At 38.8% G+C, this 121,896-nt stretch overlaps 6 protein-coding genes and 2 long non-coding RNA genes across 14 annotated transcripts; 4 read left to right on the forward strand and 4 right to left on the reverse strand.

The window, feature by feature from the left end:
* The first annotated feature begins 6,579 nt into the window (after positions 1–6,579).
* On the forward strand, positions 6,580–11,024 carry LOC143419189 (uncharacterized). The gene is made up of 4 exons (XR_013099164.1): positions 6,580–6,932; positions 7,528–7,674; positions 8,918–8,964; positions 10,432–11,024. It is a non-coding gene; the product is annotated as an uncharacterized LOC143419189 (long non-coding RNA).
* An 18,360-nt stretch (positions 11,025–29,384) lies between these two features.
* Positions 29,385–34,081, forward strand: LOC101464931 (uncharacterized). The gene is made up of 5 exons (XR_013099165.1): positions 29,385–29,446; positions 29,583–29,975; positions 31,368–31,586; positions 31,767–31,828; positions 33,756–34,081. It is a non-coding gene; the product is annotated as an uncharacterized LOC101464931 (long non-coding RNA).
* Positions 34,082–57,490: 23,409 nt separating this feature from the next.
* stim2a (tromal interaction molecule 2a) lies at positions 57,491–70,179 on the reverse strand. 2 transcript variants are annotated; one of them, XM_012922746.4, is made up of 12 exons: positions 69,230–70,179; positions 66,400–66,530; positions 65,463–65,574; positions 65,269–65,380; positions 64,840–64,955; positions 63,804–63,981; positions 63,516–63,693; positions 63,220–63,381; positions 63,030–63,130; positions 62,683–62,936; positions 61,715–61,904; positions 57,491–61,557 (listed from the first exon to the last, which is right to left on the reverse strand). In XM_012922746.4, the coding sequence occupies exons 1-12, from the start codon at positions 69,348–69,350 to the stop codon at positions 60,093–60,095; spliced, it is 3,120 nt and encodes a 1,039-aa protein (XP_012778200.1). In that variant the 5' UTR covers positions 69,351–70,179; the 3' UTR covers positions 57,491–60,092.
* Positions 70,180–72,120: 1,941 nt separating this feature from the next.
* On the reverse strand, positions 72,121–80,683 carry rbpja (recombination signal binding protein for immunoglobulin kappa J region a). Of its 2 annotated transcripts, NM_001278692.2 has the most exon segments (11): positions 73,225–73,567; positions 73,656–73,759; positions 73,912–74,067; positions 76,266–76,406; positions 78,032–78,144; positions 78,234–78,371; positions 78,497–78,671; positions 79,326–79,491; positions 79,566–79,661; positions 79,785–79,823; positions 80,434–80,609. In NM_001278692.2, coding segments are annotated over 11 exon segments (1,491 nt in total). In that variant the 5' UTR covers positions 80,454–80,609.
* Positions 80,684–86,619: 5,936 nt separating this feature from the next.
* hgsnat (heparan-alpha-glucosaminide N-acetyltransferase) lies at positions 86,620–94,601 on the reverse strand. Of its 3 annotated transcripts, XM_004564237.6 has the most exons (18): positions 94,242–94,471; positions 93,305–93,420; positions 93,065–93,201; positions 92,812–92,930; positions 92,664–92,733; positions 91,724–91,793; positions 91,417–91,517; positions 91,052–91,128; positions 90,881–90,911; positions 90,336–90,496; positions 90,072–90,187; positions 89,808–89,929; positions 89,521–89,647; positions 89,244–89,330; positions 89,031–89,108; positions 88,780–88,850; positions 87,611–87,723; positions 86,620–87,377 (listed from the first exon to the last, which is right to left on the reverse strand). In XM_004564237.6, the coding sequence occupies exons 1-18, from the start codon at positions 94,417–94,419 to the stop codon at positions 87,196–87,198; spliced, it is 1,956 nt and encodes a 651-aa protein (XP_004564294.3). In that variant the 5' UTR covers positions 94,420–94,471; the 3' UTR covers positions 86,620–87,195. The 3 variants fall into 3 exon arrangements, with proteins under 3 accessions (XP_004564294.3, XP_076741064.1, XP_076741065.1); XM_076884949.1 differs by having other exon boundaries at positions 89,031–89,330; positions 94,242–94,601; XM_076884950.1 differs by lacking the exon at positions 94,242–94,471 and adding an exon at positions 93,816–94,164 and having other exon boundaries at positions 89,031–89,330.
* Positions 93,450–97,561, forward strand: LOC101486450 (dynactin subunit 6). Of its 2 annotated transcripts, none has more exons than XM_004564240.5 (8): positions 93,450–93,500; positions 95,340–95,428; positions 95,628–95,692; positions 95,821–95,926; positions 96,037–96,122; positions 96,233–96,280; positions 96,384–96,526; positions 97,118–97,561. In XM_004564240.5, exons 1-8 carry the CDS (start codon positions 93,495–93,497, stop codon positions 97,208–97,210), a joined length of 636 nt encoding a protein of 211 aa, XP_004564297.1. In that variant the 5' UTR covers positions 93,450–93,494; the 3' UTR covers positions 97,211–97,561. The 2 variants fall into 2 exon arrangements, with proteins under 2 accessions (XP_004564297.1, XP_004564298.1); XM_004564241.5 differs by lacking the exon at positions 93,450–93,500 and adding an exon at positions 93,691–93,867.
* On the reverse strand, positions 96,996–109,549 carry gtf2e2 (general transcription factor IIE, polypeptide 2, beta). Of its 2 annotated transcripts, none has more exons than XM_004564235.5 (8): positions 109,344–109,549; positions 108,573–108,733; positions 101,084–101,163; positions 100,505–100,612; positions 99,916–100,098; positions 99,702–99,795; positions 98,509–98,624; positions 96,996–98,351 (listed from the first exon to the last, which is right to left on the reverse strand). In XM_004564235.5, the coding sequence occupies exons 2-8, from the start codon at positions 108,730–108,732 to the stop codon at positions 98,232–98,234; spliced, it is 861 nt and encodes a 286-aa protein (XP_004564292.1). In that variant the 5' UTR covers position 108,733; positions 109,344–109,549; the 3' UTR covers positions 96,996–98,231. The 2 variants fall into 2 exon arrangements, with proteins under 2 accessions (XP_004564292.1, XP_004564293.1); XM_004564236.6 differs by lacking the exon at positions 109,344–109,549 and adding an exon at positions 108,863–109,115.
* On the forward strand, positions 101,944–107,435 carry smim18 (small integral membrane protein 18). Its single transcript, XM_004564234.3, has 2 exons — positions 101,944–102,224; positions 104,449–107,435. Exon 2 carries the CDS (start codon positions 104,454–104,456, stop codon positions 104,775–104,777), a length of 324 nt encoding a protein of 107 aa, XP_004564291.1. The 5' UTR covers positions 101,944–102,224; positions 104,449–104,453; the 3' UTR covers positions 104,778–107,435.
* Positions 109,550–121,896: the final 12,347 nt, after the last annotated feature.

A 121,896-nucleotide genomic window follows, 5' to 3' on the forward strand; every position in this document is an offset into this window, starting at 1 on the left:
CCGAAAACACACACAAAACTGATTTCTGAGCAGAGGGATGCAGTCAGTTGTTTCAAATACAGATATTTGGTGCGCCTGCTTGCTGCTGCTGCTCATACACAACACAAAGGGGAGGGAGTGGGCTGCTTCCCATGCACATTTAATTCATAATGTTGTAAATCCAAGCCCACTATGTATTAATTACAGTGGGATGCAAAAGTTTGGGCAACCTTGTTAATAGTCATTATTTTCTTATATAAATCGTTGGCTGTTACAATAAAAAATGTCAGTTAAATATATCATATAGGAGATACACACAGTGATATTTGAGAAGTGAAATGAAGTTTATTGGATTTACAGAAAGTGTGCAATAATTGTTTAAACAAAATCAGGCAGGTGCATAAATTTGGGCACAACAAAAAAAGAAATGAAATCAGTATTTAGTAGATCCGCCTTTTGCAGAAATTACAGCCTCCAAACGCTTCCTGTAGGTTTCAATGAGAGTCTGGATTGTGGTTGAAGGTATTTTGGGCCATTCCTCTTTACAAAACATCTCCAGTTCATTCAGGTTTGATGGCTTCCGAGCATGGACAGCTCTCTTTAACTCACACCACAGGTTTTCAATAATATTCAGGTCTGGGCTGAGATGGCCATTCCAGAACGTTGTACTTGTTCCTCTGCATGAATGCCTTAGTGGATTTTGAGCAGTGTTTTTGGGGCGTTGTCTTGTTGAAAGATCCAGCCTTCAGCTTTGTCACTGATTCCTGGACATTGGTCTCCAGAATTTGCTGATACTGAATGGAATCCATGTATCCCCCAACTTTGACAAGATTCCCAGTCCCTGCACTGGCCACACAGCCCCACAGCATGATGGAACCACCACCATATTTTACTGTAGGTAGCAGATGTTTTTCTTGGAATGCTGTGTTCTTTTTCCTCCATGCATAACGCCCCTTGTTGTGCCCAGATAACTCAATCTTAGTTTCATCAGTCCACAGCACCTTATTCCAGAATGATGCTGGCTTGTCCAAATGTGCTTTAGTATACCTCAAGAGGCTCTGTTTGTGCTGTAGGCGGAGAAAAGGCTTCCTCTGCATCACTCTCACGTACAGCATTTCCTTGTGTAAAGTGCACCGAATGTTTGAACGATGCACAGTGACTCCATCTGCTGCAAGATGATGTTGTAGGTCTTTGGTGCTGGTCTGTGGGTTGACTCTGACTGTTCTCACCATTCGTCACTTCTGTCTATCCGAGATTTTTCTTGGTCTGCCACTTTGAGCCTTAACTTGAACTGAGCCTGTGGTCTTCCATTTTCTCAATATGTTCCTAACTGTGGAAACAGACAGCTTGAATCTCTGAGACAGCTTTCTGTATCCTTCCCCTAAACCATAATGGTGAACAATCTTTGTCTTCAGGTCATTTGAGATTTGTTTTGAGACCCCCATGTTGCTACTCTTCAGAGAAAATTAAAAGAGGAGGGAAACTTAAAATTGACCCCCTTAAATACTCTTTCTCATGATTGGATTCACCTGTGTATGTAAGTCAGGGGTCACTGAGCTTACCAAGCTATTTGAGTTCCAATAATTAGTTCTAAAGGTTTTGGAATCAATAAAATGACAACAGTGCCCAAATTTATGCACCTGCCTGATTTTGTTTAAACAATTATTGCACAATTTCTGTAAATCAGAAATCTAATGTGTTCTCAGCTTGTTATACTTCTAGACAAAGGGGAGTAGCAATTTTAATACATAAAAATTTTAATTTCACAGTACTCGATACAGTTATAGATGCAGAGGGCAGATTCTTAATCATTAAAATATCTATACTTGATAAAAAGCTATGTATTGTAAGTGTATATGGTCCAAATGTTGATGATCCCTCATTCTTTCACGGTTTTTCAGTGCACTCTCTGAACACTTAGATGGCACACTTGTTCTTGGAGGCGACCTCAACCTTGGATTAAATGAAGAAATGGATAGGCTCAATACAGCAAGAACTCAGCGTAATTGGCAGTCCACAAATATAATCAAACGGTATATGAGCGACTTTGGTCTTTGTGATGCATGGCGCTCCCTTCACCCCACCAGTAAGGAATATACTTTTTTCTCACATGTTCATCACTCCTACTCTCGTCTGGATTATTTTTTGGTCGGCAGCTCACTGCTGAGCGACATTTCAGACACTGAGATTCACCCTATAGCTGTCAGCGATCATGCTCCTGTATCTTTAACACTAATGCACAAGAATAACACTACGCCAGGTAAAAACTGGAGATTGAATACATCACTGCTTAAAGATGAAGACTTTATTAAATATTTTTAAAAAGGAATGGACTCTATATTTATACTTTAATGACACTCCCAGAACATCAGCTTCTGTTCTATGAGAAGCAGGGAAAGCTGTGATGAGAGGTAAAATAATTTCTTTCTCATCACATGAAAAGAAAGAAGAAAACAAAAATATTCAGGAATTAGAAAAAAACCATCAAATCCCTTTAAGAAGCCTACATGTCACACCAAGATCAGGAAACATTGAGCGCAATACGCAAAACAAAACTAGAATGAAATGAGATAATTAATAAAAAATAAAAAAAAATTCTTAGTACAAAGACTACGCTTACAAAATTATGAACATGGTAATAAATCTGGTCAATTTCTAACGAACCAGCTAAAAATAAATAAAGCAAAAACAACTATATGTGCTGTTCAAGATTTATCTGGGAACACATGATATGACCCGGAAAAAATAAACAACATTTTCAGGGATTTCTATAAAACTTAGTATTTGTCAATATAAAATTGTACTTAGTAGTCAGTATAAGCTTTTAATGATATAAGTTTGCATATGATAGAATACTGCATGATGACCTTTTTATGACTTAGTCTGTTGTCCACTACAAGACTTGTTTTATAAATTCTTTCTCACAGCAATAATAGCTGAACAAGCTGTTATTATTTCACTCCTGCCAGGAAGAGGAGAGCTGGACACTCTTATCTGCACTCCCTAACAAGAAGAGGGGCCACGTCCTTCAGAATCACACACACACACACACACATACACATACATACGCACTAACATTCCTCTGTCTATGAATAGACGTATTCACTGTTGTATTATTTTTGTATATAAATAAAGACAAGTGCAGCAACAGAGCGCACATCACAGGGCCCCCACTCTGGTGTGAGCGTTCTGTGATCGCCCTTGCAAGTAAAAGCTGCAGCGTCTGTGTGTGTCTTCACTCTTAGACTCTCAGCTGAAGAAATGTCATTTAGAATAAATCTCTTGACATTTATTCACCACAAATAAACCCATCTAAAAACGAAACTGATCAGTTTTTGAACAACATAACGCTTCCAAAATTATTAGACACTCAAGCAATGGCACTGGATTCGCCACTGACGCCAGGTGAACTCCAGGAAGCCTTGATAAGTGTGCCCAATAATAAAGCTCCAGGTCCAGACGGCTTTCCTGCAGAATTCTACAAAGAATTGTAATTAATTCATTAATTCATCCTGACCAAACTGGTTTCATAAAAGGTAGGCACTCATCAACAAATACACGTAGATTGCTTAATTTGATGGACTACTCATACAGTAAAAACATCGAAACTTCAATATTTTCTTTAGATTCAGAAAAAGCGTTTGACGGAGTTAACTGGAAATTTCTATTTGCAACTTTACACAAATGTGGTTTTGGTGGACGGGGCTATACAATTCCCCAACAGCTTGTGTCAAAACAATAGTGATGTGTCGGTTGCAAACGAAATGGCTCTTAGAGCCAGGTCTTTGACATGAACGACGCGAGCCGGCTCCTTATCGCGAGCCATGGTTTGTTTTTTTTCTTTCTCTCACCCTCTCTCTCGCACTTTTTTCCCACTTCACTCCACATGCGAGCCTTGTGCTTTGTGCTGGGCAGAGGGGGGAGGGGCGGTAGTTACACTCTCAGTAGCACAGGAACAGAACAGGAGGGAGAGAGAGAGAGAAAGAGAGCCAGGGACAACAACGTCACATTAGAAAGGTATAGTAATTATCCACAACTATTTTCAGTTGCGGATGATAAAGGATTCAGAAAGTTTATTCATGCAGGTCCATATGACAGAGAATGTGAATCTTCTTTTTGTTTTCATATTTTAATTTATATTTAATTGTGTTGTGGTTTGCAGCATTTTGTGTTATTTCATTTTAAAAGGAAAAAACTAAAAATTTAAATAGCTGAAAGCTGAACTGTGACTAGTTGGTTTTTGTGTTATATGATTTATTTATTACATGTTATGTGGAGTGAATAAATAAAAGTATATTTATGGTGGCCCCTAGAGACAAAACACGTAAAAACTTCAAAACACGTACAAACCCTGAAGCACGTACAAACTCCAAAACACGTAAAAACTCCAAAGCAAGTACAAAACACAACAGAAGTGCTCCAGGATGCTAGGCCCAGTGTTGAGCTTTTGTTACCTAGAGGCTACACAAGCCAGCAAGTACCAACAACCGGATTTGGTGTGTGGTAGTAACAGGTAAATGAAATTTTTTTTTTAATTTTTTGGATATATATATGAGTGCTTGTGTATAAATACACAAACAATACACATATGCTTTCAATCTTGTAATATAAGTGATCTAGGTAGCTCTGCTTTGGAAGTTCAGTTAACGCTAGAAATGTGTTTTGGAGTTTGTATGTGCTTTGTCTCTAGGGGCCACTGTATATATTTATATATAAACATATATAAATAAAACCACTTTTTTTTACATTAGTAATTCCTTTTGTGCATAATTTTATATTATTGTTAATAATAAATTAATTAAAGCAACAAAACAACCTGAAGAGCTGGTTCTTTTTAGTGATCCGAGCCGAAAGAGTCGGAAATCCCATCACTACAAAACAAATGACCAGACATCCTCCAGCTTCTGTCTCCTGAGGGGCACCAGGCAGGGATGCCCACTCTCCCCTTGACTGTTTGCAATTTTTATTGAACCACTAGCAGCAGCAATTAGACAGAATACAGTAATTAAGGGCATAAAATGCAAGAACGTGGAACATAAAATCAGCCTTTATGCGGATGATGTGTTACTTTTAAATAAAGTAGATGGCGATCTGGCTAGATGCAAAGGTCTAACCATATCACTCATGGGAAGGGTTGCCACTATAAAAATGATGGTCTTACTAAAAATAAATTATTTATTTTCAATGATCCCAACTAAACCTCCTGGGTTTTATGTGGCTCCCCACACCCTCTAGCAGATCATTACATGAAGGAACCTTTTAAATACAAGCACGCTCATACTCACAAGTGTGCTCACAGACACAAACTCACAGACACAAACTACACCCTTTTTGGCTCCTACCTCAAAGCACACTATGCGCTGTCGATTCTACGTGCTGCACAATAATATTCAATATTTAGTATTTACTGTTATATTCACATAGATCATCGCGATGATGTTGTTTATTATATTGCTCTCTCTTTTTGCTTTTTTTCTCTTTTTCTTTCTTAGCAGGTGATCCAGGTGATTGATATATGTATTTTTTGTCTGTTTGTTTTGTTGGTTTTTGCCCTTTATCACCGTTCCTCTTCTCCGCTGTTTTTCTTTCCCTCTTTCTTTCTCCCTTTTCTTTCGCCCAGTCATGTCTGTCCCATGTGTAGCAAGTGAAAATAAAATAAAATAAACAATAAAAGCAAAGGTGAATCAAATAGACCAATATGGCAAGGCCGGGATGGTCCATTTGGTAAAGTAAATCCATTGGGCATCTTTCTTTGCCTTTAGACAATAATTCTGATGGCAAAAGAACCAAACGGGACAGGCGGGGGGGGGGGGGTAATTAAAAAATAAATAAATAAAGGTAGACTGCAACATCAGCAGAATACTTTCATGAAAGCTACAGCCCAAAATAATGCAACACTGAAAGCTAGCTTTGTTGTGGCTGGAGAAATGGCCCAAGTTTCAAGTATTTCTTGGAGGGTGCATTTTTTAGGTGCTGCATGCCAAAGGTGAGCAGGTAAGTCCCAAACACTACACTTGCTACATTCTTTTTGAAAGCTATAAATTTACAGTTGTGTATTTTTTCATAATACACATCAGACAATTGAAGTGTGAAACTGTCAAGACTGCAAAAAACACAACCGAGGGTAACGCTATGTTCCTAGTAACTTAATACAGAGACGTTTTTGACTGACACTCTACTTAAGTATCATCTGGAAAAAAAACTTTGCTCTTGATGTCTAGACAGTCACAAAACATCACACCAATAGAAAACAACCACAGAATGAAAGGTTTCATTCAACTAGCCAATCACGACTTGCATTTCCTTAAATGGAAAAGTTTGTGCAGGCAACACCCAAGAGTCAAGAAAGATGCCAGTTTTAGTGTCTTTTTGCTGCAAGTCATCAAACATGGAGAGGCTTAACACCCTTCTTGTCCTTCTTTTAGGTAATACTTTAGTACTTTTAATAAACTATTTATTATACTGATTCTATTTGGCAATCTACATTCACTTCTGTACTCAACAGCTACAAGCATTTAGTATGATAAAAAACACTGCCGACATTTGCTGTTGTGTTTGTATTTCAGGACATCGTTGGATTTTTGGATCAGTAGTGAATGTGACAGTGGGATCAGGAGAAAACATTACTCTGTACTGTGACTGTAAAATATTGACTGATGAAATTATTATGTGGTACAGAAACTGTACACATGAAAATCAGCCTCCTCTTGTTCTAGAAAAAGAAAAGGATCCATTCAAACCCACCAGTGGCCGTGCAACTCTAGTGAATTTGCTACCTCACTTCCATTTTGTAGAAAACCAGTCCTCTAGTTCCTATGATCTACTGATCATGAATACTTCTGATTCTGATGAGGGCCTCTATTACTGTGGAACTGAGCGGTCACAATCAGTTGGTGGAAATAAACACAAATATATTTACGGATATAGCAATGCTACAACACGGATCCGATTCAGTAAGTACTCTTCTATTCTTCAATTTTTTTTTAAATAATACCTTTGCCTATGACAAATAAGAGAGTGTGCTCTTGTATTTAGTGGAAATTATATTCGATGGTGCAACATAACCCTCTTGAGGTTGCACCGAGCTTAAACTACATATACAGTAATAGAATATGTATATAAATATGGTTTATTTGAACAAGTTGAAAGTCAAAAGCAAAACGACTTGTGCTAGACAATAAAATGAAGGAGGCTAGAAGGAAAAATGCCGATGCTAATGTGATTATTTTATTATTTTTGCTATTTTAATTTTAAAAGGCCATCAAATACTAAAATTTTAAATACATTTTATACACATGTGCAGGTTAAATACCCCACGGATAGCTGCACTGCTGTGCATTGTGCACATAATGGCAATGTTGACTCATTATTAGCAAAGAAGAGCTTTTTATGAAAAACACCTTTGTGGTATAAAAGCAGAAAAAAATGGTTGCTATGTGTTTAATCTCTTTAAATAGCTGTTATCTGGTACTGATGTATGAGATTTGTGTAAAAGAGAAGTATAAAAATATACACAGAGCTAACTGAAACAGTTTGTGAACAATTTAGAGGCCAGTGAACAAATTTCAACTGATCACCCAACTCTACAAGACTGCAGCATATGTTGGAAGCTGCTGTTCATCCTGTGTCCAACTTTTGCTGTTCTGTCCTCTCTACTTATCTCCCTTCTTGTTCATCGCCTCTGCCAGAAAACAGGTAAATACTAAATGAAGTAGTTTTATTCACTGGATCCTTTACTTAATTCCATGACTTAGTTTTGTGATTGGTTCTATATGCAATATCAATTTTTTTTCTGAAGTCTAAAAGGACTTTTAATTACACAATAAAGCTTCACATACAATTGCTACTGTGGAGAAGGGAAATTATTTTACTGCTATTGTTAAATAATTGTCATCAGTACCATTGCATTAAGAATATAATCTGCAGCATGGATATTGCATTCAGAGGTTTAAACAGTGTCTCTTTCAGAAAGACTGAGTTGCAGGCTGACAGGAAGTTGTATGCAGAAGTGGAAGTTATTTTGAGCCGCAGGTTAAGACGAGGCTTTAACAATGTAACAGATAGCTTTAAGAAGGCCTTAAGCAGTTATGACTATTTCATACACAATGCATATCTGTGCTTATTAAAGAGTTGGAGCTCGGTCAATTAATTGGGGGTCGGAAGCTTTGTTCGGCGCGATGTTCGGACAATCTATTGTGCAAGTGACTTGGAGCCATAGAAGGAATCGCAATACATGCTTACAAAACACTTATATCAGGTCATTTTATATTAAGGTTTAAGTAGAGGTTCTTGATTAAAACATTTATTTAGTAGAAGACATACACATAGTCTCAGTGAGCCTCTGGTCTGGTAAAAGGTCAGAAGTGCAACAGGTGAATTGAGAAAGAGTATTTGAGGACGAGACACAGACAGTAGGTGAAGAGGTGACACAAAGAGCATGTGAGGTCGTGACACACACACATATGAGTTAAATTTATTTAGAGAAGAGGTTACTCATGTCTGGCTGTAACTGCAAAAGTGTCTCGGTAAAAGAGGAACCGTTCCTTGTTGTCTCGGCAAGAAAGAGGAACAAGACAAGAACGGAAAGTACCAGCCATGAAAATAGAAGATGATCTTCTGGGGTAAAAGCCAGAAGATCATCTTGTATAAATCTATGTATAAAATGTATCTGTGACGCATGAAGGGGCGTCAGTAAATCAAACCCTGATGCTATAAAATATCTGTTCATGCTTTGATTAAGTCGAGGACTACTGGCTGTCTGCGTACAGAGTGTCTTCCCACACGTGTGTTCATTAAAATCATTGTTGGACCAAGATCCTCTGGACCAAGAGTAGTTTGTACTCTCCCTCCTCAATTTTGAACCTTAACACTACTAAAGTCATTTGTAATGTTAGATGTTATTGTTTAATAATGTTGTATTCCTTTTTGTGGCTAAAAGATGATCAGCCCAGATTTCAAGCCAGTGGGCAAACAAGAAGGAATCAGGTAAATTACATCAGTATCAAATTTGATTTTTATATGTGTATTGTTTTAGATTATGTTTTAGTCACTTTCATAATTCATTCCCTCTCAATTTTTTCTTTCCCTAAACAAACCAAATGTACAGGGTGGGCCATTTATATGGATACACCGTAATAACATGGGAATGGTTGGTGATATTAAAGTCCAAACAAAGAGAAACTTGTAAATAACTCATGAAAGAATAAAGCTACTTTGAAACCAAGCACACCATTGTTTTTCTTGTGACATTACCAATAAGTTTGATGTGTCACATGGCCCTCTTCCTATTGAATAAACAAAAGTTGTATCCAAGATGGCCGACTTCTAAATGGCCACCATGGTCACCACCCATCTTGAGGAGTTTGCCCCCTCACATATACTAATGTGCCACAAACAGGACTTTAATATCACCAACCATTCCCATTTTATTACGGTGTATCCATATAAATGGCCCACCCTGTAGAATGTCTGCAGTGAGTTATATGTATATGCAATATATGCAGACTTTGTATCTCTGATAATTACTCATCATAAACAGCATTCTATGTATTTTCTGCAGCAACAATCGCAAATAATAATTTGACATTATATTAACTTCTGTACCTACTTACCTATACATCATACCCTGTGTAGACATTAAAAAAATCTTCCCTGGTATAGTGCCATGAAATTAGACTGTGAGCAACAAAATCCAGCAATGATACATAAATACTTATATACACACATAAGATGTGAACTACAGTGAATAATTTTAGGTGGTTAAGATTACTTTAAAGCTACCTGCTAGAAATGGTAGCCAAGTACTCACTGAGGAAGGAGGGAGGAGATTATTAAGCATAACAGAAAAGTACAGCTGTCTGGGTTAGGGTTAGGGTCGTCAGCATAGCAATGATAGGAAAATGACACAGGGGTAACTTATAAACTGAGCACAGAAGCGATCTAAGGATTGAGCCTTGAGGGACCACATCTATACAGGGTGGTTTATATTAATAACATACAGCTATTTATTTAAATTTGGTAATGTCTATCAAATCAGTATGAATAGCATTTGAGAGCAGTGTCAGAGATGCCAACCCAGTTTTATAATCTGTCAATCAAAATAGCATGACTATTGGTGAAAAACTGTGCACCTGAGTCAAATGGAATATTTGACTTTATCCAAACTCAAAAGAATATTGTCAGTAATTTTTAGTAATATTGTTTCAGTGTTTTCAGTACCCAGATTGGAATTTATTAAATATTGTTTTCCTTAACCGATCCAAGAGAAGGAACGATAGAAGAGTGATCTCAAGATTTTTTTAAATGATGGGATCTAGGGAGGGTTTTGTTATTAAAAGGGAAAATGCTGGTTGTTACAAACGTGAGGCTTCACCTTCGTAATTCTGACCAGAAAAATGTGAGTGAGTGCTAAGCATCTGATTATGACTGTAAACAACAAATGTCCCCTCACAGGATGAAGATGTGTTTTATGCTACAGTGGAAACCCGTCAAGCAGCACACAAATCAAAGAAGATAACCTATAGTTCTGACATCTGCACCTATTCTGCTATCAACACCTCTGGCATATAGATTTAACAGTATTTCATGTTGTGAATTTGTCAGCATTCTTAGCTTTACCACAAGAATTGACAAGCGCTGGCCTTTTGCCGTTATGGAGAAGTTACCTCACTGAAAGATGAAGCAACTTGATTATTTGCAACATTGCAATAGGCCTGTGCTGCTGGAGTGTTTCTTCTTAACTAAACTTTTTTCACTCTCTGTGTTTGTACTTTGCATTTAGTCGTTTGTTATTATTAATCTTTTTTCCTGTCTTCCTCACCTTGTATCCTACTGGTTGTGCCAGATTGCTCCCCATCCCTGAACCTGGTTCTGCTGGAGCTTTTTCCCTGTTAGGGGAATTTCGCCTGCCTACATTAGTGCTTGCTCATTGAAGGTGATCTGATTTTTTTGTGTTTTCTCTGCATTATAGAAGCGTCTTTACCTTACAATGTAAAGTGCCCTGAGGTGACAGTTGTTTTGTTTGGCACCATGTAAATAAATTTGAATTGAATACTAAAATGTGATTTTATTTGTGATGTGACACTGTTTGCAGTGTCTGTTGTTTTGTGGTATAATTAGTAGTATAAGTAATAAACATGAAAAGGAACACGTACATGAAATATATGCTACACTTAAGAATTTTTTGTTCTTATTTATAACAAAATTCCTTCTGTCAGTTGGTGCAGGGTCTTTGGCACTCTGTATCAAGCATTTCTTAGCATTAAAATCATGAACTAACTACACAAGATAGTAATTATATATACATTTTGCTATATTTTTTTTTTCTTTTTTTAATTGTTAATATTGTATTATTAATAATATTTGAAATTAAGTTCGACAAAGACCTCAGCCATCATGAAATGTAGTCTGTGTGATCATTAAGCTATACAGGAATTCCACACCGACATGAGTATCAGTTACCTGACAAACAGATCCACTTGAGGCTACAAACAAAAACTAGGCTCATGAAAATCACTTTCTTCAAGAGTTAACTATTATCCAAGCATGAAGCCTTGAATGCTTATACAGAAAAAACAGACATTAGACCTAATGAGGTTGCACTTCCCTCTGAATGAGTCTCATTTACAGTGTTTCTTTCATCACTAATTAGTTGAATAATGTTCATGAATTGACAACAAAAACATTTTCAATTGGTAATTGGATTTGTAAAAGCTTTCAACACAGAAACAAAAATATTACTGCAGAACTTAGTCATTTCTGCAGTAACCTTGGGCATTTTAACATGAGACTTTACAACACACAGGCCCCAGAGTTTTTGAGAATTAACACATACTGTACATACTAAAATACCTCCTGTTGTATAACATATTTAAACACCAGGTATAGATATATTGCATCTTATGTAATGGTTAGCACTGTTTGCAATATAAGCTCTGTTCTTTTTTTTTCTTCTTTTTTTTGACAAACTACTGATGTCATAGCTGTCGGAGTCAGAGGCTTACATGGATTGCTGTTTTTGGTTGCCTGCTTGAAATCATCTTGTATAAAAGTTACTGTAGCATTGCACGTTGTGCCATGGGTTCCCCAGTTTCACACATTGTGGCCAACTTGTACATGGAAGATGTGGAGAAGAAGGCTCTGTTATCCTACCCTGAAAAACCACTGGTCATTGGTTCAGGTATGTGGATGACACCTGGGTGAAAATCAAATCGCAGGACATACCGCAATTCACTAATCACATTAACTCGGTGAACCAGCACGTCAAATTCACCAGAGAGGCTATGAAAAGTGGCAGGTTAGCCTTCTGAGACTATGAGATTTCTATAAGTAATGGGGGTCATCTAGTCTATCCTGTCCTAGCCTATCAGTCTATTTACACCTACAAGCCACTCTTTCAGTAATGACAATGTGCACATCCTGCACAACGAGGAATGCTGGTTTGAGCATAGAACAAGGGGATCACTTATCTGCAAAACGAATGAGTTGAGTAGAGGACCTAAGGTTACTTGTTTCACCATTTTACAATGCTTTGACTGCATCCATTCCCCAACTCTCTATGAATGGTATTCATGGCCACTGATCAATTGTCATTAATCAGTAGTCTTTGATCAGTGGTTGTTGATTAGTGGTCATGACAATTTGCATATTACTGATCATGAAACTGACCTCATGGCCCATTGTTCATTCAGTGGTGAAGTTGTTCATTCAGTGGTAGTTTCAGTCATTGTGCAAATGCACTGTTTACAACAAAGGCTGTGGAAACCTGCAGTCAGCTGAGACTGAAGAAGCCACTTGGATGAGTGACAAAACATTTCTTCCATGAAAACACTATTTGCAGATGAAAAGAATGAACTATTTGGGATTTCCTTACCTGGATGATTGAGCATGCATCAAACCATATTTAGAGGAGTGGCTGAGCTTCAGTCAATGTTGGATCATTAAATGTCCAATATTCAGTAAAATCCTGGTTCATGAGTAAAGGTTTGTCTTAGCAACCCTTGGTAGAAACTTACCTTTCATTCTCCTTTCTGTTTAGGAAAACTGTGGAGCAATTTTGGAGAGAGAGCATTGGCCTTTGCACATAATCGCTCTTGGGAGATGAATTACTGGGAGCTGGGATTATCACTGCTCAATGAAATCACATGTCATTGATTGATTTCTGCTTTTCCCTAGTGGAAAAACTGACAATTTGTCATGTTGTATTTGTTCTATTTTTAATTTTGTGTTGCTTTTAAATCTGTAATTGTACTATGAATTGGTAAAAGATTTTGTGAGTCATGTCATTGAGCAGTGCTAAACAAATATATTTTGCTTGCTCTTTCCTAGACTGAATATTGGGTGGATTAATCTTATTGTTGATCAGCATCAGGAATTTAAAAGATGTTTGCATGTTTTCTTTGCCAATTTGTTATCAGACTGTTCATGCTCTATCAGTTAAGACTGAAAAGTACATATCTGACACACTGTCATCTTGAACACAAAAAAAATTGTATACTGTTACAACAGTAACGTCAACAGAAAACAACCACAGAACAAAAGGTTCCACTCAACGAGCCAATCACAGCAAGCGTTACCTTTAATGGAAAAGTCTGCGCAGACCATGACATTCAAGAGTCAGGCAAGCTTTAGTGTCTTTTTACTGCAGATCATCATCAAACATGGATAGACTTCACGTTGTTTTTGTCCTGCTTTTAGGTATTAAACAATACATTATTTAATTGATTATATTTACAATCAAAATAAAATTTTGTATTTAACAGTTAAAAGCATTTGGCATGGTTTTGTGTTTGTATTTCAGGAGGTCATTTGATTTCTGGATCAGTGGTGGATTTGACAGTGACAACAGGACAGAACGTCACTCTGAATTGTGACTGTGAAGCATTATCTGAGGAATATATTGTGTGGTACAGAAATTGTACCCATGAAAATCAGCCTCCTCTTGTTCTGAAACTAAAAGAAGATGCATGGAAAAAAATCAGTGACCGAGCAATTTCAGTGAATTCTCTATTACGCTTCCACTTTATAAAGAATCAGTCCTCTGGATCCTATGATCTGCTGATCATGAATATTTCTGATTCTGATGAGGGCCTCTATTACTGTGGAACTGAAAAGGAACAGTGGGCAGATGCCACAGACGTTCAGGTCAGATATGACCACAGATATGCCAGTATCGCAACAAGAATCTTAATCAGTAAGTACTCATCTGATTTTTTTTCAATGATCTAAAGGAATATATCCATGACTTAGCAATTAACATTATAGGGAAGTGTTCTCAGGTATTCAGTAGAGAATTATTTATTTATTAATGATGAAGTGACAAATGACCATTATAAAGTCAAATTCGGTATATTTAAGTGAGTTCAACCATACACTATTATGTCAGAGTAATATATCTGATTGCTCAGTAGTTTTCTTTTTCAAAGAGAACAACAGGGTGACCAATATAAAGCAAACTATCTGTATCTTAACAGAAAATAACAGTCAGGATCGTTTTCAGAAAGCATTTTTATAAAGGACAAAAGTGAAGTTAATAATACAATACAATACAATACAGTTTTATTTATATTGCACATTTAAAAACCCGAAGGCACACCAAAGTGCTTCACAATAATACAGAAAACCAACATAAATCAAGTCAACTTGCTCTTGATTTTCAATTTTTTACTGTAAGGGAAGAGTAATATACCATGATTGATCAATATGGTTATTTTTTCAAAGAAACCCACAGTGTGACCAAAAAAAGGAAACCAAATTTGTATCTTAAAAAGTAACACTCAGATGAACAGAATCAACCTTTTGGTAACTATTTGGCAATTTTTATTTTAAAAATCCCTTAATATTAAAATGTTAAACACATGTTGCGTATATATCCAATTGATTACTCTGCAAATAGGACATACTGTGCAGTGTTTACACAATGGCTAAGTTAGATCGTTATTACAGAAAAAAGAATTGTTTACAAGCAGACAAATATTTTTTTATTGACATGGCATAATTCTTTTGAAAATAGACTGACAGGGTACTAATGTTTGAGTTTTTTGTAAAAGAGAAGTATCATAAATATACTCATACCTAACTGAAACATGTTTGTGAACAATTAAGATGCCAGTGATACAACTTCAACCCATGAGAGGACTCCACAGGTTGAAGATTGCACCATGTGTTGGAAACTGCTCTTTGTCCTGTGTCCAACTTTTGCCGTTCTCCCCTCTCTTCTTGTCTCGCTTCTTGTCCATCACTATTGCCAGAAAACAGGTAATTACTATAAATTGTACTTGTATTCAATTAGTCCATCATCAGTTCACTACATCACTGAGGTTTTTGATATACTCAGTTTATAATCTCAAATTATTGATCAAAATCTAAGAGTATTTTTAATCCCATAGTAATGTTGGATGTTGTTGCCTAATGATGTTGTATAATAATTTCTGTGGCTGAAAGTTTATCACCAAAGGCCTGAAATCAGCAAGCAAACAAGAAGAAATCAGGTAAATTACATTCATATTCAATTTCTGTAATAGCACAGATAATTTTTTCATAATTATTTCTCTTTTTTTTTTTATTCTACATATGGCATTTGTAATGGCAGCAATCTACTTGGCAATTGTGTTTGATAACACACTAGTATGTAAAATTTATTGTGAATTCTCTTTAACAAGAACTAATCATGAACAGTGTCCTATCCATTTCCTTCAATGGTAACCCAAACCAATGACTTCATTTCCTTTTTGACTGACATATATTTATTATTTAATCAATACTATTAATGATAGTGATTAAAAAAACTTTATTTGTACTTTTAGTCCTTTAAAACATAAACACAGTTAAAAAGTGCTTCGCAGTTTGGATACAATAACATATTAAATATAAGTGATCATGTCCCACTGTACAAATATATATTCAAATACATTGTCTTACATTAATTCTGACATAAATAATTCTATACACATATTAGATGTGAACTATAAAGAAAAATAATGGGTAAAAGATTAAGTAAAAGCTAATCTATAAAAAAAATCGCAATGAAGTTTTCACTGAGATTGGAGAAGCTATCAAGGTTGTTAGGCTTAACAAAAAAGTACAGCTTTGTATCACTAGCATAGCAATGATAGGAGATGGCTTTGCAGCTAATAATTACATATCCCATGGGTAACATATAAAGTGAGAACAAAACTGGTCCACGGATTTAGCTTTGCGTGACCCCTCATACAAGGGGCACAGGAGAGGACAAATTGGGATTTATATTAATTTTATGTCAGATGAATATGATGAGAACCAAATGAGAATAGAGGCAGAGATGCCCACTCTGTTCCAAATCTGTCAATCAGACTAGCTCAATTATTGGTGAAAAAGTGTTCAGACAAAAAGGAAATTTACCTTTTACCAAGTTATACAATACAATACAACTTTATTTATAGAGCAAATTTAAAAACAAACGGTGTGCTTCACATAAAAGACAGAAAATAAGACATACATTTTTTTTTAAATATCACAGAGAAGTGATGTGTTTCTGTCAATAACTAAATTGGGATTTAGCAAGTATCCCATGTCGCTCAACCAGTCAAAGTAACTGATCAGCAATGACTTTCTCAAAAAAAAATTCAAATGAATGGAAGTTTGGAAATGTAATTATCTAACACTGTGGGCGCTAACAAAGTTTCTGTTTTTTTAACAATATGTAATACACTAGCTCTTTTTATTTTGAGGCTTAAAATTCTGGTTGCCAGATTTAAATGTCAATATAAAGACTTAAAGAACATTATCACTGTCAAGCATTGGAGCATTTGGCTACTGTCCTGACTGTAAATAACAAATGTCCGTTCACAGGATGAAGATGTCTTTTATGCTACAGTGGAAACCAGTCAAGCAACACAGAAATCAAAGAAGAAGATAATGCATAGTTCTGATTTCTGTACCTATTCTGCTATCAACACCTCTAGGGTCTAGATTTAACTTTGTTTCATTCAATTATGCATAATGAATTATGTTTGTTAAACCAACTTTAATAATCCGCAAGGATTGACAGTAGGTCCTTTGCTTTTCCCCTCATCTATAAATGAGTGAAAACTGTAGTGACCTGACTGTGTGCACATAGCCTAAACCACAATCTCCTCGCTGTCCTGTTTAGGCATCATATCAGAATCTCTAGGTGCCAGTACTAGATGTTGATGCCAGTAAATTAAAGTTATGCATCTTATCTGTGAATGTTCATGCTTTGGATCATTGGTATATACATGCAAAACAATTTGTATCATTTGTCTCGTTTTTTTTATTGTTGTTCATTTATATATTTTTAAGCAATTATAATAGCAAAATCTAAATAGTTTTAGCTTTATACATTACATTTTTGCTTCTCCCTGAGTAAAATGTGTAATTATATATTTTAATTGAATAACTTAACAGCTGAAAAAAGAAACATTTACTAAACAAAAAACAGAATTTAAACAGAAACAGAAGTAGTTTACCAATGCAGAGATGTAATGTTATCTGTTGATGCAGGTAACATACTAGAGTGTGATTGTATTTGTGGTCTGATGCTCCTTGTAGTTCATTTTTATTTTGTTTATTTTGTCTAATTAGTATTTTAAATAACAAACATACAATTGTAAACAAATTCCACACTTAAATACCCTGTGACAACTAGAGCAGGGTCATAAACACTGTGTTAGAAATTTATAAGTACAGTGGTCCCTTCCTATAACGCAGTTCACCTCTTGCAGCCTCGCTGTTTCGCGGATTTTTTTTGGTGCAATTTTGCATGCTTTTTTTTAACAGCGTATTGTGTTCTGGGTCTTGATTGGCTTCAGACCATTGTCAATTAATCTCCTCTGTGTCGTGTCTCCTGTCAGTACAAAATGCGCTCAGCTTGTCAAATTTACATAAATCTTCGATCGCTAGTAGTGTGACTCTGAAGTGCTGTACTGTATGTTTGTAAGTTTTCTCCCAAATGAACACAACAATATCGACGAAACGTTTTGCACCGTAAAAAGGCACCTGCGGTAGTTCCAAAAAGGCAAAGGAAGATGCTAACCATCGCACAAAAAGTTGGACTTCTGGACATGCTAAAGGAAGGTAGAAGTTACCATATATTTTGGACAATAAGGCACACCGCATTATAAGGCGCATTAAGCAAAACAAAACAGTCAGATAAGTCAAACTTTACTCAACTGATTCTTCTTGCTTCCTCCACTTGATTCATTAATGTTGAATTCTCTCGCAGCTGTTCTATTCCCATGTTCTGGACCTGAAAACAGGGTTTGCTCTTTGGTTTCATTCTATAATACTGGACTTGCTTTTCTATGAAGGTTTGAACTTTGGGAGCGTTTAAGCAAGAGAGAAAAGTGTGAAAATGTTCATTCCTGTCTAAAAGTGTATAAAGTGTGTAGTGACAACTTTTGCGGCCTTAAAACATCTATAAAAATTGTAAAAATAAATAAATAAAGCTGGCTACTTCACGATACGATTTCACCTATCGTGGGTTATTTTTAGAACGTAACTCCCACGATAAACAAGGGAACACTGTAATGAAATTTGAAAAATAAAACAATACTTCGTGCATGGAACTGTGGTTTTATATTTTGTATATATTTTTTTAATTATGAATGTTAGAGAAGAATAGAAAAACCCTTTTTTGTCATTGTACTGTAGATGTACCATGTAATTATGCGTGCTCCACACCAACTGTGTCATGGTACTGGGTCATGTGACCCAGTATGTGGGTTGTTAGTGTGTCATTTTGTATTCATTTGTGTTCTAGTTTCAGTTTAGCTCATTCAGTCAATTTCTAGGTTGCTGTTAGTCCTTTGTTTCTTCCCCTGTGTTAAAGTTCATCTTGTTGTTTATTGGGTGTTATTGCTCATGTTTCTTGCCTGCCTGGTTAATGTTGTCAAGTTCGTGTCATGCCAGCTTCTTGTCATGTTTTCCTGTTTATTTTGAAAGTCCAGTTTTCATATCTTTGTGTTTGGGTTTACATTTCCTGTGCATCATTATGTTCATCCTAGTCAGCTGTTTCCTCGTGTGTCTCCACTCCCCCTGATCACCTCATGTGTATATTTAACTCCTTTGTCTCTTACCGTTCTTTGTCAGATCGTCTGTTATCCTCGCCACAGATTTCATAGTTTTCCCTCTTTGTTTCACTGTGTTTCATAGCATTCCTAGTTACTCTGTGTTCATAGTTTTTCATAGTTCTTTCACAGAGTGTCATAGTCTTTTAGTTTACACAATCTTCTTAGTCCCCTTAGTTTTCCCAGTTTCAGTGTGTCTCTAGAGTTGTTCTCATGCCATTAGCCACAGTAAAGGCTCGCTTTATTTTTGGAAACTTAGTTCTGTCTCCACCGTGCTTTTGGGTCTACCTCATCTACACATCGGCGCATCCCGCCGTGACAAACTGTGCAGGAATAAAATATAAATAGTAAGAGGGAGTAAATAACAAACAGGAGAAATATATATACATATATATACATATATATACACATACATATATATACACATACATATATACATACATTTATATATATATATATATACATATATATATATATATACATACACATATACATATATATATATACACACATATACATATATATATATACACATATACATATATATATATATATATATATATATATATATATATATATATATATATACATATATATATATATATATATATATATATATACATATATATATATATATATATATATATATATATACATATATATATATATATACATATATATATACATATATATATGTGTGTGTGTGTGTGTGTGTGTGTGTGTGTGTGTGTGTGTGTATATTTGTATATATATGTGTGTATGTGTATATATTTAAAAACAAGAGAAAGGCCCACAGTGGAGAACAAAGGGCTTGGAAGTGTCAGGGTACCTGGGTCCCTGACACAGTGCTTTTAGTTTGGACTTTTGTCACTGTTTATTTTCCCATGTGTTTCCTGTTTTATTTTGATAACCTTTTGGTCGCGTGCATTATTTTTAGTTTTACTTCCTGTGTTCCATTAGTTAGATTCATTCCAGCTGTGTTCTTACCTGTTTCCAGTCCTTTTTATTCAGTCTATGTGTTTTTCCGTGTTTTTCCTGTTCGCTCAGTCATCCGTCTTTAAACACCAGGCACTTTCTTAGCAGTCCTGCATTTGGGACCTATCTTTTCATTCTCCACACATCCGACCTTGACAGAGCGACGAGACCCGTGCTGCTAACACGGAATGGAACCAGTGGACTTCAAACTATATGAGCGGCAGCAGGCAGCGCTTTCCCTGTTGGAGGGGAAGCTGAGGTGGAAACCATGACTCATATAAGCATATCTTCTACAGGACTCATCTGGCTCTGGGGGGTCCTTGAAGCAGGCGCTCCTCCACCTGCTGCCCCGTCTGCACCCAAGCCTCCACAGCGGAGAGTGGGCATTACTCGATGATATTCGGCTGCTCACTCTTCTGCCTCTCTGCTTCACGCCACTCATCCACCTGCCTCCTCATCAACCAACTCGTCTGCCTCTTTTTCAATTCTCCACACACCTGACCATGACAGGAAGTAGTGCAAAGGACTTGGACTGAGTTTAGAGTCCATATTTGAGTGGCTTGAGTAATGAGGATACTCAGACCATGGCTCAGATTGGTGAGGTGAGTGAGCAGGGGTGGGGTGTGGGGGGATAGTATTTGTTAACAGTCCAAATGGCCCAGGAAAAGAACCTACTTGTGAGTCTGGAGGTGTGGAACCTGGTGGACCTGAGGTGCAAACCAGAGGGCAGCAGGTCAAACAGGTGGTGGCCGAGGTGTAATTGGTCTCCTGTGATGGTCTTGTTTTTCCTGAGACAGGAGGATGGCCTCTGGGGGTGGCAGAGGGGAGCCACTGATTAATCTACAGTAGACTGAAACAATTTCATACAAAAAAAAACCATTAAAAACATGTAATATAGATACCAAAAGAACTGATGTAAGAACTATTTTTGAATGCTATTACTCAGATATTATGTTGGTTCTTACATGGTAAATACCACTCTACAGCAGCTGGGATAGGCTCCAGCTCCCCCGCAATCCTGACTTGGACAAAGAATTGGATGGATGGACATTGTAAAAACATGGTGTTAATAATACCCTTATTTACACATTGTTTTCCCAATAGTACCACATCATTACAGACTGTGCTATAAAGTTAATAAAACCTCTTTTGTTGTTGTGCGTCTTCTTTTGTTTTATTTCTGAAGTAAAAAAAAACAAAAAAAAACTAGGATTACATGTGAAGATATAAAAGCCCAAGTCAGGTAATTATTAGGCTTTATGCTAAACATTTGACTGGTTATAACACACATGTTAAATAATAAATTGATCAATCATCAAATGTTAGTAAAAACGTTATAACCCAAATACAGCTGTGTTTTATGATCTCAGGTGTAACAATGCTCCTGACATGTTCTACATTTAGAGCAAAATATAATTAAATTAGCAACACAGTGCTATATGACAAACTATAGCCTTTTTTTTCCACACACAGAAACGGTGACAAGCACAAAATCTAATCTTCTTACAAAGACAAAAACACAAGTTATGTAAATAAATTTAGCTTGCGTTTTTTTAGAGTGATGACTAGGATGGATGGATGGGTGATTATGGCATGTTTTCACGTATCCCAGTCACATTCTTTGTGAAAGCTACTAAGTTTATCTCATTTTGCATCATAAACATCAGACTCTTCGTGTGTCTAATGGTTAAGACTGAAATGTGAATGTCTGACACACTGTCGTCTAAAAAAAAGAAGACAGCATACCATTACATTCACAGAAAACAACCACAGAACAAAAGGTTCCACTCAACGAGCCAATCACATCTAGCATTACCTTTAATGGAAAAGTCTGCACAGGTCATGAAATTTGAGAATTAGGCCGGTTTTACTGTCTCTTTACTGCATGTCATCGTCAAACATGGAAAGACTTCACATTGTTCTTGTTCTGCTTTTAGGTAATATTTAGAATGGGTAATTAAATATACAATTTATTATAGAATAAACTATTTAATTAATTATATATAACATTCTAAATTAACTTTTTTACTCAACAGTTACAACCATTTGGTGTGGTTTTAAACACTGGCCACATATGTTGTTGTGTTTGTATTACAGGAGGCCATTGGATTTCTGGATCAGTGGTGGATTTGAGAGTGAGATCAGGAGGGAACGTCACTCTGAATTGTGACTGTAAAACATCAACGAACATCAAGGAATATATTGTTTGGTACAGAAATTGTACGCATGAAAACCAGCCTCCTCTTGTTTTAAAGCAAAAAGAAGATCCATGGGAACAAATCAGCGACCAAAAAAGTGTACTGAATTCTCTAGCCCGCTTCCACTTTGTAGAGAATAACTTGTCTGGATCGTATGATCTGCTGATCATGAATATTTCTGATTCTGATGAGGGTCTCTATTACTGTGGAACTGAGAAGGAACACTGGAAGGAGGAGGATAAAAGTGTTCAGGTCAAATATGTTCACAGATACAGCAACATCAGAACAAGAATCCTAATCAGTAAGTACTTGTGTGATAAAAATGTATATTAAGGAATTTAACTATGACTAACTGATGAACTAATGAACGTGTGCTTGTGTTCAGTTTAAAGTAAATTTTAATGATCGAGTCACAAACAACCATTATGAGGTTGTATTATTTTTGTAGTAAATATTTGAGTAGAATTTTGTACACATACAATTGCTTAAATTTAATCTTTTAAATGTTAAGTAAGAGAAATTTCTGGATCCTAAAAACAGTAACACTCGGGATCATTGTCAGAAAGCATTTTTATTTTTATAAAGAAAAAATACTGAAGTTAATTGTATGATTCTGGAATTTTTTGGCAGTTTTTAATTTAAAAAGCCATCAAATACTAAAATGTTAGATACATTTTATATGTACATGCATTGTGCACATAATGGCTATCCAAAAGAGACGAAGAATGGTTTTCCAAACAATCCTCTGCAGCTTAGAGGCAGAAAAAATATTTTGATTGGCATCTATTTATCTATTTAAACTACATTTACTGGGTACTGATTTTTGAGATCTGTATAATAGTGAAGTACCAAGAATATACACACAGACCATAACTGAAACATGTTTATTAACAATTTAGAGGCCAGTGATACAACTCGAACCCATGAGAGGACTCCACAGGTTGAAGCTTGCGGCATGTGTTGGAAACTGCTGTTTGTCCTGTGCCCAACTTTTGCTGTTGTCCCCTCTCTTCTTGTCTCACTTCTTGTTCATCACTACTGCCAGAAAACAGGTAATTGCTAGTAATGGTACTTTTATTTAATTTTGTTTATTGTATCAATTCTGTCATCAGTTCACTACATCACTGTTCACTACATCAGTTTGTAATCTCAAATTATTGTCCAAAATCTGGTAAGTATTAAGTATTTTAATCACCAAGTAAAGCTTCACACACGTTACATACTATATTTAAGTCTGTCTGATGTTTGATATTATTGTTTATTATTTTGTTGTATTCCTTTCTTTCTGTGACCAAAAGTTGATCACCAACGACCTAAAACCAGTCAGCAAACAAGAAAAAATCAGGTAAATCACATTCATATTCAATTTTTGGTATTTTCATAACTAATTCTCCTACTAATAATTAAAATTTACATATAGCATTTTAATGGCAGAATTTGTATTTATACTGATCTATTTGGAAATTGAACTTGATAGCGTATTTATCAAATACAATTTGACACATGGTATGCGGAACCTGCGCATCTTGTAAATATTCTGTACCAATTACTCATCATGATCAGTGTCCTATCCCTTTCCTGCAATAATAAGGAAAAATGACTTAATGTGTTATAGATTCACATATTTTCATTATTTCATCGATAAAAAGAATATAAATAATAAGAATAACTTCATTTGTTTTGCATCTTAAAACACACACGCAGTTTAAAAAAGTGCTTAACAGTTTGGATAAAACTGCACATTAAATATAAAGTAAACATGTACCAGCATACAGACACAAGCTCAAACAAATAGTCTTATATTTACTCCTACATAAATAGATGTGAACTATAGCTAAAAAAAATAATGCCAGAAAGTTTAAGGAAAATCTAACCTCTAAAAATGACCATTCTGTTACATTAAATTAAATTGTATTTATATCAAAGTCAAAGTCAAAGTCAACTTTATTTGTCGATTCTGCCACATGTACAGGACATACAGAGAATAGAAATTGCGTTACTCTCAATCCCTAGATAAATAGCAAATGAACATTTAAATATATTTAAATATAAAAGTGATTAAAAATGCAAGTAAAATAATTAAAAAGTAAAAATTTAAATAAATACAATTTTACATATAACAAGAAAGCTATACAATATACAATATAATGGGTAAGTGACATTGAGTGTAAACCAGGCAGAGTAGTGCAAATAGGCAAATAGTGCAAATGGAGATTTAGTAATGTACGGTAAGAGAAAGTGTAACAACAAAGTCTTATGAGGTAATGGCTCCAAATCACAACAACAGTTGCCTCAAAGCGCTTTATATTGTAATGTAAAAGCCCTACAATAATACACAGAAAACAGACAAGGCACAATCACTCAGTGAAGCATTCACTGAGGTAGGAGAAGCTATTGGGGTGGTTAAGAGAAAAGTACAGCTTTGTCTTACCAACATAGTGATAATAGGAGATGCCTTTGGAACAATAGTGCATGAGCCTGAGGTAACATATAAGGTGAGAACATTTAGAACCATTGGATCTGGCATGTTTCTTTAATCAGAGAGAAGATGCTGGCTGTTTTAATTGTGATGCTTAACACTCACAATGGCGACCAGATTTATATGCCCCTAGAAAGATTTATAGACAATCATGTCATGCATTTGACCATCTGATTATTGACTGTAAATGACAGATGTTCATTCACAGGATGAAGATGTGTTTTATGCTACAGTGGAAACCCGTCAAGCCACACAAAGACAAAAGAAGAAGATAACGCATAGTTCTGACTTCTGTACTTATTCTGCTATCAACACCTCTGGGCTCTAGATTGTTCATTGTTTCATTTAAAAATGCATAATGAATTATGCTGGTTAAACCAAAAACTTCTGCAAGGATTGAGATTAGCACAATCCTATGCAAAGCTATTCTAGAGCCTATAGAGCTTTTAATCACTGAGGATGATGTCTGGTGTAAACTGCAAGGAAGCCAAACACACAGTGCTGTTGATGCAAGATAATTAATATTTTTCATCTTCTCTGTGAATGATCGTGGTTTGGATGATCGGTGTATACATGTAAACAATTAGTATCATTTGTATTCCTGTTTTGTTTTGTTTTAATTCTAAGATTGTTCATTTGTGTATTTTTTTTTGCCATTTTTAATAGCAAAATCAAAAGCTTTAGCTTTTTTGATTAGATGTTTGTTTTTTCTTTGTTAAAATGTTTAATTATATATTTTTGCTTAATCATCTAAAAGATGACAAAAGAAACGTATCATAAACAACAAACAGTGGTGTTTGTCGTTTATGATGTTTGAGTGTTTTGTTTTTTCAAATCAGTTGTAGTAGTTTACAGTATACCAAAGAATAAGATAAGATAAGATAAGATAACCTTTATTAGTCCCACACGTGGGAAATTTGTTTTACAGACCTTTACAGAAGTTTACTGAAGCAGAAATATTATGTTATCTGTTCATGCAGCTAATATATTAAATTGCGATTGTATTTGTGGTGCGATTCTCCTTCTACTGTTTTTTTAAGCCTCTCTAATTAGTAGTATAAATAATAAATGTGATTGTAAAAAATTCTACACTTCTTCCTTGTCCTTGATAACAAAATGCACAGTTTCAACCACAGCAAGGTCTTTTACACTGTACTGAGAAATTATTAAGCACTGAAATTTGAAAAATAATCCAGAACTAACTTGATTAATATTAAAATTCTTCTTTTCTGCTGACATTAGTTTTTAAAGCCTTCCAGGAGTGGACATCACAGGAAATTTACCAAAGGGTGAGACTCTGCAACAAAAATGCAAAAACAAAACCCAAAAGGAATAAAAAAATAAAATAAAATAAAGGCGTTCCAGCTGTTACTCTTCAAAAACAATACTTCTTCTCAACTGTCAAACATAGTGGTAGAGAGGTGATGATTTGGACTTGTTTTCCAGCCGCAGGATTTGGGCACTGAATAGACAACGAACTCCTCTGTATAACAAACTATTCTATTCTTGTGAGCTTTTGAAGTGAAATGAGGCCTTGAGGTGACTTTTGTTATGATTTGGCGCTATATAAATAAAAATTAATTGAAATGTGAGGCCATCTGTCTGATGTTTATAGCTCAGTTCAGGCAAGGGTCAAGGAGCATGCTCGGAGCAGTGCTAGCAGTTAAACCAACTTTATTGTGGAATAGGCAGGTGTAAAGGGGCAGGGTTATGAGGAACACGACAGGGCTCAACTTAAGGGTGGTCTCAGGAGTTCTGTCAAAATTAATTAATTAATCAATTCATTAATTCATTAATCAATTAATTAAATTAAGCTGGATTCTGCCTTAGTGTTTTACCAGGCCGGACAAGCGTGGGGAGAGTTGACAGTTGACAATACTGTTCCAAATTATAGCCAAGTGGTGAGTAAACAGGTAGATTAAGGATGGGCTTAGCAGAAGTATTACCAGAGGTGCCAGAGAGAAGAAGGTGTGCAGATGAAGTCAAATGTGTCATGGTCCTGGGTCGGTGGCCCAGCGCTTTTAGTTATCATTTTCTAGTTTATGATGATGATTATTATTGTTTGAGTTCTGTGTGTTATATTTGGTCTGCCTTTGAGTCTGTGTCTCTGTCTATGGTGTCACCCCATCTGTTTGTGAATCTGTCTGTTTAGTTCAATGTCTTGTCTGGTTCCATGTGTCTGAGTTTCCTGTTTTATTGTGAAGGTCCGCGTCGTATGTGAGTGTGATCAGTTTACGTTTCCCCTGTCCCGTCAGCCCAGATTCCTCCCAGCTGTGTTGCCCTCCTGTCTCTCATCCCCTGATTACTGGTGTGTGTATTTAAGCCCTGTGTGTTCTCCTGCCTGTTGCTGGTTTGTCTGTGTTCCTCCGTGTCAGTCTGTGACCCTGTGTTCCACGGTGTCCTGTCTGCGTCTCTCTGCTATTCATCATCTGTTGTCATATGCTCCCAGGTCTGTTATTTTTAGTTCTCCCAGTTTAGGTGTCTTTAGTTGTTTGTTATGCCCCACTGTTTGTTTGCCACTACACCTCTGTAAATAAAACCACCGGTATCTCATCCACTGCCTGCATCTTGGGTCCTCCTTCTAAATCCACACGGCTCGCCTCGGCAGCCGTGACAAAATGTGGTATTCTGGACAGAAAAATCCTGAACAAGGTTTCCAGACATGGATGAGCAGAAAAGACGGGTAGCTGGGCAGGCAGGCAGGGGTGAAGTAAAGGAATCTCAAACCAAAAGGGGCTGATTATCACCATGATGGTGGAGAATAACCACGCAGTTCAGCACCAGTGTATAATTCATATTAAAACCAAAATTCATATTAAAGATTATTAAAAGATCTGAAATGAAACCTCATATATTTCTACACTGTTATGTTCCTGAATTGACTGATATGTGTCTTTGCTACACGATGAAGGCAAAACAAAAAAATTCAGATCAAAATGTGAGTCTGGAATCTGTAGGAGTGAGGTAAAGATCAAACTTTTCATTCTGTTTACTAACAGCTACAAGACAAAATGCAAGATATGTATTTTTCAAAGAATCCCCCATTTACCATTTGGTTGGCAGAAATCTGCACAATGTTGATTCTTAATATAAAACAAGACTCTTTTTTTTTTTTTCTTGTAATTTTTTTTTAAGCTACGCTTTAAATTTCCACTTCAGCTTTAACGCATGCCCCATATTTTTGGAAACTCTCACAAGTTGAAGGTGCTCACAAACCACCACCATTGTAGACGATATAGTGAGCAGTAGGCTCACAGGAAAACCACAGAAACAAATGTCTACTCGGACGACAGAATGCAACATGTTTTTGTGAACCCCGTACTTTATTCAATCTTTATTTTTTAATTCTAAAACCAAAAGACAGAACAGATTTCTGATAAGAGGGACGCACTCTGTTGTTTCAAGTACAGAAATCACCATCACTATAGACATATGTCATATTTTTATAACTCTATGCTAAGTGAGTTTGACCAACTCACGACAAAAACGTTACTCTTCAGTTGTTGAATGTTCCACTAAATTTACCAGCTCATAGCTTTTTATGCTGTTTTTGGAAAATAGTGTTTTCGATCATTGCTGTAAGACTGAGCCAAAGCAGTAATTCTACAGGCCATTGAGGCGACTTTTGTTGTGATTTGGCGCTATATAAATAAAAATTAATTGAATTGAATTGAACTAAAAAAAGAATAACTGAAACATTTTAGTAGTAATAGAAGTAGTTTCGAGTCAGATAAAGTTTACATCTGTATTCATATGCATCTAGCAACTTGATTTGTTCATTTTTATTGAAGTATGAAGCGGATATGCTAGCACACTGAAAATAGTTTGTAACGTGGAGATTTGTGCAAGTGTCACACTAGATCTTGGTAAACCTCCCCCAACCCTCTCCCTGCGTGGCACACAGAAGGTAACCTACAGCTGATAAAACCAAATGTTTCTGTCATGTGTTCTCTAAATAAATTACATTGTCACATAGTCATCATTTAATGAACTTAGATGGTCACATAGATGAACTAGAATACACGACATATTACACTGTGTCTTTATCTTAATAAATAATAATCAGTTCTGTTTGTTTGTCTGTTTGTTTTTTCAAATTGGGTCAAGAACACACCAGATGTAAAAATCAATAAAAGTTTTTATGGATCGCCTTCAAACTTCACAGTATGCTAGACCTTGGGGTACATGAGTATCTAGGTTGGCTAAGCATTTCACCTTGGCCTTTATATTGTTAGTGCTCAAGGTCAAAGTTGACCTTAAATAAAGTTTCAAGGATGCATATCAAGTAATATGTCATTTTACTGTACAGCAAACTTTTAACCTTTTTAATATGATACCATATGACATCAGAATGATGCCATAAAAGACTGATGTCAGAATGTTGTAATAAAAAAAATCATAGCTCATCAAAATTCGTGTGTACCTCTTGTCCTTTGGGAGAAGATGCAATCCCTGAGTGTTCTTGTTCATGTCTATAATGGCTAAGACTGAAAAGCATGTTGAAAAGCAGTCTGTCATGTTAAAAGAACTTTAATTTTTACATCCAGACCATCACATGACATTGCACTGACACAGTGTAACCACAGAATAGAAGGTTCCACTCCACCACCCGATCGCAACTTGCATTTCCTTTAGTGGAAAAGTAATGTGTAGGCGATGACATTCGAGAGTCACACCATTCTTACTGTCTTTTAACTGCAGGTAATCATCAAACATGGACAGCCTTCATGTCATTCTTGTCCTTCTTTTAGGTAATATTTTGTACAACTAATTAAATTATACATTAATATTATAAAACATTAAATGAATGTGTCAACTCTATTTGGAAATCTACATCACATCTTGTACTCAACACTGGCAAAATTTGTTATTGTGTTTGTATTTCAGGAGGTCATTGGATTTCTGGATCAGTGGTGGATTTGACAGTGACATCAGGACAGAACGTCACTCTGAATTGTGACTGTGAAGCATTTTCTGAGGAATATATTGTGTGGTACAGAAATTGTACCCATGAAAATCAGCCTCCTCTTGTTCTGAAACTAAAAGAAGATGCATGGAAAAAAATCAGTGACCGAGCAATTTCAGTGAATTCTCTATTACGCTTCCACTTTAAAAAGAATCAGTCCTCTGGATCCTATGATCTGCTGATCATGAATATTTCTGATTCTGATGAGGGCCTCTATTACTGTGGAACTGAAAAGGAACAGTGGGTAGATGGCACAAGCGTTCAGGTCAGATATGACCACAGATATGCCAGTATCGCAACAAGAATCTTAATCAGTAAGTACTCATGTGTGATTGGGGTTTTTTTGTTGGTTTGTTATATATATGCATACAGTACTGTGAAAAACTTTTAGGCAGGTGAGGAAAAATGCTGTAAACAAAGAACGCTTTCAGAAATGGAAGTGTTAATCATTTATTTTCATCAATCCACAAAATGCAGTAAATGAACAAATGAAAGATAAATCTCAATCAAATCAATATTTGGTGTGACCAACTTTAAAACAGCATCAAATTTTCTAGGTAAACTTGCACACAGTTTTTGAAGGAACTCGGCTGGTAGGTTGTTCCAAACATGTTGGAGAACTAACCACAGATCTCCTGTGGATGTTGGCTTCCTCACATCCTTCTGTCTTTTCATACACTCGATGGTGAGATCATGGCTCTGTGGGGGCCATACCGTCACTTCTAGTACTTCTTGTTCTTCTTTAGGCTGAAGATAGTTCTTAATGACTTTGACTGTAGGTTTGGGGACATTGTCCTGCTGAAGTCTGTTTAACAAAGACATTGCTTCTGTGCATCTACTGTATTTAATTCTGACATAAGCAAAAATCTTTACCCATCCCTCATTTTTATTTATTTTTTATTTTGTCCCTGATTTTCAGTGCAACTCTTGGGTAATTTGGCCAGTTCTTTGGTAGAAAGAGCTAAAATTGCTCTTATGATGTTGAAAGTTGCCGACCCCTAGCCTAGGTGAACCATACATGTATCAACTGAAGGGCCAGCTGCATTTCCAGCTGCAAGTCTTGGTGGATTGTTTTTTAACATTTTCTTAAGGAAATCACTTTCAAATGCAGTTCATTTGGTGTAGATAGTGTTTTAGGTCTTCCACTTCTTTTGTCCTGCACTTGTCCAGTTTCCACAAACTTTTAAGTACACACTGCACACCAAGTTTTTGGCTATTGTTTTTGCATCACCTTCTTAGTTAAAAAACACTCATGTTTAATATCCAGTAAAATACGTAAAGGAAAATAATAAACTGCAAATGATGTTAATATTATTAAACCTGAATTTTTTTCAAATGGGAATGCAAAGGTAAGTCTTGCTGTAAAAAATGTTTCTTAATGTGTTTATAATTTTATTTGCTGGTTTGAAGTGTTTGAATATGCATTATGGTATTACTTTTGTAAATAATAGTCCGTTTAGAGTAGAAAAGACGATAAAGCAGGATATACTTTAGTGTGGGGCTTTCTTGTGATTGAAAGTCATCTTACATGAAGTAAACAGAGCAGTGTGCTTGCCACTTAAGACGTACAATAACTAAAGTCAGTACTAAACTAGATTGCTACACAGTGTTTCTATATTGTGTAAACTAAACACACTATACAAAGCACTATACATAAGTGGATTGTAGTAAAAATGTAGATCTAATACACAACTTATTTCATGCAGATTCACCTCACACAAGTCCTTGCCCTGATTCCAGTCCTTGCCCTGACTCCACTCTTCACTCTGACTCCAATACTCGACCTGACTCCACTCCTCGTGCTGTCTACGACAGAACCTGTGGTTCCAGTCTCGTGCCCTGGCTGATGATGTTTACACCAGGATTTTCTATTCTCATTTCATTTTTTTCCTTTATTTTTATTTATCAGTTGTGTCGGAAAACAGGTACTGTATATTTTAATTATTAGAATTTAATTTTTCGAATTGTTTGACTCACCTTCAAACACACACACACACACACACACAGTCCTCCACAAAACTATCTACAACCATTAAATGGCAAATTCTTAATGGCACTGTTGCTGCTGAATGCTCCAGTATGATAGTGCATTTTTGTTTATGCAGAAAAAGAACTTCAATTTTTTCAGAACAGACCAGATCACAATAATCAAAGGAGACAGAATGAGGTAAACTTTCTCTTCTTCATTTTCTTATCTACACTTGTTTTTGTTTTTTTTATTGCATAAACAGCTGTGTGTGGGTCACTATTCAAAAGAGTAATGTAATACACATTATTATCAATTACTTACTATAAGATCATCAATTACTGTACAAAATTACAAAATGATGGATAATTTTTTTAGCTAGTCATTACAATGTTTTTACATCACATAGCTAGCAGTTAACTATATAAACCTTCTGTTACAGTCCCACACATTAACATAATCTCTATCCTAATGGGAATGAACCCAGGTGATTAACTTTTAACATAAAGAAAAGGAAAGGGGAAAAAAACTTTTAACAAAAAGCTGACAGCGTTAGAAAACAGACCAAATAGAATAGAATAGAATAGATCTTTATTGTCACTGTTACAAGAACAATGAGACACAGTTTTGCACCATGTAGATTTAGATTTGAATTCTTTTAGGATAGGAGAATAAGATAAAATAGACTTAAGTTTCTGCAAAGTTACATAAGTATCTACACACAAAAAAAGGATTGTTGTTGTGGCCTGGGCACAGTTTCAACTCTGTCACCACATGCATGTCTTTTTGTGAAATAAAAATATCCAGTCTCTTTAAAATCTGTAGACTGCTGTACAGTTTATCGTTTCCCACCACATACTCTAAAGTGAGCTCATTATACCACAAATGCAAGGGGGGATAATTACTGATGTGACTCATGTGATTACTGAATTTATTACAGTTATTCATTACATTACTATACTTGAGAATTGAGTAGAACCAACTCTTCTCGGTAGTTCAGTTCCTTGGAATTCAGTTCACTTCCTTGGAAATTAACTACTGGGAATCCGGATCAGAAGATAGTGGCGAAGTCTGCAGCCTTTATATAGACATTACTTTTACTTTTAATGCACAAAAGGATGAGAGCAGGAGCAGAAGTGCAAACTGTGTCCAGAACAGAAACAATTGTACTATGCAAATAACATAACTTCAGTGCTTTGAAAGCATGCCAACGCTACCTAGTGCTAAGATAGCCAAAATCCCGGAGTAACATTAAAGTTAAATGAGTGCTGACCCCAGCAAAACAGCCAGATTTTTTTTATAACAAAGGAAGTGATTCGCAGTCAGGCTGAAGCCTCCATTTCTACCTGTTCATGTTTCAACAGAATCAAGTCTGTTTGTGCTTGTTTTCAACTTTGCTATGTGCTGTCAGCTTTAGGTTCATACCTAAAAACTAAGAGAAAGATCAATTGTGTGTCCTTATTAGCACAAGTACTTGTATTGTGTGTGAGTGGGTGGGGTGGGGGGGCTGTAGCTCATAGGTTTATATTGTTAAATGACCACTAATATCAGATAATTTCAGGATAAATGCGAATGTAATGTAATAAATTAATTTCATTAATACACTATTTCATTAGAGGAATGACTGCAACACTGATCACAACAAAGAGGGGAAATACCTGCAACATTCGCAGATATTAGTCCACACAGCATGAATAACTTGCACAAATGTAATGTCTTTGATATGCTTCTTACTGATGGTGCTGGCTCTCAAAGTGGAGCCGATAAGGAATAAAATTGATAAGTGATATCAATAATGGAATCAGAATTGCTAAATTCTTATCAATTCCCATCCCTAACTATAATGTGATTATAACAGTTTATTAGTTTGTAATACATTACACACAACACTGATAAACACAAATAATGTGTCAGTACTTTTTTAATGACATATGGCATTCAAACAGAACGTCCTTTTTAAAATTCCATATTGTTCTAATGATTGCAGTATTCATTTAAGTAATTACTTAATAAAAACAAATAAAAACAAATTTCCCACGTGTGGGACTAATAAAGGTTATCTTATCTTATCTTATCTTATCTTAATATCAGAAGAAGTTATGATTCTAAATGTCAAATTGTTTCTCAGGATGAAGATTTGTGTTTAACACAAGTCTGGTTCCAGGCTCAAAATGGACAAAAAAATCTTTAGACGGATTCAAGATGGAGAAAACGCTGTCTTCCACTGAAAATTATATACGTAGTTTGTTTGTTTTATTTATTTGTAACTGAACAGAGTTAGTCATTATTGAATTTTAATTTTTTGTTTTAATTGTTCTTTATGTTTTCCTTAAATTGTAGTTTTGGTGACTGTTGCATGTAAATAACTTTAGAAGTAAAACTAACAAAGTATCCAGAAAAAGAGTGATGAATTCTGATGATTTTGTCAGATTTGTGTAAATTACAGCGCTTATTATAGGAAACTAAATTTTTTAAATAAAAAATATCTTTTCGTACCCATGGTCTGTTGAATGTCTTTAGAGAGTATACTTCCTTTGCCTTTTTTTAAATTGTTGATTTAGACTAATCCTTGAAATTATATACTCTCTAAAATTATTATCCCTATTTTTTTAGATTTCAATCAGTTTTTGGTTATCTTTTGTGTCTGCGGACACACCACCACAAGCCTCAATATACAAACATATTTTCACTGTTGTACTTTATAAAGATATTTATGCACAAGCATAACATCTCATACCAAACCAATGCTGTCTTCTAATATTTTCCTTGGCCTTTATTTGGAAATAAATTGCCATGCAAACTATAATTACAAAACATTTCATATCAAATCAAAGCAACACAAAGCAGCTCACGGGATTTGGAATATGACGATGTCTGCGATATCAAAAATACATAGATGGTTCATTTCTGAGAGAGACGCAAATGCAAAAGAAGGTAGATGGAACTGAGACAGGGTGAGCACATGGGACAGCAGTCATATCCTGGAAGACCCAGACAAAGTGTGTCAGCAATGCTGATCTTGTTACCCTCTGATAAGCAGTGTTGGGTAAGTTACTTTAAATTAGTAACTTAGTTATATTACTAGTTACTTCTATCAAAAGTAACTCAGTTACTTCAAGTTACTCGTTACTTTCAGAGTAACTAGTTACTAGGGAAAGTAACTTTGGTTTTTCTCAGAATTCTCTTGTTAATGTGTTGCTTCCGTAACTGGATATCCAGCAAGATTGCCAGTCTTCTAGCTTGCTTACTTGCCACAAGTGCACTGTGCCACCTACCAATAGAAAGGAAAAGATAATGTGCACATTTCCACGAGAGAAATCCCACGCCTGATTCTATCCTAGCCTGCTTTTTACATCCAACACAAAAACTGCAGTGGTGGTGCTTTCGATTGTACTCAGAACTCTGAAATTCTGCCTTCTGAATAGGAAGATGTAGGTAACACCAGACTGAAGATGAGCTGCATACAGAGCTGGACTGGGACAAAAAAATTGTCCCGGGCATTTTGACTAAAGACCGGCCCACCATTATAGGAAAAACCATAAAGCCTTTGAATGAAAATAAACACACAGTGATGTACACTGTTCTGATGGTAAATATGTATCAATCTATCAATCGTTTGTTGTAAGACTCAGATAGTTATTTTCTTTAAAAGTGAGACATTTTAAATGAGAATAAGAAAGTATTTCCTTGTGCCCCCCTTTCCCTTTTAATGCCCTACATGGACCCCTGGCAACACTTTGCTAGACCCGCCCCTGCATAGTTACCAGCTGTCAGCTACTTAGAAAAGGATCCTGGTGTTATTTGTCTCTCAGAAACAGTTCATAACTTCCCTTCAACTCATTCATGTCACCTAAAAGGTAAGGATGATCTGATATCCTCGTGTTGGTGTTGTTCCCAGACCATCATGAAAATGTTGTTCTAGGTTCAACATTGCAAGTGACCAATCACATTGTTGTGACGTTATTCTTTTGCGCGCCAAGCCATTCCTGCATTTATGAAATTCCAATGTTGCAAGGACAATATCAATTCTGCTTACTGTTTATTAAAGGGTTACGGTTAGGGTTAGGGTTAGGGTCCGTTGATCGGCGGACAGAGGCGGTTTCACGCAGCTTTAGTACAGTTTTTTGTTTTACGCCGGTTTTTCCCGAAGTCGCAAAAGTATGACGTCACAACATTCTGATTGGTCACTTGCAATGTTGATCCTGGAACAACATTTAGTATGATGATCTGGGAACAACACCAACACGAGGATATCAGATCAACCTAAAAGGTAAACCTGTTTCTCCATCACAGCTCTGATGATTCAGTAAGGACATCTCCTGGTTTCATCTTCATGTTTCCCTCTCATCACATAACCAAACCGATATCATGACCAGCAGGTTTACAGCTGTGGCTCCAGCCAACATCAGCTGATACTAGAAATTAATATTAAATGAATTCTAACAACAGCTGATCAAGCTTAAAAGTGCTGCTGTTGTTTACCGCGACATCCGCTGGTTTCCTCTTTCTGGCGCAAAGTGGGCGATAAATAAACAAGAGAGAAAAGCCGATCAGCTGATCATTGATCAGTTTCATGATTGAAGTAGAAACAGGAGAGGGAGGGTGAGAGGATGAGAGAAGAAGAGGCAGCTGTGCAGCGTAAACACAGAATAACTCCAGCTTTGTGTCTTTTTCATTGTAGCTGAAGTCCGGGACAAACTGTTCCTTTTCACCTCAATACGAAACGCGTAATATTTTCTCTGAATACCAGACGATTCCATTTTTTACGGGATGGTTGGCAACTCTAATAATTAACCTTATGAACAAAATAAAGTTCAACATCAGTAACATAGCACCCACCAGCCCATTCTCACTCCCGAGGCGTAACATGTCGACGTTTTGTCACGTCCCGCGGCGTTCCTGAGGAACGCGAAAGGAGACCTTCGGCGTTCTTATGGTACGCAGCGGGCTATGGCTGGAATCCAGTGCAATGACGCTCCCGCTTCGGGTCTCTCCTCCCTTTTCCTTCATCCACCTGCTGGCCTCCACCACTTGCTAATGTTATTGAATCTGTGGAAGCTCCGCGATAGCCACCACACGAAGTAACGAATAACGAGCCTATCTAAATCCCAGTAACGAGTAACGCGTTCCCGGTTTTGGCATAATAACTAGTTACCGTGCTCGTTACCACAATAATAACGTAGTTACTGTAACGCGTTACTTAATAACGCGTTAGTCCCAACACTGCTGATAAGGGGACATTCTTCAAGACAGAAGGGGTGAAACAACAGTCTCCACCATATTTTCTTCACGGGGTTGGATGCCCTGCTACCCAACCCTGGATTAGCAGAGAGTTGTGGGACTCTCTTTTCCAACACCCTGGCATAGACTTTCCTGGGGCTGATGAATGTGATCCACTCATAGTTGGGGTACACACTCCAGTCCCCTTTCTTAAAGACAGGAACCACCACCTGGTCTGCTAATTCAGCAGTACTGTCCCTGATTTTCATGAGACACTGAAGAGGCATGTCAACCAATAATAATAATAATGGATTGGATTTATATAGCGCTTTTCAAGGCACCCAAAGCGCTTTACAATGCCACTATTCATTCACTCTCACATTCATACACTGGTGGAGGCAGCTACGGTTGTAGCCACAGCTGCCCTGGGGCAGACTGACAGAAGCGAGGCTGCCATATCGCGCCATCGGCCCCTCTGGCCAACACCAGTAGGCAAGTAGGGTAAAGTGTCTTGCCCAAGGACACAACGACCAGGACAGAGAGCCCAGGGATCGAACCGGTGACCTTCCGGTTACAGATGCGATTCCCAACCCCCTGAGCCATGGTCGCCCTGGCCCCAAGACAAGGGATAGCGTGAGAAGTTTGGCCATTGGGGTGGGGCTCAGAGTAGAGCCGCTATTTCTCCACATTGAAAGAAGCCCGTTAATTTGATATGGTTTTTCTTTTTACATTAAACAGCCGAACACACACGGCCCCTTTAGATTCTAATTCAATCCATTTGTTTTGACGCAGAAATCTGTACTTCATAATATTACACTGACTCTTAGTTGTTATAAGATATCGTTTTAAAAATTCTGTACAACTTCACATGTCGTCCCTTGCACTGTGCTGGTAAGCCATAAGTTCAGAAAAATTACTGTGAATCGAACAGAATTACACTGTAAGCCTAACACACAGATGCCCTTTCAGTGGTCTCTGTTAACAGAGCTGCAGAGCGAGAAATATCTTAAACCAGAGAACAGAGTATGAGTCTGAGGATGAATGTGACATGATATAACTCTTTTCTCTTCTAGCTGTCTTTTTGTATTTGCAATGATTATACTTTAAATTTCCACTTCATCTTCAACTTTAATCTATGAATGGTGCATTTCAAGGGTTCGAGATAACAGAGTTGACAAATCATAACCATAATGTAGACCATCTAGTGAGCAGCAGGCTCACAGGAAAACCACAGAATAAGCATGCCCTCGGACAGCTGACTGCAGCATGCAGAACAACACAATCTGCACACTGGTGGCCTGTTGAATGCTTTCATGCATCCTTCAATTTGTGCATTCTTGACTGATGGCCAGGCTCATAACATACATTACAATAAGAAGTAATGAAAAATGCTTTATTTTTTTCTATATGTTCTTTTCAAATGAGCCAGAAATGAGGAGTCTGAGGTTGAAATACTAATGAATCACAAAATATTTCTTTTGGTAAACACTGAAACGCAACAGTTAAACCTAAATGACAGTTCTGTTATTAGATGCCAGTTTTGTTCCTATTAATAAACTGCCATAACATACTCTGCATGCATATATGGAAAGTGGATTGCTTTGAACCTAAAGCTCAGAAGTGGTTGCTGTGCAAATCACACCCATATATGACCACAGATACACAAAGTATCAGTATAGCATAAGAAAACAGCATAAAAAATAAAAATAGTAAAATTACTCACACTTCTAATCTTCATATAGATTTATAATTTCTCAAACTTTTATCATTTTCATGATGATGCTGTTGGAATTTTGTTCACTTCTTTGGAATGTAAGCAAGAAGACTTCAGTGCAAACACTTTAGGAAGATCTACAGTTACTTTCCAATGTTAAGTGACCTCTAGTGGTTGTGTGAGGAAGTCGATGCTGAATGTTTTCAAGAAGTTTGGCATTTAGATCTTTAGCAGCATTATTTGGGATTTAAATATTACATTTATTCTGTTTGCACAATGAATATGTGCCATGGTTACTTTACCAGTAACAATAGTAGAGACCCCTGCTATGTAACAGACCACAAGCATTACAACATGATGCATGTGTGCCAGATATTAACTGCACAATACATTGTCAAAGTTTATAAAGTATAAAGGTTTATTTTCTGGGATTGTCTTGAGACTGGTTGATACAGCTGTGTGATAATTTTGGAGAATGTAGTTTGAGGTTCTGTTGAACTGTGTTGCATTTTACAAAGGTATGTTGCTGTTATTTGGCCTACTCTCATTTACATAAATGCGATGGACAGAAACCAAAGATCTGCACCTATCCTGCAATCAAAAGACACTTGGGGACCAAAATATATGAATATATATAAATTCATTGTGTTTTAATTAATAATTTCCCCTACATGATGTATTACACTGGGGCCACGAGCTGGCCCCAGTGTTTTCTGGCATCTTCAACTCCTCACTGCAGGCATGTCATGTGCCTGCCTGCTTCAAGTCCTCTACCATAATCCCTGTCCCCAAGAAACCTAGGATCACTGGACTAAATGACTACAGACCCGTGGCTCTGACATCTGTGGTCATGAAGTCATTTGAGCGCCTAGTTCTCTCCCATCTCAAGACCCTCACGGCCCCCCTCCTGGACCCCCTGCAGTTTGCATATAGAGCCAACAGGTCTGTAGACGACGCCATCAACATGGCCCTACACTTCATCCTGCAGCATCTGGACTCCCCAGGAACCTACGCCAGGATCCTGTTTGTGGACTTCAGCTCTGCCTTCAACACCATCCTTCCAGACCATCTCCGAGGCAAGCTTTCCCAGATGAATGTGCCTGATCCCATCTGCCGGTGGATCACTGACTTCCTGACGGACAGGAAGCAGCACGTGAGGCTGGGGAAGAATGTCTCGGACTCCCGGACCATCAGCACCGGCTCCCCTCAGGGCTGTGTTCTTTCTCCTCTGCTCTTCTCCCTGTACACCAACTGCTGCACCTCCACCCACCAGTCTGTCAAGCTAATCAAGTTCGCAGATGACACCACCGTCATTGGGCTCATCTCTGACGGGGATGAGTCTGCCTACAGGAGGGAGGTTGAATGTCTGGTGTCCTGGTGCAGCCACAACAACCTGGTGCTGAATGCCCAGAAGACAGTGGAGATTATTGTGGACTTCAGGAAGCACACAGCCCCACTCCCCCCCATCATCCTGACTGACACCCCCATCACCTCTGTGGACTCATTCCGCTTCCTGGGTACCACCATCACCCAGGACCTGAAGTGGGAGCCCACCATCACCTCCGTCATCAAGAAAGCCCAGCAGAGGATGTACTTCCTGAGGCAGCTGAAGAAATTCAACCTGCCAACACGGACGATGATGCAATTCTACACTGCAATCATCGAGTCCATCCTCACCTCCTCCATCACCGTGTGGTACACTGGAGCCACTATCAGGGACAAACAGAGACTGCAGCGTGTTGTGCGCTCTGCTGAGAAGGTGATTGGCTGCAGACTCCCATCTCTGCAGGACCTGTACACCTCCAGGACACTGCGGCGTGCAGCCCGGATCTCAGCTGACCCTTCTCACCCTGGACACAGTCTGTTTGACCTGCTCCCCTCAGGCAGGAGGCTCCGGTCCATTCGCACCAGAACCTCTCGCCACAAGAACAGTTTCTTCCCCTCTGCTGTTGGACACATGAACAATAACCACATGACTGTCCCCGCCACTAACACATGACCCTACGCTGTGTCACTGCATCATTTCATGTCTGGCACTGATCACCACCTGCACTCATGTATATATCTTTCTACGTAGCACTCTTAATTCTTATTCTCATGTATATATCTCATGTATATCTCATGCACATATCTTTCTTTCTACATAGCACTTTAATTCTTATTGTTTGCACTGAAGCACCGCAGCAAATTCCTAATGTTGTAAACCTCAACATCTGGCAATAAACCCATTCTGATTCTGATTCTGATTCTGATTCTGATTCTAAACAGGATGTGTAAATACATATAAAGCAGTGCTCACTCTTGTGTACTTCTGTGGGATGTTAAACAGAAACTGTCTGTATTATTTAAAAAATAAACAAACAGAAGATGAAAAAGTGCTTTCTGCAAGAGATACCAACACGCATCATTACACCCACGAAATTGGGCCAACAGGAAACCCACAGAGACAAAAAAAAAAACCTACATCTAGGCTGGTCAAGATGAGTGGCCTGTTGAAGGCGTTGCCTCATTGCTTTTTTGCACTTAAAATATGTTTGTTGACATGAAAAAACCCTAAAACCACAGACAACAGAATGCCCGGTTATGTTACAATAACTTATGCCTTACGTTTGAAAATAAGTCATACTAGTTGTTTTTTGGCGACTCATTTGGTAAACTGATTATCTTTGCATGACTCTTTTTTTAACAATGAAATTCCATTTTTAAAAAATAATATGAATAAAGACATTATACGAAAAAAAAAATGTAAAACACCAATATAATGAATGCTTATCATGTGACTAATTGGCACAATGCAGTTTTTGCTACAGGTTTTTAGCACATTTGCTAATGTGCAGTGACAGTAGAAACAGAGAGAAAAGAGAAAAGAAAAAAACAAGAAAACCTCATTGACACCTTTCGTTTTGTGTCAGTAATAAATGCAGGGTAACGTTTCTCACTGTTTCTAAAGCTCATCATCACATATAAGTTGGTTGCATAGTTTTATCTGAACATTTGTTTGTAATTATTGTTATTTGTCTCTTTTGGGTTAAAAATCTCACATTTTAGATTCAACTTTAAAAACAAAAATTATATTCTCAATGCTTCATAGCTTCAAATCCTTCATAGCATTCAGATAAATTCTATGACAATGAAGAAAAGTATTTGTGATTATAAAATGTTCATCTTCGAGTCACCATATCTGTTCAGTGGAAGTAACAGTCTCTGTGGTGACTGCAAAATATTTGTTACACAACACATAGTTCTATTGTAAATTAAGTTAGAGTCTATTGCACATTTAGAATCCATTAAATTATTCAGAGAACAACCTTACACTTGTGAATATTGGAAGTTAGAACACTGTTTAAGGATATAATTAAAATGGCATTTATAGATGTGGTGGTAGCTCAGGAGGTAGAGCAGGGCATCTAGGTCATCTAGTAGGTCAGTTCAAAGGTTGGTGGCTCGATCGCTGGCTGCTCCAACCTGCATGTCAAAACGTTCTTGAGCAAGATACAAAACCCCCTAGTTGCTTTTTGATACATTTAACAAAGTTTGGTTGGTTACCTTATTATAGTCTTGTAAAGAGCAACAGGCATTTCAATATCTCCACATTTTGGGATTCTGTTTGTATTCCAGGTGTTGTGTCCTGCATTCATAATTTAATCAGTGGATCAGTGTTGGAAGTGACAGTCAGACCAGAAGCCAATTGTAAAACATCAAATGGAAAATATATAGAGAGTTATTATCATGTGAACAAGTTTCTCTTGCTGTGAAACTAAACAGTGACTCATGGAAACAAAGCACTGTAGTCACGGCCTTATTTTTACTTCATTTAGAAACAGCCAAGGCAGGAGGCAAGAAAAAATACAATTACATGACAATATAACAACAACAATCCCATTCAATATGCATTCTACTCTAATTTTTCAGTCTGCAATATTAAATGGCTAACACTTACCAGGGTCAAACTATAACTGTAGTAGAGACCCCTGCTATGTAGCAGACCACAAGCATTACAACATGATGCATGTGTGCCAGATATTATCTGCACAATATGTTGTCAAAGTTTATAAAGTATAAAGGTTTATTTTCTGGGATTACAAAGGTATTTTGCTGTTATTTGGCCTACTCTCATTTACATAAATGCGATGGAGAAATAACAGAAACCAAAGATCTGCACCTATTCTGCAATCAAAAGTCACTTGCAGACCAAAAAAAGCGCTTTCTGCAAGAGATACCAACATGCATCATTACACCCATGAAATCGGGCCAACAGGAAATCCACAGAGACAAAAAAAACCTACATGTAGGCTGAGTCCAGATGAGTGGCTTCTAAATGAAGAAATGGATAGGCTTAATGCAGCAGGAACTCAGCGCAATTAGCAGTCCACAAATATAATCAAACAGTATATGAGCGACTTTGGTCTTTGCGATGCATGGCGCTCCCTTGGCCCCAACAGTAAGGAATATACTTTCTTCTCACATGTCCATCACTCCTACTCTCGTCTGGATTATCTCCTAGTCAGTAGCTCACTGCTGAGTGATATCTCAGACACTGAGATTCACCCTATAACTGTCAGCGATCATGCTCCTGTGTCCTTAACATAAGAAGAACGCTACACCAAGTAAAAACTGGAGATTTAACACATCACTACTCAAAGATGAAGACGTCATCAAATAGGGCTGCTCAATTAATCGAATTTTAATCACGATTACGATCTGGGCTTTCAACGATCATTAAAAATGACTGAGCCGATTATTAGCCCCTCCCTCATGCTTTACTCTCGCGCTGCTCCGTGTGGTAAATCAAGCGCACCGCTCTCCATTTCGAACACGCATCACAACAATTAAGAGGACCGGAAAGCTAAGCAGAAGTTGTTTGGAGAGGAGAGTGACTGCCGTTGGTTGAAAAGAGAGGTAAAAAAAAAAAAACTTCAGTGGTGTGGAAACATTATGGGTTCGCGGAGTCAGACGTGGATCAAGTAGACATAGTGTGTAAACTTTGCTACAGTGTTGTAGCTGCACCACAGAGCAACACTGCAAAGTTCACTACACATAGATGTTTACATTTTTCATTTATTTTTTATATTGCAAACATTTGCACTGTTATCAGTATTTGCACACTATTTTATATTATTTTTTTAAAGTCATTATTCAATACATTGTTATTGTTAACCCTTTAAAGCCGGTCAGAGCAGCATGCTGTGTTTTGTGTAACTATTTTTAAATCCCTGTAGAACCTGAACCATGTAAGCTAGCGCAATAATTTGTTTTGCATATGAAACCGGAGGAGTTGTACTTACATCTTATACCATCAGCTTGTCCTAGGTCACAGTTTCCTTCCACATATGCAAAAATTGCATAAAAAGCCTTGCAGGAACAAAAACATAATATTCCAGAAACACGCTTTGCCAATCCGATCAGCTGTTCTTAACACTTCCCACATTGAAAAAGAAGTCAGCGCGAACTATCGCATTTCCTGCCCGAAACCGGAAGTGACGTCATTCTCGCGGAAAATGTACTTTTTACTTGTAGGCCTTAAAAGCCTATACTAGTGTTTTTATAAGTCATGTTTGACTTTTCTGAATAGTTGCTGGGATGCTTAGAACTCGAATTGCACTGCTGGAAATAGTTTATTTTGATGCACGTGCTGTTTTCTTTGCAAATTTGCATCATAGGATTGTTTTTTTGTTTTTCCTGCAGTATATAAAAATTGCTGTATCTCCAAAATAAAACTATGAAGACACTCAAAATAAATTTCCTGTTGTTGTAAACTATTTTTTGCAACTTTTTTGTATTTAAAGTTTTGAGGGATAAACCTCTTAAATTTCTCCAAGTAGAAATATATGTAAACAAAACAAAAACGATTTTCAATTTTTTTGTAGTTTATTGCACTTGTGGTAAATGGCCTGCATTTGTATAGCGCTTTTCTAGTCCATAGGACCCCAAAGCGCTTTACACTACATTCAGTCATTCACACACACATTCACACACTGGCGATAGCAAGCTACATTGTAGCCACAGCTGCCCTGGGGCGCACTGACAGAGGCGAGGCTACCGGACACTGGCGCCACCGGGCCCTCTGACCACCACCAGTAGGCAAACATGGGGTTAGTATCTTGCCCAAGGATATTTGGCATGCAGCCAGGAGGCAGCCTGGGATCGAACCACTGACCTTCTGATTAGTGGCTGACCTGCTCTGCCACCTGAGCTACAGCCACCCCACTTGTTTGCAATTAATGTAGTTACTATGGACTTAATGCATACATATTATTAAAATATGGGCTATAACAGTTGTATTGATGTATAGCAACTTGAAATGCTCCCACAAATGGCACTACAGCATGTAAAAAAATAATATAAGCTCTGGCGGACTTGGTTCTATGGTAGGTCTTAAAGGCTTAAATAAATATCGTCAAATAATCGTGATCTCAATTTCAGTGAAAATAATCGTGATTATCATTTTTGCCATAATCGAGCAGCCCTATCATCAAATACTTTAAAAAAGAATGGACTCTTTATTTAGGCTATAATGACATCAGCATCTGTCTTCTGGTAAGCAGGGAAAGCTGTGATGAGAGGTAAAATAATTTCTTTCTCATCACATAAGAAGAAAGAAGAAAACAAAAATATTCAGGAACTAGAAAAAACCATCAAATCCCTAGAAGAAGCCTACGTGTCACACCAAGATCAAGAAATATTGAACAAAATACGCAAAACAAAACTAGAATTAAATATAATTATTAATAAAAAGACTCAATTCTTAGTACAAAGACTTCGCTTGCAAAATTTTGAACACGGTAACAAATCCAGTCAATTTCTAGCTAACCAGTTAAAAATCAATGAAGAAAAAACAACCATATGTGCTGTTAAAGATTTATCTGGGAAAACAATATATGACCCTAAAAAAAAAACCAAATTTTTTAGGGATTTCTTTTTTTTTTTTTTCTTTTTTTTTTTCTTTTTGCCTGTCCCGTTTGGCTCTTTTGCCATCAGAATTGTTGTCTAAAGGCAAAGAAAGATGCCCAACGGATTTACTTTACCAAATTGACCATCCCAGCCTTGCCGTAATGGTCCATTTGATTCACCTTTTATTGTTTATTTTATTTTCACTTACTGAATACGGGACAGACTTGACTGGGGGAAAGAAGGGGAGAAAGAAAGAGGGAAAGAGAAACAGCTGAGAAGAGGGATGGGGGAGAAGGGCAAAAGACAAAAACCAACAGAACGGGCAGAAAAAAAGAAAAAGAAAAAAAAATGCATATATCAATCACCTGGGTCACCTGCTGAGAAAGAAAAAAGAAAACAAGCAGAAGAGAACAAGAGTAATAGAATAAACAACATCACGATGATATATGGGAATATGACAGTAAATACTAAATATTAAACATTATTGTGCAGCACATAAGATCAACAGAACACAGTGTGCTTTGAGGTAGGAGCCAAAAAAGGTGTAGTTTGTGGGTGTGATCATCCGTGTGTACACCTGTGAGCATGGACGCGCTTGTTTTTTTAAAAGGTTCCTTCATGTAATAATCTGCTAGAGGGTGTGGGGGGGCCACAGCCCCGTCCTTCAGGGCATGAAGCAGGTATGGAGGAGATCAAAACTCCAGACATCCAGAGGCCCCCAGAACACAAGAGACCAAGGAAGACCAACAGAGGGGCAGCCGCGCCACTGTCCCAGAAAGAGCTGAGGAGAGTCCCAGATGAGGGCTCACTCAGCAGCCGCGGAGCAGAAGCCAGGGGGAGTTGCAGTGACGCGCCCGTGAGCTCCGCCGGCAGCCAGCCGTGCCTGAGTGACCGAGCCCCAGGCCGAGAGGCCGGGGGCACCCCACCTCCGAAGTGGCCCGAGCGAGCCCCAGGCTCCAGGCCCCGCTAAGCGGCCGCCAAGGAGTGAGCTGGTGTGTACCTGGACGCCCATCCCCGGACACAAAGAACCACCAACGCACCGATGTCTGAGGGAGTCCGCCACTGGCAGGGGAAGTGGTGGTAGGGGGAGATAGGCCTCCAAACCTTGGAGGGCCTGAGGTGTCCCCAGAGAGGTGGCGCCTGACACCCAACCTGACATATAGACACAGACATACAGGCACACACAGACACAAACATCCATTCCCACCCTCATGCTCTCATATGCACTTACTCCACACTCAACCAACGTGGAGACAGACATGAAGAGACACTGTACACACAATCACACTCCACAAGCGTACTCTACAAACCGGGTCTAGGTACCCTTGCCCCTGGAGGGGGGAACTGCACCTAGACCCAGGTCTTTTTAGGGATTTCTATGAAACACCACAAATAAACCCCTCTAAAAACAAAATTGATCAATTTCTTGACAACGTAACTCTTCTTTTCTAAATTATTAGACACTCAAGCAATGGCACTGGATTCGCCACTGACACCAGGTGAACTCCAGGAAGCCCTGATAAGTATGCCCAATAATAAGGCTCCAGGTCCAGACGGCTTTCCTGCAGAATTTTACAAAGAATTCTGGACAACTCTGGCACCAATGTTTCACAGAATGCTGCAGGAAATCAAGGAAAATGGCAGAAGACCACCAAATGTGAATTCTGCAAATATTAATCTCTTACTAAAACCAGGCAAAGACCCTTTATTTCCCTCCAGCTATCATCCAATATCCCTTATAGATTATTTTGAGATCCCTTGTAGATCTCAAAATAATCTGCAAAGCTCTCTCAAAGAGATTGGAGAAAATAACCCCCCTTTTAATTCATCCTGACCAAACTGGTTTCATAAAAGGTAAGCACTCATCAACAAATACTTGTAGATTATTTAATTTAATAGACTACTCGTGCAGTAAAAACATTGAAATCATAATATTGTCTCTTGATGCAGAAAAGGCGTTTGACAGAGTTAACTGGAAATTTCTATTTGCAACTTTACACAAATTTGGTTTCGGAAACTCTTTCATAAACTGGTTAAAAATATTATATAATTCCCCAACAGCATGTGTCAGAACAAATGACCAAACATCCTCCAGCTTCTGTCTCCTAAGGGGCACCAGGCAGGGATGCCCACTCTCCCCTTCATTGTTTGCAATTTTTATTGAGCCACTAGCAGCAGCATTTAGACAGGCTACAACAATTAAGGGCATACAATGTAAGAATGTAGAAAATAAAATCAGCCTTTATGCAGATGATGTGTTGCTTTTTCTCCAAAACTCAAAAAATAATCTCTCTGGGGTAATTGCATTGATAAACTCTTTCTCAAAAGTCTCAGATTATTCAATTAACTGGTCAAAATCTACAGTTCTTCCGATTAATTGCTCCTTCTATAATTCTTCATCTACCCCACTGCAATCTGGAAATATTAAATATTTAGGTATCAATATCTCTCCTAAGCTTGCAGAATTAACTAAATTTAAACCACATCCCACTTTTAAAGACAGTAGAAGGCGATCTGGCTAGATGGAAATCTCTACCCATATCACTCATGGGAAGGGTCGCCGCTATAAAAATGATGGTTTTGCCAAAAATAAACTATTTATTTTCAATGATCCCGAGTAAGCCATCACAAGATTGGCTCAGATCTCTAGACTCGTATATTTCTAAATTCCTTTGGAAAGATAAACCCCCACATATCAGCTTAAAAACATTACAAAGGACCAAGGACAAAGGAGAAAAAAGAAATTTAAACCCAGTGAAGCTGAATTACAAACGCCACAAAGTGTGGTACAATCTTTTAATCTAACCCCCCCCCCCCCCCCCCCCCCCCCCCCCAAAAAAAAATTATTGTCTAAAATATACAGAACAATTTCTAAAACAGATGAATCAATATCCCATCCTATTGCAAAATGGGAAGCGGATTTTTTGATCAGCTTAGACCAAATCTTCTGGTCTCAGATATGCTTAAAAACCTTTCAATGGATCAGAAATCCCAGTTTGCAATTAATACAATACAAATACTATATAGAGTGCACTATATTTGTCATAGGATGTTCAAGATGGGCTTTACGTCTTGCAACAACTGCTCACACTATGAAGGCAATGCACCGGATAATCCACGCTCTTTGGTTCTGTCCACCAGTTCAGAAGTTTTGGCGCGAGATATGTGAAGACTTATCAAAGTGTCTGAAATGTAACATTCCAGCCTCCCCTTTAGTGTGCTTGCTGGGCAGCTTGGATGAGGTCACTACAGAAATAAACACAGCCCACAATCCTCATTAACTGGAAAAATAAAAATAATCTTAATTTATATAGTGCTTTTCAATTCCACTATTCATTCACTCGCACACACTGGTGGAGGCAAGCTACAGTTGTAGCCACAGCTGCCCTGGGGCAGACTGACAGAAGCAAGGCTTTCATATTGCACTATCAGCCCCTCACCAGTAGGCAAAGTGTCTTGCCCAAGGACGCAACAACCGCGACTGTCTGAGCCGGGGCTCGAACCGGCAACCTTCCGATTACAAGACGAACTGCTAACTCTTGAGCCACGATCGGCCCTTAATTCTAAACAATTTAAAAGCCATCTAATACATCACATTAGTCTTGATACAGCCTCTGCCACCACATTTGATCAATCCCTCTGGGCTCCTTTGATCGCCTTCATCGCCTAGTGGGGGGGGGTCATGGTTTGGTCCTGCCTTCGCTATTGTGGTAGATATAGGGGTAGGGACAGACTTAGGGCGTCTGGGGATTCCCTAGGGACGTTTTCCCTGGAGGGCCTAACCCGGGGGTTGTTGCCATGACCTGGTTAGGGGCTCTGGTGGCTCTTAGATGGTGTTTTCCTTGTGGCTGCGTACAGCGTAGATGGGGGAGGGTCTGTGCTAGCGGACGTTGGTTACTGGCCTGGTTGCCCCTGGGTGGGTCCGGGACGGGCGTGGGGGCTTGGGGGTCTGGATCCTGGTTATTGTGTCGCCAGGGTTGTGGGTGGGCGGTTGGGTGCATGGGGACTCAGCCCTGGTGCGGGGGACCTCTAGTGCATTGGCCCAACTGGAGGGTTCTTCAACCGGTGAGGAGGCTGTTACATCTATACAGGTGGTCTCCTCTCTCCAGGAGCTCACTCTGCAGGTGGGGGAGAGATATTGGAGAGGTGGAGAATGAACTCAACCTGGGTGTCTATTGTCTTGTGTAGTCTGGGAGATGAGTGGATGATGGGGTGGGTGCAGTTTTCTCTGCGGTGGGGTCGGGTGGGCTGCCCCGGACTCTGTGGGGCTGGGCGGTACTGCTGCTGTGGGTCCCGGTCCAGATGGGCCTGGGGGGCCCCTTGCCCTGGTGGGTTCCAGGGTGTGGGGGTGCCTACTGGGGTCAGTGGGGGAGCTGGCCCCAAGGAGGGGCCACATGCCGCTTCCTTTTTTCCCTCCCCATCCTCAGCTGCCTCCCTCTTCCCGCTCCACCACACCCACCCGCACATGCAGGGCTTGGGTTCCAGGTGTGTCACCAGGGTGCAGGGGAAGCACTCCCCCTCTGTCCCCTTCTGGCCGCCTGTGCCCCAATTTTATTCCACGACCTAGACATCCACATTACTCATACATATAGGGCCTTGGGGGTGGGTACGTTATACAGCATCCAGAGGATGGTCTGTGTATTCAAACCCATCTCTGGCGCTGGTGCCCAACCCTCAATTTTAAATGCATATAGACACTGAGGGTTTTCGGGAGGAGCCGTGCTGCTCTCTGGCAGGAAGCACCGTGCCCTCCTGTGTTTTAAATGCACTTTAGTACAACACACAGCAGCACTACATATGAGCGAGCGGAGGGAGGTTTGGGGTCTTCACTCAGATTGGGCTCTGCGATGCGGGGCCTCCCTGCTACTGCAGATAAGGTGGCTGTCTGCTTGCCTCCACCCCAGGGAAAACGGTTACATCTCCTGGGTCTAGGTATGGTTTGCCCCTCTGGGGGCGAGGGTACCTGAACCTGGGATATAGAGTATGTTTGGGGAGTGTGATTGTGTGTACAGTGTCTATTTCTGTCTGTGTACACGTTGGTTGAGTGCCGAATATTTGCTTATGTGTATATAGGGGAGGGAATACACGTTTGTGTCTGTGTGCGCCTGTTCGTCTGTGTCTATATGTCAGGTCGGGTCTTAGACTCCACCTCTCTGGGAACATCTCAGGCTCTCCAAGGTATGGAGGCCTATCTCCCCTCACCACATTCCCTGGTGGCTGATGACCTCAGACGTCGGTGCGTTGGTGGTTCTTGGTGTCTGGGGCTGGGAGCTCATGTATGTACCAGCTCACTCCTGGTGGCTGATTGGCTGGGCCTGGCGCCTGTGGCCCGGCTGGGCCCCTTCTTGGGGGTGGGGCGCCCTCAGGCCTCTGGCCTCTGGGCCTGGGGCTCGGTCCTCTCTGGCACAGCTGGCTGCCGGCAGAGCCCGTGGGCACGTCACTGCAACCCCCTCTGGCCTCTGCTCCGTGGCTGCTGGGTGACCCCTCGTCTGGGGCTCTCCTCAGCTCTTCCCAGGAGGGTGGCATGGTTGCCCCTTTGGTGGTCCTCCTTGGGTTCTTGTACTCTGGGCCCTTTGGATGTCTGGGGCCTGGATCTCCTCCATACCTGCTTCATGCCCTGGGGGATGGGGCTATGGCTCCCCACACTCCCTAGCAGATCATTACATGGAGAAACCTTTTGAATACAAGCGTGCTGATCCACACAGGTGTGCACACAGGTGTACACACATGTGTTCACAGACACAAACTACAACTTTCTTGGCTGCTATCTGAAAGGTAGTCAATCTTGCGTGCTGCACAATAACATTTAATATTTAGTACCTACTGTTAACTACTGTTAGCTAGTTTATTGTGATTTTGTTGTATTTATTATGTTGCTCTTTTTTATTTGTTTTCTCTTCTGTTTTTTTTTTCTTCTCTCGACAGGTGATCCAGTTGGTTTTTTTGTTTGTTTTTTTCTTTTTTGTTTGTTTGTTTGTTTGTCTCTCTCCCCTCTATTTTGTCTTTCTCTCCCTCTCTTTCGTTCATTCTTTCTTTCTCCCTGTCCTATCCCCCAGTCAGTGAAGGTGTTGCCTCATTGCTTTTTTGCACTTAAAATATGTTTGTTGACATGACAAAACCCCTAAAACCACAGACAACAGAATATTTGAATGTTAGATAGAAAGAACTTAGTGAATGATGCATGTTATATAAGCTATTTGAGTGCTCAATTAGAGTAGAAAAGTGCTCCTCTTAACTAATCAGTTAAATATATGTATTTACCATGTGGTATAGCCAATGTAGGCCACTGGCTGTACCACTAACTAAGTTAATGTTAACTGTTAACTATAAAGTCACAGTCTCCACAGTCATTGTGCACAGCAGCCTCAATATAAACCACTTAGTAACTAGCCAATCAACTACATTTCCTGGAAAACTGTACATACATCATATCTGTGTGCTTCAGAGGCTGTCTTTCAACTCCCCATGGTCTTCACTAATGGATGGATTGCATGTTATTCTTCTTGTTCTTTTAGGTAATTTTGGCATTGAAGTCACAATCTTTTAATCAACAGACTTTCAGTGTTTTATGTTATTTGTCACCAGTGTTGGTCAAGTTACTTGAAAAAAGTAATCAGTAACTAATTACTGATTACTTCCCCAAAAAAGTAATCCAGTTACTTTACTGATTACTTATTTTCAAAAGTAATTAATTACTTAGTTACTTAGTTACTTTTTAAAAACACGATTTACAACCTGAAGAGGTGATAAAGCGATATATCTTTCAGCCCAATTCTACTTTTTCTACATAATCCATCATACAAAATGTAATCAAATGGAAAAGTCTCTTTTTTTAACTTGTTTTATCAGTTTTAATCTTTTAACTTTATGCATCAAGCAAAAATTTAATTATATGCAACATTCTCTGAGTTGAATAAATGAGTTTAACATTTAAACCTATTTTCTGCACATTCCAGCACATAAAATAAAATATTTTTTTTGTTTACACTCACTCTTTCAAATAGATGCAAGTAAAACACAGCAGAACATAAATAAAGTCAAAGACTCAGCGGTCCTGTTGCTCTATTTTCACCTGTAAAGCAGGACTGCGGTAGGCGGAGGTTTACCCTGGTGCAGGTGTGCAGCGGTCAGTGGAAGGATACGGCAGTGTCTCTGTGAGTTTCCCATTACGTCGGTGCGCTCTCGGTGCTTGCTTGGAAGTTTAGGGTTTTTTTTCGCTGTAAAAAGAAGTTTTCTTCCCACGCACGATGGATGCTAATGTTTTTGTCACTTTTTATGGAATCAAACTCAAAGTAAGGTCAGTACTTCCACGCTGCACGCTCATACTCTCTCCCACAATCGATATGTGATCCATTGTTGATCTGCACACAGCTGTTGTCACTAATGGCGCACTCGCTTTATGTCACTGTCGTGAGACATTCTTGCAAAAAATCACGGTTTTAGTAACGCAGTAACGCAGCGTTCCTACGGGAAAGTAACAGTAATCTAATTACCGTTTTTGCAATAGTAATCCCTTACTTTACGCGTTACTCAAAAAAGTAATCAGATTACAGTAACGCGTTACATGTAACGCGTTACTGCCCATCTCTGTTTGTCACATTTACATATAATTCTATTTTTTTGTAGGAGTTGTTTCCTGCAGTCAAAATGGAATTTCTGTATCAGTACTGGAAGTGACAGCCCAACCTGGAGACAACATCACTCTGTATTGCGACTGCAAAATGACCATTGGAGTACATATAATATGGTACAGGAAGTGTTCTCATGATAACACTGTTGTTTTACGGTACAAATCTGCGTCTTGGTTTCCTTTGGAACCTTTGTCTCATTTGCACTTTGTGAAGAATGAGTCCTCTAATTCCCGAGACCTTGTGATTTTAAATATCACTAATTCTGATGAAGGTCTCTACTACTGTGGAACAGAAGAACAGCATGGGGAAAATAAAGACTGCAGATTTGTTTACACATATGGAAATTCCACAACAAGACTCAAATTAGGTAATTGAATTCAATGCAATTCAGTTTTATTTATATAGCACCTAATCACAACAAAAGTTTCCTTATGGTGCTTAGGTAAGTTTTTTCTTTTAATAAATGCAGTGGGTTGCATTTGTATGTATTAAGATTAAATAGGAAAAGATTTGCTGTTGAAAAGAAAGCAAAGTCTGTCATTTATCGAAAATATGCAAGATTTAAACTATTACAAAATTACCATGTTTCAATGTTATTATGCAATATTACTTTTTTATTTGTTTGTTGGGCCTAAGGTGACAATATGTATGTTTTAGTCACTATAGGAAAACCATTAATTGTGCAAGAACAGTGTGTCATGGATGTTGGTGTAACCCGTCTGTCATGGATGATGATGTTCACTCCAGCCTTTACCATTCTCACCTCATTCTCCTTTATTCTGGTATATCACACTTGTCAGAAAGCAGGTACATACTTACTATCTTTCCTATTTTTGTGCATAATAGCTTTTTTTTTTTTTTTGAAATGTTTTATTCAGTCATTTTGCAGAGTCATACTTGTTATTTTTTTTCCACAAACCCAATAGATAGATGCTTTTAATCTGTTTAATATACACTGCTGTTGTGTTCATTTGTGCAGAAAAGAAATCGCATCATCATCAGAAAAGATTGAGTATCAAACGACAATCAAGGCAAAATATGGTAACCAAGGTTCCCTTCATAATTTTGATTTGTGCTTTTGTACCTTATGCGTCACATTCACAGGTCGTTAATATTAACACGCTTGTTAAATGGAAAACTAGCATTGCAAAACTAAACTAACTAACTAATTACAAATGTTATATTGTTTTTCAGGATGAAGATCTGTGTTTAACAACAGTTGTGTTCCTGTCTCAGGACGCACAAACACATCATTCAGATGACAAAGAAGAAATAAATAACTAGCTTTGTCTTTAAGTTATATTTGTAAGGTTTACAATCAAAAGTACACGTTGTTTTTTTTCAATCTCTCATTTTTGGTAACTCTGTCACTGTGTTTTTGTCATCATTCCTGCAGTCATATATGTTCTTGGCTACTTCTTAATTAAAAATATATATACACCGCGTTCCAAATTATTATGCAAATTATATTTTTCTCTGTTTTTCTTAAATAGTCAATTCAAATGACAGTTGGCATAATTTTCGAGTCATCGACCAATAGAGTATATTTCAAATGTTACTGAACAAAACTCCCAATGAAAACAGTATGTTTTTCAAAAATAAAAAACTTAAAATCCACTGTTCCAAATAATTACGCACACAGAGTTTCAAAAGATTTAATAGGTTGTAGAGAATTGAAAATGGTCATTTGTTGAATTTGCAGCATTAGTAGATCAATTTCACTGAAATCAAAAGCTATTTAATCAAAAACATCGTAACAGGTCAAGTTACATATTAACATAGGACCCCTTATTTGATAGCAGTTTTACAATTCTTGCATCCATGGAACTTGTACGTTTTGGGAAAATGTCTACTTGAATGTCTTTGCAGGATGTCAGAATAGCCTCCCAGAGCTGCTGTTTGGATGTGAACTGCTTCCCACCCTCATATTTCTTTGCTTGAGGATGTTCCAAAGGTTCCCAATAGGATTGAAGTCAGGGAAGAATGGGGACCACACCATAAGTTCCTCTCCTTTTACCAGCCAATGATGCAGAGGTATTCCTTATAGCATGAGATGGTGCATTGACTTGCACGAAGATGGTTTTGTTGCAGAGGCACAGTTCTTCTGTTTCTACCATGGAAGAAAGTGGTCAGTCAGAAACTCCACATACTTTGCAGAGGTCATTTTCACACCTTCAGGGACCCTAAAGGGGCCGACCAGCTCTCTCCCTGTGATTCCAGTTCAAAACATGTCCATCTGGACCATCCAGGCTTGCACTGCACTCATCAGTGAACAAGACTGTTTGAAAATTAGTCTTCATGGAGTTCTGGGCCCACTGCAGCCATTTCTGCTTGTGAGCATTGGTTAGGGGTGGCCGAATAGAAGGTTTATGCACAACTGCAAGTCTCTGGAGGATTGTACACCTTGATGTTCGCAGGGCTCCAGAGGCACCAGCAGCTTCAAATATGTGTTTGCTGCTTTGTTATGGCCTTTTAGCAGCTGCTCTCTTAATCTGATGTATTTGTCTGGCAGAAACCTTCATCATTGTGCCTTTATCTGCACAAGCCCATCTGTGCTCTGACTCAGCCACAAATCTCTTAACATTACGGTGATCACGCTTAAATTTTCGTGAAATATCTAAGCTTTTCATTACGTGTCCAAGGCATTCAACTATTTCGCGCTTTTCAGCAGCAGAGAGATCATGTTTCTTTCCTATATTGCTTGAAAATGGTGGTCTGCTTAATAATGTGGAACATCCTTCTTTAGTAGTTTTTCCTTTAATTGGGCTCACCTGGCAAACTAATGATCATAGGTGTCCGAGATTGATTTCAGTGATGCAAAGAGTCCTGAGACACTATTCCATCCATGGGCTTAATTGAAAAACAACTTATTTAATCTTTATGACACTTCAACACAATTTGTATAATAATTTGGAACGTGGTGTATATATAAATTTTTGCATATTGAATAAGCAATATACTTTACAAAGATTTCTGAAAACAATATTTTAAAAAAAAACAACAAAGTTTTACAGGTGGACAGGAAATATGATAATCATATCACAGCACAAGGTTCCTGCTTTGCACCACCTGGAAAGCTTAAGCTTTTTCTGTGAGTAGTGTGTATATTTTATGGTGAGCGAGCAGGTAGGTCCTGACCCTGCAGAACATAACACTAACACTAAAAGTCATGGAAAATTAGCACAATAGCTTCAGGAAAGTCTGTGCTATTTTAATGCAATATATGATAGTCAATTACTAACTAAATAATGCATGTGTGGTCTATATTCTCCTTTGACACTGATCTCATCCATGCCAAAAAATAAAACAGTCATTAAATATTAACAGATGCACTCTCTTACACCTAACAAAGGTAAAAACTAAATGCCATACAGTCTGCTACTATTAATATTTCATTTGTATCTTCTTTTAGTTGCTGTTTTTTATGACTTTGTTTTTGTGAGTTTAGTATCTGACCTGTTTACTCTTTGAGTAAGAGTTTGTGGACAGAAAGAACAATGCAGCATGTCAAATTAATCTTAATCTAATGAAACAAGCTAGAATTAGACAATATTAAGAGCAGTAAGTTTGGAAGGTTTTACTGAGTAAAAGGAAGAGGGGAGTGGGAGAGGGAGGGTTTCTGATCCCTCAACATCATGCAGAAGCATCACATGCTGACCTAGAGAATCCTGACATCTATTGGAGATGACAGGTAATGAACTAAAAACTTCTTAACAAACACTTCTCTCAACAGTCAAAGCTAAATTATATTGTTTTCTTGTCCTCAAATGATTGCTGGAAGTTTGCATCATGACTGCGTGATATATATTCTTCATTTTAATGAATCTGTAATGCACTGTAGGGAAATCATTAATGAGTTTCCGTGTAACTGTGTATGTAGGTTCCTCTCAAATGCAAGAGGAGTATGGCTGCTGCAGTGACAATCTTTACACTGACTGTGATTTTAGTGTAGTGTTTTTGAGCCATTGCAGTTACTTCAGTTACAGAATTGACTGTTTTTATGTAGTGCTCTCCATGGAACCAGAGATTACAGCTTTTTAATAATGGTTTTAAGAGGTTTAAACATTTTATAATCATGATGTGTCCTGACCATGATATACTTTGATACCACAAAACGGAACTTGAGGATCTTTACATTATTCTGTTGAATTTTAATTAAATAAAATATTCAGGAGACAGAATTCTTGTTGGCTATTCCGAAACACTTAGTTTTCAAAAAACTAAACACTAAAAATAAAAATTAGGAGGTCATTGTCTGCTTCCAAAAAGTTCATATCTGTGATTTTCTTCTTGACATCAAGGAAGTGCAGTTCACAGGCAGGTCTGCTTATTATGCAAGTGGGGATAACCAATATTCTGCAATTTGGAAGTCTTTTTTTTCACAAATGACACATTTAAGATGCTGTAGTTATTTTCAGGATTTTATTTTAACACAATGGACAGCATTTTTAAATTTTACCAATTTTGTAACCTGAGTTATCATCAATTTCATATAAATCAGTAAATAACAGCCCATTTATTCATGACACAGTTAATCAGTTTTTCTTTTCTAACACAGGGGAAAACATTTTACACTCATGGTACTTGACACTGAAACAACTTACAAGCAAAAGTGCAGTTCTCTTTGTTGTAGCATCAATCTGAGTTATTTGTCCCTCGGGTTCTGGTGGTAAATACATTTTTGTTGTTCTTCTATACATGAACAGGTCAGCTGTTGCTCACATGATAATAATAATGCACCCCTCTTGATACATTCTACCTGAATCTTAGTCATCAGGACCTAACACAGTCCCTAGAAATTTCAGAAGAGTTATCTCTTATATCATAAACATATTGTTTCTCATTCAGCCTCCTGTTATTTATTTTCATTTCCACAGTTTTCAGAGAGAAACACATGTGTAAAACCTCAACTTATAGATTATTATTTTTCTTATGACATCACTGACCCCCTTCGTCAGGTCTGCTCACTTTGAGCCAGTACTTTGGACTGCTCATGGCATATGTTAATTAGTGTACTGTTTGCATTTTTGTGAATGCATCATCAGGTAGCTTTCTGATGCGAAAAGAGGGTTTTGTACTGTTGCACACCATTGCCAAATCTGGCTCTAAATATCATGATGACAGCTGTGACCACTCATTTTGCTATTAATGGCTTTCTTGCAAGAATTAGACCGAATTTCAACCAATTAATCCAACTGTGAATATTTTATTTCCTCATTTGGAAAAATAGTGGTGCAGTGTTGTTCCTTTGCACTCAGCAGCACTGCACCTCTGATTACAACTGGTATAAAAATACTTAATTATTGAAGAAGAATCTTCATATTTGAAGCGCTTAAATAAAAAAACTAAGTTAAAACAAGAAAACGATTTAATGCCTGAAAACAATTGAGCTTTAATCATTCAATAACATAAACAATTTAGAAATTAAATATCTTAATACATTAATTTCAGAAACTAAGACAGTTATAATAATTTTTTTTTACATTTGTTGTTTTACAAAAAATAAACTAATCTCTATGCTTGTAAGTTATCAAAGCAAAACTAACAAACATAAAACATAAGGAGAATTCTTAAAGAATAAAAACTATGATTATTTACTTTGTGAATCCTGATCCATTTCAAATCTTGCTACTCACTTATTTACTTAATTTTTTCTGCCTAACACAGAAGTAGTCAAAAATCCTCCATATTAGCAGTGCAAACAGTCAGCAGTTTCATTTGCGACAGTGCATCAGAGAATCATTTTGTCTACTTTGTTTAAATCTATCTGAAGGTCGTTGTTTAACCACACATCAAAAGTGCTGATGGCGACTGTAAATGCCATTTAATTGCAAAGGGGCTAAAGAAAATAATACTGAACCATCTATGAAAAAATATAGTATGAAACTATTACAAATATTTGTTGTATAATAAATGATTCTTTATTGTGCTGCATATTTTTAGAGCTATTCAGCCGTCAAACGTGTTTAAGGACTCTAACAATTGCTGTGGTAATTAAAATTTAAAAAAAAAATTAAATAGGTAAATAAAAACTGTCTCTATTTTAATGTTCATTTAAAAGCATGGAGTTTAACCCTAAACCCTACACAAAATTCAATTCCAGTTCCTTTAAATTGTCCTTTAATGTTGATATATATGTACATTATGCAGCTGTACTGAAAATTTCCCAAAAATTTCTAACTAGTCAATTTGGATAAGTTTAGGAAGGTAAATTTAATTCGGACATCACAAAGTTTAACTCAGTTTCTTTTGCACAAGAATGTGTTAACTTTAGCACTGTATTAAACAGTTTTGATTGAGTTTCTAATCTTTAAAATGAATTTAAGAATTGCCACTGTCATACTGGAAAGAAGCATCTGTTAAAACTTTTAATCCTTCAACCACACATAACTATAAAAAAAAAACTAAACTACTATATCAACCATGTGTCTATAAGACTTAGTATAGAAAGTAAAACCAATTACTAGTTAGTTTGCTTTTTGTCATTTTGACTCTGTAGGAGTTTAGATAAAAGAAGATGGGGTTGGCTTTGAATCTTCTTTTAAGATATAACCGCTATTCTATAAACAAGATGGTCAAGATTAACTGGATACATGTCCGATATACAGCTTCAGAAAACATATAAAGAAACCTAAGGTGGTTGCAGTAAATGCTTGGCAGGGCATCTCAAAAGATTAAATGTAAAATTTGGTGAAATCCATGTGTTTTACATTTCATTAACTAAAAAGGACTTTCATCCAAGGATTAAAAACAGCCCTTAACTTAATCTTAACTTTAACCTTAACTATTTTTGATTACCCCTAAAATTGGGATAGCGTGTATAATAATATAATGACTCCAGTTCCTTAACAACTAATGCAACACTATAGTTGAACCCCTTGAGCTAAAAGGTTTGTAAAACCTTGACTACTGAATGTCATCAAAGACAATTCGAAACTCAGTTTCTATAAAATGTTCAAAAGAAAGAAAGAAAAAAATCAGCTGATTGCCAGAGTTTCCGAAGAGCACCTTAAAGCTTCTCTGGACTCGACTCATTTTTCTTTTTAAAGAGATTTTTGAGCTTTAAAGGTTTCTTGCTCTTTTCCTTTTCCTTGTTCTTGTCATCTGCGGCCTCCGAAGGCAATGAGGGAGCAGGAAGGACAACCCTTGGTTTTGGCAGAGGTGGCTCCATCTCTGCTCGCAGCCTGCCAGCAGAGAGGTTTGTTGCTGAAGACACGGAGCTGCATGATTTTTCAAGGATTCCATCATAAACGAGCTGGCTCAGTGGCCCAACAGTAAAAAAGTCTGATGAAGACTTCCATGGCACCTGGGAAGTTAACATGAGATCAGGCTGCACATTGTGAGCTGCCAGTGAACTTGATTCTGATAACTCTTCCCTCAAGATGAATTGTTTAGGCATTTCCCTTGGGATATCAACTCTATCCCAAGAGATTTTTCCAGTAGGAGTGTCTATGGTGCTTTCAGCATCCTCTCTCGGCATTCTTGGCATTCTCCTTCTGAGAGAACCAGCAGACATTTCAAGTTCATTTCTCAGTAAACCTTTACTTGTTGATGGCTCTAAACAAAACTCTTGCATCTCTGTAGAGGATGAGGTGTCCACAAGTGCTTCGAGTCTCTCTCTGGGCAGTATCTTCATTGAAGCAACATCTGTATAATACTCCAGCTCATCTCTAGATATTTTTCTTGTTGGTATTCTGGTTGTCTCAACTATTTTGTCTTTTGCTGATCCCCTCACAGAGGAATCAAATTGATTTTCCCCTTTATGGAACGCATGTTTCCTGGAACCTGTGTCTTGGGAAACTCCCATTGAATCTCTAGTAATCCTTCTGGAGTCAAATAGATGCTCAGGATCATCCCTTGTCATCTTTCCTGAGGAAGTGTCAGTTGAAGAGCCCATCATATCTTTTGATATCTTCCTTTTTGCTAGATCCACTGATGCTTCTACTTCATCCCATATCATCTTCCTCACATCTATTCCCAAATCACTTCTTTCTCTGAATGTATTCTTTGAGGGAACTTCTGTCAAATCCCCCACTGTGTCCTTCTCTACTTTCCTGGGTGAAAACTCTGCATCTGTCTCATTTGAAATTCCCTTTTTAAGCGCAACATCAGTGGAAAGTCCAGTCCTGTTGCGTGACATCTTCCTTGATGTTGAATCTGTACATGACTCTTCTGCAGACATTTTTAAAGAAGATGTTTCCAACGAAGTATCCAAGGTTTTGTCTCTAACCATCTTGCTACAGGCAATATCAACAGAAGTTTCAAGGTCTTCCACTGACATTTTGTGAGGTGGCGATTCAACAAGAGCCTCTACTTCTTTAGTTAAAGTTTTTGTAACAGGGCTCTCAGCAAGCAGCTCAGTGTCATCGTGATAGAGCTTTCGAGAGGAGATATCAACAGCAGAACTAGGGAACAGTTTGCTGAGAGGAGGAGAAGTCATATACTCTGAATCTGAGAACCTTTCTTGGGAATCTCTATTAGTGAGAGAAAGGAAAGGAAGCATAAGCAAAGAAAACAGGAAAGGAAAAAAAAATCAAAGGACAGCTAAGGCTGGTATAAAGGTAGGATAAGAAAGTGGTTTAAAAATGCACAGCAAGTGCATTTTTAAAAGTTGGGAAAAGGCAGACATACTGTTTTTTTAGTGTTTTTCGAAAATGTTCCTCTTCCTCGTCATAGGAAGAGTAGGGAGTTCGGATGGGGATAAGAAGGTCAGGGTCTGGGGAGATCATGGTGGCTGATGGTTGAGGAATGATCCCTGAGCGACGTGACCGACGTATGGATACCCGTGCTCGAGGAGACCGTTTAAGTGGTGCAACTGCAACTGGTGAGAAACAATTATTAAAAATGAATAATTTATGCAGAGCAGATCCTGTAAGAGCAGAAATTAATATGTACCCTAATTTTCATTCCAGAACACTACTAATTAAACTTTGTCTGTGAAGCTGCAGTAAACGTACGGTTAGAGAAGTTTGGTGATGTAGGAACAAGGATGGTATATACATGTATGTGTACGTATACTAATAACACCCATTAACAATATAGTTAACAATTTCTTTTACCTCTTTAGTATTTCTGTTATTTGTGAAGCGTTATTAAGGAAGGAATCTGAGCTCTGTTATGAGTGCTTGTTTTTCTTTTTCAGTCAATGAGTTTGTGTATTCTTAGCAAAACACAAACTTATCAGCTACTTAACAAATCCTTCACTTTGGAAATATTTCAGAGTTTTGAGGTTGAACACTGCATACACTATTGTACTTTGATTCTGATCACAAATTCAGAGTTATTTATCTTTTCATTCTAAAAAGTTTTAAATGTGCTGTAACTGGGATCCATTTAATATTGGAATATTTTTTGAGACAGAGGATAGTTTTGTCATATATCAGGTTGTTATTAAACTCATATTTGCAGGCAATACAAACCAAATAACTTAATGTGAAATATTAAATTCAACGCCTATTTGCATACTTCTGAATGCATTGATTGGAAGTGTGCAAATCCCATATCACGTTCCAGATTCCAATCAAATCTAACGCTGTGTGACACTGACAATAACAAGGACTCAACTAAAGCCTTAAAAGCTCCTACTTCCTGTTTCTTACCTGGTATCTGAGGTAAAATAGGAGAGGTAGGCTCATCTAAAAGATCCTCTATGGAGCCATGAATGGAGCTGTGGCACGAACAAGATGACTGGCACACTCTAGGCAACCCCAGGGCAATTGAGTCGGAGTAGAGTTGAGCAGTGAGTTTTGCTAAACCCGGATTCCTGATGATGGGAAACCCACAGAGGAGCTCAATATGTTGCCAGCGATGAAGACGCTCCCGCAGGCAGGCTGTTACTTCAGACAAGGCATTCCTTTAAGAGATCCAAAAAGCTTTGTGATGTAATTTGTTGAATCTTTATATTGACAGACACAAATACCTGCACAGAGGTAACTTTGTGACTCACTTGGCCTCCAAAATCTTGTGGTCTACTTGGTCTAGAGAGGAGCTGTGGGCCACGTGGAGTGTCCCCAGCACAGAGTTTCTCTTCTTCTTAATCTTCTCTGCCTAGAAAAAAGCATACATATGAGTCTGGGCACTTACATATGAAGGATAGTCACTATAAGCATTATTACTCTTATGTTGCTATGCATTACCTCCTCCTTGGCAGTGGCAAGCTGTAGTTCTGCACTCTGCTTTTTAACATTGTAGTACTGCACCTCTACCTCATGTGTCAGCTGCAGCCACTGCTGAAGCACCTCTGTGACAGTCCAGCTGGCTTGCATGTCCTTCTCGGCCTGCTTCAGCGCTCCACGGACCTGAAGAGGTGGCAAATGTTAAAAATCATCAGTATGCAGAAAATAATTTAGGGTAAAATCTTCAGGCCTGCCAAACTAGGATGATGAGTGTCTTGCATTTGTGAAGCTGCTTGCTCTCGCTGCAGCATTTCTACCTGTTCCAGCTCCTCCTCTGCATATCTGAGGCGGCTCAGCTCACTAACAGCTCCCTGCCTCAGCTCATGCAGACGATGAGCCTCTTCCTGTGCCCCCATGATCTCATCTCTCATCTTCTCCTCTAGGCTCTGTTTTTCTTCTGCCACATTACGCTTTTCTTCCTGGGCTCGCTCCAGTCTGAGTAAATCAAAGCGTGTTTAGTTCAATCACACAAAGCAAAGGCAATCCGGTAACTTACAGTAGCTAAGAGACTGACAGAGAGAAGAAAAAAAAATCACAGTTCTTACTGTTCTTGTAGTTCTATGAGGCTCTGTTCAGCCCTCTGGAGACTTTCTAAATCTTTCATCATTTTAGATATGTGGACTTTGCTGGCTTTGTTCTGAGCCTGGGCAAACCAGCAGCCGCCGACTCCCATCACAACTGACACAATGAGCAGCAGGTCTTTCATGTAGTTATGAGGGGGCCCTATGATTGAATGGACATCAGATCGCTTTAAATAATAATCACATCAAAATGTATTTCTATAGCACATAATAATACAACAAAGTTGAGCAAAGTGCTTCACACTCAGTCAGGGCAATAGCATAAGACAGAATAAAAGAAACAGTTAAAAGGAGGGCAGGATACAATATGAACAATATGGGTAAAAAAAAACCCCACATAACTAGCCACAAAATAGCATACTAATTTGAATCAAAAGCTAGACTAAAATAATAAGTGATAATAATAAGACGCAATTTAAAAGATTGGACTCTGAGGAACGAATATAAGGAGGGAGGTTATTCCAGAGTCTGGCAGCTATGACAGCAAAGGCCTGATCACCTCTGGACTTCAGACGAGACCTCGGTTGCGTCAGGACCATATGATTGGAAGATCTAAGTGCCTTATTAGGGATAGACAAATGGAGGAGTTCGCATAGATAGCTGGAAGCCAAATTGTTTAAAATTTAAGGTAAATTAAAAGGTAAGCAAGAGAATTTGGAAATTGATGCGATATTCAACAGGGAGCCAATGTAAGTTGGCTAAAACTGATGTGATGTGGGCATAATTTCTAGTACCAGCTAAGAGACGTGCAGCTGTGTTTTGAAATAACGATATGAACATTAAGTAAGTTGAAACGAAAGGCCTTAAATGTAAACCGATTTAGCAACTTTGCTGCCTAATCCATCATTTAATGCTGATTTTAGATTAAAGGTTAAGAGGAAGAGTAATACAAAAGTAGTTATGCAATGAAAAGAATGGCAACAGGACATGAATGTATCTTTCCTGCTTCAAAGACATCAAAGCTACTGTCTGAGGGAATAAAGTGAGGATTTCTTCTTACGTGTAGGTGGTCCGAACAGAACAACATCCAGAGCTTTGATGGTGAGCTTCTGTTTGTCTCTCTGGTCCTGAACTCTTAGCTGGCCACTCAGGAATGAAGGCTCATTAGCTGCAATCCTACAAATGGATTTTATGGTTTTTATTTTAATGGCTTATTTGGGATTACCAAAATATGCATACATGTGTGTTTTTAGGGTTTCCAGGGTGACGAGCCCTGCCTTGTATAACATATGTATGGTTGCCAGAAGAGAGTTAACAGTAGCAAAAGAAGAAGAACAATGGCGACACATGTTGACTACAGATATCACTGTGAATCAAACAAACGGGAGAGAATGTGGTTCCTTCAAAACTTAATCTGAGAATATAGTTTCTAGAAGACCAACTTGTTTATGTGGCGAATTGCCTGTACACCCTCTTCAGTTATTCTCACCTGGGGAGTGTGTTTCCATTGACCTTAAACTCTTTAAAATGTCTCTCATACTGTGGCAATTCAACAAAATCCTTCAGCCAGCGGAGCACGTCATCCTGAGTCCAATTATGTACTAAAACAAAACAAGATCAAGTTTCAGATAAAACATGATACTGGACACAAACACACACACACACTCTGTTACACCCGGATACCTTCGGATGACTTCCAGCTTCTCCAGAGCTCCTCAACTGTGATGTGCTGGTCTTCTCTGTGCAGGTTGCTGTGTTTGTTAGTCTGTTGCTGCTTCATGTCTTCAATAATGAACTGCGACATTGGAGAAAAACAGTACAACAGAGTGAAAATAGGACTTTTTAAAATTTTATTATGAGGTACAACACTAAAATGCGAAGATAAGTGTCACAAGGACATCATATTGTTTGAACTTTATGTCCAGGATAAATAGAGTGAGTGCTGGTGTGAGTCATGTGCTTAGATTTCAATCTAGGAATAAGGAGCGGTTGTTTTTAGTTTGCATTTATTTAGAATGGTTGCAGAACCATAAGTGTGTGTTGCAAACTTCAGGGATTGCGTGTGTGTGTTGGTGCTGTCTTGGAATGTGTGCTTGGCTCTAGACGAAGGCTAGAGGAATTTTGGGACTTTGATGAGCCCAGACCCCTCCTCTGACATCTCTATGGTAACTGCAACCTGAGCCCCTGGATACTGTATCCCTGAGCTGCATTCTGGAAGGCAAAGGCATTAGAGAAGTCTAAGTTGATTACCTGACGCACATACAAACAGTATAGCAGCATATTAACGTTGAGGTAGTTTACCATTCAAAGAAATCTCAGGGGGGAAAAAATTGTCATGACACACTGCTTACTGTTACGAATGACTACAAAGGTCACCAGTGTAACGGTTTTCTATTTGTGCAAACTAATTTTTGTCACTGAGCCAAAGGCAAAGTTATACTGCTATCCTTGAAGGAGCATTTGACTCTAGCAGCAGTGATGACACCTGTTGTTGCACTGCTAAACACTATGTGCATCAATCATGCAAAAACATACAAGCACAGGGATTAAGTAAAATAATTCAATAAATAAATAAAATAAGAAAATGGGTTACATATTTCATGAAGAGCAAGGTGTCTACCTCCACACTCTCTTCCACCTCAATCCCCCCATCTTGGTCATCATCCATCATCTGATGGATGCTCCGAAGGGCCTCCAAGCTGAAGCGATCAGCCTCGCTCATGCATGGTGGAGACACTACGGCGCAGGGGTCTGCATGGGTGGGAAAGGCAATAATAATACATCTCATTATTTTTGCTCAGTTTATTCCAAAAGAACTTTAATTTGCCAACTTTACATCGTTATTTAAGCTGATCTATAAGAGCTTTTCATTATTTTGGCTCACATAGCATCATCTATAATGTCCACAAGATCAACATGGAGAGCCTGGGATATCTTACTGTCTCCTTTGTGCATTTGGTAGTTATCACTATATCTCAAAAAAAAAAAAAATCCCATGTAATAGCAATTCTAAATTGCATGTTCATCCGCTGGGAATTACACTGTTCTGTTTAAAAATGGTTAAGAGTCCCGAAGTAAAGTACAATAAATCTCAGTGTCCTCTGTCTGATTCTAGGGAGGTACATTACTTGCATCCTTTTCACTCTTAATGTTTGCTTTGTTTTGTGTATGTATCCCTTTTTTCCTAACAATATACTTAAAATACAATCCTATCAACCTATTAAAATAAAACCAAAGTAAAAGCAACACCATTTCAACCCAGATAAATTAGAATAAAATGGAAGACAAAATGGAAATTAAACCAAGTGCCCAGTCAGTACAATACATTAGCTGAGAGTTAACAGTTTCCCTTTAAAATCTACTTATTAGTTAAACAGACTGCGGAGGTGGTTATTTCACTGGCTGCATTCAATGTCAAGAAGCATTGAATTTAATCGTTATGTGGTGTTTCTAATATAAATAATTTCATAAATACTGTACTCAAATTCTTTTTTGGTACTTTTAGTACTTTTTTATGACATTAGGAAACTACCCAAAGTCTAAAGTTCCAGTTTTCTGAATGAATTTATTAGAGTTAAATGGGCTTAAAACAGCTTTCACAAATTTTAGCAAACAAATAAGGTTTTAGGATCAAGCCTTCACTCCATGAAGCAACACACTATGAGAAAATGTGCAGGAAATACATTTCACTGAATCATAATGACGACTCATTATGATCAAATCGACCGTTGTAATTTGGTTTAAATCGTACAGTGAGTTCCTGGCTTGAGTACAAGTACACTGATGCATTAGAAGATGACGCATAGCTTTCCGTCATCTGTCAGTTTGCTGAGTCACAGCCCATTTTCGTCTCAGTGACTCTCAAGTCTGAGTGTTTCAAGGGGCAAGAGGCTGAGAGTCAAAGGTCTGCTAGCTGAGCCCACCTCGAGCCACCTCCAGTGATGCTAACCACTCTGTGCCAAAAATGTAATGAAGAAATAATCCATGAGTAAAGAGAGAGAGAGGGGAGAAAGCAAGAGGGAGAGAGACTTCTATGGAAAAAACAAACAAACAGAGGATTCCCATTTCGCTGCATCCTGCCCTTAATCTTCTTACAAAAATATCGGCATTTATCTCTGAAGGTTCTTGTTGTGTTTTTTAATATGAAGCAAATCCTCTGGGAATTTTTGCATTTTTAGACAGTTACAACCACACGAGCCATATGTTTTCTTCCTGTGCAAGATTATCTTAAAACATACACAGATACATAAACACAGGGTGTGTTTTCAGAAGGTTTCTCAAGTAAGGAAGAACAGCAGAAAGTAGGAGTAAAATGATTTCAGATTATTAACTGTTTGAATGATGTAGGCATCTCCTACTCAACACAAGTGATGTGCTCTTTTCATGATAAGTAGGAGGGAAAACTCATTTAAAATGTTATAGCAGAACATTTGGTAAGCCGATGTTTCACTTGCTGCTGTCATAACAGAAATCTATGACAGTTACAGGCTATATGTTTTTGTTCTTCTTATCATCACCACAGGCAGGAGAATCTACAGTAACGACATATTTTATAAAAGCAAAGATATTATCCCTCGTTTGCTGATGAAACTTGAATTCCAGAATAAGGAGAAGCTGCTTCGATGATGGAGCTTCTTCTGCCTCACAAGGTGGTGTAAACAAAGGGACCTAAAACAGTGTTTGTGCCTTTACTGCTCACTTTGTGTGAGAATTGATGTGTGGTGCTGTTAGGAATCACTTATATTTAGGGACAACAATTAAAATGAATTAATTACTGCCAGGGTTAAGGTTGGGGCAGCAACGAGTAGAAAAGGATTCCAGGAAATAGCTGTAGGTCGACGTAAATGTCCTCTGTAGCGATGGGAAACACAACTGTGAGTTTGTGCGCAGGGGATTGTGTGGGTTTAACGATGTCCCTGTAGGACCTCCACATAAAAACTTTCCACAGGTGAGCGGAAGCTGCTGGAATCCTGAGAGAGTGGAGCACATTGTGGCACGTGTATATTTAGATTAAATTGTCAGAACGCTATTATTAACCCCAGCAACAAGTTTGTGCCCGATTAATGGACACGTGTTTGTTTGTTTGTTTTTAACAGATAAACAAAAACAACAAACAAAAAGTTCCTGTTTCCTAAATATATTTTTGGCAGCACGTGCAGGTTGCACAAACACCCCAAAACGGAATTCTACTAACAGATGCTCTAATAACCTGATGGTTTTCTTTTACAATAAACAAACAAATAAATGATCAAGGTTAAATTTCCAGGTTAAATTTTAAAAAATGAGTCTTTCCTTAAGTGTAAGTGTCAAACAGCCGACTATTACCGCTATAATCGACGCAACATCAACAGTGATAGTGCAGACTTAAGATCCAGTTTAAATACTTAGGCATGCTTTAATTTCTTTCGTGTTTTCTCTTTTGTTGGCGCCATGCATCATTCAGTACATACGCGCCGGGTCGAAACTTGCGCTCTCACCGGGGATGGTAACACCCTCGAGGTCCCCGGCAACTTGTGCGGCCCAGAAGAGCGCAGCGGGGAAAACGAGCAGTAGCGGGGACGGAGGGAACATTTCACACGGATGGCAATGTTGTCGTCCAAAGCTGAGAAAGTTCTCAAAAAAAACGAATAAAGAACGTATACATAACCAAACCCCCGTTTCGGAGGCACCAGCGACAGTCTGCGAAAAAGTGTTAAGCGATCTGCGTTGCTATTATGGGTACATCCAGAAGGGAGATGTGATAGGCTGCTGATGTTCACTGGAGAGATCTGGCAGTGGCACTGGTGTGCAGATTGAAACGTAAAGTTTAGGTGGGTAAAAATGATATATAAAAAAGTTGTAATCGAAGCGTAATTCAAACACAAAAAGGATTCATCAAAGTTTTTCAAACTTGCGCATGATATTCCAGGAAAAAGACAAAAACAACATCAAAACATCTGATTCAGATATAATAAATCCATATTCAGTGTGATATAATCATCAGAATAAATGGTCCTGGGTGAGATACAATTTTTTTTTTTTTAAACAATCCAGTTACAACTTAAAGGCACAGCAGTTTAAATGGTGGTTGATCTGTTTTCTGATTTTTATAATCCAACTAGTCGTACAAAAGGTTCCCTGGCCTCTCTCTCCCTGCAGCCCTTTCCCAGAGATGTCATGTTCTTCCTCAGAACTCCACCCCCTCACTCCATTTGCAGCATGGGGGCCTCTTAATTAGTTTTCCTAACATATTTCCCAGCCATACAAATGGGGGTCAGAGTTAGTTTCCTTTTCGTTAAGGTAGGGACAACCGCTATAATACACTGTACACTGTCGAGTGTAACCCTTAATGTTTGGATGAGGATCAATTAAATCCCATAGATCTCACTATTGGAAGTATTTCCTGAGATCAGCTAATGATTGGCTGTCCTGATATTATCGCCTGACTGTCTGGGCGAGGGAGTCGTATCTGTGATTGGAATTCTTCAAGCTATTTGAAAGGGTTTTGCCAATGTTTGCACAGCTGTTCATTAATGATGTCTATATGTAGCTATGCCATTTATTACATGCTCAGATGCACACTCTTGTTAAAGTAAAAGCATTGCTAGAAGCATAAAGAGAGATGGACCAAAGCAGACCACACGGATACACAGGCATACACACCAAACACACAAACATTAACAGCAACAAAGTGTCAGGTTTCATTCCAGCAATACGGCTCCCAGTTTAAAAATAAGTCAGACAGATTTGACCTCTATCCCGGGTAGCATGCTTCAGTGGATAGTGTCTAAGCAGGCCCCAGCAGGAAGTGAGTATACAGCATGTTTGGTTACATGATGGACAGAAACAGGAAAAGAGTGCATACATATTCATCAAGATTATGCACAGATACTGATATTATCAATTCACATAGACATGGACACTGGAGGAAAATTGAGTCAGGATATTGTGACTTGGTGATGCAGTAATTCACAATTAAATATTTCATCAGGTAGGTATATTTCCAAATATCTTAAATACCTCTGCTCCTGCAGACCAAGAGAAGGATCAAAGACATCAGTTTTTTAGGGCAATTAAAGTTGGAGCTTCTAATTTCATCATTAGTGTTTAAAAAAAAGAAAAGGAAAAAGAAAGAAAGGAAGAAATTAAGAGATGATTCACCTATTTTACATACCGGATGAGTCCAGTTGTTGTATGCTTAGAGGATGGTCACAGAAGGGACATTTACACTTTGTTTTTACAGTCTAACCCTTTACTAGAAGCACCTTTTGTCACATCAACAGCTATTTTGAAATAAGTAATAATTCAATTTAAGCTAACATGTCTTTGAAACAGAGCACCAAGTAAAAAAAGAATCATGCATATACAGACAGAACAAGGAAAGCCCACATAGAACAGTCTCAGGAAGGTTTGACTCAAGACTGTTCATGCAGGGCTTGAAACAAATAATTCACACTGGGAATTCTTCTCCTACCCGTACCCTTCTCTTCATCGTCTCACTCTTCTTATCTCTTATTCTTGGTATAACTGGTACTAAACTAGTTATTATTGCCATGAAAACGCATTTACAACTTATACAGCATAACAGCATAATGCAATAATATCTTGTCAGCTTGTACAAAATTAAGCAAGTCAGATCCTGTAGGACTAGGATGTTACCACCTTGGTATGATTGTTCAAACTTTTATCCTGTACCTCTGGGAAGTCGTTTATGGGGTCACACTCTGACCCCCCCCCACACACACACAGTATTCTTTGTTCACATGTATACCTATGTAAGATGTTATATGTTAATGACCCTATGCATATTCATGTAATCACAATAAAAGGAGTGCTATGGGGAACCTGGCTGAGAGTCTGACGGAAGTCAAGTGGTGGAACGACACTTGGCTCCAGGCAGGTCTCCCTCATGCATGAGTAACAAGAACTTTGCCTACTTCGTGTCTTGCTTGCTGTGTAATTATATTGTCTTCAACGTTCCAGCGAATAGGTTCAAGCTACAAACCTATCAACCTCATCACTTAATGACCCAAAGGGCAGCCAAAGATGACTATTAGCTCTGCTGAACTTTTGTTCAGGCATTGTTTGAAAAAACTAAATTCAACAAAAGGTCAGCATCAGTATGACACTAATGATAAATTGGTTTACTGGGAAGAGATAGTATTTCTTTCCCCCAGTACATGAGCTCACTTTAAAACCCTTTAAATCTCAGCTCAAACTAAAGATCAGCTCTTCAAGAAAGCAAGACATTTTTGACATTCCTCCTTTGCTTCTTGACTTTCTCTGAAAATATGCAAGCAATAAGACACTTTTTATAAAAGGCTTCACTTATATGTGGGAGAAAAAAATGACTGCTGCTGTATGCATTGCTATGGTAACAGGAGGAACTGCTTGTTTAGATTTGAGACCCAGTACAGAGAGTACAAAAAGAGCAAAATCATTAAAGAGAGAACACTCTGACAGTGTATTACAGGCCTGCCCCTCCCTCCCTCTCTCTCTCTCTCTCTCTCTCTCTCTCTCTCTCCCTCTCCCTCTCTCCCTCTCTCTCTCTCTCCCTCACACACACACACACTCACACACTCTACATTCATTAAAAATTTCATCTTTGATATAAAAGAGAAACCAAAACTGTTCAGTGGCCTGGAAAACATAAAACAGCCAAGCCAATAACTGCAAGCAGACAGAGATATCTTCATTTTCTAAAGTGCTTCCAAAGACTGACTGACTCTTTTTCATTGCAACACACTCAACTGTTAACGACAGCAAGTAAGCTTTAAAAAAAAAAAAAAAAGAAAAAGGTGAGAAGCTGTTGTCTGACTATTACACACATGAAAAGCAATTTTCATCTTGACTCAACTGAGAGAAAACAGGAATGGGAGGCAACAATATGAAAAACTATCTTGGTAACAAACTGATCTTACTATGCAGTGTATCATACAAAAATGTACCTCAGAAAAAACTTATAAAATACAATATGAATAAAATAATATAATAATATTCCTTGGTCCATAAAACTATGTTATTCTTACAAATTTTCCCTTGCTCAATGCAATTACAAGTTTGTGTTCATCTGCAAACATAATGCTGGTAGTAAGAAAGCAGTTAAAGTAGCTTCCAAACCTGCCAAGTATATAAAAACAAAACAAAAAGGTTATTTTACAAATGATGTTGCTATGGGAGTTAGATAGTTCACCTTCTTTTAGATGAAGAGCATAGATATCACGTTACTCTGAGTGGAGCTTATGATATGTCCACATCAATCCACAAGAGGGTGATACAGTACAATCAGAAATCACAACTCTTGCTTCTGAAGTTGTCTTTTTTTCCTCCTCATAGTTTCACAGTTCCTCTAACAAAGAACTTCTTAGCTTCTGTGCAATTCTTCACAGGTCCATGAGCCTCTTTGGAGAACATGCTCACATTTTCTCACTCAGTCACTGAGAGCACAATCACAAAACACGTTTTACTATGACAGCACCGACATAGCTGAAGTCCCAGACGACATGCCAGAGTCACTACTGCTGTAGGCTCCGTGGCCATCCCCAAGCACACCCATCAAAGATGAAGGTGAGGATGAAGATGCGGGTGATGATGAAGAGGTGCTGTGTGACCGCAGAATAGCTCCAGCAGCACTGCAGTGAGGTCTTGGCCCTGGTTCGGGGGTATACGTGAAGGTCAAGGCAGTGGCGTAGATGATTCCATCACTGCGAACCAGCGTGACAGGGACCTGAACTGGCTGTCTCACCCAGCGCCAACCCTCCCTAAAGGCAGAGATGTCTGGCACCACGCAAAGGATGCTCTCCCCACATCTAAGGAAGTAAGCGGATGGGACAAGGCTTAAAAAAAAATGAAATGAAAACACACGGGAACAAAGTTAACACTCGCAGACATATTTACCTGTACATGGTGTCTGCCTCCACATCTCCAAACCAAACTCTGAGGTTAGGGGTGAAGTTCTGTCCTGTCAGCTCCAACATAGCAACATCTCCTCCACCATTTAACTGGACAGAGACAAACATAAAATCAATCAAGTCTTAGAAGATTCATAGTAGTTGAATAAAAACAAAAGAGACGTATACTTGGGTATCAAGAGTGTCACTCGTGTTTGCTGGTAACTAGAGCATATCTTCCCCGGAAAAGGCTGTATGTGTACCTGCAGGCTTTCAACCACAGGGACAGGTGTTACTGGTGTGGGCACGGGGCCCATGCCCTCATAAAAGGTGTACTCTGCTTTGTCAGTACTAATGATAGTCCATGAAGCACCATCATTAATCATGTCCTTGTTGGTCTCTTTGGAGCACGGTGTAGCCTGAAAAACAAAACAAAACAAAAGAAACACAATTAATTTTAATTCCGTACAGTTATGTCCAACCAGGCACCATCATGGTGGCTGATAGAGGCTCGGACTGTTATGTTTAACTCTAGAAACTGGTGCTCAAATCATACAAATGGCTGCTGTAAGTACTGCTCTAAAACAGCTCTATTAATATTTATCTGTGACAAACAGATTCTTCTAATTATTGGTTTGTTTCAAACACACCAACACTGTTTATATTTATACGACCAAATCTGTCTTTGCAAGAAAAACAAAACCAAAAAAAACTAAAACCAAAATGTTTCTAATAACAAACTCTTAGGTAGCCCCATGCCAAATAAAATCATACATAGTTTTTATTTTTAAATTACAATTTCTCTGGATAAGAAAATAAAAATGTCAAACTCTTATCTGTAAAGAAAAAAAACCTTCAGTAATAATTACCTATATTTTTAACTGAACTATATACTGATTATTTGCAATAGTATATAGATACATTAAAAAAAAAAAGTAGGAACAGCCACATATAACACACAGCAGGTCATCTATGGTTTGATTTGTCCGCATGTGTCAGACTGGATGGGTTGTTACCAACATCTGGTGAAAATATCATGTCAACAGCACTTTTAGAAATATATTTACTTTGAAAACTGATGACGTGTTCAGTTCTCATTTTACCTGCTGTATACAAAATATATGAAGGAAAACGTGGCAGTTAAATATTATTCACACAGTCATTAAAACATTTGTCAAAATGTTTGACAACATTTGGTATTCACGGTCCTGGTCAAAAAGGTAATGTAAGTTCAACATTACATTCTAAAATGCGGTCATAGGTTGTGCTTTTCCTGATGCCTTCATACAGTATGATACAACTCTTCTTTATGTAGCGACATTACCAAAAAACCAAAGGGCTTGGAGAGGAGTTGGTAAAACAGTTAGGACTTTCTCTTAAGTACTAAAAAGATGTTACTCAGCTCATAAAACATTTTACTGACTATTCTATTGGCTGCATTTCACAACCCAAATATTTACAGGTAGTGAAATGCTCCAAAAAGTCTGTGAAAAGCAAAACCACAAATGTTTTCTTAAGTCATTATACTGTTAGAAATAATAAAAAATAATAATAACAACAAAAACAAGTCGCTTGTTTCTATTATTTAATCAATTTTTAGAGTCAGAATCGCAGCAACATACTCACCAAGCCTTAGCATGAATCCTGCCCCAAACCTAAGACTTATAAATGCTACAGGGGATAAGTATCAGTAGTCTTCCTGTATATGAAGTTGCTACACCTTCAGCTTTCAAAACCTTTACTGCAGCTGCTCTTCCTTGGATTGCAGAAATTGCAAAATAGTTCAGCCTACTTTTTTAAACTTCCTAAGAATGAAGAACTAAAGAAGGGGTTTGTTTTAAGGAGATCCACACTGACAAAGACCTGATGACCAACACCAACATCAACCTTTGCAGTTATCATTTTACACCAGAAAACTATATTTATTGAAATAGGCTAGGACACATGACTAACTTTCTCTGAGGAATGAATCATCCTGACCCATTGACATCAGCACTACTAGTCACAGAATACAGACTGCAGTTGGCAATTCAGCCCATAGTAACTGTTCCTTAAGAACACCAATAAAATTATTATGTATAAATTGCGATTTTATGTTAATGTAAGTAGCACACCACACTCCAGTGGAGCTGACATGAGAGCTTGCAAGTCAGCACTACAGATATGCCTTAAACATTTCAGAGCACAGAATGCTGATTATTTCTTCTTGATTTCCAATCCTAATTTTAATATCAAGACCTAATTTTGTGCACTTCTCTCTTTTTTTTAATAATTCAGATTTACTAGCTGCATTTACCAGCTGAATAATTCATGTGGTTATTGCATTTTTCTTTAGTGATACAAACTCAAAAAATATGTTTACTTCTGCTTTAGACATACTTCAAACCTGTTTAATTCTGGATCAGTCTGGATTTTGAGTCAGTCCATAGTCACCCTTCAACAAGAAAATACTCCAAACGGCACTACTGGCAGATTTCCTCTCCTTAGCAACAGCAGCAATTTATTACTGTTTTGATACCTGCTCATCACAAAAAAATTCTAATATAACTTGATTTCACAAAAACAAAGTTGAAATAATTGAATATATACATGTCTATGTGTGTCAGACTTTGCACACCTGGAACTGGATGATCCTCTCCTGTGATAGACAGAGATACATCCTGTCTGTATCTTTCAGGTAAAAGGCACACTTGTGAAGCTGGGACACCGGGTCATCAGCATCCATTAAAGCTGCTTGCTTGTCCACTTTTCGAATGATCTGGGGATCATAACACACTTATTGTAAGTACTGGTCACTAGGGGTGGGTTTTGATAATCGATTTATCGATTAAAATCGATTCTGGCTTGGATAACGTGATATCGATTCATTAAAATCTTGAATCGATTTTTTTAATATTAATTTATTTTGCCCGAAATGCCAGAATCTCAGGTTAAACCTCACAAAATTTCAAGAACCACCAAACAGCTAAAACAGTAAATGAGAGCAGGCACACAGATTCTGCACAAAGATGTAAACACAAAGCTCGGACCCGCCGACGGACCAGAATCAGTGAGATGTCGCCTTCTCACCCGACGGCACGGACACGGTCGGGGCTGAAAGCCGACAGCTCGCTGATACCGATGTTTCGGCGGGTCCGCGCTTTGTATTTACGCCCTTTTTGCGCTGATTCTAAAGCTGTTAGTTTTATCTCTCTCCAAACATTATTGACCGAACCAGCAGCAAAAGAGTTACGCTTCAATAAAAAAATAAAAAAAAACGTCATGAATTCCCTCTGACTTTTGCTGTTTTGCTTCAACCACACTTCATGCACAGCTCTCTCTCACTTTCTCTCTGTACTTCAAGAACAGTTTCCCGTCTAAAAATCTGTTTTCTGCATTATTCGCTTGCTTGTTACGCACAAGTCTACCGTTGTTTACAGCGCTGTCGGCCGCTGTTTTTTTCCCTTTTACTTACTACCGAAAATAAATCCTCATTTCTGCTGTTCAATAGGCTTCTGAACAAATGTAAACTTTTTAAAATTATGCAAAATGCAAAACACTTAGCTGTGTCTCTGATAAAACCCCTGTAACTTCAGAGGTAATGTTCATATGTTGATTAATGGTTTTCTTTCGTTTTTGATGTACTGCAGAATATTTTTATAAAATCCCAGGCCAGGAAAACCACCTTCATGTTTTTCCTGTGTTTTATCTTCAGCTACTTTGCTTACACCTTTGATAAAGTTTTGCGAGTGTCAGCTTCCTTTTTATAGATACAAAAATATGTAAATGTACTGATCTGAATTATAATATTTCTGACTGTCTGAGGCAAAATTTCCAAGATTTAAATTGATTCGAATCGAATTGATTCGGGACCTTATGAATCGGAATCGAATCGATTCTAGAAATCAGTGACGATACCCAGCCCTACTGGGCACACACATGAATGTCAGACTATGTTAGGAAACCTTGATTTAGACTGTGTGGGCTTTTACTGCTATTATTAATCTCTTTGTCATTTCTGCTTTCCCACGCTGTCAAACTTGCATCATTCTTCATTTTATCATCACCTCTCTGGTCCTTGCTCTCTTTCCCCCCAAATCCCCACTGTTATTCTGCCAATATAGAAATGCAGTTCCTTGACTGGCCACTTGAGGCTTTGCTCTACAGGTGAGTCAACAGACTCCGATGTGAATTTGGCCAGCTGTCCAGCAAAATTAAATTTGTTTACAGTTTTGGATTCTATATTTAATTTTGTAATTTATGCCAGGCTACAGGGAATACCCTTTTTTGTGTGTTTTCTTTTATAGAAATCACTCATTTGTATGATACAGTGACACCTGGACGCCACTACAAGCAGCTCATTTTCTCACAAACAGACAACAGAAATAAAAAAGTGCCACATACCAGTCTTGGCAGGGCCATGCCAGTCACAGAACAAACCAATTTGACTGTCTGGCCGTAGTGAATATAGCCATCTCTTACAGCAAACTCCTCCCCTTCAGACTCATCATCGTCCACTAAATAAAAGAAAATAACAATTTAAAAAAAGATTAAATGTCTCTTATTTAAAATCTTACACGATATAAAAGAAAAAAGTGTAGCTCACAGAGGTGAATGTAGAAGGCACCCCACTGTTGAGAGCTGGCATGAAAGTTTCCCCCCTCCACATGGAGATACCTGGTACTGACCGTCTGGGAACGCAGGCGGTTAAACAAGGCCACCTTTGTCCCAGATGCTATACATACTGGAGGGGAATAAAAAACAGAAAGTGAAACTGGAAAAAGAAAATCATTTTCAAATCCAACTTAAACATCAAGCTGTTGTGAAACCATTCAGCACTCTTCGATTTATGTGTGTCCAGCAACTCACAATCAGCATTTTTCAAGGACTGTTTCTTCTTGGAGGGCTTGGAGATGACCTTGATCCTCTTGCTGAAGAAGACTCCAATGTTGGCACTGTTTCCATACAACATCTTTACAGATAGCATGAAGTGCTTCCTTTTATCTGAGTCACTGATATACAGCGTCTTAGCTGTGCAGAAGTGCTACCCGGGGAGAAGACAAAGGTTAGGGGACTTTTATTTTTGCTTCTCTCATATCTCCTACTGGAGAACAGGCTCATTAGCAGCATCTGTGCAATGCGAAAACATGCCGATGTGCAGTAATATCAGCTACAGCGTGAACATGGTTAATAAGGTTGGTTTCTGGTTTTCATGGTTTCTGCAGCAGCCAACAGGGGAAATTGCACAGCAAAGCATCTGTATAGCTGACCCCTGTGGTTACTTCTGTTACTTTGCTTAGCATAGCACTTATGGAGCACTGAGAAAAAGCAAGCGACCTGCTTATTCATCGGCTGAGAAAATAATCAAAAGCTGATCTAAAGAGATAACATCTCTTTCTTCTCTATCTTAAAGATCCAACGTGAAGAGTGTTGTCAGGGAGACAATAAATCTTCACTTAAAAGAACCATTTTAACATCTGTCAACCTCTTATCACAAACTGAACACAAATTTAATCATACAAATTGTAACTGGATCCCACACAGGAAAATTAATAAGACAGCAGACAAACATCAGGCACTGCCATCGATGGAAGTCTCAGAAAAAGCAAACTCCTGATAGCAGTCAACAAGGCAACTATCTGACACAGATGTTTAGCCTCTAAATCACTGAATCTGTAGTGCCATTATAACTACCCACCTTGCCCTCCAGATTGAGCTGCTGCATCTCCTGCTCACTGTTGCCAATTCCAATGAAGGCACAAGGCTGGGCCTCCTGCTCAGTACAGCCCTCCTTCTCCATTTTTTCCAACTTCTTTTGCCATCCGGTGCCCATCAGATATACACACGGTGGAGGACAGAAAAACCTAAGTGGCACAAGAAGAAGTAAAGTGAGACATTTTTCTTTAAACACAATGAAACTTAGCAGTGCCACACAAACCTTTTTTCATTGCCATATGACTTTTGTGCGACTTTTGCGTGTAGAATGAGCACCGTTTGATCATCTTTGTCCTTCAAGTAGTTCCTCATGGCTTCCCTGCAATGTGGAGAAACGCATTAAACCTTTTAGAGCACTTTTTAATGACATGATCATTTTTCCCCTAGATTATAAAGTCTAAGATTGCACGGGGAACAGCTGGCTGTGTTTCTCACACTCCACCTTGTTAATCGCTGTGGCTGAGGTCGCTCACCAAACTTCCTGCAAAACAAAAACATCAGGGGAAAAGTCTTTTACACGTGGTTTTAGTGCTGGGGTTAGTGCAGCAGAAACGTAAAATAAGCTTGAGGGAGAGTATGTAAGAAAACAGATTTAATAGAGGCGATGTGATTTTCTTTAAACGTTTTTTGGATTAGAAGAAAATTAGGAAAAACGCTGAAGAAAGAAAGCCTTTGAACAAAATGGGAATCGTTTGTTTTAATGAGCTAAGCCAAATTTTATTTCTTTCTTCAGTATCTGACAAAGTTGCAGTTTTCTCTGAGGGTGTTATGCTGATGTAGTCAACTCTTAAAAAATATTAAGCCAAAATAAAAAACTTAAACTGGCAAAAAAAGTTTCTGAAATTGTTTGAAACTTTCTTGATAGGGCAGTTCAATAAACTGTATAGAAAGCAGGCGATACTTCGAAGAATAGTTTTGCACAACTGAGCCCGCACCGTGCCACAAGGTAGTACTATTATGTGTGATATGCCTACTAACAACACCGAAAAACATCGCTCCCCCACCAAAAAAGTAGTACCAACTGCCAATATCTTCCCCAAATAAAAACAGTCAGGTTTTGAAAACATACAGCTTTAAATTTCTGCACTTACCCCGTTACAACGGGCGCCATCTTCCGAATAACTCTCCCCCCCCCGGAAAAAAAAAAAAAAAAGTCCCAACAATCGCGAGATCCCTCCCCCAGTTCCCTGACCAAAGCCAACGGCACAACAGAAGAAGAAGCAGACTGGAAGGAAAAGAAGGGAACGAAAGAGGGAGGGAGGGGAGAGTGACGGGGCAAAAGGGGGTGAGAAGAGGGCGAGGGAGGGGCGACGGGCAGAGGGCAGACGCCACAACAACAGGCGTGGGAAAGTTGCAGCGTCGCGCGAGAACGGAAAAACTCTCACAATACACACGCATGAAGGAAGGGTAGTTTTATCGCGAGATCTACCGCCTTCACAACTCGCTCTGTTTTTTTCCCACAGGGCGCGCGCGCTGTAACTCGATTCCCACGCTTATTGAGCAACGAAGCAGGCTGCACCTTTCTGTGCTGAGCTAGAAACACGGCCATGGGATAGATATGTGTTATATGAACTACAGCACTGGAAATATATGGGAGAGTGGAAGATTAAAGCACAGACCTTAAATGGGAAGAGTGGAGAATCACAGTGAATGCAGATGCTTCCACAGAGCCTGTTACAAGTAAAAGAGGCCAAGAGGGAATATCTACAATAACGTAGTCTAGAAGGAGGGTCAAAGATTGCTTAACCCGCTTGTCAAAGTCAAAGTCAACTTTATTGTCAATTCTGCCACATGTACAGGACATACAGAGAATAGAAACTTCGTTACACTCAATCCCTAGATAAAATAGAAAATGAACATTTAAATATAAGAGTGATTAAAAATGCAAGTAAAATATTTTAAAGTAAAAAAAATTAAATAATATAATACAATTTTACATATAACAAGAAAGCTATACAATATACAATATAAGGGTAAATGACATTGAGTGCAAACCAGAGTAGTGCAAATAGGCAAATAGTGCAAATGGAGATTTGGTAATGTACGGTATGAGATAGTGTAACACAAAGTCTTATGAGGTAATGGCAGTCCAATGGTCCACGAAGTGACTGGTAACTGGTGCAGGCCAGTGAGTGAGTCAGAGAGTGTGTGTGTGTGAGTGTGTGTGACAGAGTTCAGTGAGACCGTGGAGGAGAGAGGGGAGAGGGGGCAGAATCGGGAGGGAGTTAAGCTTCCTGACAGCCTGATGGATGAAGCTGTCCTTCAGCCTGCTGGTCCTGGCCTGGAGACTCCGCAGTCTCCTCCCCGACGGCAGCAGCTTGAAGAAGCTTTGCATTGGGTGCATGGGATCAGCCGCTATGCAAAGGGCTTTTTTAGTGAGACGGGTGCTGTAAATGTCCTGGAGGGAGGGGAGAGAGACACCAATGATCCTCTCTGCAGCTCTCACTATGCGTTGGAGGGTTCTATGACAGGACGCATTGCAGGCTCCAAACCACACAGTGATGCAGCTCGACAGGATGCTCTCGATGGTGCCTCTGTAGAAAGTGTGCATGATGGGGGCTGGTGCTCCTGCTCTTCTTAGTTTGCGGAGAAAGAAGAGACGCTGCTGTGATTTCTTGGCCAGTGCTGTGGTGTTGTACGTCCAGGAGAGATCCTCTGTGATGTGCACACCCAAGAACTTGGTGCTGCTCACTCTCTCCACAGACGCTCCGTCAATGGTCAGAGGAGCATGTTGGGTGTGCATTCTCCTGAAGTCCACAACAATCTCCTTTGTCTTCTCCACATTCAGAGAGAGATTGTTGTCAGCACACCACGTGGCCAGGCGTCTCACCTCACTTCTGTAGTCGGTCTCATCCCTGTTGCTAATGAGACCCACCACCGTTGTGTCGTCCGCAAACTTGATGAAGAGGTTGGAGCTGTATGATGGAGTGCAGTCATGGGTCAGCAGAGTGAAGAGGAGGGGGCTCAGCACACATCCCTGCGGGGCCCCCGTGTTTAAAATGATGGTGCTGGATGTATTACTGCCGACCCGTACTGTTTGAGGTCTTCCGGTGAGGAAATCCAACAGCCAGTTGCACAGTGAGGTGTTGAGCCCCAGCTGGACCAGTTTTTGAATGAGCTGTTGGGGGATTATAGTGTTGAATGCTGAACTGAAGTCTATGAACAGCATTCGAACATATGAGTCTTTTTTGTCCAGGTGTGTGAGTGCTGAGTGGAGTGCAGTGGAGATGGCATCATCGGTTGAGCGGTTGGGCCGATACGCAAACTGGAAGGGATCCAGGGAGGGGGGCAGGACAGTCTTGATGTGTTGCATGACTAGTCGTTCGAAGCACTTCATCAGGATGGGAGTAAGTGCAACAGGACGGTAGTCATTAAAGCAGGAGGGAGATGACTTTTTTGGAACCGGAATGATTGTGGTGGCTTTAAAACATGTGGGGACGACAGCCTGGATGAGTGATATGTTGAAGATGTCTGTGAAGACATCAGTGAGTTGTGTTGTGTTGTGTTGTAATAGCGAGTAAGGCAGCTGGATTTAGATATATGGGATACATCACCACATTTAAATTGTGATTCTCAGGCACACTGTGTAAAGTGTCAGGAAAAACTGAGGAAGAGTAGCTCTTCCTCAGTTACATCTTAATGCAGGATCATTAATAGAATAATATAGATTTTAGTAGATTGGCAGCGCATCATTACAAAAGATGAGTTCACATGTGGGGCAGCACGGTGGCACGGTGGTTAGCACTGTTGCCGCACAGCAAGAAGGTCCTGAGTTCAATTCTACCATCAGGCCGGGGTCTTTCTGTGTGGAGTTTGCATGTTCTCCCCGTGTTTGCGTGGGTTCACTCCGGGTACTCCGGCTTCCTCCCACCGTCCAAAGACATGCAACTTGTGGGGATAGGTTAATTGGATAATCCAAATTGCCACTAGGTGTGAATGTGCGAGTGAATGTGAGTGCGAATGGTTGTCCGTCCCTGTGTGTTGGCCCTGCGACAGACTGGCGACCTGTCCAGGGTGTACCCCGCCTCTCGCCCTATGACAACTGGGATAGGCTCCAGTGCCCCCCGCGACCCTGAAAAGGATAAGCGGAAGCGAATGGATGGATGGATGGAGTTCACATGTGGGAGATCAGTGGTGGATGTGGAAAAAGGAGAGCAAATGCATTTGAGAATCAGGATACTGTATTAACCCCTAAGGAAATTATGTGGTTAGTGTTGCTCCAAGACAACAAGAACAGTAACAGACTGAACTAAATTAAATAATGCAATATGTTACAAAATATAAGAAATAGCTGTAACATATACAAAGAGCTCAATAATAAATATCCAGAATATTACACAGATAAAATATAGATGACTGACATTTTACTCTAAATTGTAAAACCGTGTTACTTTCAATGTAGAGGATATGTAAAAGGTTGTAACTATTGCAGTGTGTACTGTGCAGGTTGTACAGGGAGGAATGATTTGTCGTGCAGTGGTGCATTGGGGTAATCCCATTCTCTCACTGAACGTGCTCTTGTGACTGCCCAGCACATCATGGCCTGGGTGGGAGGTCCTCATGATGTTGTCCTTATCTTGGACAACATCCGCTTCTCTGACACCAGCTTAAGGGAATACAGCTCCATCATGGAAACATTACTGGCCTTGTGGATCAGTTTATTGAGTCTGTTAGCATCTGTGACCCTCAACCTGCTGCCCCAGTATGCAACAGCATAGAGGATGGCACTGGCCACAACAGACTCACAGAAAATCCCGAGCATTGTCCTGACAGATGTTGAAAGACCTCAGCCGCCTCAGAAAATAGAGAAGACTCTGGCGCTTTCTGTAGAGTGCAGTGGTGTTTTAACCCAGTCCAATTTATTATCTATGTGTTTCATAGATCAAGACAACCACACAGGCCTCAGTGCTGAACCCATTCAATGACAACATCTGTTGGCTCCGTTACACTGTTACTGCCCTTGTTTGGGTCTACTTCTTCTCTTAGAAAGAGGGCACACTTCAAATAAATACATCATTGTACCAATTACTTGACTTTTTGCCACTATTGAAATAAAGAGAATCGGGTATTAAAACAAATACTGGCACCCTCATCCTCCTATTAGATGCACATGTGGTATAAATTTGAAAATCCCATATGATTTTCAAAAAAGATGACCTCTGAATTTGAGGTCAGTGTCACTGGGATTCAAACCTATCCAAGATTTAATCTGTTTAAAAGTCCTACGTTCACCTGGTTATTGAGTTGTTGCATTCAGAAACTTGGGTGTCCACGTCACCTGCCTGCTTGCCCAATGACATCAGCCTTTTACAGCTGAGGGGTAAAAATGACCATCTGAGAGAAATTTCATCTCCTCCTCATCACCACTGTAACACCAAATGAGGGAATATTTTTTGGAAGAATGGCTCTCAAGTAGAGTTTTAGGACCTGTAGCATTAAAGCTGCTCTAGTGCCATGTGGTGGATACCCACTGTTGTTTTTTCTTTTGTGACATGTCACTGTGTTGCTACACAAATCCCCCATATGACATTTTTTTGTTTAGAATTCTTTCACATAAAGAACAGAAATTACCATATTATAGGAAATCAATCTCGAACTATTTTTTAAAATATAGATTTTATTATATAAATGTATTTTCGAATAGTGTATATAAAAAAATTAGATAAAAGTTTATCGAAGTAAATGTCATGAAATAGAAATGGTGACAGTACTACATGAGCAGCCCCCCCCCAAAAAGAAAAATATTATCCACAGCATCTGGATATTCTATAGACTGAACAGATGATTCTGCAAAAACAGGTGGTAAATGTTTTATCAACTGCAGATGGTAACAGCGAGCGCATTTACCCATTACGGTGGGAGTAATGGGAACAGTCTTATGATAAGACTCCATCAAATATATTTATGGTGCTTTTTCAGATTACTGTGTAAGGAAAAAAAGCACATTTGGCAAAACAGCAGCAAAAAATTTGGGGAGTATTAAACTAAAGATGATAAAAAAAAATGCACATGTAACACTAACACACAAAAAATAGCAGCACTGTGACTTCTGTTTTTTGAAGACCATAACCCCCCCCCCCCCCCCCCCCCCCCAAAAAAAACCCCGTGCTGCTTCCACATGAAACCAAATACATAACATTGCTAACATGCCCTCTTTTAACTCCCCAGAACATTTGCAGCTTATTTAATTTGACAGGTCATCTTAAATGTAATAGAGAAATGGAAATCAGAACAGTTTGGAGGTTTTTCTCGTGTCTTTCTTATGTTTGGTTGGTTGGTTGCTCAGTTACCCACATCGATTGTGAGATGTACATAAAATAGGAGCACAGTGAAGCCAGCAGTTATTCATTATATTCGCAAAACAGAATCCAGCGATGAACATGAGCTATAGCTATAGTGCTACGCTCTGAGCAGCACAGACACTACGTGCTGGGTGGGGGTATGGGATATATGAAGCATCTACTTATGATATCCAAAAACCTAACGTCAGCCTTTAGGGTAAGACCACAGCACTTCACATGACAACAGAGAAGTCAATAGGGCCTGTTAAAGAAATACTGCAACACCCTGCTTAAATACTCTGCCATTTAAGATGTACTGGTATACCAAAAATAGTTTATTTAAAGCTACTTTGGGCTGCTTCCTTATTCACAAGAGGTTACCATAGCGGTAGCTCCGCATAATTGATTTGGCACATTTTTACACTGGATGCCCTTCCTTATGCAACCCCATTATACTTGTGTCTCCTGCCGGGATTCAACCAGGGATCTTTTGCTTTGTAGGTGCATGTGTAAACTACTACACATTAAAGATGGTGTATTTACAATCCAAACTATTCTTCAACTCTTTTTTTCCTGAATCACTAAGGATAACTTTGCTGGTGCATAACTGAACAAACTGTTTATGGTAGGGCTGTGCGATATGACCAAAATCTCATATCCCGATATAAGACATCTATCGTCCTGATAACGATATAAATCACAAAAAAAAGAAAAAAAAAAAAATCACAAAAATTTAACATGTTCTGTAAATTCTGTGAATCTCGACTTGCGTGAAGTGTTTCCGGCTGGGCGTCGTGTAACTGGAGTCGAGTGTTTTAACCGATGCATGAAACGATACATTTTTAGACATAAGTTGCAACGGCCGCCGTTTTCTTTGTGAGTATTTATTATTCGGCGTGCTGCGGGGAAAAACCTGTTCTAACGTTTGAGTCTAAGGTTTAGTTTTTAGCACTGGACGGCTCTTTTTTTGCTTCTCATCCGTAAACACTCTGCATAGTCTTTCACGTGATTCAGTTTATTTTGAAAAGTCTCAACAGGATCTTGAGATTTATTGTGAAAGGTTTATGTGGAAAATAAACAAGCGGACATGCGATGGTTTTACTGTCATTGCTGCTAACAACAACACATAAAAACAGGCGCTTGTCCGTCTGTAATGTGGTTATATTAAATATAAGAGAAAGAGAGAACTTTAAGAAATGAATATAGCCACTACAGTGACCATCAAAACGATGAAAAAATATTGCCATAAACAGTTTATTTTGCGACACCACGAAACAAACGATAGCGTAAAATGAAACTATAGGCGTTTTTATATCGTCATCCGATATATATCGTTATATCGAACAGCCCTAGTTTATGGGAAAAAATGTAAAAAGAAAGAAAGGGTAAATAACCTAACAGAATAGCTATGTGATGAAAGAAACCCCATACATGATCAGAGACAGAGATTCATATAATTATGATATAACCTTGACATAATTAATCTGCATTCTGTGTCCAACCAAATGCATTCTTGTTGTGTCTCCAGCATCTATGATGTAAACAATGTCCTGTGCTTTTGCTGTCCTGTGTTTAAATTTTCCAGAAAATCTTCTTTTTGTAAAGCAAATAGGAGATGATGACCCAACAGGAAGTGGCCACAAGGTTCTGAATGAGATGCTCAGCATGGGATTGGCTGTTGGACATCTGCCAACAGAAGGGAAAGTAGTCCTCAAACACTTCGTGGCCCACGTACACAAGTATGGAGTTCATACCTTAATGAAACACACAAGAGAAAGTGAAGTAGAGGATGCAATGACTACACAGAAATTCACAAGGAAAATAAATATTTGGCAGATTATATTTCCAATTGCATACTAATTCACACTGTGACAGAGCAGACTTCCACATTCACATCAAACCCCAAAAGTACAACTGTAACTGTGCAATCAAAAGCTGTCTTAGGCAAAAACTGTCTATTAAGCTTTTGTGTGATTCTAATGCTCACCAGGATAGTAGAAAGGTGCCCCTGACCACCACTTATTTACATCCACTATGTAGTAGATCAGCATTAGGAGCACAAAGGCAAAGCAGGCCAGTGTTGTCACGTAAGACAGAGACCTAGAAGTGAAACATTAAGACATTTTTTAAAAAACATTTATATGCTGTGCAGCATCAGGGTGCTTGTGTCAATGTCAATGTCCATCTCTGTCTGCCTCATTTTATGACAAAGACTATTTGTACTCCATCCTTTTATTATGTCTCCCCCCATTTGTTTCCCACCTGCCTGTCCAGCCTTAGTCATTGTCATACTGTATACCACATATAATGTAATAAATGAAATAACACTAGTCCCAGATAAACAGATAAACCCTGAACAAGAGGATCATGTAGATGATTTATAGAGCTGATCTGGGAAAAACAAAATGTTCTTGGCGCGCAACAGTGGATTCAGATCATAATTCTGATTGCAAAATCGGCCAGAAAGGACAGGACTTAAAAAAAGGGCGAAAAAAAGATATTTATCAGCACTGCACCAGCTGAAGGTCTGCCAATTTTTTTAAACTTAAAATCACATCTAAAAACATGCCGTTTTTCATTCAGTTTATGCACTCCTGGATACCTTTAATACCTTTAATGTTTAACTCTCTAATGTAACTATGCATGTCAGAGAGTGTGTAATCTCGATGTTTATAACTATTTATGCATGAGTTTTACTGGTACAGCCCGTTATGTCTAAGGTGATTTTGGGCTATGTAAATAAACTCTATATTGGCGTGATAGACCACTTTAAATATTTGCCAAGGGTATTGCTGTATATTTGATTGGTTTCCATTTTTTATGAGATATTCTACAACTTCTCTTTTGTCTGATTTCACAATCCTGTGGCCACAAAGTTGTGAGAACGTAAGATGCTGGAGTGGAGAGCAAATGTGGAAAACCTAGTCATAACACAAATTATGTGACATTAGGTATTCTATTATATCTGTATAAAATATTTTACGCATTTTAAGTGGGAAAAGACTATAAAATCTAACGTTTGCCAAACTTAAAAATATTACTAGTGCTGCTTATTTTGCAGCAGTTTCCAAAATATTCAATTAGAATTTCCCAAAGTGCCCATTGCTTGAGTAAATGTAGTTCTAACTGTAGATATAAATAAAACATGGCCCTTACCACAGGTTTTTGTTGACAGGAATGAAACCCTGGTCTGTGGAACATTTGGTTAGAAATGCTGATACGACACCCTGAATGACAGAAGACATTTTATTATTCAATCATAGATGCAAAAATGACTTTATATAGATCTCTCTCTCTCTGTTTGCTGTTTGCTTTGTTTGTTTGTCTCTTTTTAATTCTATGTTGTTGTACTTTTTCAACATGTTCAAAATAAAGATTCAATTAATCAATCAAAACAATGTGCTTACCAGTAAAAGACCCCATATGAGGAACCTCGACATAATACTTTTGGGGCGTTCTCTGTAGTGCAAGATTATTTTCCCTGCCTGAGGACAATTAAAATACAAAAAGAATGAAAGCCAACCATTTACTTCCTTTAACCTTTCAAACGGTTTTATATCTTTATTTGAATAAACAAGAAACACAAGGAGGCCAACACCAGACAAATATAAATTACAAACCTGTAATCCCAGAAAGGCCATGAGGATAGAGTTGATGCTGCCAAGAACACCTTCTGGATCATACGGTATACGAGTTGCATAAATCACCTGAAATAAAATGTAAACTGATTGATTTTTATCAACATCAGATGCAGTCTATCAGTGTTTGCATTATTGGGGTTAACAAGTGTGTACGTGCCCATCGGAGAGAAATCTGACACATTAAAATAACCTTAACATTTCAAGTTACAAAAGACTATCATGAAGCTATATTTGGGATGTTTTGGTGGTTACAAACCCTTGATGATGGATTCTGGTACATGTGCTTTTCTCCCAGAAGCAAGCGGTCAATGAAACCAGCAGCTCCACCGGTGCAGTTCACATACAGCCCCATGTCCCCAATCCCACCTGGACCCAGATAACCTCTGTACCAAAGAAATTAGTGCAGTCAGTGTTGTTAATGTAGCACTGCACCAAGAGGAAGGTTAGAAATTCCAGTTTATTAACGCTTAATGCTAAAAGTTCAATTATTGCAAAAACGTACGCAAAATAATGAAGCACTACACTTCACTGTCTTTGACTTACGCTGGGCAGTCTGGCACAGGAAGTTGAAATGTGAGGAAGAGCCAGAGTACTTCTAGAAGAATCACACACAGCCAGGCGGGCCAATACAGCAAGAAATCAATAGCTGGGGACCACCACGCATCCTGGAAAATAAAACCCACTCCATTAAACACATCTCCTTTCCTCAAACACAAATTTAACATAAACCTATTTAGCATAAAACAACACAGACTGTTAAACAATGCAGATGAAAAAAAAAAAAAAAATAATAAAAAAAAGGCTGACCACTGTGAGGACGTCAAGTTGTCCTCTGGCCACCAGTAAATCCAAGCAAGCTACGACCAGATATGACCAGGCGAGGCGCTGCAACACACCCGGGATCCGCAAGTTTTCCCAAGCCACTGTGGAGAAGATATAAACACGCAATAAAAATGCAAATGAAAATAAATAACCACATAAGTTCAAGTTTGAAACAGTATTATAGTATATGGTTTAATCATCCACCTAAAGAGCTTGGAATACTGCTGTAAAGACGGAGTTCATACTTACACGCTCCCTGGCAGTAGTTTGGGTTGATGACTAGGACACCAATGATGAAGAGCTGCAAGCTCCGCCACACAGCTTTTCTGAGCAATGAGCAACGGGTCGCGCCTGCACGCAGCAAGGCATTGATGGAGAGTGCGATGGATGTGCCCATTATGAACACAAACCTGGTGGAAGAAGGGACAAAATGAGTGTTGGTTCTACACTTAAAAGATCTGCTGAGGGAACAAATGGAACTTTATTATTTCTATTTTTTTTTTTAATTCATTCTGTTGGATTTTCCTTTTTTATACAATTTTTAAGCCCCTTTTAGTCCAGTGACCACTTTAAAGAAAACACCCTTTATTTCTTGTGCACATTCAACTATGTAACTGGACCAGAATTTGTTAATGGTCCCTGTAATCCTTCTGAAGAGAATTCTGTCACCATTACAAAATAAAAATACACATTAATACAAATACTGCACATTTATATTAACGTGTGAGTACAAATAAAGACAATCCAACTGCATATAAGACAACTTTTTATAAGAATCTTTAAATTAAGCTTACCAAGGGAAGACTAGGTCAGCAACAGTAAGGCCTGCAAGATGAGAAATGGGGAAGGCCTGGTTTAAAATCAACAACATTGCAAATACCAAGGAGAGCTGCAAAGATCTGTAAATAATGAGGAAACTGCAACATGGCTAAAAAAACTAAACAAAGAAACCACACTGGGCTTACCATTCCAGCTTTCATGTCTGAAGAACCAGTATCGCCCCCCTCCATAGTTCACAAACACCATAATGACCAAGGAGATACTGACAGAAACACAGAAAATGCCACATTTACCGAAAAGCATCAAGCAAGGAGTACATGTTTATTTATATTAATTGATGAATAAAAATAGGCAAAAATATGAAAACATCAAAAGCACTGGATCTAGATTTAATACTGCCGGTGGTGGTTGATTAATAAGGGACAAATTCAGTGTCACCTACCACACTGTAATAAAAAACAAACAAGCATATGATACAGTATAATGATAAATAAGACAATGAGGACACTAAGCTGGAGGCACAAGAGTGAGGGTGGGGTCAGGAAGCTACCCTCTGAATGTATCCAAAGATCGAAGCCTCTTGCTGCTCGTTAGCGGGGGAGGGAGGATGTTATCAGTGACTGGCGGCACTACCCGAGTGGGGCCCAGTTCCTGGATGATGAAGTCAAAGCTGGATATTAGCATAATTCTACTGGAAGTATAGATTTATCACCTGATTTATTATTAAGACAAAAACACACAGGATAGAAGCAGATCAGTAACTGTAAATCTGCTATATTAAAACTATCTGGGTTCTTATTTCATTGTCACTAAAGCACTCATAATTAAACAAGGCCAAACGATTGCAGAACACTCACAGAATTGATGAGTCTCTCTGTTTCCATGGAACTCCCAAGTCGGAGGACCAGACCTCTTACTGCATCAAGCCTGGACAAGAAACAATCAAGATCTTGATTGAGGGTTTTTTTGGAGTACAAACAAGCTCAGTTGACTCTCAAGACTGTGTGCTTCAGAGAGAGACAAGACTGGAAAAACGTTCTTCTTCTTCCTCTTTCAGCTGCTCCCTTTAGAGTTCGCCAGAGTGGATCATCTGCCTCCATCTCACCCTTTTCCTAGCATCCTCCTCTGCATCTCCTCTTTCACTATATCCATGAACCTTCTCTTCCTGCCTGGAAGCATCATTCAGCATCACAAATATCCACAATTCCTCCTCTGCACAAACACTCTCAGCCCTGCCTCTCTAACTTTGTTTTTAAAACACTCAGCCTGAGCTTTCCCTCTGATTTAATCATTTCTAATCATCGTGTCCATCACGGTCGCTTCCACTGAAAATCTGATCATCTTCAACTCTGTCTTTTTGTCAGTGTCACTCTCTCCAAACCATACATCATAGCAGGTCTCACTGTCATCTTGTAAATCTTCCCTTTCACTCTTGTTGCTATGTTTCAGTTAGCAATCATTCCTGACACTTGTCTCCGCCCACTACACCCTGTCCGTACTCTCTTCTTCACCTCTCTTATGCAGTTTCTAATTGCTAGATGGTTGATTCCAGATATTTAAACTCATCTACCTTCACTATCTCTGCTCGTAATGGCTCAACAATGGAAAACACACATTTTCTGTCTCGCTTCTACTGACTTCCTCCTCTTTCCAGAGGATACTTCCACAAAGGCACAGAGCATCTCTTTCTGATGCATCTGCAGTGCTTACTCTTAACATTTTCAAACCATTCAAAAAATATCCACTTCTTTATATTGAAATTTACTGAATGAACATCAAAACAAAAATCAGGCTTACCCCCAAACCTTTTTTCCAATGGCAAACACCAAGGCCAGGAGAGCATAGATGAGAAAAGCAACCAAGATCGCTGTGTGGAGAGATATTAATTAAGTGTATATTAATTATTAGTTAAAATAAAATCTTTTTCTCTGTGTGAGACACTCACGTATGTAGCTATTCACAGGGTCCTTATCAGTAACTACAGAGCAGTTGACTCCAAAAGATGCGTTCAGGGTTTTCACCCACAGGGAGTAGTTACCATGCTCGCCAAAGTGGAAAGGAATTCTGTGAATTTAAAAAAAACAAAGGAAAAAGATTTATGTCATCAACAAATAAGCCAAACTCTGATCCTTAATTTTATATAACCAGAGTGTCGTTCTTTTTGTAAGTTGGAAACACGACCGTATTCGTAAACGTACTTGCAGAGCTCCAGCTCGATAGGTGTGCTGTTGATCTGCAGTGTTATTTCATGCTGTGTGCTTACAACAAAGTTTACTGAACTGGGGTGACCAGGCTCAAGCCCTGCAGGTACCACCCCTAGCTGCTGGTACAAACACTAACAGGCGAGAGAGCAGAAGCCAAGTTTAGAACATTATTGAACTTAAACCACACAGAAACAGAATCAAATGAGGGGAAATATCTGGCACGTGTGAGCCCACCTGGTAGCAGCGCTGTGACATCCAAGACACCTGCACCTCATATGACAACTCATTGTTGACCGTCAGCTGTGCCTCATCCATCTTCAGGGACAGGTGCTTATGATGATGTATATCAGCTAGAGTGAGTAAGAAAGCGCAGCAGGCATTGTGCAGATCAGTTGAAACCCAGCAACACATCAATTTTCTGCATATGAAGGTACAACGATGCTACAGTCTACGGTTTTCTATTGGTGACCCCACCCAAGCCGCTGTTCATATAATTAAAATCATCAGAAAACCATAACAGTGTGCATGCCATTACGCTGGTTATTATTCGATCAAAATGCGCAAACGTGCAAAATAATCTCATCTTTCCCGACTGCACAAATGTTATCAAACAAGTCAGAGAACTAATAACGGGTGGTCGTGATGCTTTTCGTTTTAATACGCGACACAAGAAGCCATCTTTCTGTAATTTGTCTCAAATCTATCGACCACAGCCGATGCTAAGGACCACAAACCTACTCCATACCAGTGTGCGGTAGCGAAGAAGCCCAGTTTGACAGCAAGCTACAGCCAGAAAGGTAAAGCTAGCGTCTGGAGGGAGAAAGCATGTGATAGAGCCAGTGGTCACATGCTGCATTAATCCCTAATTTACCACCGAGAGGGAAGTTCAAACCGCTGAAGCTCACTTTTCCATTATCAGCTGTTCTCAGTTGATACCGTTTTACAGTTAGCCGCTCGATAGCAGGTTAATAATTAAACATTTAAACCGCTTGTTTGTTGGAGTAAACCTTCAGCTATCGTCAAAAAACCCATAACCACTGCTGCTGTAATATAATTTCAACAAATACGGGAGTTGGTGTAAAACACTGCTAAACATTAGCTTGCTCGCTAGCTTGCTAACCTGGTAGCAGTAGTCTCCTGCTTTTACTTTCTTTCAGTTCAGGATACTTACACGAAGATATTTCAGCTGCTAGTGGTGCCACGCAAACAGCCACGACCAAAGCAACAGCAGCAAGGGCAAAAGTGGCACTTTTCTCCGTTTGTGCCATTTCTTTCTGGCTCTTTGGTTTAACCGATGCTACTGAATACGAGTGACATGTATTGTTTTTCTTAAGCTTCCTTTTTGCCATGGCAAAGGTTACTTTCGATCCGTGTACTTGTTTTGGCACTCTAGTGGGAGCGAGAAGGGCCAAAGTACTATACCTGTTCTACTACCCCAATAATTGTTAGGTAATGGAATGGTTATTGCACATATTCATGTTTGCGATCGGCACTAAAGTCGCACAGTATTCCCAATAAAACTGTGGTACTGGATGAGGAACTCAGGAGTGCCAGAGAGAAATATGTGAGGGTGGTGCAGGACATGTATGAGGACAGCGAGATAGTGGTGAGGTATGCCGTAGGAATGACAGGTGGCTTCCAGGTGGGGGTGGGACTACATGAAGGATCGGCTCTGAACCCCTTTTTGTTTGCAGTGGTGATGGGCTGATAGATCAGGCCAAGCTGGAGTCTGTGGACAATGGTGTTTGGAGATGATATTGTGATCTATGTGAGCAGGTAGCATGGTGCATGTTTGGAGACGGTGGCACTGACAAAAACACAGGAGGCTGAGATGGAGGTGAAAGAGCTAAAGATGCTGAGATTTTTGTTGGGAATAACCAAGATGGACAAGATAAGAAATGAGTATATAATTTCTAATCTTATCACAATGTCTCAGTTTAAACATTTGTTTTCAGTGGGGTTTTTTTTGTAATAAATGTGAATAAAATATGATCAAATCATTTAATTGTGTGAAAAAAGAAAAGTAAAGCTGTAACAAGAAACATTGAAATTGTTCCTACATTTTATGTTTAAATATGAAAATTAGATATTGTCTGTCTAAATATATGGAGATCTGTACACATTTCCACAATCTGAAAACTCCATAAGCCAGGAAACACTTTTAACAGAGAGAAAAAATAAGCTATATAAAAAAATTACACATAAATAAGTTTGGGTGTTGTTGTTCTTTTTTCTCCCTTTACGCTTGTACGTCCGCTGAAACGTCAAGGACTCTAAATCGATGATCGAGTGGCTCAACGGTGCCTCCCATCGGACTTCATCGTTCACAATGGCAGACAAACAAAATGCTCAGAAGAGGTAATGTGTACATTATTGCGAACATGACTTTTAGCGGCGTAGCTAAGCATAAAATCCATTAGAATAAATAATAGAAGTAAAGAAGAATTAGTTACAGCGAATTGAAGATGCTGATGTGGCCAGTTAAGACAGCTCAATGAAGTAGCTAGCTAGCAGCGTTAGCTAGCATGTACAAAAACATTTCTCGTTTCTGTTGCAGTGTCAAGATAGCAACTGGAGCCGTGGTTTGTGTTGAAAGCGAAATCCGAGGAGACGTTACCATAGGTAAGACTATGCCCAGTAATCGGAGTTCAGAAAACTTGCTTTTCTCTCACAGCAGATCAGTCCCAAGGCAGGAGTTGAATGGCTGTCATCACTGTTCTTGATTACTTGCTGCACCTCTGTTTCTCCAGGCGCCAGGACCGTGGTCCACCCAAAAGCTCGCATCATTGCTGAGGCAGGACCCATTGTCATCGGAGAAGGCAACTTGATTGAAGAGCAAGCTCTGATCATTAACAGGTTATCTAAGGCCTCGGTGTACCATGTTTTCCACTAGGTTAACCATCGTTGACCATCTCTGGTGATCTGTCACTGTTCTTACATGCGAGCTTGTGTGATCTTCCCCACAGTTACCCAGAAAATATTATACCTGATTCTGAGGTGGAACCAAAAACAATGACCATCGGTATCAACAACGTCTTTGAAGTTGGCTGTGGTATCCTTTTATCTAATCTAGCCAGTACTGCTCCATATATGATTTTTAAATTGTAACACAATAAATCTTTGTAAAAGAAATCATGTTTTGCCTCAACTGACAACAAACAGTATCGCAAGCTTTAAAAATTGGAGACAACAATGTGATTGAATCTAAAGGTGGGATATTGCCTTCCGTTTCTTTGGCTTTCAGTGAGTGTTCAAGTCTGTATAAGTTCGATTAAGTCACTCACGTTACCAACTATCCTTTTTTGTTGACTAGCGGATGTTGGCAGGAATGTAATCCTCACCAGTGGCTGTATAATTGGAGCCTTCTGTCAGGTCAACACTTGTGAGGTCATACCCGAGAACACGGTCATCTACGGCTCTGGATGTATGAGGAGGGTGCAGACTGAGAGACCCCAGGTATGGAGATCTGTGACTGGAAAACATCGTTGGTGTAGTCAAATAACCTAGATGTAGCATTAGCATTGCAAATTGAATATCAAAGCATTATATTTTGAGCTTCCAAGTGGGCTAATCACATGTATGTTTTCCTGATGAAACAAAAAATCTGATGTTTTATTAGATTCAGATTTTTAAAACTAATTCTCCCTCTAACTTGTATCTGGGATCTATATAGAAAGTTTTTAATATTTTACAACTCTGAGCATTTCGTACAAGTGCAAGACAAATGCTACATTAGCCACACTTGAGTTTCATATGGATTTGGGTCACATTTATGATGCAAATAATTGTTTTTAAGCATTCAGCATTAGAGCTGAGAAACACAGTAACACCATGGGCAAAAACTCAGCATCAACAGACTGTCTGAAAATGTGTAAAATATTCAGTTTCTCTCATTTCCGTCACATTCACCAAGAAAACACTGAAGTGATATTTCATATTTAATGTTTTTATGTAAGATTTTCATACATGCCCACTTGTTTAAAAGTTTGTGTGCAGAGAAAACTTTTGTGCATTATGCTCATCATCATGTCTGTTATCTCATTTCAGCCACAGACTCTTCAGCTCGATTTTCTGATGAAGATCTTGCCAAACTACCACCATTTGAAGAAAACTGTTAAAGCAGGCCATGCTGCTAGCTAAAATTACACTTTATACCTTTTGAAATGCAGAGAATATCAATGTTTAACTAGATCCTGCTGGAAGAAAGCATGAATGTATATAGTTATGTACCTACCCTGTTTTTGCTCTTCAATTACTGATATTTTCTACTCTGATCTGCAACAGAAGATTAAGCTTCTCATCTTTCTCCTGCTATGCCGATGTACCTTTTGTTTTTTACGATTAACTTATAAGGTACACAAGCTGTACTAGATTTGCTCATTTCTTATGATGGCAGTTACCAGTATTTTTATCATTAAGTTGTAGAAGGTAATTTCTGCCATTCTGATAAAGAATTTACACTAACAATAAATGAAACATTTTAAATATTTAGATGGATTCAAATGTTGACTTTTTTAAACGCATAATGTTGACACTTAAAATGGCAACTTATTGATCTAATCAAAGCAGTTTTGTGTAGCAGTATAATTTATTTGAGTTGGTTCAAAAATGCTAATATTTCTTAAACCACTATATCACGGTGTTGCAAAGTAAAACGCATTTAAATATTTTAAGTTCCACAAAGCTGAAGACATTTCCTGCTGGATGAGTTTTCAGTGTGATGCGATACACTGCACAACACACGGCTGTTTTTTGCAGTTATTACAAAAGCATAACCGTTGCTAACCATTCAAATAAAAACCTTCCACACACTATACTAAATATATACAAACAATATGAAAGAAAGCTACACAATTCAACCTTATTTACTTTAACAGTAAAGTTGTGGTTTCCCCTTTAATTGGTGAGGGCGCCAGCTATCCTAATGATCCAAGTATTCATGTCCTTCACTGACTTATACTCAAAAGGTTTCCACAACACAGCAACTACTGACTCCATGTAACATAAAACCAGAGATTGTTGAGAGGAATGCAAAGAAAGGGGGGAGAAAAACAGCTAATGTTTTGAAATAACATTCATCAGCAGTTTTTATGTTATAGTGAGTCTAGAATAACCATCTCCATGCATTTCTGTGTTACATATGGGACTGAATGAATATATTTCACTTCTTTATAGGCACGCCATCTGAGTAATCCTCCAGTAATCCAGCCAAATGGTTGTTGTGCGTCTTGAAGTTTCTCTTCCTCGGTCCGGCTGGCTTCTTTCTCTTTTGAATTGGTAACTGTGAAGAGCAAAGATAATCAGCTCTCATTCATTTCCTTGAACAGGTGTAACCATAAGAACTGCATATTAAAGACTTTCTTATTTCTTTCTAACAAATCTCTCACACACACACACACACACACACATATGTGTGTGTGAATTAAAAAAACACTGACCACTTTCTTTGGTCCCGTTTCTTGCATGGAGGAAATGCCTTGTTTCTTCAGGTACTCTTCAATCTTGTCCTCATCTATAGAGTCAACTGGAACACTCCTCCACAGCTTCTGAAATTCTGACATTGAAAGCAGCTACACTTGAAGAGCCGGACACATAATCTTAACTAACCAAACAAGTCAGACCTGAATGAAATGCATAATATGAGTTTTACAAAACACTTCTGATATAGATCTAATACAACAAACATTTCATTTCACAGTTGAAGTAAAGTTGCCTGAATCTTCGTCAAAGCCAAATTGGTTTTCACTTTGCACATGCTCCACCTCTCCAAATAGCACTGAAATTTGGCAAAAACATTATAGCTTAAGTTGCAGACAAAGGCAATATAAAGCATGCTGTACCCCCAACATGGATCACAAGTAACATGGGAGGACAGAAATTCAGATCATTATGAATGTTCCAGTTCTAACTCGCGAAAATGTATGACGAAGACTTCCTTGATGTTAATTCTAACAACTTACCCAAGTCAAAATTGATAGCATAAACGTAGCTATTGTGAGATTGCCCACCGGTTTGAAGCATGTAGCCTTGAGAATTTCTGGACCTTGGTTGTTGGTCACTCAAGTGGTTAGCCAATGAGTTGTGTACCAAGGATAATCCTCCGTTTGTCTGATCTTATTGTAAAGCACTTTGTGATTTTTATCTGTGAAATGTGCTATATAAATAAATTTTACTTACTTACTCCGTTTTGAAATACAGTTTGACCAGGATTTACAAAATATACTTTTTTGATTTAATATGATTAAAATTTAGTCATAGTATAACTGAATCCATAAACAACAAGAAAATGTTCACAGAGTTTTAGCTGATTTCAGTTCGACTTCTATAGAACTGATAGTCTTTTTGCAACCACAGCTATCGCCATCTGGTGGCATTCAGTTAGAATGCAGGTTTTCAGACAATTCACTAGCTTATTACTTATAAGCTACATCCATTTTTTTTTTTTAATCTCTATGGTGATAATTTCACACTTGGAAAATTCTTACATGAAATGAATGCAGAGTGAGGGCCAACTGGGTATGCATAGCATGCATAATAGTCAGTTTAGGTCAAAGACGGATACACAGAGAAAGAGGAAGACATGTCACCGTACAATTTACGGATAGACCAATACCGATATACCAATACTCACCTTCATCTACCGCAAACTGGCAATGCTTGTCATTGTAGAACAAGATCTTTTTCTTGTCTGGTCTTGTAACAAAGATGATCTGATCCCCCAAAGCCTGTGAACGATCACACAAGAAGTCTTTACCATGCTTTAATTGTTTAGTTGCCACAGTGTTCGCACATCACCGAGTGGCATCTTAGTGGTGTTTCCCTAAAAACTGAATAATGTTTAATACCTTGATGGCCTTGGCTGAATTGGGCAGCCCTTCCTCTACATCTTCTAGTAAGACTCCTCCCAGGCCCAGTTGGTCGTGCTTATCCAGCAGCCTCAGTAAGGCTTTCTTGTCCTTCAGGTTGTATTTAGGCTTGAAGCCATAGGTTCCATCCCGGACTTCAATTTTTGGATTGCTGACCAAGGCCTGAGATTGGTAGGTGAAAGTAAAGCACAAGATTATATATAACCCCCCTCCAATAAAAAACAAAATATAATAAAAACTGACACCTTGAAAAGACTAAACAAATAGTACAGTAGCTTTTTCTTCTTCGGTAAGTGTAGCCTTCCAATGTAAAAAGATGGCTTAATGTCATACGATGTATTATCAGCTTAATTTCTCATCACTTACTTTCAATGGCTTTTTTGTTTTGCAACATACCGAATATGTTTGGATGAGAATAACTTACAAATTAGCTTGAGGGGAAAAAACAAGTATTGTGTAGATTTAAGGTGAGACTCGTAAAAGAAATTGCTCAGAGAAAACGCAATTGACCTTAGTACTACTGACAATAAAAGATAGAGGTATGGCATTAAAAATAGCACAAAAGCACCTCATTCATGAGCCACTGTTTCTGCTTCATGCTTATGTCAAGAAGTTTGGTCTCATCAAGAATCTCATCTAAGGTCAGGAAGTGCGTGTCCCCATTCTGATGCCTCGTCTGAGAGATTAAGGACAGAAAAGCAGACATTAGGTAAACACACACACAAAACAATATTCACAGCTCTCTTATTTTCTGCACCATGGAGAAGATTTTAGGCAAATATCTACAGTAATTTTATAGGATTCAGAACTGTGCATTCAACAGGTGGCACAAATGCACACATTTAACAGGAAAATCTGTCAATCTGAGTGTGAGTTCTTCACCGAGGAATGAGTCAAACAGCTAGTGTGACAAGGCCTGGCTGCCTGTTTGCAGAGCCACAGCATGATAAACAAGCTGTTAACATACCAAAAGAAAGACTGGGGACCAAATGTTAACCCAGCGGGCACAAATGACTCACTCATGTTTTACAACAGACAAATGTCAAGCTTTATTATTAAACAGTTTGGTGAAAAGATAAAATCTTATTATTTGTGTTGGTCCTGCTGAAAAAAAAGGTTTTAATGTCCCCCTCAAAATCCTCATTACCTTCATGTAATTTACTATCTTGGCCAGGCAACCAAACTTGTACCCAGAGCTCGTCTTAATGTTGAAGCTGCCATTAGATTCTGTGGAAAAAAAACAACAACATTTAAGTTTAACCAATTTATTATCGCAAGACTGAATGTACAGTGAGATTTGAGAACTACATGGACTGACATATTTGTGCAAGAACACTTTGCTGAAAATGTATTTCAGATAATTGACTACTGTCATGTCAGCTCCTGTCAAATGAGCAGCGAGTGTTTAATGAGGTCATTAAAATCCTAACTGCATTCATTATTTGACATTTTCTTATTGTCAATATTCAGTGAAAAGACAGAAGCAAACAATGCATTTGTTTGCCACTCTCTATTTTGCCTGTCAGCCTTCATTTGTTCCTATTGAAGACGCTATCATCTGAAACAGGTCAAAGGAACACAATGACATTGAGGCTAATTCAGGTTTTAAGCAAACCTGACTCATACGAGAGTTAATGCTGGGGACTACTTCCAGATACAAAGTAACACTCCAGGAAGCTAGTGAGTATTTACAGCTGCAGGGTATGTATTTTGGGTAACACAGAAACACGTCACGCAGTGCAAAAATGTGGCAGATTTAAATGTTTGCAACATTAAAATACTACACAAGTCATATATCAAGCCAATCTGATTTAGTTTGACTTGAAGTCCGGCCAGCTGGTCTTATTCTCTGCTGGAGTCCAATAATGCTGCTCCCCTCAGAGACTGACTGAGGTCTGGACTCGGCATTCACCAATCAAAGCTGAAAACAGACACTGATTCATGAATGATTCATTGTGTAGGCGGGAGCTTCTGTTGCTTTGAGCTGCACAGTAGGCAGGACGGTGAAACTGTGACAGACCAGCTAACGAATGGTGCAGAGGCAGGGCTAATAGAAAGGAGCCAATGATGTAGACAATCCTGTGCTGTTCAGCTGAGACATGAAGAGCTGCAAGGAGTGGCGGTGGAGGAGAGCGACTGAAAGTGCACGAGAGCACTGAGGAGGAAAGCAGGTTGAAGAGTGAATGTGGAGGAGGGAAAGAGTGTAAACGAAGAAGATAGGTGGAGCACCAAAAAGAGGAGAGACATTTGTCGGCTTACATCTTCTAAAAACTGAGCCAGACACACAGGTGAGTCTGCATGTTTTTCTGAACACCATCCTCTGAATAATGTGCGTGACATCAACAGATCATAATAATCCACAATATAAATTTAAGCTACAGGCTACAGGCTGCACTGGGTTTTCACTATGAAGATATGAATATGAGGATTTTTTTTTAGAGCGTTCTAATATTTGCAGGATGAAGTCATGCATCTTTAAATGCAGTGGATGTATTTACAAAGCCAGGTCCTTTTGCGTAGGAATTACAACATTTAGACTGTATAAGTGAACAGTGGATTAAATATACATGGATCTGTCTGCTTTCTACCCACTTGAATACCAAGCATCAGAACCTGTCTGTGTGTACTTATGGATATCATGTATGTGTTTGTTTAAATGCATGACTCAAGACAAATCAATGAAGGACTGAGTGCTGTGAGGAGCCAGCCAGGGGCATTAGGAGTGTGTGTGTGTGTGTGTGTGTGTGTGTGTGTGTGTGTGTGTGTGTGTGTGTGTGTGTGTGTGTGAGAGAGAGACAGCCACTGTGTAGAGAGGAACCTCCAGCTCTACACCTTCAGAGCCTGGCTGGGGTGGGGCTGCTTTGGTGAGTGATAACAGATGCAGGAGTCAATCTGTCCCTGTCTGTATAATTGCTCTGACAAAAGAAAGGAGGGTGACCCCGGGGGGGGGGGTATAAATTAGTAACAGAGGTTGTTGTAAAGCCATGACTTGAGGTGAAACTGATATTAGGAGCTGGGTTTGTAACAACAGGATCAAAACAGTTGATTCAACGCAAAAGACAACAACACAAAACCCATACTGTACACACAACTTCCAGACAAAGTGGGGAGAATCTGGTGAGGGCAATGTTCAAAGCTGTCCTTCCTCACATGTAGAGCATAATAAAGGAGACAGCCTGTCCAGCAGTCACGTGCTACCTGTGATCTCAAATGACAATTACCTTGACTACTCTCAATTGCACACTGATACACACTGCATGGACTTTTTCTATTCTTACATGCACTTCCATCAGGTGTCAAGAGAATTTCAGACTAAGATGAAGCAACCAATGAAAATGTCTCACCAGGACAAGCCACTAAGCTTTTTCACATTTAAGTTCCCAGGTCACCTGAAACTCAAGTTACAAACCCACTAAAATAAACACACAAACAAGTCATATTAAAACAACACAAGTCTATGCACGATGGCATGTGTTTGCACACATTTAGCCTTATTAAATCTCTAAAGGAAGAGATGGTGGAAAGAGATGCACTCACGCCCCACTCCTACAACTGGGTCATCTGCCTTCGCCTCAATATTTCATGCACAAATGTCTGTGATTGTCTGCATACAAGTGTGTGTTAAGAGCATGTATGTGCACTTTTGTGCATGGCTGTGTGGGCAGAGACACTCCACAGTGTGCCCCGAGGATTTTAAAATGGTAGGTGTTGGCTAAAAATGGGAAAGAACAGCTGAAGTGAGGCAAATGTGCACTTGAAGGATCTCTTAAGTTCATTATTTTATTACAGTTCCGTTACTACATTTGTATAAGGCATTGTGGCCAAAGAGCTGCACACCAAGCATAGATGGCACAGTTCTCTACACACCCATCCTTTATTACCAGCCTTTTAAGGCTATTTTTGTTCTGAGCAGATGGCCTCAGTAGGGTTTCTGGTGTTTTGCAATATAACCTGTGCTATAATAATACACCATCTTCTCATTTCACACAAAAAATATGTCTGTAATGACAGATGTAGACTAGGTTTTGTTTACATACATACAAAGCAGTTTATCTTTTTACAACATGATCCCCTTCGTGACTGATAACGAAGCGTTACATTCATTACAACAAATTACCTATAAGAGTATTTGATAGTTTTATGAGAGTAAATGAGTTTCCATGTCTGCCTGCTGTCTCGAGTGGAACAAATTCCTTTTTCAATATCAGTATCACAAAGATCATTAGTTTTAGTTTTGTTTTTAATTATCACAATAATCAGGAGCAAATGCTTCAAAAAATCCTGGAATAGAGCCAGGCACATCTGGTTAAAAGCACTGCATCACAATGTGTTATGCCCTGAAGACAAATTCTCCCATTACTGTCATTTTTTAATCAGCCTCACACCATGAAAACACGAATTTAACAACCGCTGCTTTCATTTTGAAATTTGATCTGCAGTAAAACCAAGACCCAAACACTGTCATAAGCATTAACAATCTTTTTTTCCTTGTGTCTTATTGTTTCCAACCAGAAATCATGACCAACATCACAGCTACTGTTCATCCAAACAATCTCCCACTGCGAGAAGAGGGAGTCCCTCTGTCCCTCGTCTCCTTTCAGGTCCAGGAAGTCTACCCATTTCATGATGGCTGGAATGTGGCCTGTTTTGTCATCCTTCTTCTTTTTATTCTCACCGTCCTGTCCTTGGCAGCGTTGGCTGTGCTCTATGAGCTGCTGGACTGTGGGTGCTGCGCCAAAGGGAAAACACACCACCAGCTACAGGAGGAAGGGCCGGGAAGCTGCAGCAAGCTTATGAGTAGCATGTGCAAGGAGCCAGAATCCCACACTGAGGTGGTATAGTGGCAACAAGGACGAAGTAAAGAATAATAGGAATTTGGATATTGTTGCTCATTTGGACAGGACCACACTACTGACTAAGATGTTTGCAAAAATGAACTCCCAAAAACCCCCCAAAACACTCAAAGTAATTCAGTTGTTCACAATTAGAGGTGAAAGCTGGTGACTGAACGATATAAATGTATCTTCCCACATCTACCGCAGACCCCGAAAGCCATATTTCACTTCTGAAATACTCCCAGAAGAAAAGAAGATCACCTGAGTATTTATAACATGGCTTAAAAACACAAATTTACACTACTTAAAGTACCCATATTATGCCCTTTGAATTATTCCCTACAACTTTATTCGAAGCCCATTTCTATGGAAGCCCGTTTCCGCCACTAAAAAAAAAAAAAAAGCTAGTATCCATAACTCGAAATTTCGAGTTATTTTCTCGAAATTTCGAGTTATTTTTCTCAAAATTTCGAGTTATTTTTCTCAAAATTTCGAGTTATTTTTCTCAAAATTTCGAGTTATTTTTCTCAAAATTTCGAGTTATTTTTCTCAAAATTTCGAGTTAGCTCTGCCAATCAAAAATATACGTGAATGAGGTCGCTTTCTTGTTACCTGGAAGCATATGGCGCAGGACCGCGCACTCAAAAACGGATCCCAACAAATTAAAGTATGTTTGCTGATAGTAACACCATGTGATTCAGCTAATAACACAGGGATTTCATCATTTGTGAAGCCAGGCTGAAAACACTCAGCAATCTGTGCATTCATGACTGGATGTAATACCGGTAGCTTAGCTGTAGCATTTGTAGCTGAGGGCTTCAGCTTCCGGGTAACATGGAAATGACGTCATTCACGTAGATTACTGATTGGCAGCGCTAACTCGAAATTTCGAGTTGCTTTTCTCAAAATTTTGAGTTAATATGTCGAAATTTCAAGAAAATAACTCGAAATTTCGAGAAAATAACTCGAAATTTCGAGAAAATAACTCGAAATTTCGAGAAAATAACTCGAAATTTTGAGTTATGGATCCTTTTTTTTTTTTTTAGTGGCGGAAACGGGCTTCCATACATTTCAAATAACTTATTAGTGAGAAACTTTGCCTTTATTTTTATGGGAATGTTGCCAGGACAACAGAAAATCCCCTATGTTTAGTGCTAATACAGCTAGAGCTTCTGTACTCATCTCTTGCTCACAGAAATTGTATTCTAATACTGCAGAATTTCCAATAAAGCACTTCTCATTTACATAATATTCTTTTTCAGGTGTAAGCAAATAATCTCGATAAACTAGTCATAAACAGCCTGTTACCATAAACCATATACTATTTTTAAGCTATTTTCCACCCACTCCTCTGCATAGCTTAGGTCCTCACAAAAGCAACACTGGCTGACAAAAACAAGCTAAAGACTACGGCTCTACTTTACATTACATTGAAAGAGACATGAGCAAAACAAAGGGTAAAAGACGTGCTGCAGCAGTGTACAGTATAACAAAACTAATGCATGCATGTCCGTGTGTTTTACAAGTCTAAGCTGATGACTCAGCTAGTCCTAAGCACCAAGACAATAGTTAGCTGATGCATCTCTTAAGGTTACTCTTCATCATATATAAATGAGGCAAATTGTTATTCAGTTATTTTCTGCTGATATACACGTGAAATAAACTCCTCGTGTCTACAAATCTGCCTCTTCTGCCTGCCAGTGTACGATGCTACACAAGCAGCTCAGCTCTTTTATCCATGTCATATAGTGGGTGGCTAGTGCTACATCAATAAAGTGTAATGCTTAATTGTTTTGAACACTCTGCCTTTGGGTCGAACAGTTTTCCTGGACGAAACCCTGTAAATAATCTTATCCTGGTACACCACTAAAATACATTCATGGGCTTGTTAAGGGGCATGACATGGGGACTTTAATATAGGCTGTGGCAGAATGTGTTGCATTAAATGGGCATTTTCTTAGTTTGATTATTTTGGAAACTGATTATTAAGTTGCATGGGAAAAAAAACGTTGGGGAAAAAAGCATTTTCTTACCCTGCTATATGGGTGTTAAAAAAAAAACCTGTTCAGAAAAAACAACTACTGTGTGAGTGCTTTTTTTGTGACCTACTGGATGCAGTGAGCTTCTTCAAGACATGCTGTTTCTGAAATTGCCGTCCAAATCTTATTACAACAATATCTGTTGATCAAGCCTAGTCAGATGAAATCATTGCTTAGGATAAAGCTGGTGTTCTTCAGTAAATTGTAAGCCAGTGTTGTCAACATGTTTAGCACTGCAACATTATCTCATGACAAGTTCGCATGCTGCACAGTGATGTACGGTAAAATGTTATATTGAGCACTATGTGTAATTTCATGCCTTACCACAAAACGCCTAATAAAAGCTGACTCACTTTTCTGTTAACAGAAGTAGCTTTTTCTTTAAGAGTATATGGCGTGACATTGCAATTTCGAACGGATGCCAAGAGGCCACTGCTCACAATTCTTATGTTGTATATATATTTATGCATGTTGCTTTAATTCATCTGAAAGAACATTTTAAATGCAAAAGTGTCATAAGTATCACTTGTAATCCAATTTTCTTTTATCTAAATTTGACTGAGCAGTAAGAATTCTAGTTTTTTAGGTTAAGCTAAGGATTTAGAATGAGAAAAGATCGTCACCTGATTAATTTAACCTGTGAAGTAAGGTTCTTTCTTATTAGAAATAACAACCAGGAGAGTGTATTATTCCAGTGTCTTGGTTGTCTTGTTGAATCACAGTAAACTGACACGCACAACTTTAATTACATGGATCCTCAATTTACTGTCAAGTCTTTAGGGCAGATTAATTTTGAGTATCGACCCAGTTGAAAGTTCCTTCATCCACTCTAAAATGTCTTTTGGTTCACTTGTTAGACTTTCATAATATAAAAAGCTATATACTGATGAGATGAGATTATTTTATTCAAAGCTAAAGCAACTAGCATTGGTGCATATTTAGGCCTTCGATTAGATATTAACCAGCTGGATGTGTGAAAATTGTTTTGGTGTCCAAATATGAGCAATCCGATTGTACAGAATAAGCCTGTTATGTTGCGAATAGATTTTGATTTTCAAAGAACTATAATTAATGGCACAGATAAACAAAAATCTACTTTTCTTCATTTAAAAATATGTTTTCCATTAAAGAAATTATTAATATTTATTTTCCCAAATTGTATTAAGTTACAGTATTTTCTGAATCAACAGAAAATAAGGTGATCTTCAAATAATCAATAGAAAATGTTTTTAGTTGTTGGTTTTTTTTTGTTTTTTTTATTCACTCGTGTCCATAATTTTCCCCTCATAGTTACTTTGAGCCATACTGAGGGTGCTCATTTGTGTCTGGCTCTGAGCTTTGTGAAACTTTAGCGTTAGCCACATTCCCTTTTCATATTTAAATGTCTAATTAGATTTCTTGTTTATCAATGTTTTCTCGCTGGTGTACTTTGGTGAACTTTGTCTCTTCACTCACAGTGAGAAGCTTCCACACTAACACCATGTCAGGCTGTGAGAGTGCATGTGAATATTTTCCTACACCGCTATACAATCAGTTATATGGGAGACTGAATGGCCAGTCACTGGGCGGAGCTAAGCACTGGAAATCTGCAGAATCCAGTCCCTGGCCAGTCAGTCGATGCATCTCCTACTTGCCAACATATATCTACAGATGCTAGCCAGTGGTGATGTGAACCAATAGAGACATTAAAACACTAACAAACAAGAATAAGTGGTTTACAGCAACAAACATCACCCTTTTCAAGAAAATATTTTTCACCTACCACTACTGAGTTTGGAACTAGAGGAGCTCTCCTTGTCAACTTTGGGTTTCTTCTTTTTGTGTGATCCAGAGTCTGAGGCAGCCTGTCTCTTCTCTACAGTTGGGGTGGAAAGTGCCCTTTTCTTAAAAAGCTCCCTTTCTCTCAGTAGAGCAGGATCCATCCTGTTTGAAAGATTAAAAAAAAAAAGAAGAAGATTCATTTAACAAAAGGCAAAGCAACAAAGCTCATTTTGATGGATTCAAGGAATCACATTCTTAATATATGTAAGTATACGTGTAAGTAGCAAGAACCTTTGGTGGCCTTTAGCTTCAGGGACTTATGAGCTGTCACCTGGTTGATCTTTTTGTAATAAAGCCATCAAGAAACGGTTTTTTTCCCGATACCAACAAAACAACTGATATATTAAAAAAACCAAAAACTAAGCTGAAAAGTCATACAGCCAAATACTGTTCGGACACGAACCATAGTTATTAAATTTTTTAGAATTAAATGGCGTTAGAGGGAAAACAGTCATTACCCCAGAGCCACAAATATAAAGCTAGTTAAACTAGCTAACAATAGCTAGTTTATTTTCAATTCCGATTACAAACGGCTTTCAGTTGACTTTGTGATCATGTAAATCCCATAATAACTACAACTAACATTATGTTAATAAGCGAACGTTACTGAGTATTATGGGGAAACCAGGATAAATAAACAAACGTGGTGAAACACTGTACCAGAAGCTTAGTAGTTAACCTAGCGTTAGCATCACGATTAATTCAACATTACCTGACACTTTGTTCCTGTTCTCACTCAGAGAAAGAAGAGGGTTAGTCCAAGAGCACTAACTATATGCTGTAGATGTAAAACAGAATGCGTCCTCCACCGAATCACTGTTTTTTGTCGTTCCTTCGGAGACAACACAAGTAAACTTCATACACAATTTTACTCATGCTGCACTTCCGTTTCTAGTTCGATTTTTCCGGTATCGACAGCGAAGCCTGTATGGCGTCATTACGTACGTACGACAAAACGATGATTTACGATGAATAAAAAACTGCACGTTTAGAAAATATTGATGAAAACAATTTTCGAAATATATCTTCTATTTGTTTGGGTCCCTCTCGACAGATTAAATGTTTTGTTTTTTAATCCACCACAAAATCACATCAATTTACACGTTTTTTAACAAACTATAAAAGACAAAATATAAAAGAAAAAAAGATCACGCAGTAATTTTTGTTTGTGCAAAAGTTTGGTCTCTCCTTTATGCTATTTTGCTATAGTATTACTCGGGATTTATACTAATTGTCACATCCATATTCTTATTAACTACTGAAACGCTAAACAGGACAAGCCATAAAAATCAGAATCAGAATCAGAATCAGAATCAGAATGGGGTTTATTGCCAAATGTTGAGCAGGTTTACAACATTAGGAAATTGCTGCGGTGCTTCAGTGCAAACATGGTGTCATAAATAACACTTAAATAGACATGGAAAAAATAAAAGTAGGGATAAGAATTAAAAGTGCTACGTGGAAAGATATGTGCATGAGATATACATGAGATATATACATGAGAATAAGAATTAAGAGTGCTACGTTGAAAGATATATACATGAGTGCAGGTGGTGATCAGTGCCAAACATGGAATGATACAGTGAACACAGCGTAGGGTCATGTGTTAGTGGCGGGGACAGTCATATGGTTATTGTTCATGTGTCCAACAGCAGAGGGGAAGAAACTGTTCTTATGGCGAGAGGTTCTGGTGCGGATGGACCGGAGCCTCCTGCCTGAGGGGAGCAGGTCAAACAGACTGTGTCCAGGGTGAGAAGGGTCAGCTGAGATCCGAGCTGCACGCCGCAATGTCCTGGAGGTGTACAGGTCCTGCAAAGATGGGAGTCTGCAGCCAATCACCTTCTCAGCAGAGCGCACAACACGCTGCAGTCTCTGTTTGTCCCTGATAGTGGCTCCAGCGTACCACACGGTGATGGAGGAGGTGAGGATGGACTCAATGATTGCAGTGTAGAACTGCATCATCGTCCGTGTTGGCAGGTTGAATTTCTTCAGCTGCCTCAGGAAGTACATCCTCTGCTGGGCTTTCTTGATGACGGAGGTGATGGTGGGCTCCCACTTCAGGTCCTGGGTGATGGTGGTACCCAGGAAGCGGAATGAGTCCACAGAGGTGATGGGGGTGTCAGTCAGGATGATGGGGGGGAGTGGGGCTGTGTGCTTCCTGAAGTCCACAATAATCTCCACTGTCTTCTGGGCATTCAGCACCAGGTTGTTGTGGCTGCACCAGGACACCAGACGTTCAACCTCCCTCCTGTAGGCAGACTCGTCCCCGTCCGAGATGAGTCCAATAACGGTGGTGTCATCTGCAAACTTGATTAGCTTGACAGACTGGTGGGTGGAGGTGCAGCAGTTGGTGTACAGGGAGAAGAGCAGAGGAGAAAGAACACAGCCCTGAGGGGAGCCGGTGCTGATGGTCCGGGAGTCCGAGACATTCTTTCCCAGCCTCACATGCTGCTTCCTGTCCGTCAGGAAGTCAGTGATCCACCGGCAGATGGGATCAGGCACATTCATTCAAAATATATATCAACATAAAGTGTTTCTAGCTCACAGATTCCACTGCATGATAGTTGAATAAAAATGGGAGTTAAATAAACTTTCATATAAAGCTGCTAGTCTATTCGTGAATTGGGTTCATATAAGCAATACGCTATCGCCTAATATGCACCAAATCTAAATTTATGTGTCACAAATAATTTTTTTGTTTTACATGGACAAATTAAAGTCTTCTTTCATTTTACTTCTTCTGTTCTTCAGTTCTGAGTAAAAAATAAAAAGCAACAAAACAGGATATTATTACTTTAATTTATTTTTGAGTGTGTTTTGTGTAATTTATTTATTTATTTTTAATCATTGGACTTCTTGTTTTTTTGGGAAGAGATTATTGGCTCAGCATCGCCACTTAGAGGTTGTTTTAAACCCCTGCTTCTCATACTTAAGATACTGCCTTTATACGTTATTCAGTGTGAATGACTCAAGTAATAATTAGTAAGAAAAATAGTATCAAATCGAAAGAAAAATGCTGCCTACCTTTTAATGGCATTATCTATATGTTAAAACAAACAAGCTACAGAGGATGTTTCATGATCCCGTCATGGCCATCCTCTGTGCTGTGGTGTGATGGGGTACAGATAACAACAGACTCGATAAACCGATTTAAAAGGCCAGTGATATTGTGGGTCCAGAACTGACTCTGTGACAGACGTTTTAGAAAGAAGGATGCTTTCTGAGTTATGGTGAATATTAGACCGCACTTTGTACCATCTTCTGTTGTGCTGGGGAATCACAGGAACAGGTTCAACCATAATGCACCACAGAAAACCACGGGAAGTCATTCCTATGTGTGACCATCAAACTTTTGGGCACCTCCTTATGACACCTGTATTATTTACACTTGCAATATCTTGTATATGATTCATTGTTTTAACTTCGGAGTATTTAACTTTAATTTAATACAACACTTTAAGTGAATGTCTGTAACAAAACCATTTCCACCTGGTGTAAATAAAATATTCTGATCACAATTCTTTAATTCAGTATGGAAAAAATGTTACCCAAAACATAAGACACGTGACAAAATGTCCGAGTGCATAAAAACTGGAATGCAATAAAAGATTGAATGATTTTTTAGTTTTCCAAGGATTCATTTAAAGAGAAAAACAATCCAGGAGTTAAAAACAAACGACTGTTTGCAGCACTATACCTCCATTGTTATTGCAACAAAGCTGACTATTTTTTATGCCTGTGGCCACAATTTGTCTTGCACCCTGATGAATAAAACATGATTTGGCCTTAGTTGTCGCCACTCATTGTATTTAGAGAGAAAATTTGAATCGGTTCAAACTTAAAAAGGCCACATGTCCCCCCCTGCTTTTTTTGTTGGTTTTGTTATTAAATAAAACTCAGTATATCGGTTCATATGACTGAAGCCAGACTGCTGACTGAGGAAGGAAGGGGACTCCACTAGTGGGTAATCAGTTGTGAGAAGAGGTGAGATAAGGCTGCAGTATGCTGTACAACCAAGTCACCAAAGAAAATGAGAGAGCTAAGCACCCAGGAGCAGAAGAATGTGGAAGCCATAAAACAGAGCTGGGCCACAGTGTTCAGCTCAAACTGAAGCAGTCATATAAAAGATGGTATTTCTGAGTTTGTGCTCATTTGCTTCACATGCATTAGCTTTATACATAGACACAATGTCAAAGGAAGGGTGCCTCCTTGTTTTATTCAAGAGTTAAGCAGGAGCTTGCCTAAATCCAAAAGTTCTTTGGATGTTAAAATCAAGCACTTCATAGTTTTCTTTTTTAGTTTGATTGGCTTGAAAATAGTGTCAGAGAGCTTTCTTTGTAAGTTCAGCTGCTTTGTGCAGCACAGTGCATCGGGATCTTTGTTCCACAGCATTACTGTGTCACTTGTGTTTCACACTGTCTGTCAGCTTGAAGCCTCTATAAAGATCTGGTTTCAGATCTTACAACATTTTATCAAGTTAAAAAACACAGCTTATCCTCTGCATTGGGACTGTGTGGGTTGTTTGGTTTAAACCGACTAAAACATGCTTTTAAAAGACAAACACAGCCAGAAGAAAGAAATGCAGTGAACTCGCATGTGAATTAACCAATTCTAAAGTAAATATAGTCACTTAGATTAAAAGCTGATGATTACAATTGCAGGAGATCTTGTGGGGGAAAGTATCGTTTTCACAAGACTCTGTGCAGTCCTGTGGAAAAGGAAGTGCACTCCATGATTCAGTAGCTTGTAGAATCAGCACTAACTTAAAGTAATTGTTTCTTTTACAACTCTCACATCCTTGTGGAGGATTTTGGCCCACTCTTCTTTGGATCATTGTTTCAGTTCATTAACATTTGCACTTTTATGCAAAGCTCCCTTAAGGTCCTGCATCAGCATTTCAGTAAGGTTAATATCTGGACTTTGGCTGGGTCATTGCAACTTCAAGCCATACTTGTTGAGCCTTTTTTCAACATTTACAATCTACAATAAATCGCTGACTTTAGGCCGGTTTAATACATAAGTCTTCCTGTAAGTCATGCTGAATTTTCTATATGAAAAAAATAAAAATAAAAATCAACTAAAAAGGTGAAAAAAATAAGAACCCATTCCTATTCATTTGTGTATTGCACTGACATACTGTACAGCTTATTGACTGTTGGTATTCTAACCCCTGAGTGAGAGAAAATGCACAATACTGAGACTCGGTTTGCCTTCCTCTTGGCAAACTGCATGCTGTATTGTTATCTCATGTGTTTGTTATTAGAATGCATGTAAAGTAAGCAGGGATCAACAGCTCTGTCAGATTGATGTCTTTTAACAGAAAAGATGCTTTAATATGCTGGGGAAAAAAATACAAGCTATAAAAAGTGTATTACCAGCAGCTACATGGAGATAGGGAAATATGAATAGGTGTACTGTATGTGTGTATGTGCCTGTGAACTTTGTGTTGGTGGACATTTATGGGTAAAAAAAATCTTATCCTCCATCTGTTCCTGCATAATATTGAAAACCTGAGTTGTTGATATCAAAATCTCAACATAGTCCTTGGTTTGGTGTGTCATTACCCCCCCTCTCAGTCCTTACAAACAATATCTGCACGTACATCAGCTCATCAAAACTTTCAGTTGTCCAATGCCGATCATAGAACAAATTAGCATCTCCAAAACTCCTACTTAATGATTTAGTGGGCCAGTCAAAGAAGTGAGTCCACATAAATGATTAAAGATGCGCTAACCTAATTTAGGCCCTAATCCATAATTAATGAATTACGCCATATAGTCGTAGCAGAGAGAGAATGGAAATGCGAGGGATACGATTTAGACGTCTGGGAATATTAAGGATGGTGAAGTCACACGCGTAAACTATTCTGCTTCAGATGACTCAATCACACCATTACCAAACAACTGCAGTTGCTCTCCAGCCTACAACCCGGGCAAATATGTGCAGTCAGTCAGTCAGTCAGTCAATATTCTCTCTTTATAGAGGATCAGTAGTTGGTTGTTTTTGCTTCTTCTTTGTTTTTTGTTTTTGGCAGATTTTGGTTGAGTGAGCGTATATGGGAAGGAAACAGCAAAGGGGGTTGTGTATTATGTACTACAGTGGCAGAAAGAGGGAGAGAGTGGGTCTAAAGGTGAGGAGTAATAGCAAAAAGAGGAGATGAGTGAAGTCCCAGAGCCGCAGCCAAGTGCAAATCCCTGTGGAGGAGAAAATCTCAAAGTGACAGCTTTCAATTACAACAGTGTGAACAAAGTTTGTGTGTGCGTGTGTGCGCGCACGTGTGTATGTGTGTGTGTGTGTGCGCGCACGTGTGTATGTGTGTGCGTGTGCATGTGTGTGCGTGTGTGTGTATGTGTGTGTGTGTGTGTTACCTGTCAGCACTTCTAGGCTTCACTGACAGTTCCATGTCACAGCTTCTGAATTGAAAGTAGCTCTTGTACACAAAGAAACCCCACACACATACACAAACACACACACTGTGTTTCTCTCTCATCTTCTTTTTCTATCTATCTGTGCCCTTCTCACATTTGTCTGCACTGAATTCTCAGGTGTCTGGGTCGAACTGTTGTTGGACACTTAAAAAACCAAAAGAAGAAAAGGCAGGTGCAAACTGGCATGCACTACTGCAAAACATGTGTAAAGTAGGTGTATAACATCTGTGCCTATAACTACACATACAGCATGTAACAAGATAGAACCCTGCAGCCTTTACTCAGGAAGCAGTGACAGCAAGGGATGATATCAGATTTAGTTATTTGTTTATCCAACAATGACTCTATTGAAAAAAGAAATATTACTTTGGGAATAAGAAAAGAAATTCAATAGGCACAGTCAATATACTCAGTGTCATCTAGCTGAAGTTAATTTCCAGTCCTGGTTCAGTAAGTGTGCTGCTACCTGAACAGGCACTATATACTGACCTGACTGACAATGGCAAGAGTACTCTGACACCTGAATAAATATGTGTACAAACCCCACCCCCACCCACTAGTAACTTTTTCTAATCTCTTTCAAAAATTATTCAGTGTCAGCGTCTTCGCTACCACCTGTAGTAAAATGTACTTAAGGGATTTGCTTCCCTTAAGTAAGGTCTTACTTACCTTAACTGATAAGGGCAAGTTCCATTCTGAACTCTGAACATGATTTCTTTATGGACCAGGCTGTACACGCATATCCTGTTAAAATTGGCTGAAGCAGCAGATTGTGTCCCCCGCTTTTAGTACTGTATGCTGTGGCATAAGATTTAGCTCAACAGGACCTAAAGCTTAAACCATTTAAAACAGCACGGGACAACAAAAAAAAGCAAAAAAGCCACACAGCATACACTGTATTACAACAGTAGAAGTACATTTCTGTGTGTGTGTGTGTGTGTGTGTGTGTGTGTGTGTGTGTGTGTGTGTGTGTGTGGAGGGGGGGATTGGAGTGACCACAAGGTGGCAGTAGAACAGCATTCATTTCTTCTGCAGTCGAGCGAGTGACTCATCGAAGGAGAGAAGCTGCAGCCTCTCCGGCAGACAGAGGAGATAAAAACAACCAAACCTGCTGTATTGACCCCAGTCTCAGAGCAATATCTTATCTGCTAACCTTTCAGAATGGAAAGCACACAGTGGCTGCAGAGGCATCCAGATTTACTTGTTAAATATAAATAGAAGAGATCATGGGACGAAGCATCTCTAATAGAGGAGACGTAGAGGTCTGACATGCTGTCATGCTCTAAACCAGGCCAGCGGTCTATATCTTTGTTCAGACACTTTTTAGCTTGCCCTTGCTTCAAACCTTGCATCAAAGAAATCAATGATCTGATTTTGACTGACTTGTGAGAAGTGCACTGGTCAAGCCAGGCAATCCTTTGCTATAGCTGACAATTTTAAAAGCGGAAGAGATGCCCCCTTAACGATTTTGAACAAGCTCACTTACTGTGAGGTGGCTGGTGAGGTATAGTTATATAAGACTGCACATTCAAGGATGGGACAGAGTTATGTTTTAGAGGCAGTTTTTCAACTGCCTGTTCACTGTAGCAGAAATAATGTTCCACAAAGGGTCTTATAGGCTTATGAATGTCAGAAAATAAACAGAATTGTTGCATTATTTATTTCTGCTTTTATTAACTGGAAAAGCTACATTTTGATGAATATGAATCAAAGGTTGAAACTCATGCCCACTGCTATAAATGTGAGGACCCTAAATTACTATATTTATTCCCATGTTGCCAAAGCAGTTTTTTATATTAAATCAAATCAAATCAAATCACTTTTTATTGTCACATCACATGTGCAGGCACACTGGCACAGCACATGCGAGTGAAATTCTTGTGTGTGAGCCCCACAAGCAACAGAGATGTGCAAACACAACAACACAAACGAGCAAAATACAAGAATGGCCAACCTGAAACTAATAAATATATGTACAATATATAATAGTGTATGCATTTCTGGATGTGTATACTAAATATTTTCCTACGTGTGTGTGTGTGTGTGTGTGTGTGTGTGTGTGTGTGTGTGTGTGTGTGTATACACATTTTTACAAATTAAATAGTAAAAAAATAAAATAATAATAATAATAATAAAATATATAAAATATACAGAGTTGAATATGTGCAAAACAAGTGGCATTTATATACAGTGTGGAGTGCATAATGTTGAAGTTCCAGTAGTGAAGCTGAGGTGTCTATGACGTGTTCAGCAGTCTGATGGCCTGATGGAAAAAGCTGTCTCTCAGTCTGCTGGTACGGGACCGGATGCTGCAGAACCTCCTTCCTGATGGAAGCAGTCTGAACAGTTTATGGCTGGGGTGACTGGAGTCCTTGATGATCCTCCCCGCTTTCCTCAGGCACCGCTTCCTGTAGATGTCTTGGAGGGAGGGAAGCTCACCTCCAATTATCCGTTCAGAGCACCGCACTACTCGCTGGAGAGCTTTGCAGTTGTAGGCGGTGCTGTTGCCATACCAGGTGGTGATGCATCCAGTGAGGATGCTCTCAATGGCACAGTGATAGAAGGTCCTGAGGATGCGGGGGCTCATGCCGAATCTTTTCAGTCTCCTGAGAAAGAAGAGGCGCTGCTGGGCCTTCTTCACTGTTTTGTTTGTGTGTACTGACCACGTAAGATCCTCAGCCAGGTGTACGCCAAGGAACCGGAAGCTGCTCACTCTCTCCACAGCAGCGCCGTTGATGGTGATGGGGGTGTGTACTTCTCTGCACCTCCGGAAGTCCACTATCAACTCCTTTGTCTTTGCGACGTTGAGGGTGAGATGGTTGTCTTGACACCAGTGGGTCAGGGCGCTGACCTCCTCCCTGTAAGCCGTCTCATCACCGTTGGTGATAAGACCCACCACTGTAGTGTCGTCCGTAAACTTCACAATGATGTTGGAGCTGTTAGTGGCTGTGCAGTCGTAGGTGTATTAACCTTTATGGGCAAATGTCAAACAATAACTCTTAATCTGTCCGTGTATGTGCACATGCTATATATCTGTGTGTCTGACTACCATGCGTGTGTGTGTGTGTTTGTGTGTGGGGGGTTATGTGGGTGGCACCTGAGAGCAATAGGACAGCCAGGTGAAACGAGTGTGTGCTGTCCAAACCCTGCAGGGGCAAGCTAATCCTGATTCCTGATGTTAATCTGAGTATTGAGCTTCTGTACGGGGGGGCCATGCTGACACCTGATGGCGTGGAGGTCAAAGCAGTGTGTGTGTGTGTGTGTGTGTGTGCGTGAGTAATGCTCCTCCTGCCCTTTCCAAATGTCACAGAAGGGCCAACTCCTGAGGAGCGGACCCATAATGTGTACCCACACCTTATGGGTTTGTGTGTGTGTCATGATAATCTCCACTATTAAGCCCTTCAAACGTATCACTGCCACTGAAGTTTGCGTATATCTGCAGACTAAAAAGGCCCGCGAACATGTTTGCTTTCCGCTTGTGTGTAACTCTTTCTTCTGCAGCCCATTCTCTATTCTCTTATTGCATCTTTAATACCCATCGTCCACAGCACAGTGCAATTCACAAACAAAGTCTTCAAAACAACATCTGCTTACCACAACATTTCAAATAGATTTTCATATATCTTTCCCCAGTGGTTTAGAGTTAACCATTGATTTATATTCATGAGCCACTCCTAAAGTTAGAAAAAAAAAAAGTCAAAATATATTCTGTCTGGCTTTCAAGTACTTACTTTATCAAGTGAATTGACTTTTTCTTACAGTGCTGTGTAACCCTAACTGATTTTTTTTCAGTGTTTTATGATGCAGAAGTGAGGCTGTTATGAAAAATTCAGTTTATACATGTGGAGTATTAAACACCGTCAGGTACTCAGAAATCCACAAGCCTGGCAAAGGATCATGAATTCCCATTAATGTTTTGATTAAGATGTATGCCTTCCCCATGTGACTAATGTGGGTGAAAAACAAAAATGAACGCTTCATGTTGGTGGATCCGGGCTAGCATTGTCCGCCTACAGTCTGTCACCAGTTGGTCCTCATTTATTTCTTGCTGCATTAAAAAAAAGCAAAGAAAGAAAAAAATAATAATTAACAGAGCTGCAGAGCTTTCTTGAGAATTGCTGACCATCACTGCCAATAAGAAACAGAAAATGTATGTGTCAAACTTTGCTTTACAATACTAACGTTTGGCTTGGACTTCTCAGCAGCATACCAATTTCGCCATCTGGGAGTGTTGAGACACAAACAATGAAAAACTGCAAGCAAACACTGGTTGACACATTCCTTCTTTGCTCTTCGTTGCTTTTTCTCATTTTTGTTCCTTCCCTTTATTTTTGCCTGTGCGAGAGAGAGAAAGAGTAAGAGTCGTTACAATCATTAAGCTGTCCAGAATTACAGGTATAATACAAGATTGATTTTTCCATTAGCTACCACACTAAAATACAGCTTTCACAAAATTGTCAGCGTCTCAAACTGAGCAGGACCTGAGGTGGGTTTTTGCAAAACAAAACAATTTGTACAATTTGGAAAACATTAGATAAAAAAGAAAACAATTTAAATGTCTCTAATGCTTCTACGGCACATGCCGTGTATGGGACATCCTGATAAAAGGTTCATATTTACAGCTTTTAGAGCCAAACTCTGTGTGAGACTGTGACTGGCAGTGGCATTGATGGTAGGGGGCTGCACAAATAAAGCCAAAGTGCAGTTTATAAAACTGTTTCCATGACAATCACAACACGGCGGGCTGCCTTACCCTTTGAATTCCCACAATGACACAATACTGTAATTATTACAGCAACAAAAGTTCCACCTCAGGCAATTGCTACATTAGTATAAAAGAGGCTAAAACTTTTAGGCTTTACCAAGGGAGTAAAATGCCTTCAGAGTTATAATGTTACATAACCTAATGTGGTACTAATGGTTTATAAGTGCAGGTGGAAAGCAAATGGACTATGTTTCACTTGAAATATTCCAATGGTGGAACTGTTAAAGGATAAGGCTGGTGATGTTCTATATTTGTAGTAAATTAACACATTTAAAATAAACTATAACAAACTGATCCCGGCAACATTTGCAAACATATAAAGTTGAAACCTTTTTTTGTGCCATATCTTCTTCCTTTGTACCAGAGACATTTTTACATGTCACAGTCAAAAAAGCTGTAAATAGATGTAAGTGATTAAAGAAAACCCTCTTCCATCCATTTTCTTAACTGTTTATCCTGTTCAGAGTTGCTGAGCTATCGACTGAACCTATCCCAGCTGACTTTATGTAAGTGGCAGGGTACACCCTAGAGAGGTTGTCATTCAATCACAGGGGTAACACAGAGAGACAGTCAGATCTATGGCTAGTTTGGAATCACCAGTTAAGAATCACCAATTAACCTAACATGCATGACGCTTGACTGTCAGAGGAAGTCAGATTAAGCTGAAAACACAGAAAGACTCCACCCAACCAGCAGGTTCAGAAAATAGATGGTGTAAAAGATGGCCATTGCTACTGCGACATCATCCATTGGTTTTCACCACAGCCAACCATCCATCCTCTTCCACTTATCCAATTCAGGGTCGTAGGGCCATCGCCAGCTTTGTTTAAAAAAAACCTATCCATCCATCATCTTCCACTTATCTAATTCCGAGTTGTGGGGTCACTGCCATCTTGCTTAAAAAACCCCTGTATGTTTAGAGAGTGTTTGCTTGAAATGATACCATCACTGGTTGCTAGGGAAATATGTGTATTCTCTGACTGGCTGGCAGAGGTTCCTGGAATTTGCTGGCTCATGCAGCACCAAAAAACTTCCTGATTACTTTGGTTGGTAGCAGATTGCCACACTTGCATGTTGTCTTTCTGCAAATACTAGCTAAGCAGTTGAACAACTTCAGAGAGGCATGTCACAATTTGCAAACAGAAGTTTAGCCTTCCGAGTAAAAGTTGTGCCTCAGAGCTGCAGCCAGCAAGTTTCACAAGGCGCAACTTTACTTTGAAGGCAAACGGTCTCCATTTCCTGTCTGCACTAGACTTTTCACTGTTTCTCTACTCTACAGAGAATAGCTGGACATTTTCTCTGACAAGGTCTTCACTTCCATTCAAACTGCGATGTAGTTTCTGTATGCGAACGTCTCTCAGTAGAATCTACCCTTTTGAATGAATTGACTTATACGTGATCCATGTTTTGAGGATCTCAGATGCAGGCTGAGGAGAAATGTTGATGTGTTTAGTTTGTTTTTTTGATAGATTCCCCTTTTTCCTGGTGTTTTCCCACTGCTTCTGCCTCACTTTTTGGCATTCAGTCAGTGAATGTAAACCATCAGGGAACATTCCAGACAGTTTTTAAGCTTGACCATCATCCTAATAAGCAAGTTGGTCCAAAATCACACACCAATCAACTTTGTCACACATTTTTAGCAATATGCTACCGATCAAAGTGATCCCAAGGAGGTTTTTGCCAACCAGTTGAGAAATGCATGCTTCTTCCTAGCCACCAGTGGTTGGCCTGTGGGACTGGGACTCCAACAACTACTCACATCTGGTTTGGGAATATGCATTTTTCCCTCATAACCAACAGCTACCAGATGGTTGCAGACTGCTCTCTAGGCCTGTGGGAGTGTGACCTTATTGACCTGATTCTACATTATTACTCTTATTGTTACATGTTCAAAATGATGATTTATTTCATGTTTAACAGCTTCTGGGTTGGTGTGATTTTACTGATCTGGAAGTTGTGTTCACCGTTATACTATTTGTCGCTCAAACCCACAACCTTTTTCTTTGTGGTCTTAGTGCTAACCACAGCACCACTGAGCCACCCACTAAGACTTTCTTAATTGTATTGAGCTG

The sequence above is a fragment of the Maylandia zebra genome, linkage group LG6, assembly GCF_041146795.1.
Source record: "Maylandia zebra isolate NMK-2024a linkage group LG6, Mzebra_GT3a, whole genome shotgun sequence".
NCBI classification, from domain to species: Eukaryota; Metazoa; Chordata; class Actinopteri; order Cichliformes; family Cichlidae; genus Maylandia; species Maylandia zebra.

Bases quoted from the DNA above. Each gene is read 5' to 3' on its own strand.
- stim2a (XM_012922746.4), bottom strand. From the start codon at position 69,350: ATGTTCCCTCCGTCCCCGCTACTGCTCGTTTTCCCCGCTGCGCTCTTC. The intron at 65,575-66,399 runs GTAGACACCTTG...CCAATGTCGCAG, and splicing joins AGGTGGAAGAGAGTGTGGAG to TTCATTATTGAAGACATGAA. The intron at 64,956-65,268 runs GTGAGAATAACT...ATCCATTTGTAG, and splicing joins AATGGAAACACACTCCCCAG to GATTGCAGCTAATGAGCCTT.
- rbpja (XM_076884485.1), bottom strand. From the start codon at position 80,453: ATGGCGCCCGTTGTAACGGG. The intron at 78,672-79,325 runs GTGGGTAGTTAT...CTCCCCGGGTAG, and splicing joins AGCTCAATCTGGAGGGCAAG to CACTTCTGCACAGCTAAGAC. The intron at 73,760-73,911 runs GTACACATACAG...GTCTCTGTCCAG, and splicing joins CTGTGGTTGAAAGCCTGCAG to TTAAATGGTGGAGGAGATGT.
- LOC101486450 (XM_004564240.5), top strand. The intron at 96,281-96,383 runs GTGGGATATTGC...TTTGTTGACTAG, and splicing joins CAATGTGATTGAATCTAAAG to CGGATGTTGGCAGGAATGTA. The intron at 96,527-97,117 runs GTATGGAGATCT...ATCTCATTTCAG, and splicing joins TGCAGACTGAGAGACCCCAG to CCACAGACTCTTCAGCTCGA.
- hgsnat (XM_076884949.1), bottom strand. From the start codon at position 94,419: ATGGCAAAAAGGAAGCTTAAGAAAAACAATACATGTCACTCGTATTCA. The intron at 90,497-90,880 runs GTAAGCTTAATT...TTCTTCCACCAG, and splicing joins GCTGACCTAGTCTTCCCTTG to GTTTGTGTTCATAATGGGCA. The intron at 90,188-90,335 runs GTAAGTATGAAC...TCTTCTCCACAG, and splicing joins AAACTACTGCCAGGGAGCGT to TGGCTTGGGAAAACTTGCGG.
- smim18 (XM_004564234.3), top strand. From the start codon at position 104,454: ATGACCAACATCACAGCTACTGTTCATCCAAACAATCTCCCACTGCGA.
- gtf2e2 (XM_004564235.5), bottom strand. From the start codon at position 108,732: ATGGATCCTGCTCTACTGAGAGAAAGGGAGCTTTTTAAGAAAAGGGCA. The intron at 100,099-100,504 runs GTGCTTTTGTGC...TACCAATCTCAG, and splicing joins AACAGTGGCTCATGAATGAG to GCCTTGGTCAGCAATCCAAA. The intron at 98,625-99,701 runs GTGAGTATTGGT...TTTCAATGTCAG, and splicing joins CCAGTTTGCGGTAGATGAAG to AATTTCAGAAGCTGTGGAGG.